This window comes from Oncorhynchus tshawytscha, linkage group LG23 (assembly GCF_018296145.1).
Source record: "Oncorhynchus tshawytscha isolate Ot180627B linkage group LG23, Otsh_v2.0, whole genome shotgun sequence".
NCBI lineage: Eukaryota > Metazoa > Chordata > Actinopteri > Salmoniformes > Salmonidae > Oncorhynchus > Oncorhynchus tshawytscha.
In genome coordinates, this window is record NC_056451.1 from 11,517,693 (window position 1) to 11,661,871 (window position 144,179).

General features: G+C 43.1%; 3 protein-coding genes across 3 annotated transcripts; all 3 read left to right on the forward strand.

Annotated features, from left to right (window-relative positions):
• Positions 1-6,405: 6,405 nt before the first annotated feature.
• LOC112222558 (synaptic vesicle glycoprotein 2A) lies at positions 6,406-72,759 on the forward strand. The gene is made up of 13 exons (XM_042304592.1): positions 6,406-6,686; positions 32,488-33,255; positions 44,022-44,202; positions 44,650-44,801; positions 45,118-45,251; positions 47,110-47,199; positions 47,546-47,653; positions 64,720-64,808; positions 65,198-65,362; positions 65,552-65,685; positions 67,014-67,220; positions 67,643-67,802; positions 68,497-72,759. Exons 2-13 carry the CDS (start codon positions 32,649-32,651, stop codon positions 68,678-68,680), a joined length of 2,211 nt encoding a protein of 736 aa, XP_042160526.1. The 5' UTR covers positions 6,406-6,686; positions 32,488-32,648; the 3' UTR covers positions 68,681-72,759.
• A 259-nt stretch (positions 72,760-73,018) lies between these two features.
• bola1 (bolA family member 1) lies at positions 73,019-74,734 on the forward strand. Its single transcript, XM_024385353.2, has 2 exons — positions 73,019-73,115; positions 73,689-74,734. The coding sequence occupies exon 2, from the start codon at positions 73,725-73,727 to the stop codon at positions 74,175-74,177; it is 453 nt and encodes a 150-aa protein (XP_024241121.1). The 5' UTR covers positions 73,019-73,115; positions 73,689-73,724; the 3' UTR covers positions 74,178-74,734.
• A 27,137-nt stretch (positions 74,735-101,871) lies between these two features.
• LOC112222982 (nuclear receptor subfamily 2 group F member 5) lies at positions 101,872-121,661 on the forward strand. The gene is made up of 4 exons (XM_024385864.2): positions 101,872-102,973; positions 116,511-116,791; positions 117,187-117,433; positions 119,571-121,661. Exons 1-4 carry the CDS (start codon positions 102,607-102,609, stop codon positions 119,885-119,887), a joined length of 1,212 nt encoding a protein of 403 aa, XP_024241632.1. The 5' UTR covers positions 101,872-102,606; the 3' UTR covers positions 119,888-121,661.
• Positions 121,662-144,179: the final 22,518 nt, after the last annotated feature.

The following is a 144,179-nucleotide window of genomic DNA, read 5'->3' on the forward strand; positions in this document are numbered from 1 at the left end:
CCCGGAACATATTCCGTTCTGCAGAAGAGTCAGGCCAGAGATCACAATGGAGGACAGGAAGCTCTGGAAGACACGTGCCGTGGACCCCAGATGACCAGATGATGATGTACTGCAATCATTTAAGTCTTCAAGCAGAGTAATACAATTCAAACTTTATTTTTTCGCAAAATAAATATTTACGATATGATATTGAACACTTTAAAACTAGTATGGCACTGTACAATTCAGTTAAATTAAAATGCATAAGCTGTAAGTACACTCAAAATATAAAATAAGGTGCAAATGTCTAGTAATAATAATCAGTACACATAAATATAAAGAACTTTCTGACACAAACATCTAATATTTATCTTTGATCTGGCTTAATCACCCTGCAATAACCACTCATGTTATGGCACACAAATGGACTTTATCTGTAATGTTATGCACTTCCATTAGTTTCACTTCCACCACCATATTACACAAATAAGAAAGACAGAGCCACTTCCCACCACATGTTACCCGATCACCACATGTTACCCGATCAGTGTAAGGCAGTGCATTAAAATATTCAAATCAAAACACATAACTGAAAAGACAAAATGGTTCCTACGGTATTTAATCTGGAGAGGGGACAACATTTTTTTTTTACCCACACCCCTTGATGTACAGTATAAACTGCCTCAGTTTTACCCCCACCTGCTCCCATGCTCTTTAGCCATCTGTTGCTTCAGGGTCCCACATGGCCCAAAGGAGGGGGTCCCCAGGTACCCATAAGAGGGGGGGCCCAGGTCCCCTAGCTTGCGGAGGGACTTGCACATGGGGCAGGGGTAATCAGAGAGGCCCTCGATGTCCTCGAAGGCCAGGTTGACGATCTGGTCTGTGCAAGGGTCACAGTAGAGATGGCCGCAGGAAAGGCGTTTCAGGCGGGCTTCGTAGGAGATGCAGCACTGGCAGTGAGGCAGGTCTGGCCCCAGGGAGAGCGAGCCAGTCAGGGAGCTGCTTTCCAGACTACCTGCCTGGCTGGAGCTCAGCTTGCCTGGAGACCTACAGAGGGGATGAGAAGTTAGGGGTTGGACTCTGGGTAAGAGGTGTGTAATGTATATACAGGGAGTCAGGGAGCAGGCGCAGAAGGTGAGTTTAATAATAATAAACATGAAGGATACGCGTACTGAACGTGACCAAAACCAATACTGCCGGATGACTGAGGCTTACGGAGGGCTATATGAAGGGAAAGTAATCAGGGTGGTGATGAAGTCCAGGTGTGCTTAACGATGGGGAGCAGGTTTGTGCAATGTGGATTGCTAGGACCAGTGGTTAGTAGACCGGTGATGTCAAGCGCCTGAGGGAGGGAGCAGGAATAGGCATGACAAGGTGTTTGCTGAATTGCAATGGTAGGGGTGTATAGACTATACAGTGTGGTACTCTGAGAATCTTAAATCAATTTAGTCCAAACAAATGCTGTGGGGCAAAATGGTATGTAATAGAATCATATAAGTACAGAAACTATCATTCAGCAACCCTGAATAGAACACATATATCATACATGCAGATATCATTGCATTTCCAGTAAGATATATAGTGTATGATATGCTTTGGTTTAACAAAGAGTTTCCAACAGATGCATTTCTGGCTTCATTTGTGGTCATGTGACATTATTTCATCCCTCTCATAATTTGTCTCATGAAGACAATGATGGAAATGGAGGCAAACCTTTTTGCTTCACAAACCTTTTGTCATAACAACTAAAGGATGGATTTTTTCTTCATAGCAAATATATTATTACATTTCACAAACTCTTATAGAGGGGGGGATCAAATAGATTATCCCCTATGCTATTAATCTAGTCCTAAAACTGAAATGAAATATTATTTACTGTGATTGACACTTCGGCTCTGACTCCATAATATACTGAACAAAATGTAAAACATAACATGTAAAGTGTTGGTCCCATGTTTCATGAGCTGAAATAAAAGATCCCAGAAATATTCCATATGCACAAAAACTTTATTTCTCTCCAATTTTGTGCACAACTTTGTTTAGATCCCTGTTAGTGAGCATTTATCCTTTGTCAAAATAATTCATCCACCTGACAGGTGTGGCATATCAAGGAGCCAATTAAACAGCATGATCATTACACAGGTGCACCTTGTGCTGGAGACAAAAGGCCACTAAAATATGCCGTTTTGTCACACAACTCAATGCTACAAATGTCTCAAGTTGAGGGAGCATGCAATTGGCATGCTGACTGCAGGAATGTCCACCAGAGCTGTTCCAGAGAACTGAAAGTTAATTTCTCTACCATAAGCCGCATCCAACGTTGTTTTAGAATTTGGCATTTGGCAATACGTCCAACTGGCCTCACAATCGCAGACCACTTGTAACCACGCCAGCCCAGGACCTTCACATCCAGCTTATTCACCTGCGGGATCGTCTGAGACTAGCCACCCAGAAAGCTGATGAAACTGTGGGTTTGCAGAACTGAAGAATTTATCCACAAACTGTCAGAAACGGTCTCAGGGAAGATCATCTACATGCTCGTCGTCCTCACCAGGGTCTTGATCTGACTGCTGTTTGATATCGTAAGCGACTTCAGTGGGCAAATACTCACCGTCAATGGCCACTGGCACGCTGGAGAAGTGTGCTCTTCACGGATTAATCCCGGGTTTCAAGTGTACCGGGAAGATGGCATTGTGTGGCATTGTGTGGGCAAGCAGTTTGCTGATATCAATGTTGGGAACAGAGTGCTCCATGGTGGCGGTAGGGCTATGGTATCGGCAGGCATAAGCTACGGACAACGAACGCAATTGAATTTGATCGATGGCAATTTGAATTACACAAAGATACCGTGACTAGATCCTGAGGCCCATTGTTGTACCATTCATCCGTCACCATCACCTCATGTTTCACCATGATAATGTGTAGCACTCTGATCTGTACACAATTCCTGGAAGCTGAAAATGTCCCAGTTTTTCCATGGCCCAGCATACTCACCAAACATGACACCCATTGAGCATGTTTGGGATGCTCTGGATCGAGATATGACAGCGTGTTCCAGTTCCTACCAGTATCCAGCAACTTCGCACAGCCATTGAAGAGGAGTGGGACAACATTTCACAATCAACAGCCTGATCAACTTTATGTGACAGAGATGTGTGGATGGTCACACCAGATACTGACTGGTTCTGATCCACACCCCTACCTTTTTTTTAAGGGATCTGTATTCCCAGTCGTGTAATCCATAGATTAGGACATAAATAATTTAGTTCAATTGACTGATATCCTTACATGAATTGTAAAACAGTAAAATCGTTAATTGTTGCATGTTGCCTTTACATTTTTGTTCAGTGTAATATAGAATGGCATAACAACTGTGGGATATTAAACAATTATGGTCAGTGCCCGTGGGAAAATTTGATGGAATTTTCTCACACTCACCTCTGTGAAGATGCCGAACCTTTAAAACAATCGAAGCTCAGAGCCGCTAAGATTCTCCACAAAAGGTCCATACCGCTTCCTCTCATGGTAGTGCCAATATTTCATCGACCTGGTTTCTGGGGCACATCCTCTATGCGTCGGTCTTATTTCATATGTTACACTCTCTGTTGTCTTTAAAACCACCCTATCTAAATATGGAAATTAGGCAAATCCAAAATGCATAACAAAGCAGTATCGTTGTACCAGTTCCAATGAGAGAAAATGAATAACGTTTACAATGGCAATTGCTTTCGAATGTTCCTCTAACTAGAGTAGGTTACATTGACACCAGGTATTCACGGCACGCGAACAGAAACTGAATACGAATTAGAGCAGCTGGAGTAATCAGGATAGATTAAAAGCGCACACGACGTAGACTGGATTTGATGAAAACCGTTGATACTGACGTTAACGTTATTTATTATCATACATGGAAAGTCTATAGGTTACACTTGGCGTTTCGACATATAGTAATACGTTCATTTAATGCTGACTTCAAACGCGCATAGGGTTTTTCTCTTTATGGGCCATGTGCATGTGTTCATGTGGAATATCGGGTCATTAGGATGCGGCAATCGCTACATGAAGGCATAACTTCACAAGGTAGCCACAGGGTGGCGATACATACCTGAGCATTCTTTGACAAGATTTACTGTCCCACTGAGTTTTAAGGTCAGCTATGGTCAATGGTTTTAACTTCATGTTTGAAAAAAAAAGAGTGGTTCCAATGCAAGTGTTCTATTATTTGTCTTATATGTTTATCATAAAGTATGTAATTATAGGGTAGGGAAGGAAATGCATAGTAATATTAGCCCATGATGCCACTATTGTGCTCAGGAAATTGGATCTCTTTGTAATTAAATTAGGTGTTCTTGGTAAAGCAGCACTGGCTAGGCTCACTTTTGTTATTGTACAAAGATATGATGCAGTCCTATATTTTTCAAAATTAAATGTAATAACAGGCAAATACTAGTCAAATAGATGCAAATAGCAATGAAGATCATTCTATTGTAGGCCACATGAAATGCTACCTAGCCTGGGCAGTGTTAACTTTCAAGCACATTTGTTTGTTAAGATTGTAATCTTTTCTGTCAGTTATGTGGATCTCACACCAGCCATCTGCTGACTGGTTTAGGGGCAATTTGTGCAGCTGTTCCTCTGGTTCCTCTGAGGGTGATGCATGGATAGGTGTTGCACCTCCTCCCTCCACTGGAGTCTGGACCATCTGTGGAAATGATGTCTAGGTGAGATACAGTATGGCATTATAAGCACCTACTGCAATATAGGATTATCATTTTACTCAGGGTTGTGTGTGGTTGCAGTGATACAGTGATTATAGTATTATATTAATATGAATTTAGTTAAAGTATTATAGATAGTAACGGAAATAAGATTTTGATCACTTTTCAATACAGTATTGTTAACATGCAATTTCACAACATGAAAATCATATAAAGACCTTATAGAAACATGTTTTGTTTACTGTAGCAATAGGCACCACAACTTTCCTGAACATCTTTGAATGTGTTTCATTAAAACCAGCATGGCCTCCCTAATGAATTCTGGGATGGTATCACAGCACCCTGAGAGTTCCATTTCCTGACTTCTGTTCTGATCCTAATTGTATGCTTTTCAAGTATGCTTTCCAAGTTGGACCGTGCTACGAGTGAGAAGTCACTTGGAGCTCTAATGCAGATCTCTCACATTAATGCTGATTAAATAACAAGGCAGCTTTAATCTGTCGACTTTTGACCCCGACCAATCAGATCTCTCACCAACAAACCGTGCTGGAAATGATTGGAAGATAGTGATGCATTGCACTGTACTCCTCACATATGTCAGCCAGGGTGGGTGGAAGAGTGTAAGAGAAGCCATATAGCTATTCTAACATAATGCCAGTCATGCACTGAGCATCCAACTGGGACTGAGTGCAGCGCATCAGAGGTTAGGAGTACTATGGGATGTCCTGATGTCCTGTTCCCATCAACATCATGGCCATGTGACCTGTCACACTTGACAGCTTCAATCAATCACTCTTCTCACTTTTTGTGAATTAAAAGGTATAGGCTAATTTAATGTGGAATCAGGGCAGAGATTGGGGGAAAGATAGGAGTAGGACTGTTGTGGTCAATAGATACCAGCCTGTAGGACCTGTCCAAATGGCAGCTGGCCATCTCTGAAATAGACTGTGGTTGGCGACTATAGTAAGGCCTGAAGCTAAAGGCCAGGGACTCATCTGGCCTGATGAGATCATGATGGAGAGGGTCTGCAGTTGGCATGGCAATAGGTAGGCCTATCAGGGTTAGACGTATGGTGCAGTGTACAGTTTGGTAGTGTATGTTAGTCTATTTTGGTGTTACAATTTATGGTTTGCACAGACAGTGGTAAAGTGTCTCCATCTCAGTTTAACAGATTAATTTACAGCAATAACCTTCCTGAAAATATGTGACACCTTTTACTTCTCCCAAATTATTTATCAGTCTTTTATTGCACATGTATTAATTTAAAGTCAATACTGAGCCTAATGAGTATTCAAGATGACACCCAAAATAAATACCTAAATGTACAGTTCTACACAAGATTTACACATTTAAATTCAAGCCAGTGCTGCTTTAATTAAAAACGACTCTTGAGTCATCCAAATCAATATCAAACAGTATCATTTTTCATGGTCAATTATAGCCACGAGCTGCAGCACGTGTAGACAGAGACATCTCGTGCACAGATCATTGCCTCAACAATTTGGTGAGTATGGCGAAAATCTAAGTCGAATCCATATCAGTTTGGTAAGAAATCTATAGCGTCTATAAAAACGAAAAAACCCTTATATCATAATATGTCTACAAATGCTTCTGTGGTTTGAAGAATTAATGAATGCCACGTCACAAACAGCATACGGCTCCATTGACATTCTAACGTCCACACTGGAGCAAAAGAGGAACCCCCTCTCTGAAGAGAATGGGGTACGCGAGAGGAGAGGGATGGATGCTCGAGAGGAGGGGGATGCTCCAAGAAGGATGCTGTGTGGTAGGGTAGCGCTGTCGTACCACGTCAGCCTTGTGCACATAACAGGGTTAGGTTGTATTCTAAACTGGGTAGGTGACCACAGAACAATTTTCACAGACCGGATTTAACACCTTTATATATTTTTTGAACACGGTGACAACCTTAAGAAACAAATACAGTTAATTAATAAGGTCAAGTGGAAAAACGAACATTTTCTACCAAAGGTAAGGTTAAGTCTTGGTTACATTTATTTCACGATTATTTCGTCATACTCGATGTTTATCAAGAGCATTTAGGCTAGTAATGCAATAATTGTGTTAAATAGCCTAGTCAATAGTTTCCCACGGCTGTCCACGCCGAGCTCCCGATGTTATTTTGAGCGATAGCAAGAACGCACAACCGATAGAAAATGACCCCCACTCCATACCTTAATAGCCTGTTAGTGAAAGAGCCAGAGGAGAAGTCGACGTTTGTGAGTAAAATACAAGTGCTATACATCTGTTTCTACAACAAAAACAACATATCTCCAAAGAACGAATAGCATTTCGAAAGCCACCAAATTTGGCCCTTGGTCTCGTGCGTAATAATGTAAACCTCCATCCCAGCTCCCATATCACATCTTAGCCATTATTACTATTGAAAACTGAGTTCTTCCCAAGCATGACATAACCTGGCTAAATATAGGCTACAGTCGGTGTACGTATAGTGGTGAAGACTCTTCCATAGTTTAGTTTATGGTTAAGTGGCGTTGATTTACATAATGACTCTCACCTTCGCCTCGCCCCTTCACCAGTCTGGACTGCTTGCATTTGATTTGATGGTTGGATATATTCACCTGAACTATAAGGAATAGGCTGCACACACTGTTGAGCATCAGTGAATGTTTTTAACATAGGCTATATGTAGACTGTTTATTTTGAATTTTAAAAGAAGCGGCATAAACGGCCGCGACCTATTCATTACGCGTAGAACGCGATAAATGACCTTGCGCTCTGTGAACCTGAAGATGAACGAGTATAGTTTAGGACTAAACGAATTGACGAAATCTTTTTTTTTTCTATGTCATTGCAGTGTGGTGTTAGTTCTGCTACAATGACCTTGCCATTAAAAAACATGACACCCCATATGGTCGATTTTTGAAGGCAACGTCTGGTTGTCCCAGCGTCTATGAATGATAGGCTACGGTTACTGATTGACTTATTGGCCTGATAGAAAAGGCATTCTGGGAAAAATATTCGATCTGATTGTAAAATTATTTACAATCCTTTATTCACAATCACTGTTACATCCGTGTGTTCTCACCTTGGATAGGATTAACTACAATATGGCCTTTACCAATAGAATGATAGCCTATATATGTTTATTTTATTTGGTTAACACACTATTTATTAAGATCAATATGTGACTGGAAGATGCTTTGTGATTTACATCAGTTTATAATCTAATTGACTAGGCCTATGGATTGGATTACAGTGCTTGTCAAATAGTGACACCGTATTTACTACCCTCCCTTTCATTTGTTATGCTTGATGTCAATCAAGTCCTGCTGTAGCTTGCAAAGGCTGTTGGTGACTCAGATATATGTCTGGTGAGGATCTGCCTAACAAAAGGCCTACAAGCCCTCAGTCCAGCCTCTCTCTGCCTATTACAGTCTCAGCACTGAATGAGGGATTGTGTGTTCCTGGTGTAACTCGGCAGCCATCCTGTACCTGTCCCACAGGTGTGATGTTTAGATGTACCGATCCTGTGCAGGTGTTGTTACACGATCAGCTGTCCGTCCTGTCTTCCTGTAGCGCTTTCTTAGGGGTCTCACAGTACGGACATTGCATTTTTTCCCCCAGGCCACATCTGCAGTCCTCATGCCTCCTTGCAGCATGCTTAACACGGAACCCATACCGGCTGCGTGCGTGCGCCTTTGTGCATACATTTATGTTGTCCCCCTACACCAAACGCGATCACGACATGCAGGTTAAAATATCAAAACAAACTCTAAACCAATGACATTCATTTGGGGACAGGTCGAAAAGCATTAAACATTTATGGCAATTTAGCTAGTTAGCTTGCACTTGCTAGCTAATTTGTCCTATTTAGCTAGCTTGCTGTTGCTAGCTAATTTGTCCTGGGATATAAACATTAGGTTGTTATTTTACCTGAAATGCACAAGGTCCTCTACACCGACAATTAGTCCACACACGGTCAACCGAATTGTTTCTAGTCATCTCTCCCTCCTTCTAAGCCTTTTCATCTTTGAACTTATATGGTGATTGGCATCTAAACTTTCATAGTATTACCACGACAACCGGCAACACAATTCGTCTTTCAATCACCCACGTGGGTATAACCAATGAGGAGACGGGAGAGGCAGGACTTGCAGCATGATCTGTGTCAGAAATAGGAATGACTTCTATTTTAGCCCTTGGCAACGCAGACACTCGTTGGCGCGCGCGAGCAGTGTGGGTGCAATAATTGAATAACATAGATTCCTACATTTATTTTGCGATGCGAGCGGTGTGGTCAGCCTATTAGGCACGTTCACGCAGATGAGCAGGGACCCTGGGCATCTTTCTTTTGGTGTTTTTCAGAGTCAGTAGAAAGGCCTCTTTAGTGTCCTAAGTTTTCATAACTGTGACCTTAATTGCCTACCGTCTATAAGCTGTTACTGTCTTAACAACTGTTCCAAAGGTGCATGTTCATTAATTGTTTATGGTTCATTGAACAAGCATGGGAAACAGTGTTTAAACCCTTTACAATGAAGATCTGTGAAGTTATTTGGATTTTTAAGAATTATCTTTGAAACACATGGTCCTGAAAAAGGGACGTTTCTTTTTTGGTTGAGTTTATAAATGTATGTTTTTCTCTAACCTTGCAGTAATTCTTCCGTGAGTCTCTTGGCTGATTCACTACTCTTCTGATGCTGCAATACTCATTGTAGTGTAACCTTGAGAGATTACTTCTGAAAGGTGTGTGTACTGTAGAGTACAGAGTAAAACAGAATACATTGAGAATGGCTTGGCAGTTCAGGTTGGCGACAGTTACACTCATGCCCATGATGATACATTCCTCTTCAATGCATAATCTTCATTGAAGTTTTGATATTACTCCCTCTGTGTTGTTTGTGCTTGTTCAACAACCCGTTGAGGCCAGATGAGCCATTTATAAAGTGGCGTTAAAGGCAGTATTCATTAAATACAGTGGCTGTTTGGGCTCCTTGAGCAGTGATGTGGCACAGAAGTACAATCAAGTACATCAAGTACCCGCAAGCTTGACAAACTGGGGAAGTATTGAGACACAAGGGGCTCTGGATCAAGCTCTGGGTGGCTATACTAAGGGAGAGTTGGGCTAATTGTACAATAACAATATAATGGAGATTATCCATTGAAGAGGGAGAGTATCATGGATATGCGACAGCAGCTCCAGCCTCCACAGTTAGCCAGACGACAGGGAAGGGAGCTGGACATTTTGGTGTTCTTATTTTCTGCCTGTTACCTCTGCTGATTAGGGTGTGCTCTGGGCTGTCCTCAAAGATGAGCCTTGTCACAAGTTACAACTTGACTCCGCGGTGGCTGTGAGCACTGTGAGCACATTACCATAACACACCCTAAAACAGTCTGAAATAGCCTGTGGACCAGCAACACAGACATTCAACTCATTCTCATCCACCAGTATCCAATACATATCGCTGAGATCACTTGATCAGTGCAGGTGTTGCTAAATTTAGACAGTCCACTTCCATCACCGCCTAGCAACCCAGAAACACAGGCCATCGGTCAAATACATACTTACGTGTTTTACATTTCTACTCTCTTATAGATTGACTGTACAACTGAGAGATAATCAATGCCTTTTTTTTTGTGTCTCGACAGAGTTCTCAAAGCACATTACCATCTGTCTTCCACTGACAGCACATTTGCTTTTAATCTGCCATAAGGGGTATCTACCTCAGAGGAATGTAATGTTGTAAACCAAACTGTAAAGCGGTAGCAAAACAAATAGCCTCAGTGCACGCAGTAGCAAAACAAGAGCAAACCTTGTCGCTGTATAGTAGCAATTTCAAACGCTTCACATGGGCTAAATTTGTAACAGCAACAAATGGTATTAAGCCAATGCATAACACTGAGAATGGAGAGCTTGCCATAGTTTCTACAGAATGCAGTGGTGAGGATATCTGCATCGAGAGTACCCCAGTCCCCAGCATCATAATCTTCTCCTCCCATAATCCCTGCAGTATATTTTTGGGTTCTGTTAGAGAAATCACCTTCTCCTCTCTGGTGTTTCACTGCAGTGTGCAATTTCCTGTTCGTAAGATTCCCTTTCACCAGCAAGGACATTTTATACTTTCCTCTCCAACCTTTCACAATGGTCAAAGCCGGGCATCATTGTGTTAGCATCTACACCTGCTGCTACGTTTGAAACAGTAGATTGACTACAACATTGTTGTTATGAGTCATGAAACGACCATGAAAATTGTAAAAACCCTCTACATATCTATTATTTCATAGGTAGGCATTACCACTCAGGCATTACAGTAGGTATAATGAAATGCCAATAGCTTCTGTTAGAGAATCAGAGCCCCCGTTTAAAGGTGGACAGGAGTGGTACAAAGTAGTTACCCTTGACATGGATACCACCAACATCAAATTCAAGTACTGTACTGTTAAAACCTATGGACTGTTACATCGTTGAAGGGTATAACAAGCTCATTGAGTTGTCTCCCTCTGCATATATCACCCATTTCATTCCCTTGTTGCCTCTCAAAACCGACATGAAGAAGCCCTCTCAAATAGTACAATATTGTGTATATTCAACTATTCTGTAGCAAGGGCAACTTCCACAGATGCTTATAATGACATTTGTCATTATATGCACTGGGAATGCATCCACAGCTGTTTTTTCTTTGAATATCCATATAGCAGTGTGGGGAACTAAAATGGATGCTGGGATGACATGCTGTTTGACATGGTGTTGCTGACTGCTGTAGTGAGCCCAGGTTGACTACGCACACTGAGAGGTTCCACCCAGGGAATGATGACAGTGATGACGTGACTCATGTTGGGCTGCGCCCTTTCCAGAGGGGACCTCTCTCTCTCTTTCTCTGCAGAACCATGCATACTGTCTGGGTGAGTGGAGCTACTGTATGAGCCATGAAAGGAGTGTGTTTACGCACATGCAAACATGGGCATTGGAGCTGGACAGAAAGGAACAGCTAAATAAATAGATATTGTCTACTCTCTGTTTGCTGCTCCTGCTGAACAGCCTCTCATCATCCTCTCTCGGGTATACCTCCACCCTGCAATGCCCAACCCAGGAGTGTCTAGCCTGTGCAGTGTTCAGGCAGCAGTGAAACAATGTAATCAAATAAAGAAATACATTTCCTTGGGGTCTCTTTCTAGGTATAGTACCCGCCAAAAGTTTGGACACACCTACTCATTCAAGGGTTTTTCTTGATTTCACTATTTACACTATTTTCACATATATACTTTGTAGAGTAATAGTGAAGACATCAAAACTATGAAAAAACACATATGGAATCATGTAGTAACCAAAAAAGTGTTAAAGAAATCAAAATATATTTTAGATTTTAAATTATTCAAAGTAGCCACCCTTTGCCTTGATGACAGCTTTGCACACTCCTGGCATTCTCTCAACCAGCTTCATGAGGAATGCTTTCCCAACAGTCTTGAAGGAGTTCCCACATATGCTGAGCACTTGTTGGGTGATTTTCCTTCACTCTGCGGTCCAACTCATCCCAAACCATCTCAATTGGGTTGAGGTCTGGTGATTGTGGAGGCCAGCTTATCTGATGCAGCACTCCATCACTCTCATTCTTGGTCAAATAACCCTTACACAGCCTGGAGGTCATTGTCCTGTTGAAAAACAAATGATAGTCACACTAAGCGCAAACCAGATCGTTTCGTTGCAGAATGCTGTGGTAGCCATGCTGACTAAGTGTGCCTTTGAGTTCTAAATAAGCACCCCCACACCTCCTCCTCCATGCTTTACGGTGGGAACCACACATGCAGCGATCCTCTATTCACCTACTCTGCGTCTCACAATGACAAGGCGGTTGGAACCAAACATTTAAAATTTGGACTCCTCAGACCAGAGGACAGATTTCCACCAGTCTAATGTCCAATGCTTGTGTTTCTTGGCCAAAGCAAGTCTCTTCTTCTCATTGGTGTCCTTTAGTAGTGGTTTCTTTGCACCAATTTGACCATGAAGGTCTGATTCACACAGTCTCCTCTGAACAGTTGATGTTGAGATGTGTCTGTTACTTGAAATCTGTGAAGCATTTATTTGGGCTGCAATCCTCTGCAGCAGAGGTAACTCTGGGTCTTCCTTTCCTGTGGCGGTCCTCATGAGGGCCAGTTTTGTCATAGCGCTTGATGGTTTTTGCAACTACACTTGAGGAAACTTTCAACATACATCATCACTGAGGGATGACTTGGCCGCTGCAACCCTGTCCTTGTGCCCAGAAAACCAGGCATGAATAATGGATGGGTGTTTCGATCGCTCCAGGCAACCCCTGGACGCTTAGACCAGAGCAGCCAATAACTGATGGATGTTTCGACCAGACCAGGCCACCCCTGGACTCTCAGACCAGAGCAGCCAATAACTGATGGATGTTTCAACCAGACCAGGCCACCCCTGGACTCTCAGACCAGAGGAGCCAATAACTGATGGATGTTTCGACCAGACCAGGCCACCCCTGGACTCTCAGACCAGAGCAGCCAATAACTGATGGATGTTTCGACCAGACCAGGCCACCCCTGGTCTCTCAGACCAGAGCAGCCAATAACTGATGGATGTTTCAACCAGACCAGGCCACCCCTGGACTCTCTGACCAGAGCAGCCAATAACTGATGGATGTTTCAACCAGACCAGGCCACCCCTGGACTCTCAGACCAGAGCAGCCAATAACTGATGGATGTTTCAACCAGACCAGGCCACCCCTGGACTCTCAGACCAGAGCAGCCAATAACTGATGGATGTTTCGACCAGACCAGGCCACCCCTGGACTCTCAGACCAGAGCAGCAGATATCTGAATTACGGCAAGAGAGGAAAAGGAACTGAGTCATAACTTAGCTGTCTAAGTAGATCATATTCTGAAAGTTACTGTAACAACCTCACCTCACCCTTCCCTATTTTCCACAACTTTCTTTTTTTAATATGATACTATTTTCTCTCCTTTCTTTGCAGTTTGTGGTAGATTAACATGAAATTAAAAGGTGTGTGTGTGTGTGTGAGTGCGTACGTGCGTGCGAGCATGTATGTATGTCCTCACGGGAGTTCCAAGGCTCTCTACCTGTCTGCCTTACCTCAACAGAGCACTCTATTGTCTACCTAGACTTATTCCTTGAGGGAAATTCAATGACTTTATTACCTAGACAGACTGTCTAGTCTATCATGTTGTATTCTCAAAACTGCAACTCATGCAACTTTCGCTTAGAATTAGAATAAGTGAAAAGGTATTGGTTTATCTGGTCTTTCAGAGCGGCACCTCACCCGCTCCAAGCGGAACCAATTTAAACACATTTACTTTAATTTCACACATTCAGGAGCATTCTACAGTATATTCATAGGATCTTTAGTTTTGGACCACTGGTTCCTCATTTAGTTCAATATTTAGTCTCTAGAAGGACATATATTTCCATTGCAGTTAGTCTGTTACAAACAGATGTTGAGATATTTGTATTCCATGTTGTTTGCTACCCCCTCACTAACACACTTTCTGGTATTGAGGAAATTATAGAAAGCAAAAAAGACACTCACAAGAATGTGAATTTGGTCTCTCGCTCGATGTGTACTGTACACTGGAGATGATTATGGTCCACACACCTGTATTGATAGTAATACCTATCCAAGTGTAATGGGGTTATGTGCTTCCTGTTGAACAGAATACTGCCCAATCAAATGGACTTGACTAGATACACATCCTCCTCAATGTGTATGTGTTTCACCATGGTGGACAGAATGGTGCCAGCATAGGGGTTTGTTGACTGGACCCTGTGGGGATCACTTCAAACAGACCAGGCGTGTGCCAGGAGTGAGTGGGCCGCACTGACACGGCCCAGCATGCAGTGCTCTGCACACATGACACTGAGGCAAGCCAAGGTTTTGCTGGGAGTATGGTGTGAAAATATGGCTCAACCAGAAACTTGATACATTGGATACTGCTTGAGGTATATTTAAGCAATAAGGCACAAGGGGGTGTGGTATATGGCCAAAATACAACAGCTAAAGGCTGTTCTTAGGTGCGGCGCAGCATGCCTGGATACAGTCCTTAGCTGTGGTATATTGTCCATATACCACAAACCCCAGAGGTGCCTTATTGCTATTATAAACTGGTTACCAACGTAATTAGAGCACTAAAAGTACATGTTTTGTCATACCCGTGGTATAAGGTCTGATATACCACGGCTGTCAGCCAATCAGCATTCAGGGCTCGAACCACCCAGCTTATAATTACATATACTGTTGGCCTACCCAGGTAGTGAAGAAACAGGGATGAAGATTACTGCAGTTACCTATAAAGGATATTGATGGTTTTCCCCATGACTAATCATGGCCATGCGTCTTCTCTCCTCAACATGTACAGTAAATCTGAAGCCAATTGCTATTCATTTGGACCATAACACTTCAAATCATATATGCGGAAATTCCCAGCAATTTAATTCACATTTGACTGTGTGTTTATTAATAGTAAGAAAACTCTTCTGGACATCAGCAGGCAATTACTGGCATGTTCCACTGTATTTCAGTTGGGTTTATCAGGCATGAGTCATAATGCACTGGAGCTGCAGTTTAGCTGAGCTGCTTTAGCTAAACTTCTGATGATTATAGCAAGGCTGCTGATGACTCCAAGCCACTCTCTCTCTGCAGTATTGTACTGTAACTTGGTGTTGATGAGCTTTTCCATTAAATGTTTTATTATGTTACCTCTTAGTCAGCCTCAATGGCCGCCGCATTTACACAGGCAGGCCAATTCTGATCCATTTTTTTTATTATGTTCTGCTAATTTCATTCATACCTTTCGGCTGTAACATTTAGCATGTCTTCTCACCAGAATAGCATAGCTCAAGGGAAGATATAAGTCCTTCTTAATCCACAGCTGGAAAGGACACTTCCTTTTGTCTTGTTGAAGGCGGTATTTTGAACCGATGTAAGAACAAGTGGGTTTTCAATTGCACATTATTGTTATATTTGGCTCTGAAAAAGATCTGATGTGAAAAGATCAGATGTGATTGGTCAAAAGACCAAATATTAGAAAAAAAAAGATCAGAATTGGGCTGCCTGTGTAAACACAGCCAATGAGAGTTGATAGTGGCTTTGTCATCGGTGGTGACCTGATCTGTTTTGGGTTGTAACTAAGGACACTTCTTATCTTATTAATAAAAGGCATTTATCATCTGAAGTGTCATCATCAGAAAAGACCTGTTCTATAATGTGCAGATGGTACTGTTTGCACCGTATTATGCTTGGGAATTAACAACCTATAGGTCCAGACTATAATCATTGAGACAAACATGTCCTTTTATGAAGGCGGTCTGCTTCCAAATGTGATTTAGAGTGATGACAGTGTAGCACACACCTACACGGGGGGGGTTATTATAGACATCTGTAGCTGGATGAGGTGGCAGAGCGCCAACATGGAGGTGAGAGAGAGAGGGTGAGAGAGAGAGAGGGTGAGAGGGAGATGGTGCGAGAGAGAGAGAGGGTGAGAGAGAGAGAGAGAGAGGGTGAGAGAGAGGGTGAGAGAGAGAGTGTGTGATTAGAAGTGGAGGTACAGTTGGAGTTAGAAGTTTACATACACCATAGCCAAACACATTTAAACTTAGTTTTTCACAATTCCTGACATTTAATCCAAGTAAAAATTCCCTGTCTTAGGTCAGTTAGGAACACCACTTCATTTTAAGAATGTGAAATGTCAGAATAATAGTAGAGAGACTGATTTATTTCAGCTTTTATTTCTTTCATCACACTCCCAGTGGGTCAGAAGTTTACATACATTCAATTAGTATTTGGCAGCATTGCCTTTAAATTGTTTAACCTGGGTCAAATGTTTCGGGTAGTCTTCCACAAGCTTCCCACAATAAGTTGGGTGCATTCTCCTGACAGAGCTGGTGTAACTGAATCAGTTTTGTAAGCCTCCTTGCTCGCACACACTTTTCAGTTCTGCCCACACATTTTCTATAGGATTGATGTCAGGGCTTTGTGATGGCCACTCCAATACCTTGACTTTGTTATCCTTAGGCCATTTTGCCACAACTTTGGAAGTATGCTTGGGGTCATTGTCCATTTGCGACCAAGCTTTAACTTCCTGACAGATTTCTTGAGATGTTGCTTCAATATATCCACATAATTTTCCTACCTCATGATGCCATCTATTTTGTGAAGTGCACCAGTCCCTCCTGCAGCAAAGCACTCCTACAACATGATGCTGCCAACCCCATGCTTCACGGTTGGAATGGTATTCTTCGGCTTGCAAGCCTCCCCCTCCAAACATAACAATGGTCATTATGGCCAAACAGTTCTATTTTGTTTCATCAGACCAGAGGACATTTCTCCAAAAGTACGATCTTTGTCCCCATGTGCAGTTGCAAACCGTAGTCTGGCTTTTTATGGCGGTTTCGAAGCAGTGGCTTCTTTCTTGCTGAGCAGCCTTTCAGGTTATGTCGATATAGGACTCGTTTTACTGTGGATATAGATACTTTTGTTCCTGTTTCCTCCAGCATCTTCACAAGGTCTTTTGCTGTTGTTCTGGGATTGATTTACATTTTTCGCACCAAAGTACGTTCTTCTCGGGTCCCATGGTGTTTATACTTTCGTACTATTGTTTGTACAGATGAATGTGGTACCTTCAGGAGTTTGGAATTATAATTTTTTTTCTGAGGTCTTGGCTGGTTTCTTTTGATTTTCCCATGATGTCAAGCAAAGAGGCACTGCGTTTGAAGGTAGGCCTTGAAATACATACACAGGTACACCTCCAATTGACTCAAATTATGTCAATTAGCCTATCAGAAGCTTCTAAAGCCATGACATAATTTTCTTGAATTTTCCAAGCTGTTTAAAGGCACAGTGAATTTAGTGCATGTAAACCTCTGACCCACTGGAATAGTGATACAGTTACAAGTGAAGTAATCTGTCTGTAAACAATTTTGGGGAAAATGACTTGTGTCGTGCACAAAGTAGATGTCCTAACCGACTTGTCAAAACTATAGTTTGTCAACAAGAAATGTATGGAGTGGTTGAAAAACTAGGTTTAATGACTCCAAGTGTATGTAAACTTCCGACTTCAACTGTATATGCATCCCTAGAGAGATGTAACCTTGACACAATGCTAAAGCCCTGCTGTTTGTACCCTGTCACAAAAACTCTGTAGATCAAAACATCCATGAAGAGCCAATCTCATTCACTCTTCTGTCCTCAAATAATACTTTACTGTAAACTCCATCCAGAGCATTATGGATAATCTTCCTGATTAGCTAGTTCATGTAAGCACCCGCCAGACTACTGTATTGGACAGCCAATCAATACTATATTGTTGAGGCAAACTATACTCCCGTGGAAGTAAATTGAGTTGTCTTACCACATACAGAATCTGTGGGATTTCATCAAACCACAGTTTAGTCAGGAGGATATGATTAGAGTGGGAGAGTAGAGACCTGTCTACACAGTGCACTATCTATCTGTTTGGTGTTTTTAGTCCTACTGTCATCCATCTTCTTACTCCATTACTGGCTGACTTCTCCCCGGCAACCCTGTCTCCCGTAAACGTTTAGAAAGCCTCCGCTGAATAAAATATCACTCCTTTATCACATGCATTTCTCTCTTTGGTGGATATATACCCCACATTGTCAAATGGAGATCTGTTTGAAGTGGATCTAAATGACCGATTTATATGCACATTCACCTAGCTTATCCAAGTGTAGCCAAAGGCTAAATTGACGTGTCCCTATTCAGCACAGTTGTGGGTTTTATGTGGAAGGGTTTTCTTGCTAGTAGGATATATGACAACAGTTAGCTTTTACTCACAGACTCCCCAAGCCACTCATGCCATGTTGTAATGGGATCTTGACTCTTGTCCTTGGCAGAGTGACTGACAATCTGTGCTCCAGTGAACTGTAAACAGAGGAGTCAGAGAGAGTCGACTGAAACGGAAACATCATATTCCCTCCTTACTCCATTGTTTGAACAGAGGGAGACACTGTGCACAAAGATCGATACAGCTTACTGTACAAATGTATACACCGAAAGGTATGTAGGGTCTCATGTACTGTGATTAAACAAACAAGGCTTTTGGACAGCCAGCCAGACAACTGTACTGTGCAAACAAGCCTTATATTGAGTTATAGGGCCTACTCCATTGTATCTGTTTTCATTGACTTGTAACTTTTATTGATTGTCTCACACCTTATACTGCATGACATAAAGTTGGGCCTATGTCTCTAGTATTCTCTTTTAACATACATAGTTTTTCCAACTCATAAACTTTCTTGGGTGGATTAATAGCCCTGGTAGCATTAGCACTAAACTAGAATTGTTTTAAGTCACGGTGACATACCCTTCTGGCACAGAACTGTCTGAACTTGTTGTTGTCTTTAACTTCAGCATATATTCCTCCATTACTATTAGCACAATGGTTTTAGGGTGGAAATTGACAGTGTTGTATCACATTTAGCAAATGCTCCTTAGCATTAGCAATGATTTGATTGGAAATTGACCCACACAATTTCAGCTGTTGACTGTTGCCTAGCCCAGTGCTCGAGTCTAAATTTACTAGCTGTATTTTAGCCATGGTAGGGCCTTTTAAGTTAAGCAAATACAGTAGCTTCAGCCAGAGCAAAAGGCTGTTCCGCTTTAGTGCACTGCCTCAGTTTTAACGTGCTAGCTAGCATTATCTTAGCTTCAGGGTAGGTTATTTCCTGTTTCTCTCTGCTCTCTTTTATTATGAGCAAGCTGCTGCTCTGTTCCGGTTTCGTGTGTGGTGTAGAGAGGAGCTCCACTGTCCCCCTGGCATCCTCTCAGCTCACTAGAAGGAAATAGGTTTAAATAATTAAGTCTTTCATCACTGGCAAACGACGGCTGGGGTTTTGGTCCGGCTCCCTTTGGACACCTAATTTATTATCAATTTACACTTCATTGAAGATGCCAGGCCCAATAGGAGATGTGCTTTACTTTGGAATAACTCATTACATTGTTATCTTATCGACTTTCTTGCTGTTTATCCCGTATATTAAGCCCTTTGTTGTTGCATATTTCCAAACAGATTTGCTGTCTTGTTGTGGCCAAATGTCCACATCATGACTCACAGATTAGTTCAAGTTTTTTTTAGTACTAACAGCCACATACTTGATGCAGCATAACTCTCAAGTAGAGAATGGTTTATTATTCCAGGCTGAAGAGTCTATCTGTACCTACTCATATCTATCAGTAGTGGGGATGGTTAAAGAGAAATCTGATGGTGATGGCTAGCTCATTGCATTTAGTAGTGAGTGGCTCCTGGTGTTGAAGTCGTGACCATGGAGACAAAGGACAGCCAGCCAACCGGCTGGTGTCTCCGAGAGGGATAGAAGATTGACTGAGGCGCTGTGTGAAGATCAAGATTTCTAGATCCTAGCTCAGTGGACCATTAAAGTAAGGTACACCAGGGTCTCTAGAATGGGTTAGGTGAGTAATAGCCCTCTTAAACTATTAAAGATCAGGAGCAGAGGTAGGTGGGGGAGGTTTAATACAGCTTTTATTCTTCTGTTTTAGTGTCACGTTTTCTTATCCAAACACAGAACTAAATATGTCCTCTGGGAGGGCCTCATTCATCTTCTCTGACGACACAGGGAATATGTCCTCTGGTTGCTAGATTGAGATGTCTTACCAAAGCAGACAGCTCCCAACAGAGTCATTCTGTGTAAGGATCCTTGTAAACTATGGCCCATTAACCACTAATGATGTTAAGGCAGGAAACTCCTCCACCAATACAGGCAGGCACAAGGGACAACAGTTTTTTTGCATGGTGACATATTCTGATACATTGTCTGTCTGTTTCAAATGATATAATTTTCTCTTCTTTGAAAATAATTCATATCAACATGGATTCATTGGATTCCCTCTCAGCCCACATTTCCAATATCATTGCCAATGAATATACTGTTGTCAAAGTATGCAATGATTCAATGTATTCAATGTTGTTTTCTTAGAGAGGCTGCTGGCATACAAATCAGCATATAGAACTATTCTACTCCTCTTTACGCACTAACTCCATGTGTAATGCAACCACAAGGTTGTTCCCTTCCTGGGAAACCTGCTTGTTACAGCAAGCCTCATGTTTTATGCATACTGTATGTCTGCTCTTGTTCACCTGCCAAAGGTCCTACAGGAGGATTTCCATTTCATATTTACCTCCTTATGTTTTTCAAGTACTTCTGCCTTTTGGCTTTACCACAATTCATATTCCCACCTGCACATCAAGCTCTGTTCAGTAGGAATGGAAGATTGTCTCTCTTGTGCTTTCTCTTCCATGAAAGATGCTTGTGGTACAATGGACCCTGGTTTAAATGCAATGGCTTCAGGATTCCCGAGCCATACAGATGTAGGATCTTAATTTGAGCCAGTTTGCTACAGCAGGAAAGTAATCCTACAGCAACAGGAAATGTGAATTATTATGCGGATTATAATTAATTAATGGGCATTTTTGTAGGGGTTGATACATTTTTTCGTAAGGTCAAATCAAGTCTGAAATTTCTAAGTGGAAATTACAAACTTTAGAAGCCGTTTTAAAACTCAAATACACTACAAGTTTGCATTTCATGCTGTGCAGGAAAATTCTCAGCAACAAAAGAGTGATCAGATTAAGATCCTACATCTGTAGCTAGCAGATAGGGTCTGACTTAGAGGCAGGGATTTCAAGGGCCAGTAGGGGCCATCTCACTCACTGCCATTTATATGGAAATCAGGTTTCTATGTACCACTCTGGTGGCACCTAATGCACACTTTACCATGTGAAGTGGATGAAGCAAATCCACATACAATATTCTGGCCTATATTAGCCCAGCAGCGAACAAGGAGAGGACATGATATGTAGAGAATATTAACATGCAATTCAATGCAATCTAAATAATTTATCTTGACATGCAGCCATGTTTCAGTGTCACAGTTTCTGTTAATGGAAGCCTTTGTGACTTATTGTGTACGTAATGTTGCTGCTACCATCTCTTATGACCGAAAAGAGCTTCTGGACATCAGAACAGCGATTATTCACCTCGAATTGGATGAAGAATTTTGTTTTAATGAGTCGGACGGGATATGCTCCAAACATCCGAACAGGCCCTCATCCCCATCATTCGCAGGAGAGAAAAAAAAGAGATTTTGCGGAAAGAGATCAGGGTGCCTTGTGAGGATCAAGCGACAGGTGGCTAATCTGCCTTTGACATCCGTACTGTTATCCAACGTTCAATCGCTGGAAAATAAATGGGATGAACTGAAAGCACGTATATCCTACCAACGGGACTTCAAAAACTGTAATATCTTATGTTTGACAGAGTCGTGGCTGAACGACGACATTAATAACATACCGCTGGCGGGTTATACACTCTATCGGCAGGATAGAACAGCAGCCTCTGGTAAGACATGGGGCGAATTCCTATGTATATTTGTAAACAACAGCTGGTGCACGATATCTAAGGAAGCCTCAAGGTTTTGCTTGCCTGAGGTAGAGTATCTCATGATAAGATGTAGACCACACTATCTACCTAGAGAGTTTTCATCTGTATTTGTCGTAGCTGTCTATATACCACCACAGACCGATGCTGGCTCTAAAACCCCACTCAATGAGCTGTATACTGCCATAAGAAAACAGGAAAACGCTCATCCAGAGGTGGCGATCCTAGTGGCTGGATACTTTTTATTTTTTTAAAATTATTTTTATTTTACCTTTATTTAACCAGGTAGGCAAGTTGAGAACAAGTTCTCATTTACAATTGCGACCTGGCCAAGATAAAGCAAAGCAGTTCGACAGATACAACGACACAGAGTTATACATGGAGTAAAACAAACATACAGTCAATAATACAGTATAAACAAGTCTATATACAATGTGAGCAAATGAGGTGAGAAGGGAGGTAAAGGCAAAAAAGGCCATGGTGGCAAAGTAAATACAATATAGCAAGTAAAACACTGGAATGGTAGTTTTGCAATGGAAGAATGTGCAAAGTAGAAATAAAAATAATGGGGTGCAAAGGAGCAAAATTAATTAATTAATTAAATACAGTTGGGAAAGAGGTAGTTGTTTGGGCTAAATTATAGGTGGGCTATGTACTGGTGCAGTAATCTGTGAGCTGCTCTGACAGTTGGTGCTTAAAGCGAGGGAGATAAGTGAGGGAGATAAGTGTTTCCAGTTTCAGAGATTTTTGTAGTTCGTTCCAGTCATTGGCAGCAGAGAACTGGAAGGAGAGGCGGCCAAAGAAAGAATTGGTTTTGGGGTTGACTAGAGAGATATACCTGCTGGAGCGTGTGCTACAGGTGGGAGATGCTATGGTGACCAGCAGGCTGAGATAAGGGGGGACTTTACCTAGCAGGGTCTTGTAGATGACATGGAGCCAGTGGGTTTGGCGACGAGTATGAAGCGAGGGCCAGCCAACGAGAGCGTACAGGTCGCAATGGTGGGTAGTATATGGGGCTTTGGTGACAAAACGGATGACACTGTGATAGACTGCATGCAATTTGTTAAGTAGAGTGCTGGAGGCTATTTTGTAAATGACATCGCCCAAAGTCGAGGATCGGTAGGTTTTACGGGGGTATGTTTGGCAGAATGAGTGAAGGATGCTTTGTTGCAAAATTGGAAAGCCAATTCTAGATTTAATTTTGGATTGGAGATGTTTGATATGGGTCTGGAAGGAGAGTTTACAGTCTAACCAGACACCTAAGTATTTGTAGTTGTCCACGTATTCTAAGTCAGAGCCGTCCAGAGTAGTGATGTAGGACAGGCGGGTAGGTGCAGGTAGCAATCGGTTGAAGAGCATGCATTTAGTTTTACTTGTATTTAAGAGCAATTGGAGGCCACGGAAGGAGAGTTGTATGGCATTGAAGCTTGCCTGGAGGGTTGTTAACACAGTGCCCAAAGAAGGGCCAGAAGTATACAGAATGGTGTCGTCTGCGTAGAGGTGGATCAGAGACTCACCAGCAGCAAGAGCGACCTCATTGATGTATACAGAGAAGAGAGTCGGTCCAAGAATTGAACCCTGTGGCACCCCCATAGAGACTGCCAGAGGTCCGGACAGCAGACCCTCCGATTTGACACACTGAACTCTATCAGAGAAGTAGTTGGTGAACCAGGCGAGGCAATCATTTGAGAAACCAAGGCTATCGAGTCTGCCGATGAGGATGTGGTGATTGACAGAGTCGAAAGCCTTTGCCAGATCAATGAATACGGCTGCACAGTAATGTTTCTTATCGATGGCGGTTAAGATATATTTAGGACCTTGAGCGTGGCTGAGGTGCACCCATGATCAGCTCTGAAACCAGATTGCATAGCAGAAAAGGTATGGTGAGATTCGAAATGGTCGGTAATCTGTTTGTTGACTTGGCTTTCGAAGACCTTAGAAAGGCATGGTAGGATAGATATAGGTCTGTAGCAGTTTGGGTCAAGAGTGTCCCCCCCTTTGAAGAGGGGGATGACCGCAGCTGCTTTCCAATCTTTGGGAATCTCAGACGACACGAAAGAGAGGTTGAACAGGCTAGTAATAGGGGTGGCAACAATTTCGGCAGATAATTTTAGAAAGAAAGGGTCCAGATTGTCTAGCCCGGCTGATTTGTAGGGGTCCAGATTTTGCAGCTCTTTCAGAACATCAGCTGAATGGATTTGGGAGAAGGAGAAATGGGGAAGGCTTGGGCGAGTTGCTGTTGGGGGTGCAGTGCTGTTGACCGGGGTAGGAGTAGCCAGGTGGAAAGCATGGCCAGCCGTAGAAAAATGCTTATTGAAATTCTCAATTATGGTGGATTTATCAGTGGAGGAGGTGTTCTTATTCTCCATGGACTTTACAGTGTCCCAGAACTTTTTTGAGTTAGTGTTGCAGGAAGCACATTTCTGCTTGAAAAAGCTAGCCTTGGCTTTTCTAACTGCCTGTGTATAATGGTTTCTAGCTTCCCTGAACAGCTGCATATCACAGGGCTGTTCGATGCTAATGCAGAACGCCATAGGATGTTTTTGTGTTGGTTAAGGGCAGTCAGGTCTGGAGAGAACCAAGGGCTATATCTGTTCCTGGTTCTAAATTTCTTGAATGGGGCATGTTTATTTAAGATGGTTAGGAAGGCATTTTTTTTTAAATATCCAGGCATCCTCTACTGACGGGATGAGATCAATATCCTTCCAGGATACCCCGGCCAGGTCGATTAGCAAGGCCTGCTCGCTGAAGTGTTTCAGGGAGCGTTTTACAGTGATGAGTGGAGGTCGTTTGACCACTGACCCATTACGGATGCAGGCAATGAGGCAGTGATCGCTGAGATCTTGGTTGAAGACAGCAGAGGTGTATTTAGAGGGGAAGTTGGTTAGGATGATATCTATGAGGGTGCCTGTGTTTAAGGCTTTGGGGAGGTACCTGGTAGGTTCATTGATAATTTGTGTGAGATTGAGGGCATCAAGTTTAGATTGTAGGATGGCTGGGGTGTTAAGCATGTTCCAGTTTAGGTCGCCTAGCAGCACGAGCTATGAAGATAGATGAGGGGCAATCAGTTCACATATGGTGTCCAGAGCACAGCTGGTGGCAGAGGGTGGTCTATAGCAGGCGGCAACGGTGAGAGACTTGTTTTTAGAGAGGTGGATTTTTAAAGTAGAAGTTCAAATTGTTTGGGTACAGACCTGGATAGTAGGACAGAACTCTGCAGGCTATCTTTGCAGTAGATTGCAACACCACCCCCTTTGGCAGTTCTATCTTGTCTGAAAATGTTGTAGTTTGGAATTAAAATTTCTGAATTTTTGGTGGTCTTCCTAAGCCAGGATTCAGACACAGCTAGAACATCCGGGTTGGCAGAGTGTGCTAAAGCAGTGAACAGAACAAACTTAGGGAGGAGGCTTCTAATGTTAACATGCATGAAACCAAGGCTATTACGGTTACAGAAGTCGTCAAAAGAGAGCGCCTGGGGAATAGGAGTGGAGCTAGGCACTGCAGGGCCTGGATTCACCTCTACATCGCCAGAGGAACATAGGAGGAGTAGAATAAGGGTGCGGCTAAAAGCAAAAAGAATTGGTTGTCTAGAACGTCTGGAACAGAGAGTAAAAGGAGGTTTCTGGGGGCGATAAAATAGCATCAAGGTATAATGTACAGACAAAGGTATGGTAGGATGTGAATACAGTGGAGGTAAACCTAGGTATTGAGTGATGAAGAGAGAGATATTGTCTCTAGAAACATCATTGAAACCAGGAGATGTCATTGTATGTGTGGGTGGTGGAACTAATAGGTTGGATAAGGTATAGTGAGCAGGACTAGAGGCTCTACAGTGAAATAAGCCAATAAACACTAACCAGAACAGCAATGGACAAGACATATTGACATTAAGGAGAGGCATGCTTAGTCGAGTGATCAAAAGGGTCCAGTGAGTGGAGAGGTTGGTTGGGGGTCACGGCGATTTAGACAGCTAGCCAGGCCATCGGTAGCAAGCTAGCATAGGATGGAGGTCTGTTGTTAGCCACCTCTTGCGTTCCGTCAGTAGATTAGTGGGGTTCCGTGTGGTAGAGGGGATTAATCCAAATCACACAACAACAACAAAAATAAAAATAATAGATATAGTTATAGAGGCCCAAGAAGAAAACATAATAATAATAAAAATAAATAAATTGTCCGATTGTCTATTCAGATAGCAGCCGGTAAGACAGTTAACGGTTAGCAGGCCGCAGATGGGCGTTCAGGTAACGTCGTGACGGAGGAGCCAGCCGGATCTCCTTCGGGTAGATAACGTCGGCAGTCCAGTTGTGAAGGCCCGGTGGGGCTCCGCGTAGGCAGTAAAACGGGTCCGGATAGGTGACTGCAGCCCAGGAGTGATTGATGGAACTCAGGAGTGATTGACGGAGCTGGCTAGCTCCGGAATAATTGATGTTTGCTCCGGAATCGACGAAAGCCGATAGTCACACGGATAGCAGCTAGCTAGCTGTGAGATCCGGGTATGAATGTCCAGAGAGCAGTTGAAATCCAGGGACATGGAGAGAAAAATTGGTCCGGTATGTTCCGAGCCGCGCTGCGCCGTACAAAACTGGCAATAGATTTTCGAGCTAAAGGATAGCTGATGACCACAAACCGTGGTTAGCTGAATACTAACGATTTGCCAGTAAAGAAGCTAACTAGCTTCTGAACTAGCTTCTGGTTAGCTTCTGGATTAGCTTCTGGGCTAGCTCCTGGCTAGCTTCTGGCTAGTTTCAGGCTAGCTTCTTGGAGTTTCTGGCTAGCTTCTTGGAGGATTACAGATTTGAGGTAAATAATACTTTTTTATAAATATAAATTGGTGAGGCGGGTTGCAGGAGAGTGTTTTGAAGATGAGTTGATGGAAAATAAAAATAAAATGTGTGTGAAAAAAGTTGTAAATATATATATATATATACAGGACAGGACAAGACGAGGACAAAAGACGTCTGAACTGCTATGCCATCTTGGTTTCCCTTTAATGCAGGGAAACTTAAATCAGTTTGACCTCATTTCTATCAGCATGTTAAATGTGCAACCAGAGGGACCTTTACTCCTTTACCACCTTTACTCCACACACAGAGACACATACAAAGCTCTCCCTTGCCCTCCATTTGGCAAATCTGACCTTCATTTTATCCTCCTGATTGCTGCTTACAAGCAAAAATTAAAGCAGGAAGCACCAGTGACTATGTCTATTGAAAAGTGGTCAGATGAAGCAGATGCTAAACTAAAGGACTGTTTTGCTAGCACAGACTGGAATATGTTTGGGGATTCATCCGATGGTATTGAGGAGTAAACCAATTCACTCACTCGCTTCATCAATAAGTTAATCGATGACGACGTCCCCACAGTGACTGTACGTACATACCCCAACCAGAAGCCATGGATTACAGGCAACATTCACACTGAGCTAAAGGGTAGAGCTGCAGTTTCAAGGAGAGGGACTCTAACCCGGAAGCTTATTAGAAATCCCACTATGCTCTCCGACGAACCATCTAACAGGAAAAGCATCAATACAGGACTAAGATTGAATCGTACTACGCAGCCGATGTGAGTAAGACCTTTAAACAGGTCAACATTCACAAGGCCGCAGGGCTAGATGGATTACTAGCATGCGCTGACCAACTGGCAAGTCTCTTCATGACATTTTCAACCTCTCCCTGTCTGAGTCTGTAGTGCCAACATGTTTCAAGCAGACCACCATAGTCCCTGTGCCCAAGAACACTACGTTAACCTGTCAAATGCCTACCCACCCGTAGTTCTCACGTCTGTAGCCATGAAATGCTTTGAAAGGCTGGTCATGGCTCACATCAACAACATTATCCCAGAAACCCTAGACGCACTCCAATTTGCATACCGCACCAACAGATCCACAGATTATGAAATCTCTATTGCTCGGCACACTGCCCTTTCACACCTGGACAAAAGGAACACCTGTATGTGAGAATGCTATTCATTGACCACAGCTCAGAGTTCAACACCATCGTGCTCTCAAAGATCATCACTAAGCTAAGGACCCTGGGACTAAACACCTCCCTCTGCAACTGGATCCTGGACTTCCTGACGGGCCGACCCCTAGGTGGCAAGGGTAGGTAACATCCGCCACGCTGATCCTCCACCCAGCACAGCCAGAAGAGGACTGGCCACCCCTCATAGCCTGGTTCCTCTCTAGGTTTCTTCCTAGGTTTTGGCCTTTCTAGGGAGTTTTTCCTAGCCACCGTGCTTCTACACCTGCATTGCTTGCTGTTTGGGGTTTTAGGCTGGGTTTTTGTACAGCACTTTGATAAATCAGCTGGGCTATATAAATAAATTTGATTTTGATTTGATCCTCAACACGGGGGCCCCTCAGGGGTGCGTGCTCAGTCCCCTCCTGTACTCCCTGTTCACTCATGACTGCACGGCCAGACACGACTCCAACACCATCATTAAGTTTGCAGGTGACGACACAACAGTGGTAGGCCTGATCACCGACAACGATGAGACAGCCTATAGGGAGGAGGTCAGAGACCTGACCGTGTAGTGCAAGGACAACAACCTCTCCCTCAATGTGATTAAGACGAAGGAGATGATTGTGGACTACAGGAAAAGGAGGACCAAGCACGCCCCCTTTCTCATCGACAGGGCTGTAGTGGAGCAGGTTGACAGCTTCAAGTTCCTTGGCGTCTACATCACCAACAAACTAACATGGTCCAAGCACACCAGACAGTCGTGAAGAGGGCACGACAAAACCTATTCCCCCTCAGGAGAAAAAAAAGATTTGGCATGGGTCCTCAGATCTTCAAAAGGTTTTACAGCTGCACCATCAAAAGCATCCTGACAGGTTGCATCACTGCCTGGTATGGCAACTGCTCGGCCTCCGACCGCAAGGCATTACAGAGGGTAGTGCATACTGCCCAGTACATCACCGCAGCCAAGCGTCCTGCCATCCAGGACCTCTATACCAGGCGGTGTCAGAGGAAGACTCCAGCCACCCTAGTCATAGACTGTCTCTCTGCTACTGCATGGCAAGTGGTACCAGAGCGCCAAGTCTAGGTCCAAGAGGCTTCTAAACAGCTTCTACCCCCAAGCCATAAGACTCCTGAACATCTAATCAAATGGCCGGTACCCCCTGTATATAGCCACGCTATATTGACTTGGTAGAAAAAACAGAGGTTCATTTTCAGCCTAAGTGAGTGTTTCTTGGAAACCCAGTCTTCCCAGAAGACCTTTGGGTTCAGTGATCTCTGCCAGTCTGTTGTGTGAGCTGCTCCCCTGCACCAGCCCCTTCCCTCATCTCCTCCAGTTTCTATCCCATCTGATCTCATGCTACTTAACCAGGACACTTATAATACAGTACAGGAAGTAGTCCGTTTGGTAAGGCTGTAATAGTAGCCTGTTACACAGTTGACTTGGTAGTTACGTATGTGCCTTTTAGGTACCAGGTACTAAATCACAGCACCAGAGAGTACCCCATGTCTAACACGTACTAGCTGAAATAGGACTGTAAAATAGTGTTAACAGATAAAAGGGGGGCCACTAACCAAAGAAGGGTGGGGGCTGTTACAGTATTTCAGAGTGTGTGCATGGTCATTGGGTTCAGCTATGGTCTATGGATCCTCCCTGAGGCCTGTTCTCTTCTCCTGCTGTGTCTCCTCCTCTTCAAAGGGCCAGAGAATCCAATAGCACTAGGCAGCCACAGTGGGCACCAACACCACTCTATCAAGGGATCAGCTTCACACTGTCTCCTACACACCACCATTTCAGATGGGTGTTATTATCAAATTAACAGCATGCAGTCACATTTCGGAGATAATCAAATTAGTATTCACTAAAGAAACATCACATTTTAAGGTTGTATAGTAGTCTGGGCTATATATTGTGCCGGGATTTCAATGAACAGTGTGCACACTTTCTCTCTAAAGATACTGTATAGTAATCTGACAATCTGACTGCATCTGTTTCCCTTGGCTGTATTGCTGTATTCCTCTGTGAGACAAATTAGACGGACCTGTGTGTGTTAATGGTGACAGAGGTGCAGGGAAAAGAGCAGACCACTCAGCTGCCAGATTTAGACTGGCCTTTTTTCTGTCGGCCTTGTTCTCCGGGTCAAGGTTTAACCTGCCTGCTATCTCTGGAGACTAGCAGGAGCAGAGAGACTTTGGGAGGTTAAACGGCACAGCCCAGTCAGGTTAGTGTTGCCGATAGGGCCACGAGGAGAGGAATACACAACAGAAAGAACAGAGGAAATACAACAACAGAAAGAACAGAGATGGGGAAGCTGAGAACCAAGAGGGTATCACTAACTACCCACAAATAGACACAGAGACACACACTAGACACTCAATAGACACACACTAGACACACACTAGACACTCACCAGACACTCACTAGACCTAGACACTCACTAGACACTCACTAGACACACACTAGACACTCACTAGACACTCACTAGACACACACTAGACACTCACTAGACAAACACTAGACACACACTAGACACACACTAGACACTCACTAGACACTCACTAGACACACACTAGACACTAACTAGACACACACTAGACACTCACTAGACACACACTAGACACTCACTAGACACACTCACTAGACACACACTAGACACTCAATAGACACACACTAGACACACACTAGACACTCACCAGACACTCACTAGACCACACTCACTAGACACTCACTAGACACACACTAGACACTCACTAGACACTCACCTGACGCATACTAGACCACACAAGACCATACTAGACACACACCAGACACTCACTAGACACACACTGGACACACACTAGACACTCACTAGACACTCACTAGACACACACTAGACACACACTAGACACTCACTAGACACTCACTAGACACTCACTAGACACTCACCTGACACATACTAGACCACACAAGACCATACTAGACACTCACTAGACACTCACTAGACACTCACTAGACACTCACTAGACACACTAGACACTCACTAGACACTCACTAGACACTCACTAGACACACACTAGACACACACTAGACACACACTAGAAACTCACTAGACACACACTAGACACATACTAGACACACTAGACACTCACTAGACACACACTAGACACTCACACTAGACACATACTAGACCACACGAGACACTCACTAGACACATACTAGGCACACACTAGACACTCACTAGACACTCACTAGACACTACTAGACCACACAAGACCATACTAGACCTAGACACTCATTAGACACTCACTAGACACACACACTAGACACTCACTAGACACACACACTAGACACTCACTAGACACACTCACTAGACACTCACTAGACACTCACTAGACACTCACTAGACACTCACTAGACACTCACTAGACACACACTAGACACTCGCTAGACACTCACTAGACACATACTAGACCACACTAGACCACACTAGACATACTAAGAAAACATTATTGCCATGCCACATCAGTTCACTGAATTCCACAAGATGATTTTAAAGTGATATCGCTGAAGGACTAAGCTATCTCCCAAAAGAAACTGGTAGTGTTACCTAATTGCCTACTGTAGCTCATCGTATTAATGCATTCATCTGCTAGACATATAGGCTTATATCACCCCATTCTCCAGATTGTCGGACAGGAAGTAATAATGTCTCTTTATAGACTTCCTGGGAACAAATGTAATTGCAGTGCTCCTAACTGGGCCGTCAGTGTAGCAGTATGTTCCCTTGAAGGTTTGATTCAAGCCGAGAGCCATTGGAAATGCCATGCTGTGACCTGTGGATGGGCTGGGAGAGACCTATGAGATAACTGGTGCTCAATCAATGTAGGCCACTGAGTTTGAACAAGAGCTCTTCTGTCGTTTTCTACTTAAAGCTGTCATGTCCACTTATTAAGGACATTACATTGGGTCTGATAAGGTGGGCTGACTGGGTTCAGCCATAGGAATAAGGCCATTTGTTGAGAATCATGAATAAAGGTATTGAGAACCTCCATGTGGTTACTGACTTCACTTGAGTTTGGCTTTCTGTGGCATGTGCAGTACAGGAGGCAGGACGGATCATAATAATTGCTGGAATGGAGTGAATGGAATGGTATCAAACAGGTGTTTGATGTGTTCGATACCATTCCATTTATCTGTTCAAGCCATTACTATGAGCCCATCCTCCCAATTAAGGTGCCACCGGCCAGCTGTCATGTACAGACGCAGGTGTATACTCTTGTGAAAATTGAAACAGTATGGAAACACCAACGTTTGTATTGCTTGATTGGAAGTTGGAGTGAGAATGAGTGAGAACTGTGATGGACAGTTGATGCTGCGCAGTTTCTTTACACTGTTGGAGGTGCCATTCTAACAGAATCCTCTCTTTCATTCCAGGTCTCAATTTGGAGGAAAATATTCTGGCTGTAGCTGATAGAAGTGCTGTCCGTGGCGCTGAATTCCAGATCCACAGAGATCCCCAGTTCACACCCATGCTCTTGTGCCACTCCTGATATCTCCCATTCCTAGCAGCAACCAACCTCACCGCCAGAGCCAAGATGGACGACGGCTATGGACGAGACGGACGGCAGGACTTCATCCGCGGCGCCAAAGACATCGCCAAGGTGGTGAAGAAGCAGGCGGGCAAGAAGGTGGGCCGCAGCGTGGACAAAATGGCAGACGAGTACACCAAGCGCTCGTACAAGCGCTTCGAGGAAGAGGACGACGATGACGACTACCCCGTGCAGCAGAGCCAAGATGGCGACGGCTACTACCGCAACGACAGCCGGGCCAACGACGACGAGGGCGGCCACAGCGACTCCACGGAAGGTCACGACGAAGACGATGAGATCTACGAGGGCGAGTATCAGGGAATCCCCCGGGCAGAGTCCGGAAAAACGGTACCGGTGGACGGGATTGCCCCCCAAGCTCAGATCAGGGACCTGGCCCAGTTCGAGGCAGAGAGGAGGAAGGATCAGGAGGAGTTGGCCCAGCAGTACGAGACCATCCTACAGGAGTGTGGCCATGGGAAGTTCCAGTGGACGCTGTACTTTGTGCTGGGGCTGGCGCTGATGGCGGACGGTGTGGAGATCTTCGTGGTGGGCTTTGTGCTGCCCAGCGCAGAGAAGGACATGTGTCTGTCAGAGGAAAGCAAGGGCATGTTGGGTAAGATGGTTCTAATGGCCAGCCTGCTGTCAATTATTCTAAATGTATTACACTCTCTCTATTCTGGTTCCCTTATCTGTCTTTCCCTCCTTGTTTATTCGATCTGTAGTCTTCTCACTCTATTTAGTCCTCTCACTCTCTTTTTCCCTCTCACTCTATTTAGTCCTCTCACTCTCTTTTTCCCTCTCACTCTATTTAGTCCTCTCACTCTCTTTTTCCCTCTCACTCTATTTAGTCCTCTCACTCTCTTTTTCCCTCTCACTCTATTTAGCCCTCTCACTCTCTTTTCCTCTCACTCTCTTTTTCCCTCTCACTCTATTTAGTCCTCCTCTCTCTTTTAGCCCTCTCACTCTATTTAGTCCTCTCTACTCTCTTTTTCCCTCTCACTCTATTTAGTCCTCTCACTCTCTTTTTCCCTCTCACTCTATTTAGTCCTTTCTCTCTCTTTTTCCCTCTCACTCTATTTAGCCCTCTCACTCTATTTAGCCCTCTCACTCTATTTAGCCCTCTCACTCTCTTTAGCCCTCTCACTCTCTTTAGCCCTCTCACTCTCTTTAGCCCTCTCACTCTCTTTAGCCATCTCACTTTCTTTTGCCCTCTCACTCCCTTTCCCTCTCACTCTCTTTTGCCCTCTCACTCTCTTTTGCCCTCTCACTCTCTTTAGCCCTCTCACTCTATTTTGGCCTCTCACTCTGTTTAGCCCTCTCACTCTATTTAGTCCTCTCACTATTTAAAACGCTCACTCTATTTATCCCTATCACTCTCTTTAGCCCTCTCACTCTATTTAGCACTCTCACTCTCTTCAGCCCTCTCACTCTATTTAGTCCTCTCACTCTATTTAGCCCTCTCACTCTATTTAGCCCTCTCACTCTATTTAGTCCTCTCACTATTTAAAAACGCTCACTCTATTTATCGCTATCACTCTCTTTTTTCGCTCTCACTCTATTTAGCCCTCTCACTCCATTTATCCCTCTCACTCTATTTAGCTATCTCACTCTATTTACCCCTCTCACTCTATTTAGCCCTCTCACTCCATTTAGCCCTCTCACTCTATTTAGCTATCTCTCTCTATTTAGTAATCTCACTCTATTTAGCCCTCTCACTCCATTTAGCCCTCTCACTCTATTTAGCTATCTCTCTCTATTTAGTCCTCTCGCTCTCCTTTTCCCTCTCGCTCTCTTTTCCCCTCTCGCTCTATTTAGCTATCTCTCTCTATTTAGTCATCTCACTCCATTTAGCCCTCTCACTCTATTTAGCTATCTCTCTCTATTTAGTCATCTCACTCTATTTAGCTATCTCACTCTTTTTAGCTATCTCACTCTATTTAGCTATCTCACTCTATTTAGTCCTCTCGCTCTCTTTAGCCCTCTCACTCCATTTAGCCCTCTCACTCTATTTAGCTATCTCTCTCTATTTAGTCCTCTCGCTCTATTTAGCCCTCTCACTCCATTTAGCTCTCTCACTCAATTAGGCCTCTCACTATTTAAAACGCTCACTCTATTTATCCCTATCACTATCTTTTCCCCTCTCACTCTATTTAGCACTCTCACTCTATTTAGCCCTCTCGCTCTCTTTAGCCATCTCACTCTCTTTAGCCCTCACACTTTCTTGCCCTCTCACTCTATTTAGCCCTCTCACTCTATTTCGTCCTCTCACTATTTAAAACACTCACTCTATTTATCGCTATCACTCTCTTTTTTCCCTCTCACTCTATTTAGCCCTCTCACTCTATTTAGCTATCTCACTCTATTTAGCCCTCTCTCTATTTAGCTATCCCACTCTATTTAGCCCTCTCACTCCATTTAGCCCTCTCACTCCATTTAGCCCTCTCACTCTATTTAGCTATCTCTCTCTATTTAGTCCTCTCGCTCTATTTAGCCCTCTCACTCCATTTAGCTCTCTCACTCTATTTAGCTATCTCTCTCTATTTAGTCCTCTCACTCTATTTAGTCCTCTCATTCTATTTAGCCCTCTCACTCTCTTTAGCACTCTCACTCTATTTTGTCCTCTCACTCTATTTAGCCCTCTCACTCTATTTAGCCCTCTCACTTAATTAGGCCTCTCACTATTTAAAACGCTCACTCTATTTATCCCTATCACTATCTTTTTCCCTCTCACTCTATTTAGCACTCTCACTCTATTTAGCCCTCTCACTCTATTTAGCCCTCTCACTCTATTTAGCCCTCTCACTCTATTTAGTCCTCTCACTATTTAAAACGCTCACTCTATTTATAGCTATCACTCTCTTTTTCCCTCTCACTCTATTTATCCCTCTCACTCTCTTTAGCCCTCTCACTCCATTTAACCCTCTTACTTTATTTAGCTATCTCACTCTATTTATCCCTCTCACTCTATTTAGCCCTCTCACTCTATTTAGCTATCTCACTCTTTTTAGCTATCTCACTCTATTTAGCTATCTCACTCTATTTAGTCCTCTCGCTCTCTTTAGCCCTCTAACTCTCTTTAGCCCTCTCGCTCTCTTTAGCACTCTCACTCTATTTAGCACTCTCACTCTATTTAGCTATCTCTCTCTATTTAGCCCTCTCACTCCATTTAGCTCTCTCACTCAATTAGGCCTCTCACTATTTAAAACGCTCACTCTATTTATCCCTATCACTATCTTTTCCCTCTCACTCTATTTAGCCCTCTCACTCTATTTAGCCCTCTCACTATATTTTTCCCGCTTACTCTCTATAGCCCTCTCACTCTATTTAGCCTTCTCGCTCTCTTTAGCCCTCTCACTCTCTTTAGCCCCGTCACTCTCTTCTTGCCCTCTCACTATCTTTAGCCCTCTCAATCTCTTTAGTTCTCTCACTCTCTTTAGCTCTCTCACTCTCTTTAGTTCTCTCACTCTCTTTATCCCTCTCACTCTATTTAGCCCTCTCCCTCTATTTAGCCCTCTCACTCTCTTTAGCTATCTCACTCTATTTAGTCCTCTCGCTCTCTTTTGCCCTCTCGCTCTCTTTTCCCCTCTCGCTCTCTTTTCCCCTCTCACTCTCTTTAGCCCTCTCACTCTCTTTAGCCCTCTCACTCTCTTTAGCCCTCTCACTCTCTTTAGCCCTCTCACTCTCTATAGTCCTCTCACTCTCTTTAGTCCTCTCACTCTATTTAGTCCTCTCACTCTGTCTAGCCCTCTCACTCTATTTAGCCTTCTCACTCTCTTTAGCCTTCTCACTCTCTCTTGCCCTCTCACTCTCTTTAGCCCCTTCACTCTCTTCTTGCCCTCTCACTCTCTTTAGCCCTCTCACTCTCTTTAGTTCTCTCACTCACTTTAGTTCTCTCACTCTCTTTTGTCCTCTCACTTTATTTAGTCATTTCACTCTATTTATTCCTCTCATTCTCTTTAGCCCCTCACAATCTTTAGCCCCTTAACTCTCTTTATCCCTCTCACTCTCTTTATCAGTTTTTGACTGCATCTCTCTATTCCCTACAATAGCAAGCTTGAGTTCACAGAGGAAGCCTATTCAAGGGATTCTTCGGGATTTTGGCAATGAGGCATGCATGCTAGCAGATACCCATAGACTTCCAGTCATTGCACTAATGCTAGTTAGCATTGGTTCAAGAAACTACCTCTATCGCCCTTCATACTGGGCTCCCTAGTGGCGCAGCGGTCTAAGGCACTGCATCTCAGTGCAAGAGTAACTACAGTCCCTGGTTCGATTCCAGGCTGTATCACATCCGGCCGGGATTGGGAATCCCATAGAGCGGCGCACAATTGGCCCAACGTTTGCCCGGGGTAGGCCGTCATTGTAAATAAGAATTTGTTCTTAACTGCCTTGCCTAGTTAAATAAAGGTTAAAAAAAAGTTTAATACTGGACACCGAGACATAAAAATGGTATCCACAAATTCATCTGGCACTGGGAAAGTACAGTCATGGCCAAAAGTTTTGAATGACACAAATATTGGTTTTCACAAAGTCTGCTGCCTCAGTTTGTATGAGGGCAATTTGCATATACTCCATAATGTTATGAAGAGTGATCAGATGAATTGCAATTAATTGCAAAGTCCCTCTTTGCCATGCAAATTAACTGAATCCCCCCAAAACATTTCCACTGCATTTCAGCCCTGCCACAAAAGGACCAGCTGACATCATGTCAGTGATTCTCTCGTTAACACAGGTGTGAGTGTTGATGAGGACAAGGCTGGAGATCACTCTGTCATGCTGATTGAGTTCATGGTTACCTGCAAGGAAACACGTGCCGTCATCATTGCTTTGCACAAAAAGGGCTTCTCAGGCAAGGATATTGCTGCCAGTAAGATTGCACCTATATCAACCATTTATCGGATCATCAAGAACTTCAAGGAGAGCGGTTCAATTGTTGTGAAGAAGGCTACAGGATGCCCAAGAAGGTCCAGCAAGTGCCAGGACCGTCTCCTGAAGTTGATTCAGCTGCGGGATTGGGGCACCACCAGTACAGAACTTGCTCAGGAATGGCTGCAGGCAGGTGTGAGTGCATCTGCACGCACAGTGAGGCGAAGACTTTTGTAGGATGGCCTGGTGTCAAGAACGGCAGCAAAGAAGCCACTTCTCTCAGGGACAGACTGATATTCTGCAAAAGGTACAGGGATTGGACTGCTGAGGACTGGCTTAAAGTCATTTTCTCTGATGAATCCCCTTTCCGATTGTTTGGGTCATCCGGAAAAAAGCTTGTCTGGAGAAGACAAGGTGAGCGCTACCATCAGTCCTGTGTCATGCCAACAGTAAAGCATCCTGAGACCATTCATGTGTGGGGTTGCTTCTCAGCCAAGAGAGTGGGCTCACTCACAATTTTGCATAAGAACACAGCCATGAATAAAGAATGGTACCAACAGATCCTCAGAGAGCAACTTCTCCCAACCATCCAGGAACAGTTTGGTGACGAACAATGCCTTTTCCAGCATGATGGAGCACCTTGCCATAAGGCAAAAGTTATAACTAAGTGGCTCGGGGAACAAAACATCGATATTTTGGGTCCATGGCCAGGAAAATCCCCAGACCTTAATCCCATTGAGAACTTGTGGTCAATCCTCAAGAGGCGGGTGGACAAACAAAACCCCACAAATTCTGACAAACACTAAGCATTGATTATGCAAGAATTTGCTGCCATCAGTCAGGATGTGGCCCAGAAGTTAATTGACAGCATGCCAGGGCGGATTGCAGAGGTCTTGAAAAGAAGGGTCAACACTGCAAATATTGACTATTTGCATCAACTTCATGTAACTGTCAATTAAAGCATTTGACACTTGTAATTATGCATTGTAATTATACTTCAGTGTTCCATCTGACAAAAATATCGAAAGACACTGAAGCAAACTTTGTGGAATGTAATATTTGTGTCATTCTCAAAACTTTTGGCCACGACTGTAGATAAAGAGCCTCATTGCCAAAATCCACAAGTATCCCTTTATAAATATAAAATGTTCCCCATGCCACATTTTCCCCATACTCTTATTATTTTAACACACTTTATATGGGTTTACAGTATCTCAAGGCCTTTAGGATTCACTGCCCATGTAACTACTGTAATTCTCAAACCGTCTCTGAAATCCAAGCCAAATCCTATACATGCTTTGGTTCAGGTGTTTTGTAGCAGAATATACTGCACACTGGAGACCATAGCATAGGCTCATTAAGATAATGGTGTGTGCTGTGCGAAGTTACTCATGTGACCATTTCCCTTCCTGGGGGACAATGTCCAGTCAGATTCCATCCCTAACATGCCATCTCTCTTTGGCCATTCAGCAAGGACACAACGAACGAGGGCTATGGTCATAACACATTCGACTCATTCTCCGTTTTACTGGCATGCTGTGTTGTGCATGTTTTTATCGATTCATTTTGTTTGTCTTGTTGCTTTTTGTTTGATGTGGGGAGTGAGGTCAGCGTATTGAATGGGGTGTTAAAAGGGGTATCATGTTTTTTATAGCGCATCAGGATTGAGAATGGATTCAAAACAATCTCTCTCCATCACCATTACGTTCTCCTCTCTTGTTGTTCGGCCAAAAGTCATACGGGTCCATATTGATTATTTTGTCAATGGCAGTTTTCATATTTAGATTTATTCAGTGTCTGATCATCCACATCCCACTGACATAGAGATGACTCATTTGACATCCAGTCAAGCATGTGTGGGTTGTTTTCTAGTCTACAAATGGTATGTGTGCATGCTTTCGTATGTAATGGATGTGTAAGTATGGACTCCCAGCAGTGACACTCTCCCACATGTGCTCTGGCAGGCGTATATGCTTGTGTTTGTGTCTGTGTGAACGGCATGTGTGTGGACTTTCTCTCGATCTCTCTCTCTCTCTCTCTCTCTCTCTCTCTGTCTCTTTGTCCCTCACTGGGTCTCTGTACGTGCTGTGTTGGGGGAGCCGGTATGGAAACAAGGCCCTTGGTCTCTCCCCTGTTACACAACATGCCTGACTTGGGCTGAAGTGTGTCTCTCATGTATGCCACTGGGCCTCCCATGGGTCCTAGTGTCCTCGCTGTTCCCTCCTCCCTGCCTGCCATTGTATTACCCTGCCTGCCATTGTATTAGTAGGCAGAATAGACCGCTGTTAGTGTTGTCAGAGAGCCAGTCTCTTCAACCTGATGCACTCTGGCGGAACCACACAGTGTGTAGGTGTGTGTGTGCGTACGTGCGTGTGTGCGTGTGTGTGCGTGCGTGCGTGTGTGTGTGTGTGTGTGTGTGTGTGTGTATGCGCGTGTGTGTGTGTGCGTGCGTGTGTATGTGTGTGTGTGTGATAATGACCATAATATATTCACACCTGCTGCACCCATCCAGCAGCAGTAAGATCCACATTAGTCAAAGTGGTGAATTTGGAAATTGTGACACTGTGCTTGGAACATCACTTTTTTTTCATGAAAGATAGAAAGGTACATAGCTACAGATGCATCGTTACATTTCTCTGTACAGAACGCAAATGGAGAATCTTTGGTTGCCATTTTACGGTAGTACTGTCTGTCGCTCAGCAAGAGATTTCTGGGGAACTGCTGGAGATGTAGCTGTAAGATTTCACTGTCAGACAGATTTAACACAGTTGAGCACATACACTTCATTTCTACTGCCACCAATATCAAGACTCATTGTGTCTTGTTGACAGTGTGGTTATATTCAAACCGTTAGTCGTGTTGTGCCTTTTCTCTTTACCGTGTTCATATTTTCAAGGTGGATGTTAACATAGCCATAACCTTGGGAAAATTCCCACTGTCCCCTTTGGTATTTTCATTGTGTGCTTGTTTCTTGTTTTCAGATCAGCTGGTAGCCCTGAGGGTAAAGAGAACCTTTCCCTCCCGGTGTCTCCTTGGCCTTTAGTTTAACTTGGCACAAACTGCTTAGTATATCAACAGAAGGGTGGGAGAGATGGAAGGAGGGAGAGAGGGAAGGGTGGGAGAGATGGAAGGAGGGAGAGAGGGATGATTAAAAAAGGGCTGGACCGTGACCGCAGAGCAGAGCTGTGTCTGTTTTACTCAGCAAAGCAAGGAGGAACATAGTTAGCATTTAAGGGACTGTGAAGGCAGTGTGTTAGTATAATAGCAATGGAAGATGTACGGCTTTTTAGCAAAGGTAGAGTCATGTTAGCATTTAGTGATGCATGATGGATGTAGTAGTGTATTAGAAACGATCTTAGCATTGGTAGTATTATATTAGCATTTAGGATATTTTGTGAGTGAACAGTATGTCCTATGTTTAGTGTTTTTAGCAAAGGCGCAACATCAGCATTTTAACAATGTACAGCAAAGTAGGACGTTTTTTAGCTTTTGCAAAGAAACATTAACACCATGATAGATTTACTGCTTTTTTACGAGGGGACAGAATTCATGAGAGCAGTAGCATGTTGACTATAATGGTGATGGTCAACTAAATCAACTGGCACAATGCTCTCTACTCTATGAAGGATCCTCTGCCCCTGGCTCACTCCAAAAAAGCCCTGTGCGCTCTCACAGAAAGGGGAAAATGGCTATTAATAGCGCCCCCTTAACCCCGCTTCGAACGCACGTGCACACGCACACACACACACACACACACACACACACACACACACACACACACACACACACACACACACACTCCTCCATAGCCCTGAAGCCTCAGTGAGCTCTGTCACCGCACTGCAGCTCACAGATTGTGTGGACTCCCTCCTCTCATCACTCTCTCTCTTCTCCTCCTCTCCCCTCCTCTCATCACTCTCTCTTCTCCTCCCCTCCCCACATCCTATTTTCATGTGGAGCTCAGCTGTCTGGAAGGCTCCTCCTACCTCTCTTTCTCTCTCTCTCTCTCTATCTATCTAACTGCCTCCCCTGTGAATCTCCGCCACTGTTTCCATGGGCCTCTTCGGTACAGTAAACAGATTCAACTTTGGTTAGCAACAGCACTCAGGGTTGGCAGAATTATAACAGACCACTATTGGATGCAAGCCGGCACGACATAATTAATATCGTAATAAACTCACTCAATTACGCTTGAATGAAAAATAAACATCAGCGATGTTTATGAGTACTACAGTAGGCTACTGTAAGGTTCATCATGGGATCCGTAGCCAATATGCCAGAATTTGTAAAATGCCTAATATGAAATATGGAAGGGGTGTATCATGGCAGAATTCACAAGCCATTTGTGAATACCTCCTCAACTATAGCATTTTGTTTGTGAGTGTGGATGTTTTATACAGTTGCCATCAGGAAACATTTATTTTAAAATTGCAAATAATTGATTTTGTCAGATCTTCTATTTCAGACCTTGGATTGGCGTTTTAATATTCTCCCACTGTATTACTAATAAAAGGCCTGTAGATGTATATTTCAGGCCATGTCAGACTGACTCAATTAACCAGGAACAATCTCTCACAACATTAAAAGATAAAGCATTTATCACACCCTATGTGATTTCCTCTGTGGCTGGGCTATTGCATTCCGGCCAGTCCCTGGGTTGTGCTGCTGACTGTGGCTGCAATAGCCTTGGTGGCGAACTTAACGACAGAAATACAGATATAGAGATTGAGGCTGCGTCCCTAATGGCACCCTATTCCGTATTTAGTGCACTACTTTTGACCAGAGCCCTATGGGTAGTTATAAGTGCATTATACAGGAAGTAGGGTACCATTTGGGAAGCACAGAGTGATACAGTGAGTGCTAGGGTAGATTGAGGATCAGCACCACGGACAGCTCCCCCAGCTCTGCTCCCCCTATAGGCCAGGGAAGAGAGGGAGAGAGGCACAGCCACACAGGCCACACTGGCTGCCACTGCTACTGCATTGCGGCGATGGCTTTCAAGCTATCACCATCACCAGCTCCCTCCTGCCGCTCAGGCCTATTGTTAAGGCAGGGGACACACGGCGGCGTTGACAGCTGCCTCTCTACACCGTCGCTGCACACACAGAGATAGAGGTCTCATACACACCTCCTAGCAAGAGGAAGAAAGTCCCCTTCAGACATTGTAGGCTTTGTACAAGACACACATGCGTACACACAGAAAATCACCTTAAGTGTAATTTCGGCACTGCAATAATTGCTCACACACACGCACACGCACACACACACAGCTGAAAGGAAAGGCAGTGGGACACACAACCTCACCCAGGTCTCTGACTCACCAATAACACAGTGCTTCTGTACTTTTAGACTTGGTACCATGAAAGTGCTATTTGAACGTTAGCTAACACTGACCCTGCATTCACCTGAGCTCCAACGCTAATTAGCTTTCTAGCCTTAGTGATGGATTAGCACAGCTGATATTACAGATCCCTTGAACCCATTGTGGGCTTGTTGACTTATCGGTGTGAATGGGCCCATAGTGTGTTATTATCTGCCAGGCCAACACTGGCTGCGCCACTTAGCAACATTAGGGCTGTGTTACTGTTCTATTGTGATTTGGTGCATTCACTGTGATAGCCATTGTGTGGTGAACAACTGAGAATTCTGGCACAAAATGGCTGCCATCCATCATCCTCATACAATGTTCAGCTTTGAGACATAGTGAGAATGCTATATATCTTAAAATCATTATGACTACAGAAATCGTTTCTCAATGACATGGTAAGTCCAATAGCCGTTAAAACATGATCAAGAGATTTTTATTCTCTTCATCCAAGTTAGTTACATTAGAATCAATCCACTTCAGTATCAAGCAGCCAAAAACCTCTCCTCACCACACAGAGGAAATATTCAAACACAGACATCCTAACGCCAGAGAGAACAGAGCGCAATCCTATTTCAGTCAGATCAATCACACCCACTATCTCGTGTCATTGGGTGCTTAGCGAGTGCCAACGCCACTGACAGGAAGTCAATGGGGTTGAAAGAGAGAGATAGATTGTGTGTGTGTGTGTGTGTGTGTGTGTGTGTGTGAGAGAGAGTGTGTGTATGCCAAGCTTTGTTCTTGCCAACAGGCTGGTGTGTCTGTGTGTGTGTGAGTCATCGTGTCGGTGTATTTACACCACTGAGGTATAATAAGAACTTGAGACTGACTGTATGTCTGTGGTATGTGGTACACACACATGCTACAGACATATAGTACACACACGCGGGTCTGCATTGATGTCTGTGGTATGTGTGTGCACACTTGTGCTTGTGAGAGAGCGGTTAAGAGTTTTGGGCCAGTAACCGAAAAGGTTGCTGGTTCGAATCCCCTAGATGACTAGGTGAAAAATCTGTCCAGGTGCCCTTGAGCAAGAAACTTAACCCTAATTGCTCCTGTAAGTCGCTCTGGATAAGAGCATCTTGCTCCTTTGTTCTCCTTCCCACTCCCCCACCACTTCTCTCTCTCTCCCTCTCTCCCTCTCTCAGGTCTTATTGTGTACCTGGGGATGATGGTGGGGGCCTTCCTGTGGGGCGGCCTGGCCGACCGGATCGGACGGCGACAGACCCTCCTCATTTCTCTCTCCATCAACAGTGTGTTTGCCTTCTTCTCCTCCTTCGTTCAAGGATACAGCTCCTTCCTCTTATGCCGTCTGCTCTCTGGCGTGGGGTAAGGAAGGACGCTGTGTCATACACCCCTTCTCCTCTGAGAACGACTCGGCTATAAATACTAGTGCCGACTGTAAATGATCCCAAAATGAATGGGCCCCGCAATGACTCCCAAAGCTGGAATCTGGAAGTGATCCCAGCTTGGTTAAATCAACTGGATGAAATGTGTATAAAGCTTGTCTATTATTGATGTTGAATGTTATTATGCTGGCACAGATTATTGAAATGGCTTAATATGCTGAAGAGACTCTTTATTTCCTCTCTCTCTCGCTCTCTCTCTCGCTCTCTCTTTTTCTCTTTCTTTCATCGCCTGTCTTCATAACTCTCCCTTCCCCCTCATCTCTTCTTCCACATTTTTGCTCTGTCATCCCTGTCCCTTGCTCATTCTTTCTCAATGTCTCATCCCCCCTCTCTCTCTCTCCCCCCCTCTCTCTCTCCCTCTCTGCAGCATCGGTGGCTCCATCCCCATCGTGTTCTCCTACTACTCAGAGTTCCTGGCCCAGGAGAAGAGAGGAGAGCACCTCAGCTGGCTCTGCATGTTCTGGATGATCGGTGGCATCTATGCCTCTGCCATGGCCTGGGCCATAATCCCCCACTATGGTGAGAAATGTCAATTAACCAATCAACCAACCAGTCAATCATTCAATGAATCAATCAACAAATCAGTGAGTCGGTTGGGGGGTTGTTCGTCGGTCAATAAGTCAGTTAATTTCTACCACCCCAGGGTGAAATTTGGTTTCCAAGCAAGGATTACACATACTGCACATTTAAAGACAATTGAATACACATGATTTATACACAGAAAACCATTTTTTTATGCTCCTAACATGGATGCATATGCTTATCGTCCTGTATACTGCTGTCTGGTATGACCCTTGCACCATAGTTCTTCAACCTCTTTATGTCCCTGTTCCAGGCTGGAGTTTCCAGATGGGCTCTGCGTACCAGTTCCACAGCTGGCGTGTGTTTGTGTTAGTGTGTGCCTTCCCCTCTGTGGCAGCCATCTCTGCCCTCACCACAATGCCCGAGAGCCCACGCTTCTTCCTGGAGGTCAATCCACCAACCACCAATGAAAATATAACAAAAATAGTAGCCACCCAAGGCATTGTTTCTCATCCTGGGTTTAACTTGGGACTTACTTCTGTGTTTGAATATCATGACACCTATAGTAGATACAGTGCCTTGCGAAAGTATTCGGCCCCCTTGAACTTTGCGAACTTTTGCCACATTTCAGGCTTCAAACATAAAGATATAAAACTGTATTTGTTTGTGAATAATCAACAACAAGTGGGACACAATCATGAAGTGGAACGACATTTATTGGATATTTCAAACCTTTTTAACAAATCAAAAACTGAAAAATTGGGCGTGCAAAATTATTCAGCCCCTTTACTTTCAGTGCAGCAAACTCTCTCCAGAAGTTCAGTGAGAATCTCTGAATGATCCAATGTTGACCTAAATGACTAATGATGATAAATACAATCCACCTGTGTGTAATCAAGTCTCCGTATAAATACACCTGCACTGTGATGGTCTCAGAGGTCCGTTAAAAGCACAGAGAGCATCATGAAGAACAAGGAACACACCAGGCAGGTCCGAGATACTGTTGTGAAGAAGTTTAAAGCCGAATTTGGATACAAAAAGATTTCCCAAGCTTTAAACATCCCAAGGAGCACTGTGCAAGCGATAATATTGAAATGGAAGGAGTATCAGACCACTGCAAATCTACCAAGACCTGGCCGTCCCTCTAAACTTTCAGCTCATACAAGAAGACTGATCAGAGATGCAGCCAAGAGGCCCATGATCACTCTGGATGAACTGCAGAGATCTACAGCTGAGGTGGGAGACTCTGTCCATAGGACAACAATCAGTCGTATATTGCACAAATCTGGCCTTTATGGAAGAGTGGCAAGAAGAAAGCCATTTCTTAAAGATATCCATAAAAAGTGTTGTTTAAAGTTTGCCACAAGCCACCTGGGAGACACACCAAACATGTGGAAGAAGGTGCTCTGGTCAGATGAAACCAAAATTGAACTTTTTGGCAACAATGCAAAACGTTATGTTTGGCGTAAAAGCAACACAGCCATCACCCTGAACACACCATCCCCACTGTCAAACATGATGGTGGCAGCATCATGGTTTGGGCCTGCTTTTCTTCAGCAGGGACAGGGAAGATGGTTAAAATTGATGGGAAGATGGATGGAGCCAAATACAGGACCATTCTGGAAGAGAACCTGATGGAGTCTGCAAAAGACCTGAGACTGGGACGGAGATTTGTCTTCCAACAAGACAATGATCCAAAACATAAAGCAAAATCTACAATGGAATGGTTCAAAAATAAACATATCCAGGTGTTAGAATGGCCAATTCAAAGTCCAGACCTGAATCCAATCGAGAATCTGTGGAAAGAACTGAAAACTGCTGTTCACAAATGCTCTCCATCCAACCTCACTGAGCTCGAGCTGTTTTGCAAGGAGGAATGGGAAACAATGTCAGTCTCTCGATGTGCAAAACTGATAGAGACATACCCCAAGCGACTTACAGTTGTAATCGCAGCAAAAGGTGGCGCTACAAAGTATTAACTTAAGGGGGCTGAATAATTTTGCAGGCCCAATTTTTCAGTTTTTGATTTGTTAAAAAAGTTTGAAATATTCAATAAATGTCGTTCCACTTCATGATTGTGTCCCACTTGTTGTTGATTCTTCACAAAAAATACAGTTTTATATCTTTATGTTTGAAGCCTGAAATGTGGCAAAAGGTCGCAAAGTTCAAGGGGGCCGAATACTTTCGCAAGGCACTGTACATCATACACCTACTGGGATCCTGATTATCCTGACAAATATACTATAATGAGATACTATGTATTTAGCTATTCATTAGACAAATGTGTCTGTCTTGTCTGTTGTAGAATGGGAAACACGATGAGGCTTGGATGATTCTGAAGCAGGTCCATGATACCAACATGAGGGCGAAGGGCTACCCAGAGAGGGTCTTCTCTGTGAGTGACACACACACACACATACGCACACGCACACACAGTACATCCATCCTGAACTACTATCAAACCCCTATCAGACACATCTAGTCTGTGAAGAGAAGCAGTCTTTTATTCAGGTAAAAGAAATGAGGGGACATTTTCATATTCATTTATCAACTTGCAATTACTGCCTCTGAGCAAACACAGCCTCTCTCATACGTTTACAGTGAGGAGGACCCTTGTTCAATTTGCATGAATTAGCTTAAACATATTAGTTATCTGAGGATTAATTAAGCTTTGATAAACTTGTTTAGGGAGTAATTATGTTAAGGAGTTTAGTGTGAATGAGTTGTGTTGTTGCCCCTAGGTGACCACCATCAAGACAGTTAAGCAGATGGATGAGCTGGTGGACATGGGAGAGGGCACCGCCTGGCACCAGAGATGGAGGATGAAGCTGTCTGACCTGTTCAACCAGGTAACATACTCTACCTTATCCTGTTCAACCAGGTAACATACTCTACCTTAACCTGTTCAACCAGGTAACATACTCTACCTTAACCTGTTCAACCAGGTAACATACTCTACCTTAATAACCTGTTCAACCAGGTAACATACTCTACCTTAACCTGTTCAACCAGGTAACATACTCTACCTTAATAACCTGTTCAACCAGATTACATACTCTACCTTAACCTGTTCAACCAGGTAACATACTCTACCTTAACCTGTTCAACCAGGTAACATACTCTACCTTAATAACCTGTTCAACCAGGTAACATACTCTACCTTAACCTGTTCAACCAGGTAACATACTCTACCTTAACCTGTTCAACCAGGTAACATACTTTACCTTAACCTGTTCAACCAGGTAACATACTCTACCTTAACCTGTTCAACCAGGTAACATACTCTACCTTAATAACCTGTTCAACCAGGTAACATACTCTACCTTAACCTGTTCAACCAGGTAACATACTCTACCTTAACCTGTTCAACCAGGTAACATACTCTACCTTAATAACCTGTTCAACCAGGTAACATACTCAACCTTACCCTGTTCAACCAGGTAACATACTCTACCTTAATAACCTGTTCAACCAGGTTGCATACTCTACCTTAATAACCTGTTAATAACCTGTTCAACCAGGTAACATACTCTACCTTAATAACCTGTTCAACCAGGTAACATACTCTACCTTACCCTGTTCAACCAGGTAACATACTCTACCTTAACATGTTCAACCAGGTAACATACTCTACTTTAACCTGTTCAACCAGGTAACATACTCTACCTTAACAACCTGTTCAACCAGGTAACATACTCGACCTTACCCTGTTCAACCAGGTAACATACTCTACCTTAATAACCTGTTCATCCAGGTAACATACTCAACCTTACCCTGTTCAACCAGGTAACATACTCTACTTTAATAACCTGTTCAACCAGGTAACATACTCTACCTTAACCTGTTCAACCAGGTAACATACTCTACCTTAACCTGTTCAACCAGGTAACATACTCTACCTTAATAACCTGTTCAACCAGGTAACATACTCTACTTTAACCTGTTCAACCAGGTAACATACTCTACCTTAACCTGTTCAACCAGGTAACATACTCTACCTTAACATGTTCAACCAAGTAACATACTCTACCTTAACCTGTTCAACCAGGTAACATACTCTACCTTAATAACCTGTTCAACCAGGTAACATACTCTACCTTAACCTGTTCAACCAGGTAACATACTCTACCTTAACCTGTTCAACCAGGTAACATACTCTACCTTAACATGTTCAACCAAGTAACATACTCTACCTTAATAACCTATTCAACCAGGTAACATACTCTACCTTAACCTGTTCAACCAGGTAACATACTCTACTTTAATCTGTTCAACCAGGTAACATACTCTACCTTAACCTGTTCAACCAGGTAACATACTCTACCTTAACCTGTTCAACCAGGTAACATACTCTACCTTAATAACCTGTTCAACCAGGTAACATACTCAACCTTACCCTGTTCAACCAGGTAACATACTCTACCTTAACCTGTTCAACCAGGTAACATACTCTACCTTAACCTGTTCAACCAGGTAACATACTCTACCTTAACCTGTTCAACCAGGTAACATACTCTACCTTAACCTGTTCAACCAGGTAACATACTCTACCTTAACCTGTTCAACCATGTAACATACTCTACCTTAATAACCTGTTCAACCAGGTAACATACTCTACTTTAACCCGTTCAACCAGGTAACATACTCTACCTTAACCTGTTCAACCAGGTAACATACTCTACCTTAATAACCTGTTCAACCAGGTAACATACTCTACTTTAACCTGTTTAACCAGGTAACATACTCTACCTTAATAACCTGTTCAACCAGGTAACATACTCAACCTTACCCTGTTCAACCAGGTAACATAGTCTACCTTAATAACCTGTTCAACCAGGTAACATACTCTACCTTACCCTGTTCAACCAGGTAACATACTCTACTTTAATAACCTGTTCAACCAGGTAACATACTCTACCTTAATAACCTGTTCAACCAGGTAACATACTCTACCTTAACCTGTTCAACCAGGTAACATACTCTACCTTAATAACCTGTTCAACCAGGTAGCATACTCAACCTTACCCTGTTCAACCAGGTAACATACTCTACCTTAATAACCTGTTCAACCAGGTTGCATACTCTACCTTAATAACCTGTTCAACCAGGTAACTTACTCTACCTTAACCTGTTCAACCAGGTAACATACTCTACCTTAACCTGTTCATCCAGGTAACATACTCTACCTTAATAACCTGTTCATCCAGGTAACATACTCTACCTTAATAACCTGTTCAACCAGGTAACATACTCTACCTTAACCTGTTCAACCAGGTAACATACTCTACCTTAATAACCTGTTCAACCAGGTAACATACTCTACTTTAACCTGTTCAACCAGGTAACATACTCTACCTTAATAACCTGTTCAACCAGGTAACATACTCAACCTTACCCTGTTCAACCAGGTAACATACTCTACCTTAATAACCTGTTCAACCAGGTAACATACTCTACCTTAATAACCTGTTCAACCAGGTAACATACTCTACCTTAATAACCTGTTCAACCAGGTAACATACTCTACCTTAATAACCTGTTCAACCAGGTAACATACTCTACCTTAACCTGTTCAACCAGGTAACATACTCTACCTTAACCTGTTCAACCAGGTAACATACTCTACCTTAACCTGTTCAACCAGGTAACATACTCTACCTTAACCTGTTCAACCAGGTAACATACTTTACCTTAACCTGTTCAACCAGGTAACATACTCTACCTTAACCTGTTCAACCATGTAACATACTCTACCTTAATAACCTGTTCAACCAGGTAACATACTCTACTTTAACCTGTTCAACCAGGTAATAACCTGTTCAAACAGGTAACATACTCTACCTTAACCTGTTCAACCAGGTAACATACTCTACCTTAACCTGTTCAACCATGGTAACTACCTTATACCTGTTAGCCATGTAACATACCTTAATAACCTATTCAACCAGGTAACATACTCTACCTTAACCTGTTCAACCAGGTAACATACTCTACCTTAACCTGTTCAACCAGGTAACATACTCAACCTTACCCTGTTTAACCAGGTAACATACTCTACCTTTAATAACCTGTTCAACCAGGTAACATACTCAACCTTACCCTGTTCAACCAGGTAACATACTCTACCTTAACCTGTTCAACCAGGTAACATACTCTACCTTAATAACCTGTTCAACCAGGTAACATACTCTACTTTAACCTGTTCAACCAGGTAACATACTCTACCTTAATAACCTGTTCAACCAGGTAACATACTCAACCTTACCCTGTTCAACCAGGTAACATAGTCTACCTTAATAACCTGTTCAACCAGGTAACATACTCTACCTTACCCTGTTCAACCAGGTAACATACTCTACTTTAATAACCTGTTCAACCAGGTAACATACTCTACCTTAATAACCTGTTCAACCAGGTAACATACTCTACCTTAACCTGTTCAACCAGGTAACATACTCTACCTTAATAACCTGTTCAACCAGGTAACATACTCAACCTTACCCTGTTCAACCAGGTAACATACTCTACCTTAATAACCTGTTCAACCAGGTAACATACTCTACCTTAATAACCTGTTCAACCAGGTAACATACTCTACCTTAACCTGTTCAACCAGGTAACATACTCTACCTTAACCTGTTCATCCAGGTAACATACTCTACCTTAATAACCTGTTCATCCAGGTAACATACTCTACCTTAATAACCTGTTCAACCAGGTTGCATACTCTACCTTAATAACCTGTTCAACCAGGTAACATACTCTACCTTAACCTGTTCAACCAGGTAACATACTCTACCTTAATCTGTTCAACCAGGTAACATACTCTACCTTAATAACCTGTTCAACCAGGTAACATACTCTACCTTAATAACCTGTTCAACCAGGTAACATACTCTACCTTAATAACCTGTTCAACCAGGTGACATACTCTACCTTAATAACCTGTTCAACCAGGTAACATACTCTACCTTAACCTGTTCAACCAGGTAACATACTCTACCTTATCCTGTTCAGCCATGTAACATACTCTACCTTAATAACCTATTCAACCAGGTAACATACTCTACCTTAACCTGTTCAACCAGGTAACATACTCTACCTTAACCTGTTCAACCAGGTAACATACTCTACCTTAACCTGTTCAACCATGTAACATACTCTACCTTAATAACCTGTTCAACCAGGTAACATACTCTACTTTAACCTGTTCAACCAGGTAACATACTCTACCTTAACCTGTTCAACCAGGTAACATACTCTACCTTAACCTGTTCAACCAGGTAACATACTCTACCTTAATAACCTGTTCAACCAGGTAACATACTCTACCTTAACCTGTTCAACCAGGTAACATACTCTACCTTAATAACCTGTTCAACCAGGTAACATACTCTACCTTAACCTGTTCAACCAGGTAACATACTCTACCTTAATAACCTGTTCAACCAGGTAACATACTCAACCTTACCCTGTTCAACCAGGTAACATACTCTACCTTAATAACCTGTTCAACCAGGTAACATACTCTACCTTAATAACCTGTTCAACCAGGTAACATACTCTACCTTAATAACCTGTTCAACCAGGTAACATACTCTACCTTAATAACCTGTTCAACCAGGTAACATACTCTACCTTAATAACCTGTTCAACCAGGTAACATACTCTACCTTAACATGTTCAACCAGGTAACATACTCTACCTTAACCTGTTCAACCAGGTAACATACTCTACCTTAACCTGTTCAACCAGGTAACATACTCTACCTTAACCTGTTCAACCAGGTAACATACTCTACCTTAATAACCTGTTCAACCAGGTAACATACTCTACCTTAACCTGTTCAACCAGGTAACATAGTCTTCTTTAATAACCTGTTCAACCAGGTAACACACTCTACTTTAACCTGCCCAACCAGGTAACATAATCTACCTTAACCTGTTCATCCAGGTAACATACTCTACCTTAATAACCTGTTCATCCAGGTAACATACTCTACCTTAATAACCTGTTCAAGAAGGTTGCATACTCTACCTTAATAACCTGTTCAACCAGGTAACATACTCTACCTTAACCTGTTCAACCAGGTAACATACTCTACCTTAATAACCTGTTCAACCAGGTAACATACTCTACCTTAACCTGTTCAACCAGGTAACATACTCTACCTTAACCTGTTCAACCAGGTAACATACTCTACCTTATCCTGTTCAGCCATGTAACATACTCTACCTTAATAACCTGTTCAACCAGGTAACATACTCTACTTTAACCTGTTCAACCAGGTAACATACTCTACCTTACCCTGTTCAACCAGGTAACATACTCTACCTTAATAACCTGTTCAACCAGGTAACATACTCTACCTTAATAACCTGTTCAACCAGGTAACATACTCTACCTTAATAACCTGTTCAACCAGGTAACATACTCTACCTTACCCTGTTCAACCAGGTAACATACTCTACCTTTAATAACCTGTTCAACCAGGTAACATACTCTACCTTAATAACCTGTTCAACCAGGTAACATACTCTACCTTAATAACCTGTTCAACCAGGTAACATACTCTACCTTAACATGTTCAACCAAGTAACATACTCTACCTTAATAACCTATTCAACCAGGTAACATACTCAACCTTACCCTGTTCAACCAGGTAACATACTCTACCTTAATAACCTGTTCAACCAGGTAACATACTCTACCTTAATAACCTGTTCAACCAGGTTGCATACTCTACCTTAATAACCTGTTCAACCAGGTAACTTACTCTACCTTAACCTGTTCAACCAGGTAACATACTCTACCTTAACCTGTTCATCCAGGTAACATACTCTACCTTAATAACCTGTTCATCCAGGTAACATACTCTACCTTAATAACCTGTTCAACCAGGTTGCATACTCTACCTTAATAACCTGTTCAACCAGGTAACATACTCTACCTTAACCTGTTCAACCAGGTAACATACTCTACCTTAACCTGTTCAACCAGGTAACATACTCTACCTTAATAACCTGTTCAACCAGGTAACATACTCTACCTTAACCTGTTCAACCAGGTAACATACTCTACCTTAATAACCTGTTCAACCAGGTAACATACTCTACCTTAATAACCTGTTCAACCAGGTAACATACTCTACCTTAATAACCTGTTCAACCAGGTAACATACTCAACCTTACCCTGTTCAACCAGGTAACATACTCTACCTTAATAACCTGTTCAACCAGGTAACATACTCTACCTTAATAACCTGTTCAACCAGGTAACATACTCTACCTTAATAACCTGTTCAACCAGGTAACATACTCTACCTTAATAACCTGTTCAACCAGGTAACATACTCTACCTTACCCTGTTCAACCAGGTAACATACTCTACTTTAATAACCTGTTCAACCAGGTAACATACTCTACCTTAATAACCTGTTCAACCATGTAACATACTCTACCTTAACCTGTTCAACCAGGTAACATACTCTACCTTAATAACCTGTTCAACCAGGTAACATACTCTACCTTACCCTGTTCAACCAGGTAACATACTCTTCTTTAATAACCTGTTCAACCAGGTAACACACTCTACCTTAATAACCTGTTCAACCAGGTAACATACTCTACTTTAACCTGTCCAACCAGGTAACGTAATCTACCTTAACCTGTTCATCCAGGTAACATACTCTACCTTAATAACCTGTTCATCCAGGTAACATACTCTACCTTAATAACCTGTTCAAGAAGGTTGCATACTCTACCTTAATAACCTGTTCAACCAGGTAACATACTCTACCTTAACCTGTTCAACCAGGTAACATACTCTACCTTAATAACCTGTTCAACCAGGTAACATACTCTACCTTAACCTGTTCAACCAGGTAACATACTCTACCTTAACCTGTTCAACCAGGTAACATACTCTACCTTAATAACCTGTTCAACCAGGTAACATACTCTACCTTAATAACCTGTTCAACCAGGTAACATACTCAACCTTACCCTGTTCAACCAGGTAACATACTCTACCTTAATAACCTGTTCAACCAGGTAACATACTCTACCTTAACATGTTCAACCAAGTAACATACTCTACCTTAATAACCTGTTCAACCAGGTAACATACTCAACCTTACCCTGTTCAACCAGGTAACATACTCTACCTTAATAACCTGTTCAAGCAGGTAACATACTCTACCTTAATAACCTGTTCAACCAGGTTGCATACTCTACCTTAATAACCTGTTCAACCAGGTAACTTACTCTACCTTAACCTGTTCAACCAGGTAACATACTCTACCTTAACCTGTTCATCCAGGTAACATACTCTACCTTAATAACCTGTTCATCCAGGTAACATACTCTACCTTAATAACCTGTTCAACCAGGTTGCATACTCTACCTTAATAACCTGTTCAACCAGGTAACATACTCTACCTTAACCTGTTCAACCAGGTAACATACTCTACCTTAACCTGTTCAACCAGGTAACATACTCTACCTTATCCTGTTCAGCCATGTAACATACTCTACCTTAATAACCTGTTCAACCAGGTAACATACTCTACTTTAACCTGTTCAACCAGGTAACATACTCTACCTTAACCTGTTCAACCAGGTAACATACTCTACCTTAATAACCTGTTCAACCAGGTAACATACTCAACCTTACCCTGTTCAACCAGGTAACATACTCTACCTTAATAACCTGTTCAACCAGGTAACATACTCTACCTTAATAACCTGTTCAACCAGGTAACATACTCTACCTTAATAACCTGTTCAACCAGGTAACATACTCTACCTTACCCTGTTCAACCAGGTAACATACTCTACTTTAATAACCTGTTCAACCAGGTAACATACTCTACCTTAATAACCTGTTCAACCAGGTAACATACTCAACCTTACCCTGTTCAACCAGGTAACATACTCTACCTTAATAACCTGTTCAACCAGGTAACATACTCTACCTTAATAACCTGTTCAACCAGGTAACATACTCTACCTTAATAACCTGTTCAACCAGGTAACATACTCTACCTTAATAGCCTGTTCAACCAGGTAACATACTCTACCTTACCCTGTTCAACCAGGTAACATACTCTACTTTAATAACCTGTTCAACCAGGTAACATACTCTACCTTAATAACCTGTTCAACCATGTAACATACTCTACCTTAACCTGTTCAACCAGGTAACATACTCTACCTTAATAACCTGTTCAACCAGGTAACATACTCTACCTTACCCTGTTCAACCAGGTAACATAGTCTTCTTTAATAACCTGTTCAACCAGGTAACACACTCTACCTTAATAACCTGTTCAACCAGGTAACATACTCTACTTTAACCTGTCCAACCAGGTAACGTAATCTACCTTAATAACCTGTTCAACCAGGTAACATACTCTACCTTAACCTGTTCAACCAGGTAACATACTCTACCTTAATAACCTGTTCAACCAGGTAACATACTCTACCTTAACCTGTTCAACCAGGTAACATACTCTACCTTAACCTGTTCAACCAGGTAACATACTCTACCTTATCCTGTTCAGCCATGTAACATACTCTACCTTACCCTGTTCAACCAGGTAACATACTCTACCTTAATAACCTGTTCAACCAGGTGACATACTCTACCTTAATAACCTGTTCAACCAGGTAACATACTCTACCTTAATAACCTGTTCAACCAGGTAACATACTCTACCTTACCCTGTTCAACCAGGTAACATACTCTACCTTAATAACCTGTTCAACCAGGTAACATACTCTACTTTAACCTGTTCAACCAGGTAACATACTCTACCTTAACCTGTTCAACCAGGTAACATACTCTACCTTAATAACCTGTTCAACCAGGTAACATACTCAACCTTACCCTGTTCAACCAGGTAACATACTCTACCTTAATAACCTGTTCAACCAGGTAACATACTCTACCTTAATAACCTGTTCAACCAGGTAACATACTCTACCTTAATAACCTGTTCAACCAGGTAACATACTCAACCTTACCCTGTTCAACCAGGTAACATACTCTACCTTAATAACCTGTTCAACCAGGTAACATACTCTACCTTAATAACCTGTTCAACCAGGTAACATACTCTACCTTAATAACCTGTTCAACCAGGTAACATACTCTACCTTAACCTGTTCAACCAGGTAACATACTCTACCTTACCCTGTTCAACCAGGTAACATACTCTACTTTAATAACCTGTTCAACCAGGTAACATACTCTACCTTAATAACCTGTTCAACCATGTAACATACTCTACCTTAACCTGTTCAACCAGGTAACATACTCTACCTTAATAACCTGTTCAACCAGGTAACATACTCTACCTTAACCTGTTCAACCAGGTAACATAGTCTTCTTTAATAACCTGTTCAACCAGGTAACACACTCTACCTTAATAACCTGTTCAACCAGGTAACATACTCTACTTTAACCTGTCCAACCAGGTAACGTAATCTACCTTAACCTGTTCATCCAGGTAACATACTCTACCTTAATAACCTGTTCATCCAGGTAACATACTCTACCTTAATAACCTGTTCAAGAAGGTTGCATACTCTACCTTAATAACCTGTTCAACCAGGTAACATACTCTACCTTAACCTGTTCAACCAGGTAACATACTCTACCTTAATAACCTGTTCAACCAGGTAACATACTCTACCTTAACCTGTTCAACCAGGTAACATACTCTACCTTAACCTGTTCAACCAGGTAACATACTCTACCTTAATAACCTGTTCAACCAGGTAACATACTCTACCTTAATAACCTGTTCAACCAGGTAACATACTCAACCTTACCCTGTTCAACCAGGTAACATACTCTACCTTAATAACCTGTTCAACCAGGTAACATACTCTACCTTAACATGTTCAACCAGTAACATACTCTACCTTAATAACCTGTTCAACCAGGTAACATACTCAACCTTACCCTGTTCAACCAGGTAACATACTCTACCTTAATAACCTGTTCAAGCAGGTAACATACTCTACCTTAATAACCTGTTCAACCAGGTTGCATACTCTACCTTAATAACCTGTTCAACCAGGTAACTTACTCTACCTTAACCTGTTCAACCAGGTAACATACTCTACCTTAACCTGTTCATCCAGGTAACATACTCTACCTTAATAACCTGTTCATCCAGGTAACATACTCTACCTTAATAACCTGTTCAACCAGGTTGCATATTCTACCTTAATAACCTGTTCAACCAGGTAACATACTCTACCTTAACCTGTTCAACCAGGTAACATACTCTACCTTAACCTGTTCAACCAGGTAACATACTCTACCTTATCCTGTTCAGCCATGTAACATACTCTACCTTAATAACCTGTTCAACCAGGTAACATACTACTTTAACCTGTTCAACCAGGTAACATACTCTACCTTAACCTGTTCAACCAGGTAACATACCTCTACCTTAATAACCTGTTCAACCAGGTTCAACCAGGTAACATACTCAACCTTACCCTGTTCAACCAGGTAACATACTCTACCTTAATAACCTGTTCAACCAGGTAACATACTCTACCTTAATAACCTGTTCAACCAGGTAACATACTCTACCTTAATAACCTGTTCAACCAGGTAACATACTCTACCTTACCCTGTTCAACCAGGTAACATACTCTACTTTAATAACCTGTTCAACCAGGTAACATACTCTACCTTAATAACCTGTTCAACCAGGTAACATACACTACCTTAACCTGTTCAACCAGGTAACATACTCTACCTTAATAACCTGTTCAACCAGGTAACATACTCTACCTTAATAACCTGTTCAACCAGGTAACATACTCTACCTTAATAACCTGTTCAACCAGGTAACATACTCTACCTTAATAACCTGTTCAACCAGGTAACATACTCTACCGTACCCTGTTCAACCAGGTAACATACTCTACTTTAATAACCTGTTCAACCAGGTAACATACTCTACCTTAATAACCTGTTCAACCATGTAACATACTCTACCTTAACCTGTTCAACCAGGTAACATACTCTACCTTAATAATAACCTGTTCAACCAGGTAACATACTCTACCTTAATAACCTGTTCAACCAGGTAACATACTCTACCTTAATAACCTGTTCAACCAGGTAACATACTCTACCTTAATAACCTGTTCAACCAGGTAACATACTCTACTTTAACCTGTCCAACCAGGTAACGTAATCTACCTTAACCTGTTCATCCAGGTAACATACTCTACCTTAATAACCTGTTCATCCAGGTAACATACTCTACCTTAATAACCTGTTCAACCAGGTAACATACTCTACCTTAATAACCTGTTCAACCAGGTAACATACTCTACCTTACCCTGTTCAACCAGGTAACATACTCTACTTTAATAACCTGTTCAACCAGGTAACATACTCTACCTTAATAACCTGTTCAACCATGTAACATACTCTACCTTAACCTGTTCAACCAGGTAACATACTCTACCTTAATAACCTGTTCAACCAGGTAACATACTCTACCTTACCCTGTTCAACCAGGTAACATAGTCTTCTTTAATAACCTGTTCAACCAGGTAACACACTCTACCTTAATAACCTGTTCAACCAGGTAACATACTCTACTTTAACCTGTCCAACCAGGTAACGTAATCTACCTTAACCTGTTCATCCAGGTAACATACTCTACCTTAATAACCTGTTCATCCAGGTAACATACTCTACCTTAATAACCTGTTCAAGAAGGTTGCATACTCTACCTTAATAACCTGTTCAACCAGGTAACATACTCTACCTTAACCTGTTCAACCAGGTAACATACTCTACCTTAACCTGTTCAACCATGTAACATACTCTACCTTAATAACCTATTCAACCAGGTAACATACTCTACTTTAACCTGTTCAACCAGGTAACATACTCTACCTTAACCTGTTCAACCAGGTAACATACTCTACCTTAACCTGTTCAACCAGGTAACATACTCTACCTTACCCTGGTCAACCAGGAAACATACTCTACTTTAATAACCTATTCAACCAGGTAACATACTCTACCTGTTCAACCAGGTTAACCTGTTCAACCAGGTAACTTACTCTACCTTAACCTGTTCAACCAGGTAACATACTCTACCTTAACCTGTTCATCCAGGTAACATACTCTACCTTAATAACCTGTTCATCCAGGTAACATACTCTACCTTAATGACCTGTTCAACCAGGTAACATACTCTACCTTACCCTGTTCAACCAGGTAACATACTCTACTTTAATAACCTGTTCAACCAGGTAACACACTCTACCTTAATAACCTGTTCAACCAGGTAACATACTCTACTTTAACCTGTCCAACCAGGTAACGTAATCTACCTTAACCTGTTCATCCAGGTAACATACTCTACCTTAATAACCTGTTCATCCAGGTAACATACTCTACCTTAATAACCTGTTCAACCAGGTTGCATACTCTACCTTAATAACCTGTTCAACCAGGTAACATACTCTACCTTAACCTGTTCAACCAGGTAACATACTCTACCTTAATAACCTGTTCAACCAGGTAACATACTCTACCTTAACCTGTTCAACCAGGTAACATACTCTACCTTAACCTGTTCAACCAGGTAACATACTCTACCTTACCCTGTTCAACCAGGTAACATACTCTACCTTAATAACCTGTTCAACCAGGTAACATACTCAACCTTACCCTGTTCAACCAGGTAACATACTCTACCTTAATAACCTGTTCAACCAGGTAACATACTCTACCTTAATAACCTGTTCAACCAGGTAACATACTCTACCTTAATAACCTGTTCAACCAGGTAACATACTCTACCTTACCCTGTTCAACCAGGTAACATACTCTACTTTAATAACCTGTTCAACCAGGTAACATACTCTACCTTAATAACCTGTTCAACCAGGTAACATACTCTACCTTAACCTGTTCAACCAGGTAACATACTCTACCTTAATAACCTGTTCAACCAGGTAACATACTCAACCTTACCCTGTTCAACCAGGTAACATACTCTACCTTAATAACCTGTTCAACCAGGTAACATACTCTACCTTAATAACCTGTTCAACCAGGTAACATACTCTACCTTAATAACCTGTTCAACCAGGTAACATACTCTACCTTAATAACCTGTTCAACCAGGTAACATACTCTACCTTACCCTGTTCAACCAGGTAACATACTCTACTTTAATAACCTGTTCAACCAGGTAACATACTCTACCTTAATAACCTGTTCAACCAGGTAACATACTCTACCTTAACCTGTTCAACCAGGTAACATACTCTACCTTAATAACCTGTTCAACCAGGTAACATACTCTACCTTAATAACCTGTTCAACCAGGTAACATACTCTACCTTAATAACCTGTTCAACCAGGTAACATACTCTACCTTAATAACCTGTTCAACCAGGTAACATACTCTACCTTACCCTGTTCAACCAGGTAACATACTCTACTTTAATAACCTGTTCAACCAGGTAACATACTCTACCTTAATAACCTGTTCAACCAGGTAACATACTCTACTTTAACCTGTCCAACCAGGTAACATACTCACCTTATCCTGTTCAGCCATGTAACATACTCTACCTTAATACCCTGTTCAACCAGGTAACATACTCTACCTTAATAACCTGTTCAACCAGGTAACATACTCTACCTTAATAACCTGTTCAACCAGGTAACATACTCTACCTTAATAACCTGTTCAACCAGGTAACATATACTCTAACCTGTTCAACCAGGTAACATACTACCTACCCTGTTCAACCAGGTAACATACTCTACTTTAATAACCTGTTCAACCAGGTAACATACTCTACCTTAATAACCTGTTCAACCAGGTAACATACTCTACCTTAACCTGTTCAACCAGGTAACATACTCTACCTTAATAACCTGTTCAACCAGGTAACATACTCTACCTTACCCTGTTCAACCATGTAACATACTCTACCTTAATAACCTGTTCAACCAGGTAACATACTCTACCTTAATAACCTGTTCAACCAGGTAACATACTCTACCTTAATAACCTGTTCAACCAGGTAACATACTCTACCTTAATAACCTGTTCAACCAGGTAACATACTCTACCTTACCCTGTTCAACCAGGTAACATACTCTACTTTAATAACCTGTTCAACCAGGTAACATACTCTACCTTAATAACCTGTTCAACCATGTAACATACTCTACCTTAACCTGTTCAACCATGTAACATACTCTACCTTAACCTGTTCAACCAGGTAACATACTCTACCTTAATAACCTGTTCAACCAGGTAACATACTCTACCTTAATAACCTGTTCAACCAGGTAACATACTCTACCTTAATAACCTGTTCAACCAGGTAACATACTCTACCTTAATAACCTGTTCAACCAGGTAACATACTCTACCTTAATGACCTGTTCAACCAGGTAACATACTCTACCTTACCCTGTTCAACCAGGTAACATACTCTACTTTAATAACCTGTTCAACCAGGTAACACACTCTACCTTAATAACCTGTTCAACCAGGTAACATACTCTACTTTAACCTGTCCAACCAGGTAACGTAATCTACCTTAACCTGTTCATCCAGGTAACATACTCTACCTTAATAACCTGTTCATCCAGGTAACATACTCTACCTTAATAACCTGTTCAACCAGGTTGCATACTCTACCTTAATAACCTGTTCAACCAGGTAACATACTCTACCTTAACCTGTTCAACCAGGTAACATACTCTACCTTAATAACCTGTTCAACCAGGTAACATACTCTACCTTAACCTGTTCAACCAGGTAACATACTCTACCTTAACCTGTTCAACCAGGTAACATACTCTACCTTAACCTGTTCAACCAGGTAACATACTGAACCTTACCCTGTTCTACCAGGTAACATACTCTACCTTAATAACCTGTTCAACCAGGTAACATACTCTACCTTAATAACCTGTTCAACCAGGTAACATACTCTACCTTAATAACCTGTACAACCAGGTAACATACTCTACCTTAATAACCTGTTCAACCAGGTAACATACTCTACCTTAACCTGTTCAACCAGGTAACATACTCTACCTTAACCTGTTCAACCAGGTAACATACTCTACCTTAATAACCTGTTCAACCAGGTAACATACTCTACCTTAACCTGTTCAACCAGGTAACATACTCTACCTTAACCTGTTCAACCAGGTAACATACTCTACCTTACCCTGTTCAACCAGGTAACATACTCTACCTTAATAACCTGTTCAACCAGGTAACATACTCTACCTTAATAACCTGTTCAACCAGGTAACATACTCTACCTTAATAACCTGTTTAACCAGATAACATACTCTACCTTAATAACCTGTTCAACCAGGTAACATACTCTACCTTAATAACCTGTTCAACCAGGTAACATACTCTACCTTAATCACCTGTTCAACCAGGTAACATACTCTACCTTAATAACCTGTTCAACCAGGTAACATACTCTACCTTAATAACCTGTTCAACCAGGTAACATACTCTACCTTAATAACCTGTTCAACCAGGTAACATACTCTACCTTAATAACCTGTTCAACCAGGTAACATACTCTACCTTAATAACCTGTTCAACCAGGTAACATACTCTACCTTAATAACCTGTTTAACCAGGTAACATACTCTACCTTAATAACCTGTTCAACCAGGTAACATACTCTACCTTAATCACCTGTTCAACCAGTTAACATACTCTACCTTAATCACCTGTTCAACCAGGTAACATACTCTACCTTAATAACCTGTTCAACCAGGTAACATACTCTACCTTAATAACCTGTTCAACCAGGTAACATACTCTACCTTAATAACCTGTTCAACCAGGTAACATACTCTACCTTAATAACCTGTTCAACCAGGTAACATACTCTACCTTAATAACCTGTTCAACCAGGTAACATACTCTACCTTAATAACCTGTTTAACCAGGTAACATACTCTACCTTAATAACCTGTTCAACCAGGTAACATACTCTACCTTAATCACCTGTTCAACCAGGTAACATACTCTACCTTAATCACCTGTTCAACCAGGTAACATAGGATCATACTGGTAATCAACAGCTAAACCAGAGACGAACGTAATGTTTCACTTGCTCTCCTAAGGATCTTTGGACAACTGGGGCTAAATTGAGTGAATAGTTTAACAAGAATGGGAGGATTATCCATCCTTCTACATTTTGAATGCTCATCATTGGTCTAATGAAAAGGTGTTATATTCTAGCTCAATCTAAATAGCATCTGTATACCAAAACAATATGTTTTATTGTCACATACACCAGATAGGTGCAGTGAAATGTGTTGTTTTTCAGGGTCAGCCATGGTAGTACAGCTCCCCTGGAGCAAATTAGGGTTAAGTACCTTGCTCAAGGGCAGATCAACAGATTTTTCACCTTGTTGGCTCAGGTATTCAAACCAGCGACCTTTCTGTGACTGGCCCAACGCTCTAACCGCTAGGATACCTTCCACCTATAGTCTCTCATACTTCCCTGAATGACAATCAACACTGCTATTACTGTCAAAGAGAATGGAGTAGGTTTATGTTTATATGCTCTTAACTACAGAGTGAGAGACTGGAACGATTGTTTGTATATCAGACCCCGTTGTTTATAAAGTGCCTGTGTACAGAGATTCCCTAGCTATGTTTACTAGCTGTGTTTACTGCTGGCTTGTGTGGAACGTGGAACTTTATGTTCTTTTAATGCTGTTGTAGGTTGTAGAAGACTTCCTTTGAGATATATTGTTTGTGTGTGTGTGTGTGTGTGTGTGTGTGTGTGTGTGTGTGTGTGTGTGTGTGTGTGTGTGTGTGTGTGTGTGTGTGTGTGTGTGAACCTCCCTGTAGGTGTGGAGCAACTTCCTGGCCATATTCTCTCCCGAGTACCGTCGCACCACTCTCATGATGATGGCTGTGTGGTTCTCTATGTCGTTCAGGTAAAGTCAAGCTCTCAAAACTGTTTTCAGATAATATACAGCCAAAGTTAGATCCGCATAGAAGGAATTAATGGTATAATAAACTAACTTGATTTCTTGTTTAGATTTTTAGATTATTTGTGTACTATTATTGTATTCGCGAGGCATTCTGCTGCACTGTTGGGGCTAGTAACATAAGCATTTCACTACACCTGCTATAACACCTGCAAATCTGCGTATGTGACCAACACACTTTGATTAGATGTTGTCTGTCTCAAGTGAAAATGTAGTTTTACATTACTGATATTGATGATGTAGTTAGTGTCCTATCCCTTCTAAGTGGATTATGTTAAGTATATCATCATGATCCCTACGTCTGTCTTAACATCCATCTCCCTTCTCTCCCTCAGTTACTATGGGCTGACAGTGTGGTTCCCTGACATGATCAAGTATCTCCAGAAGCAGGAGTACTCCTCGCGCACCAAGGTCTTCATCAAGGAGAAGGTGGAGCACGTCACCTTCAACTTCACCCTGGAGAACCAGGTGCACCGCAACGGAGAGTACTTCAACAACAAGTAGGTCCCCCTTTCCCTCTTCCCTCATCAGTGTTGTCATAGGAACACAGCAGGGTACCAAGCCATTCATACAGGAAATAGGTCAATGGTCTATCAGTCATTCTGATGTTAAAACAAACTCTTTCTCTGTCTCTCACACTCTCTCTCTCTGTCCTGATCTCTCTCTCTGTCTCTCTATCTCTCTGTCAGGTTTATGAATCTGAAGATGAAGTCCATGGTGTTCGAGGATTCTCTGTTTGAGGAGTGCTACTTTGAAGACATCACCTCCAGCAACACCTTCTTCAAGAACTGCACCTTTATTGCTACCCTCTTCTACAACACAGGTCTGCAGATGAGAGTGTTGTATCAGTGTTTGTTGGAATTATAAGTTGTGTATGTCTTGTTTTGGGGTTTTCCTTCATTAACTCATCTAAGTACTGTAATCTCAATCGTGTTAGTGGCTTCTGTGTTTGATTGACAGAGAAAATACAATTGTCTACCATATTTTGTCTACGGAGCTATAAATGTCTCACGTTGTTCATATAGATCTTATGCATTTCTTACTAAGGTGTTCAACCTCTCTTACAGAAACAGAGCCAGAAACAGAGCAGAGAATCAGCTCCAATTATATGCTTCACACAAGACAAAATGGCTCAATTACCGTCACTCTACTCCCTGGCCATGTAACATAATGTAGCAATGCCGACAGAGAGAGGTATCCTAGCAACACAGCCCCAAATCCTATTTGACTTCAGCCTGCATATTACATAACTGTCAGTCATCTCAAACTGAATGATAGATTTTTCCAGAACAAAAAGCAGCCTGCACAAGAAGATGATTCATCTGTATGGCTGATGACAAAAGATGGGTAATATTGATGAGCTTGAAGTCCTCTCGATCCAGTGGCAGAATCCAATTTCATCTCTGACATTACACACTCAATAATAGGAACCTACTATCAGCCAAACACAAGCCTATAATGGCTTAAGCCTCTCTCTCTCTTTCTCTCTCTCTTTCTCTCTCTCTCTCTCTCAAGACGTTATCAGAGCGTACGATAGGGACTATCTAAACGCCTCCCTCTCATTCTGTTAGGTGTTTGTCCATCATTAGACTAGTCAAGCAATCACTCTGCTGCTATCAGTGCCATGCAGGAGCTACTCATTTGAATTTGAGTTAGAAACTAATTTCACTGCTTTTGCTTTAGTTCTTAATCCCTCTGTGATTTCCCACTAAGAGCTAGAAGCTGCTAGATTGTTGCCATAGTGCAGAATGTTAACCCACTATGGGAACAACCACATGATGGATTTATGCTGAGAAGTACAGCAGAGCAAAACCTAGAGATTGGAGGTCAGAGGTTAGGCTTGGACACTATGGACAAACCGTTCTCTTATGTACAGTAGAATAAAGAATTCAGTATTATGAATGTATTTTATTGAGTAACTCATTGAATAGGCCCTAGATATGTGAACCTTAGGCCCCAGTTCATATTCTGTCGTTCATCCGTTAGAATGACTGTGGTTTATGGTACTGTGTTCATATGAAATAGCTGACATTAAAGATCCGAGCAGTACAGAATGCATTAAAGTCTATCCCTACATTGAATCTATTTAACCACAATTCTCGTCAATACACCCCCCCCCTCCCCTCTCTCCCCACCTTCTCTCCCCTGCAGATCTGTTCAAGTACAGGCTGATCAACAGCAAACTGGTCAACAGCACCTTCCTGCACAACAAGGAGGGCTGCATGCTTAGCGACTTCAGCGACGAGAACAGTGCCTACATGATTTACTTTGTCAGCTTCCTGGGCACATTGGCCGTGTTGCCTGGCAACATTGTGTCGGCGCTGCTCATGGACAAGATTGGACGGCTGAGGATGTTGGGTAATAGAGCGAGGAGTGGCACAGTGTCGTCACGGCTACAATGGTGTCATTTGATTTTGCACCGTAGTGTTGGTGCATGTCTTCGACACATAGAGATCACTTTCTAGCGGACCAAACTAATGCACAGTACACTGTGGCCTGAGCCAGTTATCACTTTGTTTTCTATTCTTTTTAAAAACGTTTTTTAATTTCCCACTAAGAGCTAGAAAACAAAATGTTGTCTGTTTAAAACCTATGGTAGATTGGGCAGAATTTCCTGTCTCACAATGGCCAAAATGGATTCAGCAAGAATAGCAGTCATATTAAATGACATATTCATAGATTCACTCATTTTCCCTCTCTTCTTCTCTCTACCCCTCCTTACCCCATATCTCCCTCCCTTTCCCTTCCTCCCCATCTCTTTCCCTCCTCTCGCTCTCCAGCGGGCTCCAGTGTGATCTCTTGTGTCAGCTGTTTCTTCCTGTCGTTCGGCAACAGCGAGTCGGCCATGATCGCTCTGCTCTGTCTGTTCGGGGGCATCAGCATCGCCTCCTGGAATGCCCTGGACGTGCTGACGGTGGAGCTCTACCCCTCTGACAAGAGGTAGGAAACCCCAACCAGAGAGCCACACCAAAACCTTGGCACTGTGGAAGGTTGTAGCTTCCAGGGTTTACTGGCAAAAGTGGTGCCTTGATGTGATTGGCTACACTAGATGGAGGCAAATGGAGGAAGTAGTACTGTGTAAGAGCATCGGTGGTAGTGGTGTGTGAGACTGGGTGGAATCCTTACTGCCACCCCATGGATGAGTGAACACTGCACTGCCTCAACCAACCTATACTAAAACATCCTGTATATCCCAGTAAACTGGGTTGACTGAAACATTTCTGGCCATTTCAAAACTCTGAGATCTCATCATAGCAGACTGGCTGTTCATTATTATTAACGGAATTCTAGCCCTGAATGCTGATTGGCTGGCAGCCGTGGTATATCAGACCGTATACCATGGGTATGACAAAACCTTTTTTTTTACTGCTCTAATTATGTCGGTAACCAGTTTATAAAAGCAATAAGGCACCTCAGGGGTTTGTGGTAAATGGTCAATATACCACACCCCCCATACCTCATTGCTTAATAATATCTGACCATGATTAAATATTATTTTCCAATTTCAGAAAGAGTAATAGCACTCCCTATCTGGCTGAACAATCCTCCTGCAGGTGTTACATTATGAGTTCAATCTGAGACTGTTTGAATAGAGGTCATTATGGAACTGACTGATCTTCCTCTCTCCTCCCAGATGCACAGCGTTTGGCTTTCTAAACGCCCTCTGTAAGCTGGCAGCCGTGTTGGGCATCAGCATCTTCACCTCTTTCGTGGGCATTACCAAGGCTGTGCCCATCCTGTTTGCCTCCGGGGCGCTTGCAGCGGGCAGCTTCCTGGCGTTCAAGCTGCCGGAGACACGGGGCCAGGTGCTGCAATAATGTGGCCACACCCCTAGGGGGCAACATGGGGGGCCGGAATGAGTAAGCCACACTGTGAACAACAAGCAGCCCAAGAAACCCCTAAACTCTGCCCTGTACGCCCCATTGAAGTCACAGTCTATTCACAGGAGTTAGTTCAATGCAGATGCTGCACAGATCTACTAAGTTGTAAATATTGTGGATTGCCTGATATTGGATGTACTGTTTAGATAGACACATCTCTATACTACTAAGATCTGTGGAACTGTGCTGCCGCTGCTTGACATTGATCCCCATGAATATGCTGTGAGTTGGTCGAGGAAGGGAAGTGCAACCAAACTCTGCCCCTAGACCAACAGAAGCTGTTCCAACTTTAATGCTTGTTCAGTGAAATCTTAATCACTGAGTGTATGTGTTTAGGAGGGTTGAGGATCTAGTTTAGATGCAGGTCCCCAAAATGAAGACAGATTTATGGGGTTATGGGGTAGGGACATGGGGTCTAGTTTATGAGCCATGCCAATAGCCCGTAATAGAAATGACCACTAGCCATCCGATCTGTATTCAGACCAATTTCTCCGATAAGCTCAGCTCACTTCCCATCTACATGTGTCTACATTGTTATGGGAGAACGTCAGTCAAAAATGATGCGTTATGCCTTGATTTGAACCATTTTTGACTTAATGGGTAAACCAAAACATCTTGTTAAACCAAGGCCTCTCCTCCTTATCATACCTTCCAAGGTCTTGTGTTTACTTTATGTACAAAATAACTGCCATTTTATAGATGCTAGAACATTCTAGGTTTACTTTCATTATGGTTTGAATGAGACTGTTGACAAACGTGATCTGTTGAGCTTTTTCCCTTTAAAACATTCTTTCTAGCCATTCTATCTCAGTCAATCATAAACAGTCACTCAAATCAATCCTTCAATCTCCATTTCTGACTGTGTTGAAATTTGTTCAGCCCATATTGTTCTCCATGTACATTTTAGAACAACACTTTTGTTCAAACATTCCACGTTTAAAGCACAAATGTTTGCGGATGCAAATATGACTCTTGTCAAAACTTGTTACAATAGTTATTACTATTGTCACGTTTTAAACAAACGTTTAAAATCCCACAGTTCAATCGGCATTCTTGCTTCATGTATCCTGTAGTAACAAATGCCTTCTTTGTTCCATCTGTCTTAGGCATTATGTTTTGCTCTTACAAAATGTGTTTTTGGAAAGTGGTATGCATGTAACTTAAGTATGTAAGTGAATTCATGGACAGTTTGCTAGAAAGATAGAACACAATACGAAAATGGCATTGAAGTGTATCATGTTACTGGACATCAATAAGTCAGATGTTAGATGTTGAATCCATGTCCCTTTTAAGAGAGAAATCACACTGCCTTTGATATCATTCGGCTGTTCTAACATTGACCTTGGATTTCTGGAACATTCTCGCATCCCTTAAACACATCAAACCATTTTAATGTGCACAACTGAAACATCTGTTTTCATTATTTTTTGTGTGATATTTCGATACAGGAACTAGATGTTCAAAGTGAAGTGAAAATCTTGAAAATAATGAAGTTGAAAATAAGACACAAAGGAATGGAAAGGATATACTAAACTTCAGTGAAACATTGTGATATATTTTCAGTAGATTTAAATTGATATTTGTTTTGAGTTTGAAAGACATTTAGATATATTTACTTTTGGTGCAATATATGTGTTTCAAAAGAGACTATAGTGGTAAGCACATATATGCACTGTCATTAAACACTAACATGTATGTCATAGCCCATATCTTATTCTGAGTATAATTCTGATATGGGTGTGAGAATGTGCTTGTTTGCCTGTGCAATATTGAACTTTGACCTGCAATATTGATTACTCTTTTGTGGATTCTTGATAGCTTGTTTATTAGTTGTTTTATTCGATACTTGGAGTATGATTAACTGATGTGGCGATACAAGTAAAAGCTGCTTTATTGATCGGATGATCAAAATGAGAATTCAAACTCAATGAGAAGGAGAACATTATCGGATGCTATTGGATGCTTATGGGAAACATTTCACCGAGCATTGAAATAGAAGTAGTATAACTTTCCTTTGATTTCCAGCCTTGAAGCTTAGAACATCATGATATATGGGTATATTTTAACAGGTTACACACCTCCGCTGAGGTTTTTAATCGTACATGATAGACTAGGACTGAACACACTGCTAAGGGCAGTGTCCTCATGGGATATCTGATCCATAGATTTCCTGTACATTGGTTTGGTACCAAAACACATTTCCCATTTCCCTTATAGCCAGCACATTGATCAAGTGTGGTCTGTTCACAATTGCATGTTACAAAGAATCAAACAGAAAAGCAAAAAGCACTGATTCAGCAACAAAGGAAATGATCATAAACTGCCATTTTTTAGGATAGCAGCCATATGTAGACTTAACAGAATTCTAGATAAAGACCAATCCATTGCACTAAATGTACCTAGCTGTACATGCACAGTTGTTAATGCCTTGCATTCTTCAAAAGACCAAAACCTTTGTGACATAAAATATATCAGTAGCTAGCACATGAAGGGTAACAGAAGGTGACGTATGCACAACAACTGCTTACAAGTGACCACTTTAAGACAGTAGCCAAATGATTAATTGGTACCAAATGAGTCATGCATGCAGTTGTGAACAGCACACAAAATAATCAGTATGCATTGATTTACAGTTGTCACAGTTGACTATTTATTGACATAGCAACCTCTCACTTTACTTTATGTTTACATGACCATAAACTAGCATATTCCACACAATTGACATGCATTAGTCTACACACCCAAACCTTTCACTGATGGTTTAGTGACTGCCGATCTATAAGTGTGCCATGAGTAACTTCTCATTTATTATTGCCAAATATTTTTGTATGTCCTAAGTTTATACTATGTCATAAAAAAAACTGGAATATAGATTTAAATATGTAAATTAAAATACATGAAATATAACATAGATCATTAATAAATATTATAGGTCTTTATAACCTTTGACCCCTTGAAAATATTCCTGTAGTAGGGGGAGCAGTTTTTATAAACTGATCTGGGACGTGGATGGCCAGTCTGTCGGAAAGTACATTGGTTAACAATTCCTCTAAGTAGCAGAGTAATCTTAAAAGATTCCATTTGTTATTGAAGAATCAGCCTCAGCATTGCAGCATGTGTCTGATCTGTGTTTCCATATCCTATCTGTATGTTGTCCTAATTATACCGCCCATGAAATGATAAACAAGGATGTCAATATTATTGTTGTATAGTACGAGATGGAACGCTGTGAAATGCTCAACTATCTATTTACTCTCTCAGTGAACCAGTTCAGGATATTTTAAGTCAAGATTGTTTCTAGTACCTGTAGTTGCATATTTTCAATTCTGTTACAGGGTTTTTTTGTATTCTTAACTTGTTGCTCGGTCAACGGTCAATCATGAGTGCAAAAATGTAATTATAGCAATAAGTGTTCTATTATTTGTCTTTTATCTCTCCCCAAAAGACTACTGGGAAATTAAGCACATTATATGCTGGGCCTTTTCCACTGAAATGCTGTGTGTTGGCTTCTACTAAATGGGACTGAATGGCTAATATTTACTTCTAAAACTACCCCTAGGTCTTTCAGGCTTTTGTCAATAAGAATATATTGTGATTAATTCATGTAACAGAGAATTTATCACTGTCATTGTACTGTGCTGTAGAATCTGTAGTTGTTTGTATGTAAGTATAGATCATAGTATTAGGAATTACAATACTCTATACATGTGGAACCATAAATAAAATACAAAGGACAAAAAAACTGAAGTGTAAATGACAGAATACTATTATATGTTGTCTTTGATTTTGTGTATTTTGTAAATGAGAATGGAATATAAGTAAATACATCAAAATAAATACTACTGGTTATGAAGAATACTTAAATGTTACAACGTCATGATTCTGTTATAAAGTTTGTGTGTGAGATTTTTTCTTATCTTTTGTCTATGTTTATTTATTTGCACTGTTGTGCAATTGACATTTTCAGAACTGCAATGGATAGCAAAGAAAAATAAACTACTGTCCTAATGATGAAACACTTGTAATTATTTAATTTAACGAATTGATCATCAATGATATAATGGATTTCTTGATTTCTGTGCCTAGGGGTCAGAACAGCATCCCACTGGGAACAGATGTCAATCTTATTCCACGTTGGTTCAATGTAATTTCACCAACAGGCATGATAGCTCATTTAGATTTTGTTTTACTTTGCAACAAACCTCCACCAGTACTAGATTTACTAGCCTACAAAGACTACAATTTACTGCTGAAATATGAGTCCCAGGCCGTCTACAAAGACTACAATTCAAACAAAGACTACAAGTCCCAGGCAGTCCAAAGCAGTCAGCACTTCCTGTGTACGTTGGAAAACCGAGGACACTGTGAAAAGGTTGGTAACTAATACATGTATTACAACTCACTTTGGGTTAATACAGCTTTGATCATTTATTAATAACAACCCAAACTAGCTAAGGTACTATTCGAGGCTACGAAATGCAGTCAATGTGGCTGTGATTACTGCAAGAAGCTTGCTAGCCAGTTAGATAATGTTAGCTAGCTAACGTAGCTAGTTATAGTATGTTGTGAAAGAAATTAGCAAACGTCGTTGCTCAGCATTGCATTTTCATGTATCTAAAGAACATAGATGTTGTAGCTATAGCTAACAGATACTGTAGCTATGTAAAGCAGAGTCTGCTGTAAAATAGCTAGCTTAATAGCAGATAGCGAACTACTGAATGCAAGCTACAGTGGTTCCAAAAGGGTTATTCGGCTGTCCCCATAGGATAATCCTTTTTGGTTCCAGGTAGTGCCCTATTTGGTTCCAGGTAGAATCCTTTTAGGTTCCATGTAGAACCCTTTCCACAGACGGGACAGCCAAAGAACCCTTTTAGGTTCTAGATAGCACCTTTTTCTCTAAGATTGTAACTTCTGAACCTGAAGAGAGACCACTTCTTCATTGCAGGTTTCTACAGTCGTCGCCTTCCCCAAAATCCTCTGGATGCTGCCCAGTGTTCTCCGCTGTGCCTGTCCAATCTCCGCCACCCTCGCCTTCACCAGGCCCTTAGCCCACTTCAGACCCCACATGGCTCCTGATCCCAACCGCCCCGTGGAGGGGGCCATACGGACCAAGCTCACCCAGCAGTTGGAGCCAGAACACCTGGAAGTCCACAATGAGAGCCACATGCACGCCGTGCCCCCTGGATCCGAGTCCCACTTCAGAGTCCTGGTGGTTAGCCCACGCTTCGACGGCCTCTCCCTGCTACAGCGCCACCGCCTTGTCAACGAGACCCTAGCCGAGGAGCTGAAGAGCTGTGTCCACGCGCTGGCCATCCAGGCCAAGACACCCCTGCAGTGGGGCAGCAACCCCAGCATAGCCAAGAGCCCACCCTGCATGGGAGGATCCAAGGGGGACCACACGGTGGAGGAGAAACTCAAGGCTGGACGGGACTGACCAGCAAAACTCAGTTGTCATCAACCCAGGTTCTAGAGAGTAACAGCCTGTGCAGGCTTTGGTTCCAGCACTAACTCATCTATTAAAATGTGTTGTCTGTTCAATACCTTGATAAGTTTATTCAGGTCTGGAACACATGCCTGAACGCCCCATATGCCTGCAGTTGAAGAGGGTGTCAATTAACATTGTTGTAAACTAGTGTGATATCATTTCAATACTGCTTGAGAGATTGTTTCTAAATAAGCAGCATCACTTCGATCTCTTGGCAGTTTAATTCAAGAAGTGTTTGGTTTTAGATTAGACTCTTGCATTTTAGTGGCCATCACTAGAATGCCTCAAGATCTTGTAGTTCAGTAGCATGTGGTACATTGAACTATATGATATGAAGTGATGGAGTGTGTCTGTTTTGTCTGAAAATACAATGTCTTGTATGTGAGGTCAGAAGTACACGAAGTCGAGACAGAATAAAGAATGTTTTCTCAAGGTGCATTGGGGCAGTTTTGTGGTTAGCATTATTCCCCCCAAAGGGCTTGGGTGTCTGCTAATAAAAATACATATTTGATGACATTTTGCTTGTAATGTTTTTGTTTTGCATGCTACCTTTGAATACACATCTGCAATATAGGTTTAAAAACGTGCTGTGTTTTGATTTTGAAACTGAACACTAAGTGTAGTACTAGTGGTACCACGTGAGGGCAGTATGTGCAAATGTTCTGTTGATGTGAAGTACAGAGTTGACGGAATGATGACACATGACTTCATTATTTTCCTATGACACTGCCTTTCATCAATTCTTCAATACGGTAATTATTAAATCCAATACTTTTTATTTCATTTCTCACCATACCAAAATGTCAGTGTCAGCAACAGGGGATAATCACTCAAATTGTGGAATATAAAGTGTTGGTTAATAGAGGTGGTCAAACTCGATTGTCTTAACTCACATACAGGGTGTATCACAGTTCACTTACTTCGTTATCAATTTGACTTATTAGCCTGTCTTTTCTAATTATTGTGGATGGCTTGGGGCCAGACGACAGGGTGAAAGATGTTGGTGGTTCTCAGAATGACATGTCCTAACCCCTTCATGGCCGTGTGTCTCTATTTCTGTCTCGGCTGTATGTGTCAACGTGAAGGTCCTCTTGTCCTACCCTCAACCCCAGGACCTGTCAAAATATCTGTTATTACAAAAACATGTAAGAGTAATGACACGAAAAACATTGTTGGTGATAGCCTAAACAAACAGTGAACGAACATCTTTTCCCAATGTGTTGTTTTTCCGATAAATTAGTAAACATTTTAATGTTTTAGGTTTTATTGAAATATTTCAGTACATCAACAAACAGTTTAACTTTAAAATATGCAACTAAATCAAAACAACCATCCAAGCGGCCATTTTTCCCATGAATGTTTTAAGTGCTGAAAAGCTCATAAAGATGGTCCTTATTGAATGTGGAGACAACTCAAGGTTGACTTCTACAAACATCCCTGTCTGGAATAGACGACCTGTCAGGCATTACAAAAGGCCCCATGAGGAAGGTGAACAACTGGTGTCACTGGTTTGAAAAAGGAAAACAGTAACACAACCATTTTATGACCCTGTCCATTAGAGTCAGGCCTCAGGGGGAGACGTAAACTACTACACAGGGGCAAAAAGCGAAGGGTGAAGGCAATTGCAATAAAGTCTACTGCCTCGGGAAGCAAAGACTTGTCTCTGCAAATTAGATTTACCTGTCACAATTCCAGGTGCTGTTATGAGGGAGTGGTGAGGAGGACACGTCAACCATTTTAAGCTAGCATAGCATAGTGCTGTTGCAACAAAAATGACAAAGTTGATTGGCTGATATCCATCATAAATTATGAGATTAGAGTTTGTCAGAGTTTATTGAACTGCTAGTTCACAACTCAATCAGAAAATTCTGATGGTGTATAGGTAGCATGGGTTAGGGTAAATTGCTTTCCAATTGGTAATACTTTGAAATGTATTCATTAAAAGTATAAATAATGTTGACATATAATGTGGTATCTTCAATTCATGAACTGAATGGAAATGAAATATTAAAGTTTAAAACAAATTAAAGCCAAACCTGGAAGATAGGCTGCTTTCCTTCTGGCTGGTCACTGGTGATGATGGATCATTCAGGGGGTCCCGGGTTGCCCACGTGTCCCGGTCTGGGTGATCCATCAGTGGGAACCCACCTCAGTGGTAGCCTGCTCTACGTCAGAGCCAGGAGTGATGGTGCCAGGCCGGGCTGGGACCCTGGGCAAGGCAGGGTTCCCGCGATGGCCCCTGATTTACGCTCCCTGCTCTGGACCAGTGCTTCTTTTGCACAGCTGACCCCTCCAGGTTGGCGGTCAGGGGGGCTCGAGGAGAAGAGGGAGGGAGGCACCAAATGGGTTTCTACTCTGAGAAAAGGCCCTGCTGGGGCCTGCTTGACCGTCCCAGGGGACTATCTGCCTCCACAGCCCCCTTGTCATCTGCAGTGTCTGTGCAGCATGTGTGTGGAGGGAAAATAGCCTGTTTAACACATTTAGTTCAACCCCACTAGTAACAACAATTGTTAAATTTACGTGTTCTGAATGATAAAGCTGGGGGTGGTACACATTTAAAAACAATTTATCATTGTAGGAAATGTTACACAGACCCATGACTATTACATGGGATGATTTGTACTAGCTTTATTATTCTATTTTGCATTAAAAACATACTTTGGCATGTCTTCACAGTACACTCGTAGGTCAAAATAGGGAATACATCACATTCAAAACACTAATTATAAGTTAGAAACTTCAGAAACGGTTTTAAAAAGTTCACACTGATCTGATAAATAATCATTATCTGGTTTCACAATGTGAGAAAAAACAAATGTTGGATTTAAGATGATGGTAATAGCCTATTAAGTCCTTTAATTGGAAAGTTTTTCTCTCTCTCACACCACACTGCCTACTAATGAATTCAGTGAATGGGCGGCTTGAAAGAGAAGGACAAAGAAAGAGATAGGGGAAGACAATATCCTTGTGTGGGAGAATTAGTTACACTCAGTAGTCTAAGTATTCAAAGCAGAGTAAAAGGGCTGCATGGATTAAGAGAAAAGTCCACACAGGTGGGCTCTGGGAGAAACCAGGGTCACTTGACAGGACGTTACCTCGTTTGATAAACACCAGCCGTGCTCACAGGAAGAAGGAAGGGAGTTATTTTATAGGGGAATTAACTGGCGCTTCACATCAGGTATTTATTAAGGCGGATCTCCCAGGTGTGCAGTACAACCAAGTCAAGCAAAACATCTTGGAGGGTTGCTTAATGAGAAACATCTTGGATCTAAACTTCATAATGGTCAGTAAATAGTCATACTGATAAGGGTTGTATTTGAGTCTTCATGGGAGATGAGTTAAACAATCTCAAACAGTCAATCACACGTAATCACTTTTGCACATTTTCCTCTGCACATTTGTCAATCATGTCATTAGATGAGAAGCATTTTTGTACCTTTGTCCGTTTACACTTTCACTTATTTTATTCTGGTTGCAAGAACGTTTGACCTCTTCACAAACTGCAGGCATAAAATAAGCAGGTCATATCGATTGTTTTTCCCCCTTTTCAACCAAAGAAGACAAAATGTTCAGTTGTGTAAAAATATCTACTCAATTGCCAAACTCGAAAAAATAATAAAATCGAGTAACATTTTGCATGTGCCATGCAGAGTATCTGCCTTTGTGTGATGACGACCTTTGTTGTGCATGGTTCGCTGACTCACATGACAGTGGAAAACCATGACATCAGAGTTGAGGCTGGGGCTGGTTAAGGCTGGTTTTGGGCCAGAGTGCACAGGCCTTACCCCTAAGCCTTCTGGAGGATCCACACTCAGTAATTGACATGTATGCCTCTTATACTCTCCCCTGCAGGGCTTCAACTAGAGGAGTGTACATGTCAAGACAGATGGGACACAGATAAGACTCCCTCTTTCAACCTCGTCTCTCTCTGTCCTCCCTCCTGCCTCTCTCAAGCTCTCTCTTTCTCAGCCCCCTGTCAGCGTTTGAGCAACCTCTGATCTTTTGTTGATCTACGATGCGTCTTTTAACCTGTTCCCGTTCCTTTCTCAACCTTCCCTCTTCTTCTAATCGCCCTTCAACTGTTTTTAGTTTAGGACACCCCTCTCAATCCGCTCTCGATCTGCTCTCGGCCCCCACCCGTAGTTTCTCTCGATGTCCTACTATTTTCAAACTTTCCCTCAACTTTCCCTCAACCTTGTCTCTCAACTGTTTCAAAGCACCCCCTCTGAATCCACTTCCAGCCGCCTTGCTCATCCTCTCAGAGCTTTTTTATTTTCTTTCTCGCAGCCTTCTTCTAACTTTTCTCAACCCTTCCCTCAACCTCCGTTCCACTCTTAACTTTTCCTCAACTCTCTCTCAACTTTTTAGCCGGCCCTCATGTCAATCCTCTGTAGACCACCTAACGTAGCCTGGCTGCCCTTTGTCCTTCAACCTTCTCTCAACTTTTTCTCAACCAGCCCTGCCATTCAAATGAGCTCCATGCTCTGCTTCTTATAGAGGAATACCAATGCTGAGCCCCCCAGAGAGCTGACAGAGCCTATTTATGTGTAATGCACAGCCTGAAGCTATTATCATATTACCAAGTCATGTTATTGATTTGCCCCCTGAGTATTACTTAATGTTCATGTTTTTAGTCAGGGGTTGTAAGTTATTCAAACATAAATGTTAGGAATTTTTTGTATTTTGAGTGACAGCCGACAGAGGTACATGAGCCTATGGCTGTAGGGTGCGGCGCCTGCTTTGGCATCAACTCTCTCTTCCTTATGGTCTCTTTCTGGTTTAGTTTGTTGGAGCAAAATGCACTGACATGGATGGTTACTCATAAATGTAACTTCAACTCATAATTCATTCCCTGTCTATAGGAAATGATCAGACCATGCGCAGATACTGAATAGATGAATGCTTCATTCTCAGGATGTTGAGGAAGTATTTAAGAGCAAACAGTAGCTATTCCACACAGTGCTATGGGGCCTCTTTTTCCTGTTGGAAAAACAAGTGGTCACGGTCGGGTCACCCAAACCTAACGTTGCGGTAAACTCTCATGAATGCCCCCCATTCTATGCCAACCTGCTGAATTGCTGAGGAAAGGCACCTGGTGTGCGTTGCTAGTGGTAGTAGTGTCCTATAAAAACCCATGGGCGAGATCGTTTGTCCGGGCGTAGGGCATCCCAACGCGAGGCCAGCGAATAGAGGGTTAATCTTCATCGCTTCAGATGTACGGTCAAGCTGAAAAGAGCCAGAACGCTTGACTCGGGGCTCCGACAAAATGTGATCTATTGTTCATCTGTCGGGCGCCCGTGATATATTCTATCCTACACTCTCGGACAAAACGTACCCGGCGATTATACAAGCGGGGCCACTGGCCTGCAACAACGCCAGCTCAGGGAGTTTGGACACCAGGGTGTTTGACCTCTCGGGTCCTCTTGCTCTTTTGTTCCCAGTGACCTCTGTTGCTTTTACCCCCCCTCTGAACCTAAAACCTCAGTCCCCGCCCTCACTCTCCCACACACCCTTCACACAAACAAATAAAGAAATGGGGCCCTCCAGTTTATTTTATTAGCACTTTGAAACCCAGGCCTTTTAAAGGGGAGGAGAGAAAAATAATAATAGGATAGCCTTTTAATTTGAAGAGTTATTAGGGTTCAAATAAAACAACGGGGCTCGGGTGAAGCTCTGAGTCAGATGGGGTTGTCACCGTGTTTGATTTTAGGAACCCCTCTGTTTTTGTTTTTGACCTTGGAGCTCTGAAATGGTGGAAAACGCAGACTTGGAGACCCCAGATCACATTTTGACGACAGTGAATGAGGGGGGTTGGTGACCATATGGGCTCACACTGAGGACTGATGCAGGGGTTCTCTCTCTCTCTCTCGCTCTCTCTCGCTCTCTCGCTCTCTCTCTCAAAAAGTATGCCCGACACACACACTTTTTCTTCAACAGCTAATGTGGATCAAGTATTAAATTAAATAAATCACACATACACCACCAGTCCTGGTGTGGTGTATGTTCATTGCCACAGGGCTGTTGTCCCCTTGTCTAACTCTGAATTGACCTAGTGAATAGTGGTGGTAGGTAGGCAGTCCCTGCCCCTTCCTGAATCCAATTTACAGTAAACACTCTCCACATAGGTCTCCGCTCCACTGAACCTGTGTAGGGCTTGTATGCCCACTTCTCTTGTTCCCTCTCCTCTACTTCCCTCCTCTTCCCCTGTTCCTCCACTTTACAGTTGGTTCTTGCATCATCTTTTCGACTGTTTACTAAACAGACCTACAGACTCTCTTGCAGCCCTCCCCCTCTTTCCTCACATGCATGTCTTTGTTTGGGATCATCTAAGCAGAAAATGGTTTTGCCCTCAGAACAGCCTCAATTTGTCAGGGTATGGGCTCTACAAGGTGTTGAAAGCGTTCCACAGGGATGCTGGCCCATGTTGACTCCAATGCTTCCCACAGTTGTGTCAAGTTGGCTGGATGTCCTTTGCGTGGTGGACCATTCTTGATTGCTACGGGAAACGGTTGAGGCTGAAAAACCTAGCAGTGTTGCAGTTCTGGGCACATCCAAACCAGTGCACCTGGCACCTACGTCCATGCCCTGTTCAAAGGTACTTAAATATTTTGTCTCACCCATTCACCCTCTGAACGGCACACATACACAATCCATGTCTCAAGGCTTAAAAATCCTTCTTTAACCTGTCACCTTCCCTTCTACACTGATTGAAGTGGATTTAACAAGTGACATCATAGCTTCCACCTGGATTCCCCTGGTCAGTCTATGTCATGGAAAGAGCAGGTGTTCCTAATGTTTTATGCACTCTGTGTATACCAGCAGCGTGCCTGGCGTTAAATTGCGGTGCGAGACAGGAGTATTTAGGCGCTCATTCTGGGAGAGGGAAATCTGACAGTGCCAGTCTCCTTCCCTGAGGGGGAAAACCCCAGAGCACAGGGGAAGATCAGCAGCTATACACAACACTGCAGAACACAGCCTAGCACAGAACATAACAGTCTATCACAGAACACAACAGCCCAGCACAGAGCTCAACGACCTAGCACAGAACACAACAGTCTTATCACAGAACACAACAGTCTATCACAGAACACAACAGTCTATCACAGAACACAACAGTCTATCACAGAACACAACAGTCTATCACAGAGCTCAACGACCTAGCACAGAACACAACAGCCCAGCACAGAGCTCAACGACCTAGCACAGAACACAACAGCCCAGCACAGAACACAACAGTCTATCACAGAACACAACAGCCCAGCACAGAACACAACAGTCTATCACAGAACACAACAGCCCAGCACAGAGCTCAACGACCTAGCACAGAACACAACAGCCCAGCACAGAACACAACAGTCTATCACAGAACACAACAGTCTATCACAGAATACAACAGTCTATCACAGAACACAACAGTCTATCACAGAACACAACAGTCTATCACAGAACACAACAGTCTATCACAGAACACAACAGTCTTATCACAGAACACAACAGTCTATCACAGAACACAACAGTCTATCACAGAACACAACAGTCTATCACAGAACACAACGGCCTAGCACAGAACACAACGGCCTAGCACAGAACACAATGGCCTAGCACAGAACACCACGGCCCAGCACAGAACACCACGGCCCAGCACAGAACACAACGGCCTAGCACAGAACACAATGGCCTAGCACAGAACACAATGGCCTAACACAGAACACAACGGCCTAGCACAGAACACTACGGCCTAGCACAGAACACCACGGCCCAGCTCAGAACACAACGGCCTAGCACAGAACACAACGGCCTAGCACAGAACACAATGGCCTAGCACAGAACACAACGGCCTAGCACAGAACACAACGGCCTAGCACAGAACACAATGGCCTAGCACAGAACACAACGGCCTAGCACAGAACACAACAACCCAGCACAGAACACAACAACACAGGTCGTTCAAAGAAAGATTTGACCCATTAATTACTGAATAAGGTGAGATATTTGATAGAGGTTTTGTAAATGCACCAAACCAAGACAAGATCACCAACATGGCAAGGGTTGATAAAAATGGATGAACTCTTCATCTGAAAATAATTGACACCCAGAATCATAATTCTGTGATGCAGCCGACAGCAGAAGACAGATGTGAGATGGTGCTGAGAGGAGAGATGTGGGTAATATAAGTGGCTTGCTCCTGGATGGCCAACTAGGTCAAGAGAATCAACGCGGGGTGAAGGGGCTCACAAAGGCGTGAGGAGAAGGTCAACCGTGAAATTCCCCCCTCTTTGCCACTGTGACCCCCCAGGGAGGAGTCTTAAGGACTGGAGAGGAATGTGTATGTGTGTGTGTATGTGCGCGTGCAGGTGTGTACGGGTGTGTGAGAGTGCGTGTTAGAATAGTATGTCTATTCATGTTGAGTGTGTGTGTGTTTGTATAGTATTTCTATGATTGTTTTGTGGTGTGTGTGCATGTATGTTCGTGTGTGCGTACGTGTGCTTTCATGTATGTGTGTGCGCGCGTATCTAGGTCGAGATTCCTCTTTATCCGCCCTGCAGTCAAACAACTCATCCTTGTCATACCCTGTCGCCTCATGCCGCCCCACTTGGCAGGTTTTTTGTTGTTGCGCTCTCTCCACGTCAGCACTCACCTATAGTACTACCGCTATGGTTACTCACATATTGTCTACTATGGGATTGTCTTCTCCTGTAAATCCTTATTTAGTCTCAATGCTTATTACTAAATGCTATGATTTTTTTACATTTATGCTTGTAGTAACGTAGACAGGTGAAGTGTAATTACAGTGTAGGTGCACGTTGTTAGGACTTAAAACTGTTATTTTAATTCTTATAAAGGAGACTTCTTAAGAAGGGCATTTATTTTCCAGTAAGACACTGTAGCCAAAACAAGTTCCAATCAACACAGATAGCACGTCCCCCAAACGCAAACAGACCAGTGACCCCTGTTCCTTTTGAGGTGTGTTTTAAATGAACATCACATTGACTCGTTAAAGTAGTAGCCATTCTGATCCTAGAGAGTCTCATGGAGTCCTAGACTCAGTGTTCCCTTTCTCGCCCAAGTCTTGTCCAAAAACTTGAGTTGAACACTGTGAACTCTGACCATTGCGTAAGACTGTCATGCACTGATGTCAAACTACGATTTACGTGACAACTTGAGTAATGCACACACATCTTAAGTTAGGATGTGGGATGTTAATGAACTCAAAACCAGAGACTGTTGTGTTATGTTCATAATGACTTATGGTTATTTCCCTCCAAAACTAATCTAAAAATACTAAACTGGTCAGAGCTGGCTTCTTTCAGAAGAATCCAAACTATAATCGATCATCGGTGAGAGAGGCCTTATGTAAGCTTATGTAAGAGCAGGGAGAGTGATTTCCCCTGTGAGCATAGTTTAGCCCCACCATGCTGAAAGTCCACATAATGAATGAGTATTAAGCTACGGTAGCCACGGTCAGAGCTTGTAAGTGATGACTGAGGAATTTACTGTAAAGGTCAGTCAGAGGACCTGGCGGTGTGTGTGTTGGATGCTAAAAATGTATTTGAACAGCTTTGCAAGAGGAAATGAAAGACCATGAGCAATTACACATTATTACATAAACATGAACATATTTGATAAAGTTTCAAGTACAGTAACCATAAAACAAGCCAAAACAAGTCCACTCACAGATAGTATGTATCTCTTATGGTCTCCATTTTGTTTGTGATTGTGTGTGTGTGTGTGTGTGTGTGTGTGTATGTGTTCATGCTTCTGTATGTGTGTGTTAGGAGTGGTAGGACATAGGGCTGGAGGGTCAGTCAGCAGGAGGAAGGTGGTGGTGGTGGGCTAGGCCCCTCCCTGAGGTCAGGGGAGAGAGGATGAAACCTGTCATTAGAAAGGTGAAGGGAAGAAAGGCCTCAACGGGGGAGCTATTGTCCCGGGGGCGGCGAGGAGGTCCACCTCTTTAGTGCCTCAAATAACACGGCAAGGCCGCCATTGTGCTGGGGTGAAAGGGCCGGGGGCGTGGGGGGTGCTCCCAAACAGTGGTCAGAGGAGAAAGCCCCCCATGGGTTAGGGGGTTGTGGGGGCTATTTCGGCAGCTTTTCCCACTCTTGTTTTCTTTTTCTTTCTCGTCAGCTCATCCAGAACCCTTGGTTTGAGAAGATCGGCATTGGTTTTATCGAGGGGTGTGCATGCGTGTATGAAGTGGGGGGGTGCAGCTTCCTTGTCTTAGAGAATGGGGTGTTGCAGATTGAATGCCATAGTTTGACATCTAAGCTGGGGCTCAATGCAGAGTCAGGACCTTTCACTCATCCCTGTGTTTTAAGAGGACGGGTCACACAGATAAAGGGAAAGGCTAAAGACCAAAGCTTTCCTTTTTTCAGAGGCAGAGTGGCGAGATTCTTAACAACTCTGTCAGTTCTCTGAGCACCGAACGCAAATAGAGCACAGGAAATACACTTTCACAACAAGTTAGCGGCAAAGTGGATGAAGCAGTTATGATGTTGTACAGAATGTGCACCATTCTGGACCACATCTCCCTTTTCCTCTCATTCTAGACCACCTCTCCCTTTTCCTCTCATTCTAGACCACCTCTCCCTTTTCCTCTCATTCTAGACCACCTCTCCCTTTTCCTCTCATTCTAGACCACCTCTCCCTTTTCCTCTCATTCTAGACCACCTCTCCCTTTTCCTCTCATTCTAGACCACCTCTCCCTTTTCCTCTCATTCTAGACCACCTCTCCCTTTTCCTCTCATTCCAGACCACCTCTCCCCTTTCCTCTCATTCTAGACCACCTCTCCCTTTTCCTCTCATTCTAGACCACCTCTCCCTTTTCCTCTCATTCTAGACCACCTCTCCCTTTTCCTCTCATTCTAGACCACCTCTCCCTTTTCCTCTCATTCTAGACCACCTCTCCCTTTTCCCTTTTCCTCTCATTCTAGACCACCTCTCCCTTTTCCTCTCATTCTAGACCACCTCCCTTTTCCCTTTTCCTCTCATTCTAGACCACCTCTCCCTTTTCCTCTCATTCTAGACCACCTCTCCCTTTTCCCCATTTTCCTCTCATTCAGACCACCTCTCCCTTTCCTCTCATTCTAGACCACCTCTCCCTTTCCTCTCATTCAGACCACCTCTCCCTTTTCCTCTCATTCTAGACCACCTCTCCCTTTTCCTCTCATTCTAGACCACCTCTCCCCTTTCCTCTCATTCAGACCACCTCTCCCTTTTCCTCTCATTCTAGACCACCTCTCCCTTTTCCTCTCATTCCAGACCACCTCTCCCCTTTCCTCTCATTCCAGACCACCTCTCCCTTTTCCTCTCATTCTAGACCACCTCTCCCTTTTCCTCTCATTCTAGACCACCTCTCCCTTTTCCTCTCATTCCAGACCACCTCTCCCTTTTCCCCATTTTCCTCTCATTCTAGACCACCTCTCCCTTTTCCTCTCATTCCAGACCACCTCTCCCTTTTCCTCTCATTCTAGACCACCTCTCCCTTTTCCTCTCATTCTAGACCACCTCTCCCTTTTCCTCTCATTCTAGACCACCTCTCCCCTTTCCTCTCATTTCAGTGCTGTATGTTTTTCTCTTACAATACAGATACTTTATCAAAGAAAATTCAGCTTCTGAATTTCATTTACCTTGCCTGAATAAACTAGCATTCTGCTAATTATGTGTACTTTTCTCCAAAGCTGTTCCCACCACCAGAGCACCTAATATACTGATTGGACCAATTATCAACTCCATCAGAAGGCTTTCACCCAATCCTGAAGCGCTGATGACTTTAGAGGGACAATAAAACCTGCTGAGTTGTGACCTGAATGTTTAGGAAACCGGAGAGAGAAGGGGACAAGCTACGGTCAACAACATCACATACTTCTGACAACGTGTACAGAGTAAGCAGGTCAAACACTATGGTGAGAATGAAGAGTGCAGACTGAGTGTTGCTCTGCGCTGCCTTGGTTTGTACTTCTCTTCAATGGGAACCTGTGGTAGAAAGCTAGCTCAATGACCAATGTCAATGACAAGTGGTAACCTGCTGCTAGAGAAACAGAGGAGAAGGAGAGAGAGAGAGAGAGAGAGGGAGAGAGAGAGAGACACACACACACACACACACACACACACACACACACACACACACACACACACACACACACACACACACACACACACACACACACACGCTTGAATGTGTATTGAGGGAAAGCAAGGATGTGTATTGGGAGGTGGAGATAGGGCGATTTTGCATTTCCAATCCATTGAGAGGTGAGGAAAATAGCAACAAGGCTCTCTAACAGTGCAAACTATCACAACTTGTATTAGAAGGCAGAAGAGGAGGAGGAGGAGCGGCTGCTTTGCTTAATCACTTTCCCCGCTGACTTCTCAGAGGGGAAGGAGTGACAGATCACAGCCCCGCTAGCACAATGCAGCAGTCCCATACTCCTCCCTCTCCTCCCTCCTGTATTCCTTTCTCCTCCCTCTATCCTCCCCATCCCATTGAGAGGACGCCCGGGGTGCCTGGTTCTCTAGTTCTGCCCACTGGGCTATTGAGGAAGTGATGGATGGCTTCATAAAGAGACTCTTGTTGAATCCCAAATCGGCCCCTTGTCCCTACCAACTTGCTCGGAAGGCCCTCCGTTGTCACGTGTTGCTGACAAAACTCAAAGGGTGACTTCCAGAGTGGCGAGGGGATCAAATAAACTCATCAACTTTGGGACACAGCCGTGACTGAAATAATTTCATTTGTTACATGTGTTACACCTGGAAATCAATGTCATATATTTAGTCACGCCTCTCCATTCTTCTGTATGAAATTATGCAAACTCCAAACATATCGCAGTGCGTGCTGGGTTACAACTTCGCTGTGAAGCTGGCAGCATAGCTGGCTCGGTTGACGTGGCTATTGGAGGGTCGAATCCTCTCTCTCTCTCTCTCTCTCTCTCTCTCTCTCTCTCTCTCTCGTGGTGGTGAAGGAATTCTGGCCTCTCTCCCTCGCTCTCTCTCTCTTCCTCACTTTTTCTCTTCCTCTCTCTCTGTTTCCGTCTCTCTCCCTCTTTCTCCCCCTGGGGCTGAGGACAGATGCGGAGGCCTTCCTTTCCCAGCATTCCCAAGGGAGAGAGTATACAGGCCTTAACGCCCTTTTGGGGATGGAGGGATGGGGGACATATGAATGGAGGGAGGGGGTGGGTTGTTGTTGTCCAGGGGTCACGTATTAGGCGTTAAGTGATGCATAATGAATGCATTGTTTGGGGTAATTTTGGGCGATTTTACTGATTTGGCCTTTAATTGGGTCATTCTCTATGAAAGTATCCCTTAAAGACAAGTATTTTACAGGCCTAGTATTTTACATGGTTAGTTTGGGCAACACAAATTGACAGTTGAATGCAGTTGCAATTGGATATAGTTGTTTAATTATGCACCTTCATGTGGTTAATTTAACTACGATTTTTGGACCGACACATTATAAAAGGTAGGTCCAGTTACCATTCCCCTAATCACATTTGTTCTTGTTAATATCCATACTACTGTAGTTTTTTGCCCCAGTATGTCTTTATGTTGCAGCTCTTTGAGAGAAACTACAAACAGACCTTTCATAATACTCTTGATGAAATGTATCTTCATATCATAAGCTGGCAGTTCTAACCAGTCTGGTGGTTATTTGGCTCATTCTCCTCAGGCTGTTGAAGTGACAGCACATGGTGGTTTGACTGTGAGGACCCATTCAGCCTCATGGCTTCCATAGCCCAGGCGTAAAAATCAGCTACATTTAATCAGACACGGTGCAGAGTTTAAAGAAAGGGATCAAGAGACCTTTGTCTTAATGGATTGGCTACAGTTTAGGGATCCACCACACCAAGTTACCTTAGATGAAGGCATGCCACTTGGTAACAAACTAACTCAAACCACATGGTGTTTCCTGGAATTTTTCTTGTCTTTTTGGGCTTCAAACTTTTTAAATTGTGTTGTTTAATAATTGGAGACGTTAGACTGGGTTAGTTCATAAGAATATTGGTCAGCCATGTTTTCAATTGATGAGTCCATCAATCATTTCAAAATGAGGCAATCTTCAAAGAATTAGCCTTGTTTTTTAGCAGGATCACGTGACTTTCTCTTCTCAGTCTGTGGTCCTATTCTTCAGTCTATCCGTCTGTACATTAGAATTTCAAGCTTATGGCCATGGCAATTCTTAGAAATACAGAAACGAGACAGCATTAAAAGGCCACCACAGTCCAACAAAGAAGTAAATCAAGTGGTTTGACAAATGCTCACCAGACAGTTTGCCGTTTGTCATGGACGTGAATGGAACTAAACGAGAAGTGCGGACACATCGTTCAGATCGACATTGCTCAGATACTGCACAAGAGGCCTTTTCAGACAGCTGCAACACTGATTACATTGTGAGAGGGCCAATCAAAGAGAAAAATGACGAGAGCAGTCACGCCGGACACACACAATGCACAAACGGCAGTGGTCAGATGATGGAAAGAGAGGTGGTGCACCACAGGGTTTTAGAGTCGTACTGGGGCTGTTAGGGCATCTCGTACTGGGGCTGTTGGGGCATCTCGTACTGGGGCTGTTGGGGCATCTCGTACTGGGGCTGTTGGGGCATCTCGTACTGGGGCTGTTGGGGCATCTCGTACTGGGGCTGTTGGGGCATCTCGTACTGGGGCTGTTGGGGCAGCGGCATGGGAACAGAGGACTCGCACCATCTCGCAAACATACACACTAGCTCGCACACACTTACGTGTGTGTGTGTGTGTGTGTGTGTGTGTGTGTGTGTGTGTGTGTGGGAGAGAGGGAGAGAGGGAGGATTGCTAGAACAGGGGATTTTTTTGTGTTGGGGGGAAAGAGAGGCTTGGACACTTCATCTTCTCTTCTCACTGCTGCCAAAAAGGGCAGAGGTCAAAAGTCAGGGCGATTGGAGAATTCCTGCTGCATGCCTACAGATCGGGTTTCAGGGGTGGGGGAGGGCCGTGGACTGCCCTAGAGGGATAGGTGCCTCTCTCTCTCTGTGTGTGCGTGTGTGTGTGTGTGCGTGTGTGTGTGTGTGTGTGCGTGCGTGCGTGCGTGCGTGTGTGCGAGAGCGAGAGAGCTTGTGCGGACAGCTCTTTATTTAAATCTTCTCCTTACAGCTTTAGTGCTCACAGCATTTGAAACATTCTCTTGAAGTGTACTGCTCTGCAAAAGCCTTTTGGTAAAAACTTGCCCAACATGTTGCAAAACTAACACTCCTAACTTGGTGTCTAGATTAGAACACCACTATCATACTGTAATGCGTTTTGTAGTTTAAAGTTTTAGTGATAAAGCGATTATGGTGTGAAGAAATTTAAAGACAGGACTTGGGAACCAAAGCTATGCCTCTTCATCCAAACAAATGATTTAAGAACTCTTCAAAATTGCTCCACAAGAGCTGTTGCAACTTGGAACACAGGCTCGATATATGGCGGATTCACCTTGTGCTGGGGACAACAAAAGGCCACTTTAAAATGTGCTGTCTTGTCACATGACACAATGCCACAGATGTCTCAAGTGTGTGCAATTGGCATGCTGAAAGGAGGAATGTCCACAAGAGCTGTTGCAAGAGAATGAAATGTTCCTTTCTCTACCATAAGCCACCTCCAATGTCTTGAGATGCACAGAGATACCGTGACGAGATCCTGAGGTCCATTGGTGTGCCATTTATCCGCCACCATCACCTCATGTTTCAGCATGACAATGCATGGCCATATGTCGCAAGGAATTCCTGGAAGCTGAAAAATGTCCCAGTTCTTCCATGGTCTGCATACTCACCAGACATGTCACCCATAGAGCAAGTTTGGGATGCTCTGGATCGACTGCATGTTCCCTTCTAATTTGGGGTGGCAGGTAGCCTAGTGGTTAGAGCATTGGGCCAGTAAACGAAAGGTTGCTGGATTGAATCCTTGAGCTGACAAGGTAAAAATCCATCGTTCTGCCCCTGATCAAAGCAATTAACCCACTGTTCCCCAGTAGGCCATCATTGTAAATAAGAATTTGTTCTTAACTGACTTGCGTAGTTAAATAAAGGTTAAAAAAAAAAAAAATCCAGGAACTTCACACAGCCAATGAAGAGGAGTGGGACAACATTACACAGGCCACAATCAACAGCCTGAACAACTCTATGTGAAGGAGATGTGTTGTGCTGCATGAGGCAAATGGTGGTCACACCAGATACTGACTGGTTTTCTGATCCACTCCCCTACCTTTTTATTAAGGTATCTGTGACCAACAGATGCATATCTGTATTCCCAGTCATGTAAAATCCATAGATTAGGGCCTAATGAATGTATTTCAATTGACTGATTTCCTTATATGAAATGTATCTCAGTAAAGTCTTCGAAATTGTTGCATGTTTCATTTATATTTTTGTTCAGTATGTATTGTTTAACCAAAAAAGTTCTGTTTGAAAATGTAACTGAACTATTTTGATAAGGAAAACTTGAAATGCATTTAAACAATCTGAGGTGTTTTCAGATGTAGAAGTTTCTCCAAACATTATTAATGACAGCCTTTCTTTATAATTAGAGGAAAGTTGAGGGGAAGCAAGTAACTCGCTGACCTGTTTCTTCAGTAAATCAATGTTTAATAGCTAATGACTGTTTTTACACCCAGTCCTAATGGGCTTAAACCATCCGACTCATCCATGATCAATTTAAGATGACATCGTCGGTTATACATTTAGCAGAAGGTTTGGTCATTCAAATGGTTTGAGATGCAAAGCACTTACAGCCCTCAGCGACTAGTTCCCCCATTGTAGCCTTTGTAATTGATCATTAACGAACATGTGCTCCCAAGTCTCCAGTGGCTCCAAGACCCCAAATAGAGAGCACAGCTGTCTTTCCATTATACTTATCCACGGAGCCACAAAATAACACAACACTCTGAAGCCTACTGCCTGGCTATGTGCTGGAATAAAATAACACAACACTCTGAAGCCTACTGCCTGGCTATGTGCTGGAATAAAATAACACAACACTCTGAAGCCTACTGCCTGGCTATGTGCTGGAATAAAATAACACAACACTCTGAAGCCTACTGCCTGGCTATGTGCTGGAATAAAATAACACAACACTCTGAAGCCTACTGCCTGGCTATGTGCTGGAATAAAATAACACAACACTCTGAAGCCTACTGCCTGGCTATGTGCTGGAATAAAATAACACAACACTCTGAAGCCTACTGCCTGGCTATATGCTGGAATAAAATAACACAACACTCTGAAGCCTACTGCCTGGCTATGTGCTGGAATAAAATAACACAACACTCTGAAGCCTACTGCCTGGCTATGTGCTGGAATAAAATAACACAACACTCTGAAGCCTACTGCCTGGCTATGTGCTGGAATAAAATAACACAACACTCTGAAGCCTACTGCCTGGCTATGTGCTGGAATTTATAACGTTTACTTTCCAAGACTTGGAGGAGATGAGTGAAAAGGGTGTTGGACGGTTGATGTGCAGGAAGCGCTAGAGTAAACGTGGGGGCTCACTTTTATGATTTCAAAAAGAATGACTGATTTATGGACATGCAGGTAGTGCACAGTTTCTTTGTGGCCGATACAGTTACACAGTGAACTACAGAGAGTTTAAAGGGACATGTCAGGTCAAACCCATGGAGAATTACCTGAATAGTGTGTTATTATTGCACAGTGCAAACATGGGGAGAGTCATTTAACTACGGCGGCTCTTCCTTAAGCCATGTTTGTTATATTACCAATCCATGGATGTAATAGCTATTTAATCGTGTGGGTAATATTAACATACCATATAAAGGAAGTGTTGATTTTATGTTCATTGAGCCACCAGGCAATATTTTCTTTAATGAGGAATAATACAATTTGTGAATGCTATATACTGTACAGCAGCCCATAGCAACTTATTCAGAAATGTCTCCAGAAGCTTGAGTGACACCCCAACAACATATCGTTGAAGTAAATCTAACTTTTAAAAGTTCATATTCTGTTAACTCATAACCAAATAATGTTGTTGACTCATTCTATACTCGTATTTGTGGCCAAAGTATACATTTGAGAAAAAAAAACACTTCAAGAACAACACCTCAAACTTATCTCAGACTGTTAAAAAAAGAGCTATTTCCTCATAGAGGATGATGTCATATATTGAATTTTTTATTTTATTTTACTAGGCAAGTCAGTTAAGAACAAATTCTTATTTTCAATGACAGCCTAGGAACAGTGGGTTAACTGCCTGTTCAAGGGCAGAATGACAGATTTTGTACCTTGTCAGCTCGGGGATTTGAACTTGCAACCTTTCGGTTACTAGTCCAATGCTCTAACCACTAGGCTACACTGCCGCCGGTATATGCCCACACCATTCTGTTGTTGATGTACGCCGACACCATTCCAACACTGAAAATCAGCTTTTTAACATACTTAATGGGATACATCGAGATTTTGGGAATGAGTCAGATAAAAAAAGTGGATACCATTTTTATGTCTCTGCTTGCAGTTTGAAGAAAGTTGCTAACTAGCATTAGCGCAATGACTGGATGTCTATGTTACCATATGGCATTATAGCATGCTAGCTGTTACCATAGACATCCAGTCATTGTGCTAACGAAACTACCTCTAACTTCCTTCATACTGGATGCAGAGCCATAAACATGGTATCCAAAATCAAATCCAATTTTATTGGCCACATACACATGGTTAGCAGATGTTAATGCGAGTGTAGAGAAATGCTTGTGCTTCTAGTTCCAACAGTGCAGTAATATCTAACAAGTAATCTAACAATTCCCCAACAACTACTTAAAACACAAAAATCTAACAAGTAATCCTAACAATTCCCCAACAACTACCTAATACACAAAAATCTAAAGGGGAGAATGAGAATATGTACATTTAAAGACAAGGTGCAGTAGATGGTATAAAATACAATATATACAGTAGTACATGTGATATGAGTAATGTAAAATATGTAAACAGTATTAAAGTGGCATTATTTAAAGTGGTATTGTTTAAAGTGATTAGTGATCCATGTGATTGGATCCGCAATTTCCTCTGACTCTGGGGAAGTAGATAAAGTGCTTCTTTGCCAAAATCACAAAATATCCATTCAGTTATTTTACTTATATTGTAATTAATTATAGGTCATATTTCAAAGAAATCTGGAAACACTTGACAGTTACTTTAATTATCCCTTTTGATTAATGCACAAAATGTGTGTTGCAGATCATGCGGTTTCGGGGTTTTGTGTGGTTGCCAATAGAAGTGTCGGCTTTATTACAAATTAACAGTGAACAAGTGCTCCACTCACTGTCCCATTCACAGCATCCACTGCACAACCCTGGCCCAGAGAACAGTGCTATCACACAGAGAAAAACACAAAGGTCAAAACCTACTCCCACCACCCCCTGTTCCCCCTTCCAAAACCAGAGACTCTCCCACCCATCGCCCCTCAGCCACACACACTTCCCTCCACTCTCAGGCCCCCATCCTGTCCCAACAGAGCCCATACACTGAGGCCTGTTTACAGTTTCAGATCCCTTACTACCCACGTTCACGCTCAACATTTTTTACACAACCAAGGATCATGAAAGAGAGCAAACGAGTCATTGATGGATCGGGCGAGGGTCTAAACTCAGGGGGCCGGGGGGCACAACCCCCACCTCACACCCAACCACCCCTTCCAGTCCTAGGGCTGTGTGAGTGGTGTGTTCTGATCAGGCCCAGCTCTCTCTCTCAGGTCCTAATGGGGCAACTTGTTGAGGGGGCCGTAGCTTTGATGCCAGCTGAGCTTCTTAACAATGTGTCCTTTCTGTGATTGGGGTGAGAATTCGCCAGCAGGGTTCCAAGAGAGGGGAAAATGTAAACTACGGATTAGCTTGACTAATGGCCCCTTGCCTGTCATTGACGTTAATTAGTGTTAATTAGGTGCCCCTCATTAAACGGGATGGGGATACGGCCATGGAACCTGTGTGTGTACGCTAGAGGCTTTCTTTGAGACCTGGGCGACTCGGAAGAGTTAAGTACTGTCGCTTTTATGTGAATGAAATTCTGAGCATGTTGGGAAAATGTCTGGAGTGCGTTGGGGGGGGGGGTCCCAAAGCATGGTGTTGGTCCCACGTGGGGAAAAACAGCACATCTCAATGTGGATGGAGCACAGTGCAGACAATGCATGTATCATCTCTTCAGCTGGTAACGTTTTTCCTGCTGTGACAGGTCCATTTGCTGCAGCCTATAAGCACAACGAGACTGATGGAGCAGACCCCGGGCCCTGACCCTTTTTTTCACGCGCCATCAGGAGCACATTGAACTGATATGAATTGCTGGTTATAGTGTGGAGGCATAATCACAATGAGTTGGTTCTGAGGGTGTTGGAACCAAATCTGGTGGTATTCTGCTGTATATACTGTAATTTCAGCTTTACACACATATACACACAAGCCGAAGCCTCCCTTAGTTAACATCGCGGCTGCATCCGCTTCCCTCTGTTGCCCTTCACTCATTGTCAGAGGCGGTTTACTCTGGCCACAATGATTCCCTTTCACCGGGTTTGAACTTCACAGCTATTCAGGTTGTCCTCTTTTCTACTGTTCCTGGGCGCAAGCCACCCTACACAACTCATTTTTTAAATTGAACCTCTATTTAACTAGGCTAGTCAGTTAAGAACAAATTCTTATATAACAATGACAGCCTAGGAACAGTTGGTTAACTGCCTTGTTCAGGGGCAGAACAGCAGATTTTTACCTTGTCAGCTCAGGGCTTCGAACTAGCAATATTTTGGTTACTGACCCAACGATCTAACCACTAGGCTATCTGCCGCCCCAGTATGCCACCCTATAAACCTCTGATCTGTGCTTGTGTATCCACTGATCCAGGAAAGTGACTGGTGGGATTGGGATCTTTTTGGCTAAAATCCTCCTCCGTGGTACATAATCAGACACTTTGTTGGCTCAGTTAACCCATATTGTTATAGAGGCCCATTGGAACTCTGATGCTATTCAGCTTGCCATCACATGACATGTGTCCTCCCCTCTGCTTAGGATGTCCACACACACACACACACACACACACACACACACACACACACACACACACACACACACACACACACACACACACACACACACACACACACACACACACACACACACACACACACACACACACACACACACACACACACTATGTCTCTGTGACTCACTGCTACCTGAGGGGTGTTTTCATGTTGACATACGTGGCCACCCTCCTGGGGGGGAGGGGGGGCAGTTTGGTGGCGGAGTTAAACAAAAAAGAGAAGAAGAAAAAAGCCTCTCTGGCCAACACCTGGTATCACTTTATTAACCCTCGGCTGTCTCGACTCTGAGAGCTCAGGAACAGCGGGGGCAAAGGGGGCGGGGGCCAAGGACGTCACCATGCTGCCTTTGAAGGGGGAAGTGATGCCCCGCATCGGAGCCCCAGCGATGACTTTACCAGTGCCATGACCCTCGTGAACTCAACCCCCCCACACTTGCCCCCCCCACCACCATTCCTCCCTCCCCACCTCTCCACAGCTGCTGGTCCCTATTGGCCGGCAGTGGAGCCTCAGTGGTGGAGGTTAGAGGGAAAGAAGAAGGGAATGGAAGGAGAGGAGGAGGAGGAAACGGAGGGGGCCAAGGCGAAAGGTCAACTGTTGGTCAGAAATTTTTATTGGGAGAGAGGGAGAGAGGGAGAGGGAGAGGGAGAGAGGGAGAATGTGTTAAAGACCACCATCTGAGATTTTAACAGTGGGGAGGGAATTTGGCCTTTTTCCACCCCTGCACACGTTAACTACGCAGAGATGGCTGGAGTGACCTGGCCTGCTGGCCTAATGTTTCGTTACTAAGAACAGAGGAGTACTCTCCATATGTTTGTTACCGAGAACAGAGGATTTCTCCAAACATTTGCTGGTGGTTCTTGTATTTTGTGCCTAGAGATTGGACCATGGGTTGTAGCCTGGCTAGTAGAGATTCCATCATAAGGACGTCACATGGTGGACATCTAATGCAATCAGACACTAGAGCAGGTCTGGGATCAGTCAGAAGTCTGGGTGGCCCTTGACATGGCCATTGGTGAATCATGATCACAAAATAATCTATACGGCCTGATGAGGTAAATCTAACAGCATGTGGTCGAAAAGCATGACGTCTAGACAGACTAGATTGAAAAGACTAAATCATCGCCCACACAGACAAACCTCCTTACACAAGAAGATAATTCATCTCATGCAGGAGTTATTGGAGATGAATAATAAAAAAACGGCATCAGGATCCCCAATCTTTCCCGCATTGTGCTCGTATGCTGCCTCATTTCCTGTTTTTGGCATTCTTATCTCCACAAGAGCACAAAGACGACATTTGGCTAAAACGCTAGCCGCTTCCAGGAGACGTACGGTTGGCAGGCCTGTGTTAGCCAGGTTCCACTGGGAATGCATTAGGAAGCTTGCGAGGCGGTGCTGGGTGTTCTTCTCCAGATGTCTGTCTTCTTCATGGTTGTTTCAATGGAAAACAGTGTCACACAAGGTTATCTCCTGACTTGGCCCCAGCCATGCGAGGTCAGAACTGTTCCGGCTAGCCTAGTGCGCACAGGCTAGCAAGTCCCTTCCCTCTGCAGGGGCCAGGGGTTAATTTATTGACCGATCACATGACCGCAGTTCAGAGTAGAAATGGCTGCAAACATTACAGGACACAAGGCTGCCTCCTTATACAGTCTTATGTATGGATTTAGGTAGTCACACACTTGCATGGTCCTCAGGTGGCACAGCCAATAGACGGTATAGAGGAGACAGTAACACACTACTGAAGATCTGAAATGCACTTGATATTTCACAAGAGTTCTGCTTATTATTTGTTTGTTACATAAACTAACAACTTCTTAAACTGTGGACAATTTGATGGCATCATAAATAGTGTGGATGTGTGATAGGGTATCCTTTTTTTGGTGAATAAGTATATAGGACTATGGGCAAAGTGCGGGGTCTGGCAGCATAGCTGGCTCGGTTGATGTGGTTATTGGAGGGTCGAATTAGCCCCTACACCCTCAATAGTTTTAACTCCCTCAGCTTTGGGACACTGATTTGTGATTCAGCCTCTCTCTCTCTCTCTCTCTCTCTCTCTCTCTCTCTCTCTCTCTCTCTCTGCATCTTTTTATGGAACTGACATTCCTGGAGTGGTCGAAACAGAAGCCCTTGTTTAGGAGCAACCCTCCCACCCAGTCCCTTTTTTTCATCTTCCTAGTTCTGGAGCCTGAGTTCAGAGGTCGAGACCCCCTCCAGCTTCAGAGACATGTCAGGTCATGCTAGCACATAGCATTCCCTGTATAGCCCCCCTGGAAAAGGCCCACTGACTCTAGGTTGTGGCCGGACCCTACACAATAGGTGTGAGTAAGTGTGTGTGTTCGAAAGATAGTCAGTTGAAAATGTTTAAGACTTTTGGGAGAAAGTGTCCATGTGTTTAGAATTTTTTATGTGTAGTTTTTCCAATCCAAGTCCTAATATCAGTAGTTAGAATAACTTAATTATAATAGATTGTTTTAGAACTATTCACTCCTTATCTATATAACTATAACAAGCTTGATAATATGTCATAGCTTCTTCTTTGGACAAATGTACAGGAAGTTAGTGAGCGTGTTTGTTAAAAATGTAAAAAGGTAATTAATGTTGGAATAAATTAAATAGGAAACTGAAAACCATAAGGTGGTACTGAATTGAAATAAGCAGTGAATGCTGTAAAACAAACACAGTCATTTATCCAAGTGTCAAAGTTGAACTGATAACAAAAATACACATTTTAGGGAGTGTCTTACTGGTTTTATAAAGGTCATGAGACTTAGCAGGGACTTCATTCATGTCATAACATAGCTTGCTCAGCAAAATGGCAACAACTTCATAACCACTGCAACAACAAAAAAAGTATGAGGAATGAGCTTGGGATGGACAAACGGGGAAAATGGAGTGGGGAAATGAGTGACCCCTTCCAACATATAAACAAATAACTAAATAAATCGTAAGGACACTGGGGTGAGGGAAGCAACCCCTAAGGGGTCGATCGCAGGAACAAATAAATCTCCCTTAAAGACGCCTTGCTTCTCCATGGTTAACCTCTTAATCAACCCCAATCGGCCTAAGGAAACAGCAAGGCCTAAAAACTGTCGGCTCAGACCACTATAAAAAGTAAACATGCTCACACATTCTCTTTGACGCACACACAAACAAACGCACATTTCCTTGGATTTTCATTTATGTCTGTCTCTGTGCTAGCCTAGTTCTTGGAGGGCTTCTTAAAGAAAAACTAACAGGTCTGTGAGAGCCGGAATTCTTACTGGTTGGTAGGTGATCAAATACTTATGTCATGCAATAAAATGCCAATGAATTACTTAAAAATCATACAATGTGATTTTCTGGATTTTTTTTATTTTTAGATTCAGTCTCTCACAGTTGAAGTGTTCCTATGATAAAAATGACAGACCTCTACATGCTTTGTAAGTAGGAAAACCTGCAAAATCGGCAGTGTATCAAATACTTGTTCTCCCCACAGTACATAGAGAGTCCAAACACCACTTCTTGTCTCTCTAAGGGCCTTAGCGAGGCCCTGTCCAACAGGTCATTCAGGTCCCGCTTCTATTTTCGCCCCACACTCAGCTCACATACCTGATCAGTTTATGGACACCTTTCTGAAATGGGTCATATTTAGCATAGCCAGAAGAAGCATTGCACTGTGGGCATCTGACGTTGTCAGAGCCTTCATAAATTACCCAGTAAACCTGTTGCCTTTGCATTTGCTAGGCAGTCCTATGCGGCCATGTTTACCCCCCCAACCCTCTTACCCCTTAAACCCAGACCGCCAGTTGTTGTGGTAGTCTATCACTTAAAAATGCAAAGGTATTGGTTCATTCATTTATAACTAACTAGTTTGACATGGGTTAGGTTGGTATGAGCTGTAATATCAATTTCAATCATCAAGTTACAGCTAAATAACTACAAATATAACCCTAATATATGTTTAGAAATACAATCCAAAATGTTATTGTCATATTAATGTTATTGTCTTAATAAGTAATTATCAAGGTCCATAAAATCAGGTCTCTTTATAGGTGGCACAGCTTTACCTGCATTGACCCTTTTTGCAATGACTCTCTTGAACTGGCTATGCACACCCACTTGACTCTACCCACACACTCACACATACTTACGCTGACACACCAACACACACACATGCACACTACATACACCCACACACACACACACACACACACACACACAGCCTATACACTTTTTTACTTAAGCTGCTGCCACTGTCTATTATATATCCTGTATCCTAGTCACTTTATCCCTGCCTATATGTCCATAGTTACCTCAATTACCTCGTACCACTACACATCGACTCGGTACTGGTACTCATTGTATATAGCCATGTCATTTTTACTCATTGGTATTCGTTATTTACTGTGCAATTTTTTCCTCCTGTCAGTATTTCTGTTTTATTTGATATCCTTATCTTTAACTCTGCATTTATAGAAATGGACTCACAAGTAAGCATTTCACTGTTACTATACACCTATTGTACACGAACCATGTGACAAATAAATACAATTAGAATTTCATGGATCGTTCTTATGCCTTCTAATTAATCTGCCATGGAAACTGATCCAATTTCACTAGTTCCAAATTTCAACAGTTCACTTAAGTCAATGAAAAAATAATATACAACTAGTAAGGGTCCATCTACTTATGTTGAAGAATGGAAGAGGAGTACATATAATGTGCATTATTTTTTTAAATAACAATTTTGGGTTGAACATCATTAAATGTTGCTTTGCTCAATTACATTTACTTGATAACTCATCCAGCCTTCCTCATAAGCCTTCAATGTATAGAATTACACCCTAATTATTAGGCCCCCAAACCAAAAATTGCCCTTGGTCACTGGCCTATAGCCAGTGGAATGCTCTAATAGCGAGTCAAGGGGCTAATTGGAAGACAGGTAAGGTTACATGTGACAACAATTATGCCGAGCGCGAGGCCAACTTTTTCGCCCGGGGCACTTGAAGCACTGCACTCAACCTGGCTAAAAGCTAAGTGGGGTCCTGTCCTCTTCGCGCTTTTTTTCCTTTGGGGAAATCACTTCAACGTTAATAAAGTTTTTCCGTTCGCATTGCTTATTTCTGTGAATGTGAATAACCCAGTCTGTATTCCGTTTATAGGCCTACTGAATATTTGGTTTTACGCATGGTTTTCAAACCAACCTGCACCGGCAATAGGTTGGCTAATGACATTGTAATTAAGATATTTTAAAGATTAGTTATCCTCATTATTGAAAAAGTACGCTGTTCGGTCTGTTCTGGTAAAACTGTTCAAACAGCATGAAGGCTAAATAGAATATGCTTTCTAAATGGCACAGGTTAAATGAGTTCACGTCAGAATAGTTATAGCGGGTTAATGGCATTTCTATTTGCCACAATTTATTGACCTTATGAAAGTTAACTTTTGGCGCACACGGGTTGGGGACATGTAGGGAGTCTTTCCCTCTGCATGCTTTGACACGTCTGGGGGGGAAATCTCTCACAGATCTCTTGCGATAAAACATACATTGTTGATGTTGTCAAAGTTGTTAGGCTTAAATGCTGTTATCAACTTCTGACATTTCAGACCGGAGTTAGAAAATATGAATTTGTATTTGAGTTAGTCAATATCGAATGTAAGCTATATGCCTATGTTCAAGTCACTAACAAATGGCTGTTACATATACTACTATTAATGTCCCGAGGCCCAGGCCTAGGTATCAAATTCGTCTTCACATGGGATTCTGCTGCTGTCATCTACAATGGTCTTATTACTATGACAGATCAGGACCTGTCTGGAAAAATAATTAGGTCCCTACTGTTTTCAACTTGAAAACCCCATTAGAGAAAAACACTGTAGCCATCGTTCATTACTGCTATGGCCTTTTGTGCATTGATATCCAGATGGCAAGTTTGACTGCACAACAAACTGACAAAATTAACACTCCATATGTGTCTCTTGGTGAGAAGTTTGTCACCTTGGTTTGGCACAATCGATAATCTTACTGTGAAAACTGTATAGCATTCAGAACGTGGGCGTAACATTAAACATTCAGAAAGAGTGCATTGCGTTATCAGTAGGATATAAAAGTAATTAAAACATTTTTAGAAAAGTAAATTATGGTGGGGATGATTGAGTTCAATAGACATCAAATAAACAATGAAAATAAAAGCTAAAGTAGAGTGGAAAAGTTTATAAAGACTGATGTTTGGGGACGTATTTGACATAAGCCTATTACTTTGATAAAGACATTTTTCCCTTTGAGTGAGGCCTAACAGTTTTGTGTTATTATATAAAAAAATATAAAAAAAGATCTATGTCTACATTGATTTGTGTATACAGCTACACTCTGCTATACAGGAATACCACAGCCACTCTATCAACCAGAACATACTGTATAGCTAATCCGCGGCTGCCCAATTGGAGAGTGCCTTACTTCTTTTATTCTCCTCTTGCCAATTGAATCTGCCCGTTCATGCGTAAAACCGTTCTCAACGAGAGGAGGGGTCATGCCTTATATGGTAGTTTTGGCCTTATATGGTGGTGGTGGTGTGTGTGGGGGGGCTACAAGCACGTCTGTTTAGTGTCACTTTCACCAAATTTTAACTATGATTCTCAGAGATGGGACAGGCTGCCGACGGGTGAAGTACATGATTGGCAAAGATATCTGCTTGTAAATATACTGCATCTACCACAGAGCACTCCATCCATGGTTTGTCGTCATTTCTATTCAGTCCTCATCGTGGCGCACAACATTAGAGGAACGAAAGCAACTTTTCTTTTGGTATTGCACGTCCGTATGAGTTCACAAGACAACTTCGATCACATAATTGCGTAGAACTATGGTCAGTATTGTTCTTTTGTGATTGAGAGAAGATTTTGATTTAGTTCAGTTCGATTATTAAGCAGAATAAGATTCGAGGCAGTCGATATTCATGAACATGACACTTTAACGACCACTTCTCCATTCTGTACATGCTGTTGGTCGACTTTTCAAAAACACGAAGTTTTTGAGAGAGCGTGTTTATGGATTTCTCCCGAGAGGAGAACACTGGCAGTAGGCAAAAGGCGAAAGGCGAAATAGTCATGTTGATACCGTGCTGTCTTCGTAAACTTTTATAGAAGTTTACAGACGATACGTTTACGACAGGGACATTTGATTAACGAATTAAGAACATCTATTTGAGAATATATTAAATACTTTTTGGAGGAAGTGGGAAGCGCCTTTTCGCCCTGCCTTGTTTTCCCAAGACGTCAGAACGGATTCTTATCTCCTCCCCGCGCTACGGAGTTGGACTTGTATCTGTTGTTTAACCAAAGTGTTTTAGGATAGCATGGCAATGGTAGTAAACCAGTGGCAAGAGAACATTTCTGCGGATCCCGGGTCCCAGCTACAGATTTGCAGTCAGGAGCCTGGCGGGACACCGGGAACCCCCTCTGGTTCCACCCCGGGGAACGATGCACTTTCCGGGGACAAGATCCCCAACGTGGACTGCATGGTGTGCGGGGATAAGTCCAGTGGCAAGCATTACGGTCAATTCACATGCGAGGGCTGTAAAAGCTTCTTCAAACGTTCGGTGCGACGGAACCTCAGTTACACATGTCGGGGGAACCGGGACTGTCCCATCGACCAACATCATCGGAACCAGTGCCAGTACTGCCGACTGAAGAAGTGCCTCAAAGTCGGTATGAGAAGAGAAGGTAAGACAGGATTTTAGATTCGTTGAAGACTGTAGCCTTTATGTAAATGTAGTGTAAACTAATAAAATGTTCAAATTGGTTTTGGCGGACGTTTGGTGTCACGAATATCGGTGCGTAAAGTTGAAACCATATAACGTTAGCGCTTTAACGATAGATATCCGTGTCTTATATATTTCCTGCTTCTATCAGTCATAGTTCTCCTAAAAGGCATCCGTAGTCTGCTGTAACGCAATGCTTGTTGTTTCAGATCGTCTACCCTTGTATTTCCTATTCAATCCATGGTATGCAATTATTTTTCTCCCCTCGGAAAAGGGCTCCCTTTGTCTCCCCATTAATTCTGGTGTTTGCTCCCCGACACCCTATTCGTTTACAAGAGGGCCCGCTACATGTATTGTATTGTGCATGTTTAAGAACTTGTCAATTAGTGCGAAAGATGAACAGTGGCGACGTGTTCGCAAAGTACTGCGTTTCACTTTTAATCAGTCAGCTAGGACCTTGCTGCGTCATGTTCAATCAGACGAGCTGTGTAAATTATAACACGCGAACCAGACACTCGAAATCCTCACAAAAGCTTTGCACATGCGTGTCTCCATGCTGGACGTCGTTGTACTCTGTGTTTTATGCGTTATCCACCAACAATACATTTCTATAAACATAAATACATGCATCGCTGTGCAGTGTAGCCTACTCTGGAGTCAACCTTGTTAGCTTATTGGAATAGATTTTATCGCAAATTATATACTGTAATTATTGATAAACCTGGCCAAGCAAGCTGTTGTGGACACTCCAAAAGGTTCCTATGATATGACCATAAACAGTGCAAATAGTGACACAAACTGTAGTCAACAGAAGACGCGCGCTCTGTGCATGAAGCACGCTGTGTTTAACTTCCAGTGTGTGAGTGTATCTAGCAGGCAGGCCTATTACAAACGAGGTCTTGAATACAGTAGCCTCTGTCATAATGAACTATACAATGCATTTTAGGTGGAAATACCCGTTCTGTCGCCTAGAATTATCCTCCAATGGATCTCGTTAGTGTGCTAGTGTGTACGCTGTACATAGTTCATGTAAAGCACTGCAGGGTAAATTGTCGGCCATGGCCCTTTCTGATTGAATGAACCCGAGGAAGTATCCTGACGCACCGCAGTCTGTTGACCTTTCATCTACATAAACACACTCAATATGTTATCAGACCATTATTTGGCTACATTATATATTAACTACTGTTTTGCTATGTTACTATTATATGGTCTAGATTATTATTCAGCATAAACACGATTTAAAAAAATCTAAATTCTTTCAAGTGTTGATTAAATTGGTACAGGTCAATCACACGCAAAACAGACTCATCCTCATCGTGGATTATAGGCCTAGAGACGTGTCTTCGTAAGTGTCAGTGCATTTGAGGACAATTTTAAAATATTGCACTTCTTTAAAATATTAAAAGTGTTGATTTTAAATTGAAGATGACGACGTGGTGAATGCAGGCCTTTTCTAATTGACATTCAATCAATCATTATAATTGAAATGTTATGCAGACTTGTGTTGTACTACAACAATGCTTTTAAACGGCAACCTGTGTCAGGTAGTAAATACAACATATTTAATTGTTTTCTTTAGACCTACCAACAATTTTCAAACACCAAAAGAAAAACAAATTAACTTTTTAGTCAGATTATAATAACCAAAATATTAGAGGCATTATTTGGTGTGAAATAGTCTACATATATGTTTCTAACTCGGCAATAGGGCCTAAGATAATGTCCTGCTAACCATTTGCCCTGAAATGTTCAGAGGTAGACTAATGGTGGGGAAAATTAATACTAGAAGCACCAATTGCGCACATTTAAATTCAGCATTGCAATCACATAAAAAAAACTTACTGGTAGCAGCGAGAAAGCATTAAGACTACACCCCCAAAGCTTCTTTTCGTCTTCCTCAGAGGTCATACATAAGTCATGTTTCTTCTACATAATGCACCTGGGTCGGCTGATGAGAGAAGGCTATTGGGCTTTCTGAGTTATAATCCCTGTGAATTTTGGAACATTTTGGAAATACACAAATGTACATTCCTGCCCAAAATATGGATTTGAAATAATCTCAAATTGATTGTTGAAACTATCAATAATTAACTTTGTAATAGTTATTCAAAAATGAGTGTTTGCTCTTGGGTTAAAGCAGAGGACTGTCACGTCTTTAAAAGTCATCAGAAATATCTTCTTTCATTTTCCCAAATATAAAGAAAGCACTACAGGTTATTGCCTACTTGTGTTATGCAAGCCATGCACAAAATAATCATCTAAATATCACGCTATTCTCGACACATGGATTGGTAACCAGTGGGAAGCCAGACGTCCCAAAAACATTGACCAAGAAAAAAGATATACTGAACAAAAATATAAAGTGTTGGTCCCATGTTTCATGAGCTGAAATAAAAGATCCCAGAAATGTTCCACACGCACAAAAAACTTATTTCTCAAACAAAATGGCACAAATTTGTTTACATCCCTGTTAATGAGCAAATCCTCCTTTGCCAAGATAATCCATCCACCTGACAGGTTTGACATCAATCAAGAAGCTGATTAAACAGCATGACACAGGTGCACCTTGTGCAGGGGACAATAAAAGGCCACTCTAAAATGTGCAGTTTTGTCACACAAACATTTTAGCCAGGTAGCCCAGGACAACAATACAAAAAAGCATGTACTGTATGACAGAGTGATAGACTGTTTTGTCAACTTGAAAGAGAGGAGGATGGCATTGGCCTTTCTCGACAAGTAGGCTGAATCAACATGTTTTTTCTACTTGCACACGTGCACACACACACACAGAATTGGAACCATGGACAGCCACATCATATTTAGCTTATGATGATTGGACTGAATTGTTTTTGGTATCTTTTAGTTGTCACTGTATTAGACTAAGCATAGGTGATTGATGATGTAGAAATGTTGAAGTTGAAATGGTGCTGGAATAGTGGAAGTAGCTCCTGTTTTCTTTGCGACTTGAGATAACTCTCCGGGGTTCTAAATCAATAGTTGTTTAGTAGTCCAAAAATGTCAGTAACATTAACTTGCTTGACCATGCTGTAGGTCATGTAACTGTTTGTTACATGCAAAATGATTGGGGACTTCACTGGACAGATTATAGGTTATAGAGCAAACAACGCAATTGTCACAACACATAGGTTGTAATATGGATTTTTTTTGGGCTTCCCCAGTGATTTTACCCACGCCCTTCTACTTGGTAACATTGTTAAAAGTAATGTATTGATGGTGTAGGAGGCCTCTACCAGTGAAAATAAACAAATAGAGCAGAATATCAGCAACAAAGCTTATAAAAACAAACCTGACAGGTTATGTTTGTGGTTACGTGGGCCTTTCTTGTTGACCAAGTCGGTGCCCCACATCTCCCCTCCCTCTCCAAAAATGCACCACTCCCTAGTGGTGAAATTCTGTTAAACATGGCAACTTTTTAGTAAGGTACAAAAAGTGAGTGAGTAATTGATCCAATCCATGCAGTAACTGGCTCCAAAATATACCACACACACATCTGCATTATTTAAGACAAGTTTCACATTCGCTGGTGTTGTACGTGGCTAATTCTGGAGCGTTATTTGGACAGTCCAGCTGATCTTTAGGGTGACCCTTAGTATGTAACTTGACTGAGAGGTCACTCTATTTCAGCCCACATACATATCTAATATCTTGTGTTAAAGGTTGATTTATACTAAATAGTCATGTAAAAGGTCATATTTACCTCTTTGCTGCTCTACCTGTTTGGCACCTCTGGCATCTCTACTCCATGTTTTTCAATGACATTCCTGCTTAGAGTAGAACACTGGTTTAAGGGATGAGGAGGGAGTGAGGAAGAGAGAGACAGTGAACCTGTGCAACTGGCTGACAGTTCCTTGGGCTAGTTGGGAGTGAAGTGCATATCATGTTCTGCTGTCTGAATGTTCCATATGTGCTCCTCTGACCTAAGTGAGACCAAAAAAGACCAATATAGACTGTGATGTTTGTCAAATTCACACGTTTGAAGAACACACTGTATACTTGACACATAGGCAATTTGACATTCACAACTAACAGCCTTCTCATGCATACAATACATTCCCTACCAGCTACCACACATAGTGACATGATCACAGATACGAACTCACATGGTAACATGCACCCAGATATTGGCATGGGCAGGCACACTATCCATTAGAGTACACACTCTAGATCAGAAGTCTCCAACCTTTTCTAGCATGGGAGCTACTTTTAAAAAATGAAACGTGTCGCGAGCTACTTATTTTTTTCTAGCTATGTTTTCTGTCAATATACCTGGTAAAATAATGGTTAATAAACAAGGGGGGTCCTATAGAATTTTTCTTCCAAATTCTATTTTATATTTTCCCGCCTGATTTTATTTTTTCAGTTTTCTCACTCTCAAAATTGCAATTATTCATAGAGAAACAACAAAATTGGATGTTCTGATTTCATGTGAAAGCTTAAATCAAATCAGAATACCCATTTTTAAAAGTTTGGAATAAAACTAACTAATTCCTTTTTTTGTGTAATTCCCCTTTAATTGCACATCTAGCAAGTGAGGATTGTGCCGTCGAATGTGCTGGTCCAGTGATGGTTCTGTACTGCAAATGCTCATTTATTGGCAAAGTTATCAAATAATAGATACAAATGATATACTTACTCATGATATACTTCTGCCAGGTATGCCTACTTTGCAGTTAACATTTAATTGAGAAGGATTGTATGAAGGTGGCGCTGAAGAACATGGCTGACGTTTTACATTCTCAAAACCAATTGTGCAATTTTGTAATTTTTGTTGTTGTTTTGTGTACTTATGTTTTTACTTATTGTGAACATAATGTTGCTGCTACTGTCTCTTATGACCGAAAATATCTTCTGGACATCAGAAAAGCGATTACTCACCGCGGACTGAAATAAACATTTTACTTTAACGAGTCCGACGAGAAGGATAGCCTGATTTCACTGGAACAGGCCCAGACCCACGCCTTTTGCGTGAAGAAAAGACGCCGGAAAAAGGGACGCAGGCTGAGCGAAGTAAAACGGACAATATAGAGCTGGCAGGATTTTCCATGTACCGGCACAACAGAGACGCTACCTCTGGTAAGACGAGGGGTGGGGGTGTGTGTCTTTTTGTCAATAACAGCTGGTGTGCAATGTCTAATATTAAAAAAGTCCCAAGGTATTGCTCGCCTGAGGTAGAGTACCTTATGATAAGCTGTTGACCACACTATCTACCAATAAAGTTCTCATCTGTATTTTTTTGTAGCCATCTATTTACCACCTCAAAGCGAAGCTGGCACAAAGACCGCTCTCAACGTACTCTATAAGGCCATAAGAAAATAAGAAAATGCTCACCCAGAAGCGGCGCTCCTAGTGGCCGGGGACTTTAATGCAGGCAAACTTAAATAATTTTAACCAAATTTTTACCAGCATGTCAGGTGCAACCAGGGGGGAAAAAAATCCTAGACCACCCATTTTTCCTAAAAAATAACGGTCGTTATGGCCAAACAGTTCTATTTTTGTTTCATCAGAACAGAGGACATTTCTCCAAAAAGTACCATCTTTGTCCCCATGTGCAGTTGTAAAACATAGTCTGGCTTTTTTATGGCGGTTTTGGAGCAGTGGCTTCTTTCTTGCTGGGTGGCCTTTCAGGTTATGTCGATATAGGACTCGTTTTACTGTGTATATAGATACTCATATACCAGTTTCCTCCAGCATCTTTACAAGGTCCTTTGCTGTTGTTCTGGGATTGATTTGCACTTTTCGCACCAAAGTACGTCCATCTCTAGGAGACAGAATGCGTCTCCTTCCTGAGTGGTATGACGGCTGTGTGGTCCCAGGGTGTTTATACTTGCGTACTATTGTTTATACAGATGAACGTGATACCTTCAGGCATTTGGAAATTGAGGTTTTGGCTGATTTCTTTTGATTTTCCCATGATGTCAAGCAAAGAGGCACTTTGAAGGTGGGAAGGTAGGCCTTGAAATACATCCACAGGTACACTTCCAATTGACTCAAAAAATCAGAAGCTTCTAAAGCCATGACATAATCTTCTTGAATTTTCCAAGCTGTTTAAAGGCACAGTCAATTTAGTGTATGTAAACTTCTGACCCAATGGAATTGTGATACTGTGAATTGTAAGTGAATTAATCTGTCTGTAAACAATTGTTGGGACACAAAGTAGATGTCCTAACCGACTTGCCAAAACTATAGTTTGTTAACAAGAAATTTGTGGAGTGGTTGAAAAAGTTTTAATGGAGTTTTAATGACTCCAACCTAAGTGTATGTAAACTTCCGACTTCAACTGTTTCCCAACCAGAAGCCATGGATTACAAGCAACATCTGTATCGAGCTAAAGGCTAGAGATGACGCTTTTGTGGAGTGGGAGACTAATCCGGACGCTTATAAGAAATCCCGCTATGCCCTCAGACGAACCATCAAACAAGTAAAGCGTCAATACAGGATTAAGATTGAATCCTACTACACCGGCTCTGATGCTCGTCGGATGTAGCAGGGCTGGAAAACTATTACGGACTACAAAGGGAAACTCAGACGCAAGTTGCCCAATGACGCGAGCCTACCAGATGAGCTAAATGCCTTTTATGCTCGCATCGAGTCAAGCAACACTGAAGCATGCACGAGAGCACCAGCTGTTCTGGATAAATGTGAATAACTCTGCCGGTAGCCAATGTGAACAAAACCTTTAAACAGGTCAATGTTCACAAAGCCACTGGGCCAGACGGATTACCAGGACCTGTACTCAAAGCATGCGCGGACTAACTAACAAGTGTCTTCAATTACATTTTCAACCTCTCCCTGACAAAGTCTGTAATACCTACATGTTTCAAGCAGACCACCATAGTCCCTGTGCCCAAGGAAGCGAAGATAACCTGCCTAAATGATTACCGCCCCGAGGCACTCACGTTGGTAGCCATGAAGTGCTTTGAAAGGCTGGTCATGGCTCACATCAACAGCATCCTCCCGGACACCCTAGACCCACTCTAATTCGCATACCACCCCAACAGATCCACAGATGACGCAATCTTAAGCGCACTCCACACTGCCCTTTCTCACCTGGACAAAAGGAACACCTGTGTGAGAATGCTGTTCATCAACTACAGCTCAGCATTCAACACCATAGTGCCCACGAAGCTCACCACTAAGCTAAGGACTCTGGGACTAAACACCTCCCTCGGCAACTGGATCCTGGACTTCCTGACGGGCCTCCCCAAGTGGTAAGAGTAGGTAACAACACGTCTGGCACGCTGATCCTTAACACTGGGGCCCCTCAGGGGTGTGTACTTAGTTCCCTCCTGTATTCCCTTTTCACCCACGACTGCTTGGCCAAACACAACTCCAACACTATCATTAAGTTTGCTGACGACACAACAGTGGTAGGCCTGATCACAGACAATGATGAGACGGCCTATAGGGAGGAGGTCAGAGAACTGGCAGTGTGGTGCCAGGACAACAACCTCTCCCTCAATGTGAGCAAGACAAAGTAGCTGATTGTGGACTACAGGAAAAGGCGGGCCGAACAGGCCCCCATTAACTTTGACGGGGCTGTAGTGGAGTGGGCCAAGAGTTTCAAGTTCCTTGGTGTCCACATCACCAACGAACTATCATGGTCCAAACATACCAAGACAGTCGTGAAGAGGGCACAACAAAAAATGTATCCCCCCTCAGGAGACTGAAAAGATTTGGCATGGGCCCCCAGATCCTCAAAAGGTTCTACAGCTGCACCATCGAGAGCATTCTGACCGGTTGCATCACCTCCTGTTATGGCAACTGCTCGGCATCTGACCGTATGGCACTACAGAGGGTAGTGCAAACAGCCCAGTACATCAGTCGGGCCAAGCTTCCTGCCATCCAGGACCTATATAATAGGCGGTGTCAGAGAAAAGCCCATAAAATTGTCAGAGACTCCAGTCACCCAAGTTATAGACTGTTTTCTCTGCTACCGCACGGCAAGCGATACCGGAGTGCCAAGTCTAGGACCAAAAGGCTCCTTAACAGCTTCTACCCCCAAGCCATTAGACTGCTGAACAAGTCATTCAAATCACCACCGGACAATTTACATTGACATCTCCCTCCCCCTTGTACACTGCTGCTACTCGCTGTTTGTCTGTTACCTATGTACAGTCACTTCTCCCCCACCTACATGTACAGATTACCTCAACTAGCCTGTACCCCCGCACCCTGACTCGGTACCGGTGCCCCTGTATATAGCCTCGTTATTGTTATTCTTATTGTGTTACTTTTTATTATTACTTTTTATTTTAGCCTTCTTGGTAAATATATTCTTCTTCTTGAATTGCACTGTTGGTTAAGGGCTTGTAAGTAAGCATTACACGGTAAAGTCTACACTTGTTGTATTCTTGCGCATGTGGCAAATAATGTTTGATTTGATTTGATTGGGGGAAAGTATTTCTGTCAACCCACAAGACAGTTATCACATCAGCTGGCTACACACGGAGTGACAAACGCACGCACCACACAGACAGACAGGAGCAATATTGCTGGACATTAATTGGCCGATAGTGTTAGGTTTGGCTTTTTAAGCCAGTAGTGACCAACTAGGGGTGTAATAATATCAATAAATAGTAGCTGGGAGCTTGTGGTGTCTGATACTTTTGAGATTTGTTTATGACAGTTTGCCGTGGAACACGTGAAAATTGCATGTACTTTCAGAATTGTTTGGCGATTTACTCAAAGGTGGGCTGCGAGCTACTGGTAGCTCGCTATCGACCTGCTGGAGACCCCTGCTTTAGATTGTTCATAGTAAGTACATAGTTACGACTGTTCATAGACAGAACATTCAAAGACAGATTATCTCAATTGTGACTCCTAGTGTGTGTCCCACAATGGTAAATAACACAGGGAGAGTCCTGTATATTGATATTCAGTTACTCATACATAGGATTGCTACAGTTGGTGAACCTTGGTTCACACCAACCAAACACAGAGACAGATATACTGTAGGTCAACGGGAACCAGAAACTAAACATTAATAATGGACATGTTCAAGGTCCAAATGTGAGGTTGACTCTATTGAGTAAGTACCACGGCTCGCTAACTGACTGCCTTTATTGACAAACCCATACACATTGTCCAGTTTGTATGAGCAGGCAATCAAAAACCAAAACTAGTTTGCCCCCTAAACTCTGGCCCGCCAAAACATTTCCCTATTACAATACTGTCATAGTTTATTGACATGTTAGAATAGGTCTCTTTACGTAAAGCTAATAGGCTAATTCACTCTCCCCAGTCCAAGCTGTCGGTGAGGTTCCAGCACCATGGCTTCCATATTGACAGAGGCCTTGCCATTATTCACTGCCAGAAAGCAGCCTCCATTGAAGTGATAGGCCACGAAGAGACCATTGAGCTGAGGCACTAGTCGTTTCCCATTCTGATATCCCCACGGCTAGCATTGAATATTTTAGAGGAGGGGGGGGATGTGTGTGGAGGAATAGAGCTCACTCTGCAGAGATGGGCTTCCTTTGACACCTCAAGGTGAATAAACTCCAGTTCACAATACATTGCTTGTCATATTGTCATATTTCTTTGTTGAGTCTCTAATTTTCTCTCTTGTCTGTACAATAGCCAGGTTAGCCTATTGCTATAATATGAAAGGCTAGCTTTTACATAGTAAGTACATTGTCTAGCATTATCCATGTCCATTGTTACATTTTGAAGTATTGTTTCTGAGTCCAGGTGACTCTACACCAATTTCCTTGATAAACAGCCATTGAGTTTTAACTCAGTGCAATGAAAATGATTGAGTCGCTTGTGTAGCATAGCTTTTTTGTGTGATCGAATAGATAGAAAACCAGACCAGTCCTTCGTGCAAGGGTGCATTTCTGTTATGAATTCACATCTGCTTCGTCAAAGCAGCGCCAACGTGACTGGGTGGATATTAAAGGGGCTACGTTTGCAGCTAATTGAGCTTTTGAGCGTCCTCATCGGGAGCTCTCTCCATCCCCGTCTGTCTGAATCACTCTTTTTCCCTGTCTCTTTACCCGTTGCCTCTCCCTTTCCATACAATGTCATACTTCACTCTGTTTCCCTCCCTCTTCCTCGATCCCATTGTCTCTTTCAAGGGTTCCCAAACTTTTTTACTATGGCCCCCCTTTCCAGCATTGAGGAATATCCCGTGCCCCCCCCCCCCCCACCCCCACGCGCACACGCCACGTCTCTTTCTATGGGCACAAGCACTGTTCATGACACAAACCCTCTTGTTGGTGGAGATAATTTTGTATGTTGAAAGCTTATTTCGGGGGCGGCAGGGTAGCATAGTGGTTATATTGTTGGACTAGTAACCGGAAGTTTGCAAGTTCAACCCCCTGAGCTGACATGGTACAAATATGTCGTTCTGCCCCTGAACAGGCAGTTAACCCGCTGTCATTGAAAATAAGAATTTGTTCTTAACTGACTTGCCTAGTTAAATAAAGGTAAAATAAAAAAAATCCTGCAATTCTACACATTTTGTCATGTCTAATGTGTATTCATGTGATATGTATAGGTCTCTAAGGTCTGCAATGACTAACATGTCAAGAGGAACTGATGATGCACTACCCAATTTCCAAATTGCACCTTGTGCATTCTACTATTACAACTTTCAAGAGTATGTTTAAAGCCGGACTGAGTTCCGTAATTTATTTATTTTTGTTGGGGGGACCCCACGTCCTCCCTTTCCGATCCCTCGGGGCTGCGCCCCACAGTTTGGGAACCATTTCTCAATTCTCTCCTCTTACACTCACCGTCATCTTCTTTCTCAACCTCTTTTTTTTCTCTCCTTTCTTCTCACCCTTTCTTCCTCTCTTTCTCTCCACATCTTTCTCACAGCCTTGCCCCGCTTTCCTCTGTGTATTTGTATTTGACTATGGGTAAATGGTTTGACGTTTTGCCCGGGGGTTGGTTCTTCACTGTTACCCTTGCGTGCAGAGTGAGAGCAGTGAACCCAGAGTTCAGAGTTTAACCCAAACTAAAGGAATTTGTGAGAAGCACAGGAATAACACATGAATGTCATGTCACACTCATCAGACACTCCTCTCTGAGCGGGCTTACACAATACACACTGCTTTACTGTATATCAAACAAAAAAACTATTGTTGTGTGTATCTGTGTTTTGAATGTTACAGTATGTTGTGTTTTTTTGTTAGCAGACTTTTAAGGGACTACATGAAAACCATTATACCACTAATCTCAGTTGACAATGAGGCTGTGCCAAATCTGTCATGCTTCTAGTACATAGCCCCTGACTATGACCTTTTACAGTAGCAGATAGTCCTTAATTGTATTTATCTACAATAGTTTGCTCAACTGTCTTGTACTTCTAGCAGTGACTAAAGGCCAAATAAGGACAGCCGTGGTAAGATGAGGCGTGCTTAACTCCACCGCCACACACTCTCTGTGACTCGCTGTGGTGGTGTTTTTTTAAAGTCACAGCTGAAATCGCCCATGATACCTGTTACGTGCCCTTTTCTCCCCTCTGCCTTATTTATGTACCATGAGGTTCGATGTATTGCCATGGTCTTTCTGTTTGGGGTTTTAGGCTCTTTAGTTGTTTGGTCCCACTGTTTGCCAGTCTTTCCAACCACACTAGGCCACCGCTGACCAATTAGAAATCGATTATGGCAGGCATTCAAATCTGTCCCTACATCTCTCTCTCTCTCTCTCTCTCTCTCTCTCTCTCTCTCTCTCTCTCTCTCTCTCTCTCTCTCTCTCTCTCTCTCTCTCTCTCTCTCTCTCTCTCTCTCTCAGCCACTCACTGTCTTTCTCCCTTTCCCTTTTACCCTGTCTATGCCCTTCTCTCCCTGTCTCATTCATTTCCCTTGCTCATTCACATAGAGATGCTTTTGATGCGTCATTTCGACTCATGCATTCACACACAACCTCCTCAAAGAGGCCTTTCAGAAGACAAGTGGAAGTGGTGGATTTGGTGTCTGGTGGATTATGGCATTAATCATTATGATGTATTGATACATCTTTTTTAAATTCAGATAGTTATAACATACTAACCTCTAATGAAGGACAACAGTGCTCTAGAAAAAAGTTCAGGTTTGAGTACGACCAGGAGTTTTTTTTTTTGTGAGTGACATGGTATGGCCCATTGTTCAATGCTGTCTCTGTACGCTATGTTGTTGTTTGCAAAATGAGACAACATTCTTTCCCTGGGACAGAAGTTGCTTGAGCTCAAGGGAGACCAATATTTTTTGGTCACAAACTCAAACGTTTTTCTAATCAGTCAACAGTCTTGAAATTCTTTGGACGAATCTATTGACTTACTGTGTTCTTGAGTGATTTGACCTGTCCTCTTTGATACACTGTAGTGTATTCAATTTTCACAGCTATTGTGTTGAAGGACAGGTGATGCTGAGTTTCAAAGTATTTTCCAAACCCTAGCCCTCCTTCTCTCTCTCTCTCTCTCTCTCTCTCTCTCTCGCCCCTCTCTCCTACACTCTTTTCTTTTGCTCCTCTCTCTGTTAACCTTTTCTATCACTCATTCTGTCACTACCTCTGCCTTCCCTCATCACCTCTCTTTCCCTTCCCTTCCCTTCCCTTCCCTTCCCTTCCCTTCCCTTCCCTTCCCTTCCCCTTCCCTTCCCTTCCCTTCCCTTCCCTTCCCTTCCCTTCCCTTCCCTTCCCTTCCCTTCCCTTCCCTTCCCTTCCCTTCCCTTCCCTCTCCCTCGTTCTGTAACTGTAGATGGAGTTATTAGTCAGACAGCGGGGATGACTGAACAGGTGTTTTCCAAATGGGCTTTGAGCCGCCACATCATAGTTCGGCGGGGGTGGGGATGTGTGCTTAGCCTCTGCGTGCCCTCTTCCTCTTCGGCTGAACCATTTGGCAGTGGGGGAGGGGGGGCAGAGGTGTGAAGAACCGTAGAGTCTTTACTGGCTGCTGGTTGCCATTACTCACTGATGCACGGCACCGGTGTCTGCCGGTCAGGAGACAGAGTGCCGACACATTTAGAGCCGCAGAAATTACCCCCCGTTTCTCCACACTTTGCGCCCCCCACCTCCAACCTCCACCCTCCTTCCTCCTCTCCCCAGGCACCCGCCATGACATGTCTTTTAGCTGCTAGCCCCAGTGTGATTTGGCCCTATATATTCCCATTGAGAAAGAGCAGACTCGTCTGAGTGCCTCTAGATGGTGCTTTATGACACGGTGGTAATTGCAGCCTACTAAATCAAGCCGGTTAGTGCTGGATGCAGTAATGACGACATGATGACAGAGAAGCTTCAGGTCCTAAATGTTACTGTAACTGTGCCAGCCTGGATTGAAATAAAATCTCATAGGGTGCAACCACATGAATGAACGAAAGGTGCAGTAGTCTAACCAAGTTAGCTCCTACTGTACCTGCACCACGCCGAACAATTCGCTTCTAGCACTTGTGTATTCGCTTATGAAATGTCAAAAGAGGGCAAATGTATTTTGCTCATAAAATTCAAATGCCATATCTCCTTATTCTCTTAACCCTTTCTTTCTCTCTCTCCCTCAGCTGTCCAGAGAGGCCGCATGTCCAACTCCCAGTCTAGCCCGGGTCAGTACCTGACCAATGGCAGCGACCCTTACAATGGGCAGCCCTACCTATCAGGATTCATCTCTCTGCTGCTGCGCGCCGAGCCCTACCCCACATCCCGCTACGGGTCCCAGTGCATGCAGGGAAACAACCTGATGGGCATCGAGAACATCTGCGAGCTGGCCGCACGGCTGCTCTTCAGCGCTGTGGAGTGGGCCAAGAACATCCCCTTCTTCCCTGATCTTCAGCTCATGGACCAGGTGAGGACGACCACGCTGATTCCTGACTAGAAACTATGCCTGACTAAATCTTTTTTTATGCCTGACTATAATCTTTTGTCATGCCTGACTAGAAAATAGAAATTATGAATGCTTATAGAGATGTGGTGTGGTCACTTTATTTGGGGAGTCCCTTATGGATGAGCTGTAGATGCACACAGATATTGCCCTGAACAAATATGTCTGTCTGCATTTGGTACATCATGTAAAGGTTCAATTGTGGGTTCAGCAGCCTTTAAGTTGGAGCATATCACTAACACTTGCCATACTCAATCATCTGCATAAGGAAGATAAACACTGTTTATCCCTTTTTCCCAGAACCACCCTCTGTCTACTCTGAACTAACCAATTCTACCATCATTCCTCCCGTGCCCTAGGTGGCGCTCCTACGCATGTCATGGAGTGAGCTGTTTGTGCTGAACGCGGCCCAGTGCTCCATGCCGCTGCACGTGGCGCCCCTGCTGGCGGCGGCTGGCCTGCACGCATCGCCCATGTCTGCGGAGCGCGTGGTGGCGTTCATGGACCACATCCGGGTGTTCCAGGAGCAGGTGGAGAAACTGAAGGTTCTGCAGGTGGACACGGCTGAGTACTCCTGCCTCAAATCCATCGTGCTCTTCACTTCTGGTGAGTGGCGTTGACTTTAGTGGTTTCTGTTTCTATATGTCTTTGTTTATGTCTATCTGTAGGATAGTTTGTGTCGTATTTTGTGCGGAACTACACATATAGCTAATAGTGGTCACTCCAGATAAGTTAGTAGACGTATAGAGTCTGCAATACAGCATGTGGTTAACAATCAAGTGGTTAACAATGCCTTTGTAAACAATGTATCAATAATGTATGGATACCATACAAATATTATCATGGATAGACAACTTATGAGATAAAGAAGCGTAGATATTGGTGAAATAGCAATATAAAAACAATAGTTTGCTTATTGCTTTGATACACCACTTTTGCCACTGTATGAGGCACAGTAGAAAGTTATGTTTTTTCTACGCCACTCAGAATGCTGTCAGATCTGGGATTGAGATGTGTTTAGGATTCATTGTTTATGACCCAGGGGGTATGAGTGTGAGAGAACCCAACTCTGAGGTCTTGCTTTTTGTTTCCTGTTGATCGCCCTTTTCCTTGTCTCCATCACACAGCTTGTCAGAATAACTATGCCCGCAGTCTTCCATTTGGATGGCTGAAGAACCCCTTCGCTCTCCTCATTTATTTCATCACCCTCCTCTCCTTCACGCTTCCATCTATTATTGAAACCAGTCAGGCAGCCCCTCCCCTTTCCTCCTCTCCAAACCCCAGCCCTCTCACCCCTGCCCCCACCACTGTGCTTGAATTATTCATGGTGGGTTGCAGCGACAAGAGGGATTCGCCACAGCCCAGGCCCTGACCTACATAACCCCTGTAGCCCTGAGCATCCATGTGATCCGTCCCACAACTCCAGCCAACACACATGCACGTACACACAATGAGATAGACAGACCAGTCGTTGACCAGGCCCCCCCATTGAGACCTGCCTGCATGAGCTAACAAGGACAGACAAACTCTCAATACCCCTTCTCACCTCCGCCCACAGACATTCCACCCTATATCCCAGTTCCATCACCCCGAATCAAAGAGCGGCCATCTTACCACTGCCGCCATCTTCATCCCCAGAGTGTGGCTGTGTGTGCTCAGGGAGCCAGACAAAGGGAAGTGGTGCCTGTAAAGGATGCTGCGGAGGTGTCGGAGTTGCATGCGAGGGTTCAGTCACACAGACAGCCCTTGCTTTCTCAGCCACTGATGCCTCACACAGACCCTAAAATGGCAGATAGCTAAAAAACTACACACCTGCCCTCAAAGTGGGAAATGTGTCAGAATTTGCAGTTATACTCCCCCTGGGGGGGCCCTATGTGACAAAAATATGAGGCATATTAATCTTTTGTTATGCGAAACTGAAGCTCAGCAGGACCAAGATTGCGCAGGGGGCCGATTAAAGGGTACTGTGACAAAGGGACTAGCGTGCTGGGTGGTGGGTAAAAGATCCTGTCCCAGTGCTTCTGCTGCAAAGCACTTGGGAGAAAATTACCCTCACTGTTCGATGCAGCCTTTAAACAAGGTTCATACTGGGGACAGAAACACGGGCACAGAAGTACTGAATGTGCAGTACGGTACCGTGCAGTACAGCACAGCACCGTGCAGTACACTAAATGGGACTTTGTTTTGAGTTCACCCACCTCTGACCCCATAACCACCGAGCTCGAAGGGTGTGAAAAGTATCACACACAGTCAACACACTCTCTGTGTGGTGTGAGACTCACACCAGGGACTGGTGCTAGGGGAGGTGTGAGACTCACACCAGGGACTGGTGCTAGGGAAGGTGTGAGACTCACACCAGGGACTGGTGCTAGGGAAGGTGTGAGACTCACACCGGGGACTGCTGCTAGGGGAGGTGTGAGACTCACACCAGGGACTGGTGCTAGGGGAGGTGTGAGACTCACACCAGGGACTGGTGCTAGGGGAGGTGTGAGGCTCACACCAGGGACTGGTGCTAGGGAAGGTGTGAGAGCATGGACAAAACCTCGACCCACAAATGAAGGCAAATGGAATTGTATTCCACTACATTGAATGACATATTTACATAAGGATACTGACATTTCAGCTCTAATGTATGTACGTAGCTGGACACAATTTCACATTGCAATTCAGTGTTAGGTCAACTTATCAAAACCATAATGAACCAGAAACTCATCAACGCCTAATCTTCTCCTCCCCTTCTCAGATGCCATGGGCCTGTCGGATGTGGCCCACGTGGAGAGCATCCAGGAGAAGTCCCAGTGTGCCCTGGAGGAGTATGTGAGGAACCAGTACCCCAGCCAGCCCAACCGCTTTGGCCGCCTGCTCCTGCGGCTGCCCTCCCTCCGCATCGTCTCCTCGCCTGTCATCGAGCAACTCTTCTTTGTGCGCCTGGTGGGCAAGACGCCCATCGAGACGCTGCTGCGCGACATGCTCCTCTCCGGCTCCAGCTACAACTGGCCCTACATGCCCGTGCAGCGCGACCGCCCCATCTCCCTCCACTACAACGAGAACGGGCCCTGAGGAAGACGAGTCGCTGCGTATTCAGCTCTTCATCCAGCCTTCATCGACCATCCCTCAATCCCTCTGTTTATCTCCTCCATCCATCCCCTGGAAGACCACCACCGTTCCAGCAAAAAGCAGACCGACCACCTGACTATCTCACCACACCCCTCCCCCATTCACCAATCCAGCCATTCACACGCCTCTTCTCCAGGGGACCACAGCCAATAGAGAGACTTGGTGGCTGCCATGGCCCCTCCTACTTCGCCAACGCCACGTTTGTGAGGTGGCACTAGACGGGCCGGCTGGCAGAAGGGTTTTTGCGCCGTTCTCCTGCAGCTCTGTAGGACTCACGACGTTAAAGGCAATTTTGTCAGTCTTGGACTCGAAGCGGTTGCGGCTACTGGCGACTCAGTCATTCTATTGTTGGTACTGTGCTTGCATCTAAAGGAGGCGTGTCCAAGAATCTCCACTGTCTGGCGATTTAGAGCAAGGCCTTTGCCGATAGAAATGCTTGACCGAGAGAGCCAGGCCAAAGGTTCTTCATCAACCAATTATTTTTTAATAAACCAGAAGCCATTAAAAAATGAATGCCAAATTTCCTTGGAATTTTCAGAAGACATTTATTGTGCGTGTGTGTGTGTATTAGCACTGTTTATAATGAGAGAAATTCATGATTGTGTCCATATGTATGTCATTGACTCATAGACATCCACGTTAAGGGGTATGTTGAGACTAGCTCAGGTTCAGGATGGGGAGACAGGACAGACAGGACAGGACCAACATGCCACTAGGAAACAGAGAATCACGCCTCACCCAGGGCAAAACACCTATCAACAGCCTGTATCAAAGTGGAACATGGATATTAATTGTTTGGATTGTCTTTGTGGTAGTGGTGACAAAAATACCTTTTGTTTTGTCTATAATTTGATGTCAGTGGGTGTGGGAAGTTGCAAATAAAAAAAATAAAATAGGCACTTGCAATGTGAAACTATCCAGAACCCACACTCGACCTACTCCCATCATAAACACAGCACTGGTAGATTCTTCCTCAGCTGCCATTTTGAGGTCAAAACTACAGGTCCACTAACTGGTAATGGTCAGTGTACTTCTGCCACTGTTTCAAAGCGGAATATCATACAAGTATCCCTTCATAACATCTACATAATGCTGTCATAGAAATGACATAACACATGCCAGTTAATGCCAGTTAGTTTCATGTCACAATCACATTTGATGTTTTTGTGAAAAATGTAAATTGTTACGGAGCCTGGATCAATACGCATTTGAAAACTCTAGTTGTACTTGCCTTAGAACAAGATTTTGTCACTGAGCATTTATTTTATGACTGTGCCATAATCTGAAGTTACCTGTTATGACAGGCAATATGTCCTCCACATGTCATTGTCATGTAGGGTAGAGACCACCTCAATTCAATTGTCATTCAAGCAGCATACTAGGACATTGCATCACTAACCTCCAAACCTCCATTAAAGTTACAATGGTCATCTACTGTGATGTAGCATAGATATTATTATGTGTTTGAGTTACCATCAATTGATGACGGCTGTAAGGCAACACTGATTGTTGGACGACCAGTCTGTTTTTTAACGTGGCACTGTGGTATCAGCAACAATTATTGGGATTTGAAAGCCATTGGGACCTTGGAGAGCAGGACTGTCTGTTGATGAATTAGCTCACAGAATATTTCTATAAGAGTATGTTTTTTTCTCTCTATTTTTGTTTGGAAATTATGGATCCATTAATTGAAATAAACATACGTTGTTCACAGTTATTTCTCTGTCTTGTGTTGCTATGATCTCAACCACTTGTAAGACCTATGCGAACCAGCTAACATCCTACTCTAACATCCTACTCTATATTCTGTCATTATGACTACAACATAATACAACTAAATTATCTTTTTACCAAAGAACAGGCTGAAATCAGGTGATACACAAAGTCAATATGAATTCAAGTGGCCATTTTAGACCAAGCTTATGACAGATAGCTCAAGTCATATGGGTAATTCCATGTAGTGCAGTCCATTGGCCGTGAGTAGTAGTCACTCAGTGTGGACAGTGTGTTTATCTCAAGTTGTTTGGATATGATGGGGTACAGAGGCATGAAACAAATCAATAGTCTTAACCAATCAGTGAGAAACAAAGTGGGGGACTCCCCAACGCTCACGGCAGGGTGCAGCCCAAATGTTGATACTCCCCTGCTGTTCGTGTGAGAGATAGAGTGTAAACAAACACTCTGACCTCTCACTTAATGATGTATGTGTGTGTTTGAGTCAGGGAGAAAAATAGAGAGAAAAAGAGAGAGAATCAAGAGAAAGTGCACACATGGTCTTTGACCCTTCAGTTCAAGGTGTGTGTGTGTGTGTGTGTGTGTGTGTGTGTGTGTGTGTGTGTGTGTGTGTGTGTGTGTGTGTGTGTGTGTATGTGTGTGTGTGTGTGTATGTGTGTGTGTGTGTGTGTGTGAGTGGCTTGGTGGGTGGGTACTGTATGTGTAAACAACATCTGTGGTCCTTCACTCGTAGTGGCAGCTCTGTGTCAGCCTGATAAAGGTAAGAGAGAAGAGCTCACAGGTCCTCTGCCTCCCTAAAGACATGCTTTATATTCAGTCATTCTCCCCCCGCCCACTCCTCCCATCACACACTACTACCCCACACTGTAACCTTGTGCCCTTTACACCCCACCTCCCTCCCACCAACTGCCTTACAGCCTTCTCCCTCCACAGTCCCCTACCCTTCATAGCCTTGTTCTGTTCCCCTCCCCTCTCACACTATCCCAGAATGGTGCGTGTGGTGAGTAGGAGAGTGACTTATGCCTTCATTTCAGAGCTGTCACTCCTGGCCAAACACCATGACCCCTCAACCCCCATTTTGGAAGCACACTTTTTTTTCCCTCCCTTGGTATGAATATAAAAAACACATGTGGCCCAAAGGTGTGTGTGTGTGTGTGTGTGTGTGTGTGTGTGTGTGTGTGTGTGTGTGTGTGTGTGTGTACACTACTGGGGGGTAAGGGTAAATCAAACCCTGGCATGGCTGCTTTGAATGGCTTGAAAATCATTACTCTTGCCTTCCGTTTTGCACACCTGCCTTTTCACAGAGAACATTTCCACCTACACATACCATCAAAACATGACTACATAGACATTTGAATCAGTAGGTGGAGTCAGACATCAAATTCGAGGTTGTATAGTACTTCCCCATGTGTGAACATAGAAGTATTTCATTGAATAAACCAATATTGGAGCAGCATTGCAAAAGACCTGCATGCATCTAAGCAATCTAGAGGTTAGGCCTCACCAATCAAGGCTCAAGTCAGAGGTTGGGATGATAAATACAATAACCCTGCCGATACGTCACTCGTAGCCTGACAGTAATTGTTCCAGGTCCCATCGCCTCCTAAAACACACAGGTACCTCTGGAGATGACACACACAGGCACCAGTCACATGCATTTAACCCAGACAACTCCTCAATCTGTATTGACAAACACTTCACATTTTGCAAAAGGTTCCGCAGATGAGTAATGCATGTGAGGAAAATCTGTAAAACAGGGCTGGGGGGTTGGGGGGTTTGTATTCCAATTCATCCTGTGTAATTTATATTTCGGGGGAGGGGGATGGGGGAGGGATATGGGGGCTTGTGCTTGATAAACAGGCCAGAGGTTTTTAAATGTGAACGTCAGCCATTACAAGGACGGCCAAGCTGTCTGTCTCCGGGGATAGGGCAGCCCAGGCCGCCATCGGAAAAGATCGATAGGCGAGACATCAGATTGAATTGAGGTCACTCTTTGTCCCCTAAGAGGTCCCACTTACTAGCTCGCACGCAAAAGTTAGATGGGTTGAAGGGGAGAGAGGGATGGAAGGAGGGGGATGGAGGGAGGGAGGGGGATGGAGAGAGGGGGATTTTAGCTGGACAGCTGTATTGGCGACCCATGTCAGAGATACAGTGGGCCAAAAAAGTATTTAATCAACCACCAATTGTGCAAGTTCTCCCACTTAAAAAGATGAGAGAGGCCTGTAATTTTCATCATAGGTAAACTTCAACTATGACAGACAAAATGAGAAGAAAAAAAATCCAGAAAATCATATTGTAGGATTTTTAATACATTTATTTGCAAATTATGGTGGAAAATAAGTATTTGGTCACCTACAAACAAACAAAATTTCTGGCTCTCACAGACCTGTAACTTCTTCTTTAAGAGGCTCCTCTGTCCTCCACTCGTTACCTGTATTAATGGCACCTGTCCACAACCTCAAACAGTCACACTCCAAACTCCACTATGGCCAAGACCAAAGAGCTGTCAAAGGACACCAGAAACAAAATTGTAGACCTGCACCAGGCTGGGAAGACTGAATCTGCAATAGGTAAGCAGCTTGTTTTGAAGAAATCAACTGTGGGAGCAATTATTAGGAAATGGAAGACATACAAGACCACTGAAAATCTCCCTCGATCTGGGGCTCCATGCAAGATCTCACCCCGTGGGGTCAAAACGATCACAAGAACAGTGAGCAAAAATCCCAGAACCACACAGGGGGACCTAGTGAATGACCTGCAGAGAGCTGGGACCAAAGTAACAAAGCCTACCATCAGTAACACACTACGCAGCCAGGGACTCAAATCCTGTAGTGCCAGACGTGTCCCCCTGCTTAAGCCAGTACATGTCCAGGCCCATCTGAAGTTTGCTAGAGAGCATTTGGATGATCCAGAAGAAGATTGGGAGAATGTCATATGGTCAGACGAAACCAAAATAGAACTTTCTGGTAAAAACTCAACTCATCGTGTTTGGAGGACAAAGAATACTGAGTTGCATCCAAAGAACACCATACCTACTGTGAAGCATGGGGGTCCAGGACGACTGATCCGTGTAAAAGAAAGAATGAATGGGGCCATGTATCGTGAGATTTTGAGTGAAAACCTCCTTCCATCAGCAAGGGCATTGAAGATGAAACGTGGCTGGGTCTTTCAGCATGATAATGATCCCAAACACACCGCCCGGGCAATGAAGGAGTGGCTTCGCAAGAAGCATTTCAAGGGCCTGGAGTGGCCTAGCCAGTCTCCAGATCTCAATCCCATAGAAAATCTTTGGAGGGAGTTGAAAGTCCGTGTTGCCCAGCAACAGCCCCAAAACATCACTGCTCTAGAGGAGATCTGCATGGAGGAATGGGCCAAAATACCAGCAACAATGTGTGAATACCTTGTGAAGACTTCCAGAAAACGTTTGACCTCTGTCATTGCCAACAAAGGGTATATAACAAAGTATTGAGATAAACTTTTGTAATTGACCAAATACTTATTTTCCACCATATTTTGCAAATAAATGTATTAAAAATCCTACAATGTGATTTTCTGGATTTTTCTTTCTCATTTTGCCTGTCATAGTTGAAGTGTACCTATGATGAAAATTACATCCTCTCTCATCTTTTTAAGTGGGAGAACTTGCACAATTGGTGGCTGACTAAATACTTTTTGCCCCACTGTATATGGGTTTCAGTAAAATGTTCTTTGGGAGTCTGAGCCAAGACATGGTTTTCATTATTGACACATTTTGTTCTATATATGGTCGATGCAAATTCAAATGTTTAATGTACACTATTAGTGGATTCGGCTATTTCAGCCACACCCATTGCTGACAGGTGTATAAAATCGAGCACACAGTCATGCGATCTCCATAGACAAACATTGGCAGAAGAATGGCCTTACAGTAGAGTTCAGTGACTTTCAAAGTGGCACCGTCATAGGATGCCACCTTTCCAACAAGTCAGTTTGTCAATTTTCAACTTTAAGTGTTGTTATTGTGAAGTGGAAATGTCTAGTAGCAGCAACATCTCAGCCGTGAAGTGGTAGGCCACACAAGTTCAGAGAACGGGACCGCCGAGTGCTAAAGCGCGTATCATGTAAAAATCGTCTGACCTCGGTTACAACACTCACTACCGAGTTCCAAACTGCCAATGGAAGCAATGTCAACACAAAAACTGTTTGTCGGGAGCTTCATGAAATAGATTTCCATGGCTCAAAAAGTCGCACACAAGCCTAAGATCACCATGCGCAATGCCAAGCGTCGGCTGGAGTGGTGTAAAGCTTGCCACCATTTGGCTCTGGAGCAGTGGAAACGCGTTCTCTAAAGTGATGAATTACACTTCACCATTTGGCAGTCCGACGGACTAATCTGTGTTTGGCGGATGCCAGGAGGACACTACCTGCCCGAATGCATAGTGTCAACTGTAAAGTTTGGTGGAGGAATAATGGTCTGGGGCTGTTTTTCATGGTTCGGGCTATGCCCCTTAGTTCCAGTGAAGGGAAATCTTAACGCTACTGCATACAATGACATTCTAGACAATTATATGCTTCCAACTTTGTGGCAACAGTTTGGGAAAGGCCCTTTCCTGTTTCAGCATGACAATGCCCTCGTGCACAAAGTGAAGTCCATATAGAAACAGATTGTCGAGATCGGTTTGTCGTGAACCCCATCGAACACTTTTGGGATGAATTGGAACACCAACTGCGAGGATGGCCTAATTGCCCAACATCAGTGCCCGACCTCACTAATGCTCTTGTGGCTGAATGGAAGTCCCCGCAGCAATGTTCCAACAACTAGTGGAAAGCCTTCCCAGAAGAGGGGGGGACCAACTCCATATTAATGCCCATGATTTTGGAATGAGATGTTCGACAAGCAGGTGTACAGTTCTTTTGGACATGTTGTGTATGATAAGCAATTTGTGTTGCCTAGTTAGAAATGTTTGTGCATGATGGAACTAGATGGATTCATAAAGTGCAAGTAGGGACGTAAGATTCAGAAGGAGACCCCCAAAATCATGACCAATAATGGCTCTGTCACTAAATTTAACAGTCAAAATGACCAATGCTTCTGGATTCCTTAATAAGTCTGATAGAATGATTGTGTCAGGCAACAATGTCAAGGTCATTCACATCCGTTTTATTTATACTGGGTTTTCGACAAAGTCAATTTATCACAGATTGCATGACAAAATATCCAGGCCTGGAACGCTTTATAAGTAAGCCCACTTGACACTTGATATGTAAAGCAATGCATCTTCGAAACTTATAATGAATGTGATATGGGAGTCAGTGTGTGTGGCTAAACAGTGGACTGTTTGTGAAGATGTCCCAAAAGCAATACCCCGTATTCCAGAATCAACAAACCCATTTGACATTCCCAGATCCCTGGAAATGGAAAGCTCATTTTTCCATAACAATCATCCCGGCCATGCAGCATCGGAAGGGAATTGGATCTGCGTCAAGGCAACCCTCTCTCCTCAGATCTCATCAAGGGTGTACAGAAGTCACCCCTCTCCCACGGAAATTGCTACGAAATTGCTACGAACAGAGAGAAATTGTCTGCATCATCGAGGTACGGATCCAAAATGGCATTGCCCCTCAGGATGAGTGTGCATCCACTGTTCCTGCTATAAATCCTTAAAGAGAGCCCAACTCCAATATCTGGCAACAGCATCAATATTAATGTGGGAGAAAGTTCTTCCAAAGCCGGTTTAGCCACAGAACATTAATATTGATGGTGTTGTGCAGCATCCCCGTTGCTCAGTTGGAACTCTAAAATGTTAATGGCAAAAGGGCTGGGGTTATAGGCCAATCTCACTGCTGAATATGGACATGGAGATTGAGGTAGAAAGGGACAACGGTCCATTCCAATCACCAGGTCTTCTCCAACATTTTCACCATCACAATTCCAGATGGCGCCTATAGAGAGGGCAGCTTTGCTTCTAGTCCTTAGGAAACTGTGCAGTATACATTTTTTAAATGTATTATTTATTACATTGTTAGCCCAGAAAACCCTTAAGTGATATTACATACAACTGGGGAGAACTATTGGATATCAGAGAGACGTCAACTTACCAGCCCTACGACCAGGAATATGACTTTCCCAAAGCGGTTCCTTTGTCTGCACCTCATAGGTCATTTGAACTGATTCCAGAGGCCGACCCAAAACAATGCAGCTGGAGGAGAGGGTGCTGGAACGGTCTTCTAGTGAGGCTTCGGATGTGCACACACCACCCACCGCTCCAGAGTATATTACTCGCTATTGTCCAGTCCCTAGTTAACAAAGTCGACGACTCTGGGCAAGAGTTGCTTTCCAAGGAGACATCCAGGATTGTAACATACTCTGTTTCACGGAAACATGGTTAGCTGGGGACATGCTGTCGGAGCCAATAGGATTTTCAGTGCATCGCGCCGACAGGAATTGTCACGCCCTGGCCTTAGTATTCTGTGTTTTCGGTATTATTTTGGTTAGGCCAGGGTGTGACATGGGGATTTATGTGGTTTGTTTTGTCTGGGGTTGTTTGTAGTTATGGGATTGTGGTTAGAGTAGTACTCTAGGTAAGTCTATGGTTGCCTAGAGTGGTTCTCAATCAGAGGCAGGTGTTTATCATTGTCTCTGATTGGGAACCATATTTAGGCATCCATATTCTTTAGGTCTCTTGTGGGTGATTGTTCCTGTCTTTGTGTTTGTGGCACCAGATAGGATTTTTTTTTTTTTTTTCATGTTTCTTGTTTTGTAGATTATTGTATTTTCATCTTTATTAAAGATGTACAAAACTAACCACGCTGCATTTTGGTCCGCCTCTCTTTCACCAGAAGAAAACCGTTACAGGAATAAACATCTCTCCGGAAAGAAGAAGTGCGGGGGTGTATGTTTCATGATTAACGACTCATGGTGTAATTGGAACAACATACAGGAACTCAAGTCCTTTTGTTCACCTGACCTAGAATTCCTCACAATCAAATTCTGACCGTATTATCTCCCAAAAGAACTCTCCTCAGTTATCGTCACAGCCGTGTATATCCCTCCGCAAGCAGATACCAAGACGGCCATCAAGGAACTTCACTGGACTTTATGCAAACTGGAAACCATATATCCTGAGGCTGCATTTATTGTAGCTGGGGATTTTAACGAAGTTAATTTGAGAACAAGGCTACCTAAATTCTCTCAGCATATCGATTGTTGTACACAAGCGAGTAACACACTCGACCATTGCTACTCTAACTTCCGTGATGCATACAAGGCCCTCCCCCACCCTCCTTTTGGCAAATCTGACCATGATTTCATCTTGTTGCTCCCCTGATTTAGGCAGAAACTAAAACAGGAAGCGCCCGTGCTTAGGTCTATCCAACGCTGGTCTGACCAATTGGATTCCACACTTCAAGATTGCTTCGATCACGTGGACTGGGATATGTTCCGGGTAGCCTCAGATAATAACATTGACGTATACGCTGACTCGGTGAGCGGGTTTATAAGGAAGTGTATCAGATGTTGTACCCACTGTGACTAAACCTTCCCTAACCAGAAACTGTGGATTGATGGGAGCATTCACGCAAAGCTGAAAGCACGTACCACCGCATTTAATCATGGCAAGGCGACTGGAAATATGACCGAACACAAACAGTGTAGGTGTTCCCTCCGTGAGGCAATCAAACAAGCCTAGTGTTTAGTATAGAGACAAAGTTGAGTCGCAATTCAACAGCTCAAACACGAGATGTACAGTTGAAGTCGGAAATGTACATACATCTTAGTCAAATACATTTAAACTCAGTTTTTCACAATTCCTGACTTTTAATCCGAGTAAAAATTCCCTGTCTTAGGTCAGTTAGGATCACCACTTTATTTTAAGAATGTGACATTTCAGAATATTATAGTAGAGAGAATGATTTATTTCAGCTTTTATTTCTTTATCACATTCCCAATAGTTCAGAAGTTTGCATCCACTCAATTAGTATTTGGTAGCATTGCCTTTAAATTGTTTAACTTGGGTCAAACTTTTCGGGTAGCCTTCCACAAGCTTCCCACAATAAGTTGGGTCAATTCCTCCTGACAGAGCTGGCCCATTCCTCCTGACAGAGCTGGTGTAACTGAGTCAGGTTTGTAGGCCTCCTTGCTCGAACAAGCTTTTTCAGTTCTGCCCACAAATTTTCTATAGGATTGAGGTCAGGGCTTTGTGATGGCCACTCCAATACCTTGACTTTGTTGTCCTTAGGCCATTTTGCCACAACTTTGGAAGTATGCTTGGGGTCATTGTCCATTTGGAAGACCCATTTGCGACCAAGCTTTAACTTCCTGACTGATGTCTTGAGATGTTGCTTCAATATATCCACATCATTTTCCTACCTCATGACGCCATCTATTTTGTGAAGTGCACCAGTCCCTCCTGCAGCAAAGCAACCCCATAACATGTTGCTGCCAATCCCGTGCTTCACAGTTGGGATGGTGTTCTTCGGCTTGCAAGCCTCCCCCTTTTTCCTCCAAACATAACGAGTGTCATTATGGCTAAACAGTACTATTTTTGTTTAATCAGACCAAAGGACATTTCTCCAAGTACGATCTTTGTCCCCATGTGCAGTTGCAAAACGTAGTCTGGCTTTTTTATGGCGATTTTGGAGCTGTGGCTTCTTCCTTGCTGAGTGGCCTTTCAGGTTATGTCGAAATAGAACTTGTTTTACTGGGCATATAGATACTTTTGTACCTGGTTCCTCCAGCATCTTTACAAGGTCCTTTGCTGTTGTTCTGGGATTGATTAGCACTTTTCGTACCAAAGTATGTTCATCTCTAGGAGACAGAACATCTCATTTCTGAGCGGTATGATGGCTACATGGTCCATTGGTGTTTACACGAACCTCATCACTAAGTTAAGGACCCTGGGACTAAACACCTCCCTCTGCAACTGGATCCTGGACTTACTGGTGGGCCGCCCCCAGGTGGTAAGGGTAGGCAACAACATGCCTGCCACACTGATCCTCAACACTGGGTCCCCTCAGGGGTGTGTACTTAGTCCCCTCCTGTACTCCCTGTTCACCCACGCCTCCAAATACGACACCAATGCCATCATTAAGTTTGCTGACGACACAACAGTGGTGGGCCTGATCATAGACAATGATGAGATTGCCTGTAGGGAGGAGGACAGAAAACTGTCTTTGTCGTGCCAGGACAACAACCTCTCCCTCAATGTGAGAAAGACAAGGAGCTGATTGTGGACTACAGAAAAAGGCGGGCCGAACAGGCCCCCATTAACATCAACGGGGCTGTAGTGGAGCAGGTCGAGAGTTTCAAGTTCCTTGGTGTCCACATCACCAACAATCTATCATGGTCCAAACACACCAAGACAGTCACGAAGAGGGCACAACAAAACCTTTTCCCCCTCAGGAGACTGAAAAGATTTGGCATGGGTCCCCCGATCCTCAAAAAGTTCTACAGCTGTGCCATCGAGAGCATCACCGCCTGGTATGGCAACTGCTCGGCATCTGACCGAGTGTAGTGCGAACAGCCAAGTACATCACTGGGGACAAGCTTCCTGCAATCCAGGACCTATATAATAGGCGGTGTCAGAGGAAAGCCTATAAAATGGTCAGGGACTCCAGTCACCCAAGTCAGAGACTTGTTTTCTCTGCTATCGCACAGCAAGCAGTACCGGAGTGCCAAGTCTAGGTGTCACGATCGTCGTAAGAACATTCGGACCAAAGCGCAGCGTGATATGGGTTCCACATATTTATTGAAGTGAAACGCACAAAACAATAAAGAACAAATGAAACGTGATGTCAATGAAGTGCTCACAGGCAACTACACAAAAACAAGATCCCACAAAACACAGTGGGGAAATGGCTGCCTAAATATGATCCCCAATCAAAGATAACGAAAAACAGCTGCCTCTGATTGGGAACCATACCAGGCCAACATATAAATAAACAACCTAGATTACCCACCCTAGTCACACCCCAACCTAACCAAAATAAAGAATAAAAAGGCTCTCTATGGTCAGGGCGTGACACTAGGACCAAAAGGCTCCTTATTAACAGCTTCTACCCCCAAGCCATAGGACTGCTGAACAATTAATCAAATGGCCACCGGACAAATGGCCCCACCCTCCATTTGTTTTGTACACTGCTGCTACTCGCTGTTTATTATCTATGCATAGTCACTTCACCCCTACCTACATGTACAAATTACCTCTAACCTGTACCCCCTGTGTATAGCCTTGTTATTGTGTTACTTTTAATTTTTTATATTCATTTATTTGGTCAATATTTTTGTCTTAACTCTTCCTGAACTGCACTGTTGGTTAAGGGCTTGTAGTAAGCATTTCACGATAAGGTCTACGCTTGTTGTATTCGGCGCATGTGACAAATAACGTTTGATTTGATTTGATATCATGGCTGTGCCATTGCAGTCTCTTCTGTTGGAGCACAGATATGATTACACTGGGGCTGTTTCTGGGTCAGTAAGTTAAATATTTCAGATGGTTTATTTTCAGCCCATCTGTTTCCACTTTCTGTAAGTTCCCCTCAAGTGTGTGTTCACCAGTGCATCTTCCGCTCTCTCTTGTTCCCTATCTATCTCTTTCTATCATTCTCTCTCTCTTGTTCCCTCTCTCATTCCATTGCTGTCTCGCTCACTCTCTCCCTCTCTCGGTCTCTCTCCCCCTCTGTCTTTCTTTCTCTTTCTCTTATCTTTTTATTTTTTTAAAATGTTTTGCTCCCTCCGTCTTTCCCTCTCTATCTCCTCTCTCTTTCCCTCTGTTTCTCTCTCATTGACTGCCATGTCTGCAGGCTCCATTTGACCCACTAAGTCATCTTCACATGGCCCCGAGGCATATCAATCGCTCATTGTGTGCAGAAGGGTCCCTCTGTAATTGGTTGTGAACTGAGTGTAAACATCCAACCACAGAAGAGCCACAGAGGTTGTGGCATTGAATCCTTGGCTGCTGGGGTCAAATCGAACCATCACCCGCGATGCCCCTATCAGATCCATTTCAGGATTGGTCTTTGGAGTGAATAGTCAGTCAGTCATATAGTCTGTTTCGGTTCGCAGATCAACATTGTTTTACATTTTTCAGGAGAACACTTTATACCATATAGATGTTTTAACCACTCTTTGTGGAAATGAAACATTCCATTCTATTGTACAGTAGACTAATTATGGTCCTCTGGTTCCAGTGCCCTCAAACCAGTGGCGATAGATCTGGAATATTAGATCACATGCATGTTGCATTGAGCGCACAGGATGCAGGGAGGGCAGGGTCATTGTTGCAGAGATGAGCGGACATTGGACTGAAAACATGGTGCAAGTTTTCCCAGAAACATAAATAATTACAATGGGCCCAGAAGCAAATGTCCAATGCTGTATTTTGACCCATGCCACATATGTGGGATCAATGGAGAGCTCTGATGTTTTTTGCCCTCAGATGGTCTGTGGCATTGCAACTCATACATTCATCTTCTTTGTTTCCATGTAACTCTATAGAATGTATTACTGAAGGGGAGAACAGATTTGAAATAGTTTGTTATTTAACATTTGTTACAGTTGATGTCCTTATGGATCATTATGTTATCTGAAATTGAATAAAGACAATGCACTGTCATTTAAATAAAAGTTATAGAGAGAGATGCCAGATCAGGACAGGTAGTAAAACTAGCATAGTCATTTCCAGCATTGTGACTTGTCATACTTTATATGAAACATCAGGTGATACAAGAGCAGGGTGAGGGCCAAATCGCCAGCCACAGTGTTCCATTGTGTCTCTGCCAGGCTTTAACAGAGGCCCCATCCAACTTCTCACCTGCAGCATTGTCCACCGGGCAGCTCACTGTAGAGTAATTGGGAACAGGGATTCCAGGACGAGCTTTCTTTTTGTTCTTGTTGTGGGAATCACTGACCCGGATGTGTGATGTCACCCCCGTGGTAATTGGTGCTGGGTGATGCAGCTTTATGCTCCTGAGTGCTTCATCGAGTGTGATTAAAGAGTGAGACTTTTGTACGCTTGTGTGTGTGTGTGTATGTGTGTGTGTGCATGTGTATGTTGGTGAAATTAGTTTTTTTATGAGTGTATGAATTCTTCACAGGGATCAGAATGAAAGCAATTCCATCAATGCTGTAAATGATGTGTTATTTGGCTTGGACACTGAACACACACACACACACACAAACTAAAAAGTGAGAAAGTTAGAAAGTGACTGTGAGAGTCACCCTCGAATCACCAGTATGGACACTGTTCCGGTATTTATGAGGAACGATAACAAAGCAACCACCACCGTTTTATTGCAAATAGGTAGACAGAGTCCACAGCCTATCAAAGGGAATTGTGTATCAGTGACCGACCAGTTGCCTGGAGGTGAAACCCCATCCTAGGTCATGACTCATGATAGGGATGTTGACAGCGGTTCCCTCTCCACCACCTGTCAGCCTCCCCTGCACTGTCTGTGTGGCCAACGCCCAGCCAGGTCTCCATGGCAGCTGTCGCTATGGATGTTACCAGGAGATACCAACACCTGTCATTACCTCGGGAACAGCCTGACTCCCAGTTGTTGTTTTTATGAAGTCCAGAAAATTGCCGCATTTCCATGAAAGCCCAAATGTCTGCTGGTTGAAATGTATTCCTTTGTATTTCATTAATGGTGAGAGTCATTGGTTTGAGAGGTCTCATTCAGTATTGAAATGAGTATTGAAATGTATTGAAATGAGGACAAAACTTAGACACTGCAGGTCAATATACTGTAACTCTTGTCTTAGTTTTAGAACTTAATTTAGGATTAAATGTGGATATTCTGATATGCAACCATACTGTAGATTTTTCATATCACATCCATAGAATTTTAATTATATACTCACAAACAAGCATCCCAACATGATAGACCTCATGGGCCAATGTTCAAACCTCCTCAATACTCAATAAAGACCTCAGTGTCCCTGTACGGAGACAGAACAACACAGCGGGGGCCCCGACCCACCCCTCCAGGGGCCACACAGTCACTTTTTCACTCGCAGTGTGTGATATCACAAGTAAACCTAAAGTGTTCTGTGAGGACTCTCAATGTGATGCCTGCTGGCCTGGATAACAGCAAGGGAAAGAAAGGTTTCCGTGACCTATGTCTGACATAACTTACTGACCTGAGACGACATATCCATATACAGTTAGGAAACAACAGAGGATCAATTGGAAATCCTCTTACCTCGGGTATTTTGTCTTTTCATTTTGACAGATACATGTTCTGCAAAGAGGTTCAAGATAATTTAATTATATAAAATAAAGAGGTCACACTTTAAATTGAATAAGCCCTACACCAGATACAGCCAGTGGAATGACCTATGTAGTTACCCTGTAAAAGGTTAGCATTAAGTACATTCAATTATGCAGTGCCTCATCCATTACGCATGTAGTGCAAGGATGCTGACACAACACTACAGTTTAATTGGGATCCACTTAAGTGACTAAAAACAGGTGTGAAGAAGAAAAACAGAACATAACACCAGTAAAAGAAGAAATGATTGCGTCCCATTTGTACAAGTACACCAAGCTTCTGTTATTTTCCTTCCCACATCCATCCTCTGGGATATGAATAAATTATCAGAGGAAACGTAGGAAATGTCTTTATTTAATCCACCCGTTAAATTAAATACTCAGCTATTCTCAAACAATGGGATATTGTAAATTCTACAAGAAGTTCGACTTTATCCAAGCCAGAGTCAATTCCATTTGCGGACAATAGTGCTTACCTTTACAGAGCAAATTCTAATTCACAGAAATCAATTTCCGCTAGTATTTAGGAATTTTTTGGGCAATGAATAATATATGTTGATAAATATGTATTAATTCCAAACACAGATCACTGCATTTATATTACGACATAAATGGTTGCATAATATATTGTTGTGTATTTCAGGATTTGGAATATTGTATATCTGCTTCATGCATCTGTGACAATAACTCAACGCACAGTCTATACCACTCAAACTGTAATCCTATGAGTCTGTGGCCTTGTCAAAACATTTAACAACAGACTGAATTTCCACCACAGTGCATCCTGGTGGCGTTTAGATTTCAAAGTCGCCATAAAGGGATTGAATGAAAATAAACAAAAGGAAAAGTCATATTTGTGGTGAAGGGGTGGGCTACGCGACGGGGGTCCTGTACGTGGAACCCTGGTGCTTTTGTGTCTGACATGTTGACAGCGCAACCCCAGACCAGACCCGACGAGGGGGGTTGGGGGGGGTTGTGATCCGAAATCCTCCTGTTTATACCGTCCTTCCTCACCCCGAAGCTCCCTCTTGCCCCACTTCGTACAGTGCGAATTTCCATTGGGACCTCATTGGAACACCAAATACCCCTCAGAAAAGTCAGATAACATGAAAAACAGCGCCCCTTCTGCAACATTTAACCGTTTTCCCATACAGCTCTCTCTTTCCCCTCCCTTATGACATTTGTAGATGAATGCCAAACTGGGACAGGGTTGGTATGCTCTGTGCTGACCTGTCCATGACCCCGCGGTGCATTCTGCCATGTCCCCATGGGCGTGTCACAGTGGGATGGTTAAAGGGCTAGCTGCCGAGGATGTGTCTGGTCGAGTGTTAGCTGTTGTTAGCGTGCCCTAGCGTGTTTGTGTGTGCTTGCGTGTGTGTGACACACAAACGCTGTGCATGATGCTTTTGCATGTCTGCTTGTACACGCACACCTCTGCGTACCAGAGAGCATGTGCCTGTGAAAATGGCACACAGGGTCAACCTGTGTGTCAGGGATCGAAAGTGTGCGTGTGAGTGTCACATTATTACGTTGCTGTGTGTGTATGTGTGTGCGGGCGTGCATGAATGAGGATGTGTCTGTGCGTATGTTTCCATACCCAGTACCGGATGAATGAGGATTATGTGTGTATTACGTACCAATGTGTGTGTGCACATGCCAGCGACTGTGTATGTGTGTGTGTGTCCCAGCGGTGGCTGCCCTCGCTTGTAGCTCCCAGGGAGATCTGTGACGGATGCTCCTCAAGTTGAGGGTTCATCCCCAGTTCAGTGATAGGTTCAACTGGCGGTCAGCAAGCTGCTACCAGGGCACTCTCTCGCTTGCTCGCCCCCCTCAGTTTGTCTCATTCTCCCTTTCCTTTCTCCATCTCTTTTTTGACTGCGTTAAGCAATCAGCCAGCACTCTCTTCAAAGAAGTGTATTAAAAACGAGAGCTTGAAAACAAGTGTTATTTTTACTGCCGTAGCCAACACAACGGCCATATTGGTCCCTCTATACATGCTCGATCGAGGGAGATATGCGCTGTATGTGTTTGGCTAAGTGTTTGAGTGCATGTGTGTCTGTGTGTGTAAATGTTTTTGCCTGTTTACCGTTTTACTATACACAAAGTAAAGTGGTTGTAGTTGAGATTTCATCTGTTTTATCAAAATATGTGTTCCTTTTTTATTTTTCACGAGGGAGATTGTGATGAAGGTTGTACTGTACATGTGTATGACCTGAGACAAGACAGTAACTACTAACAATTGGATACCATGAAATTGGGGTAAAAAAAAAATTAAAAACATGGTCGCAAAATGTAATCAGAAACCCTTTTTCTTTCGCTGTGGGTAAAATGTGTGATCTATTTTCGGAGCTGATTTAAAAAAAGCAATGTGTTGATAAGATTAACCATGTGTTGATCTGTGGGCAGTTCCAGGGAGTTCAGCACCACTGTGACACAACAACCCAGTGAAAAACAAGCCCAAAGCCCACGTAGGCTAAACCAGACCACTATTACAGTGTGCCCTCTAAAGTCAGTGGCTGAACATATGCCAGTCGTTGCCATTACGCATGCCGGTGTGCTCACATTATTGTCATTCAGTTGTTGCATTGCTCATTGTGGTCAAAGATCATTGTTTCATATACATGGCTATTTGTATTTGCACTAGATTAGAACTGAAGTTTGAAGATATTTTGCTTTGACTGCAAGTGCATAAAATACATGGTGCTGGTAGCATACACAGTTATTTAGTCTTAGCTTAAGTGTAGCTTAAGTCTAGCTTAAATTTATCAGGAGAATAATACAAAGTGTAACACCAATAACAGTGGGGTGGCAGGTAGAGTAGTGGTTAGAGTGTTGGGCCAGTAAACGAAAGGTTGCTGGATGGAATCCCTGAGCTGACAAGGTAAAAATCTGAACAAGGCAGTTAACCCACTGTTCCCCGGTAGGCTGTCATTGTAAACATTTAATTGTTCTTAACTGAATTGCCTAGTTAAATTAAACAGTAACACAGCCCATAATGATACATTATTAATGATACATTAACAAGCAGTAGTAGAACTAGCACACTATAATGATTTATTGGTAGTTTGACAGTTGCAGTCAAATATTAATATCTTTGTATCATTCTAGTCTTTGAATACATTTGTACATTGTAGCAGCAGCATTAAAACTAGCAAGCTAGCAGGATTAGCTGCTAATGCTAGCTCATCAGTTGTAGACTTGGATCTCCCTCCCTCTGGTCTACTATAATGTAGCACAGTTTTTTAAGCCAGCCCATTGGCCAAGTTCCAAAAGGAGTAGTGCCAGATTGGAGGGGTGAATGGCAGAACAAGAGAATTACTAGTTAATTCAGCCATAACGGGTCCCAAGCATCATAGCAAAGCAAACTGGCTTTGTTAGAACAATGTTGGACTGACAATAGATAATATATTTGTTTAGTAGAGCATAGCTCTATGACTACAAGACAGTTCCTAGTTGATATGCAACACAGAAGACAAGCAGAAGGCTCAGCAAAGGTGTCTGATGTGATGAAACCGCCCTATCTGAATACCAGGTTTGCTAGCGCTGCTGTTTAGTCCACCTCAATATTGTATTGCTGAGTCTCATTTTGCATGAGAAATCGAAGCTGCCCGTTCTTTATGGAAGCCACCCGACCTTTGTCAACCCAGCGAATTAGCTAGAAGCATATCAGCTACGCTCGCCCATTTTCCTGACTGTCCTATTAACTGAGTGAAGCAAGGCATGGGTCACACTTAAGTAACCTTTTCTTGTAATTGGGTTCAAGGTTAAATGACCTCAGAGCAGGGAGGTCCGGGGTTAAGGTCGCCGTGTCAGGCTGAAGGGTCTGAATTTAATCACAGATGGGAGAAGAAATCAAGGTCCAGGCTTAAGCTGTCTGGGTAGGCCGGGACCCCGGTCAAACAGTGGGGTGGGGGGGTTGAAGGGCCGGTTGCTAGGCGACTCATATTCAAGCCAAGGTCTTCAAAGCTTTTAACCTTAGCGCAAATCGATATGGACAGCAATTCAGCTAATATTCATCTTGCAGATGGGAAAATTAGGCAAGAGTTGGGTCAGCGGAGCGCTGTTGGCATTGCAACAGCACTGTAAGGGCTCCACTAATTGAAATGTATGCAGAGGGAGAAAAAGAATGAAAGAACGACAGAAAGATGAATGAATAATGGCTGTGACAGCTTTTCAGTGGAGTGGCTCTATGTCTCTCTCTATCAATCTCCCCTCCCTCCCTCCCTCCCTCCCTCCCTCCCTCCCTCCCTCCCTCCCTCCCTCCCCTCCCTCCCTCCCTCCCTCCCTCCCTCCCTCCCTCCCTCCCTCCCTCCCTCCCTCCCTCCCTCCCTCCCTCCCTCCCTTTGTCTCTCATAGCCAGTGGGAGATGGACAACCAGGAGTGGAAGGGTTCAGCTAGCATGACCCATAGACCTGTCCATTGCCAAGGGTGAGGAAATAGCCCAGATTAAAGAGCTTGTAAATAATGGCCCATAAACATCTGCCTCTTAGGACCCTCCATCCATCTCTGTCTCCATCTGCTACTACCGCTTTTGATTCCCTCATTGTGCTGCCTTCACGGGCAAATGCAATTCCCAGTACAAAGTTATTCATATTCCAAGACAAACAAGCATGTGCTTGACCCCTGGTCGACGGTCGTGTACAGTTCAGAACTCAAACGTTCACAGTCTGGTCCAAGGACAACAATGGAGCACATTTAGCTTTGTTTTATTTCGTTGGGCATGCCCCTTTCTGAACTATATATGTAGCTTTGTTAACTTAGCACAGTGACATGCTTGGATATGTCTACGGTTTACCTTCCATTACAGCCCTGTTTCGATAAGACGCTAGTGACTGTCCTATCCTCCCTTTTCCAGGCCGCTCCCTGGCTCCCTCTCGGTATTAACCTTCATTAGCCCCCCCTAATTAGTGATTAGGCCTCATTAATGGTGAGCTGCTGACATCTGCTCGGGGTTCTGTCCACTTGCGCTCCTCTCTCCTCCCATAGTGACGCAATACAGAGCAGCGTAAACCAACCAAACGACCCCTGGCACCAGCGCTGGCCACCTCATTTGTGGCGAAACTGCAGGGGGTGAATTAAGGTAAACAAAAGGGCAATCATGGATAGACTGACACTGAGCAACACTCGCCAACAAGTTGCATGTACAATTCTGTGATTTGGTTTAGTTTAAGATTGCCGAATGTTTCTTTATCAATTCTTAGATATATTTTGGAATATGTAGCACCATCTTGTTTTATTTAAACTTTCTTTAACCAGGAAGAAACCCATTGAGACACAGTTTTGCTCAGGAGACCTGGCCAAGAAAGCAGAAGCAGTCAATACAACATGACAACATTTAAAACATACAATACAAACAGCACAACTGCACATCATTAAGAGCTGATCCGGCCTAAAGGAAACAATTACACTCCTCCTAAACAGAGTTTTGGGACAGAGTTTTAAACTCACTAAGGGGCACTAGTACATCTAGGTGAAGCGTATTTTGCAGACTGTTCCATTCCTCCGGTGCACAATAGGAAAAGGCAGACTTGCCTAACTCGGTAACGGCCCTGGGGACTATCAATCACCTAGTAGAAAGCGTCTGGTAACTGCTAGTGGTGAAGAAGAGCAGGGTACCAAGATAGAGGGGGTGTTTACCCAGAAGGGTTTTTGTAGATGAACACATACATATGTAGCTGTCCGCGCATGTAAAGTGAGGTCCAGCCCACCATTTGATACAAGGTGCAATGGTGGGTGAGCGACTTGGCATTTGTAAAAAAAAAAAAAAACAACTGAGTCCAGTCTCTTTTACACAGAAGAGACTGCATGCCCCATAGCACTCACTTCTGTCATCATTAAGTACTTTGAGAGGCTAGTTAAGGATCATATCACCTCCACCTCCACCTTACCCGACACCTTAGACCCACTACAATTTGCATACCGCCGCAACAAATCCATGGAGGACGTCAACAAAATGAAGGAGCTGATCGTGGACTTCAGAAGACAGCAGAGAGAGTATGTAACCCATCCACATCGACAGGGCCACAGTGGAGAGGGTGAAAAACTTCAAGTTCCTCAACTGACAACCTGAAATGGTCCGTCCAAACAGACAGTGTGGTGAAGAAGGTGCAACAGTGCTTCTTCAACCTCAGGAAGCTAAAGAAATTAGTCTTGGCCCCTGAGATCCTCACAAACTTCTAAAGACGCATCATTGACAGCATCCTGTTGGGCTGTATCCCAGCCTGGTACTGTATGTCAATTGCACCTTCCACAACAACAGGGCTCTCCAGAGGGTGGTGCAGTCTTCCCAATGCATCACAAGGGGCACACTGCATGGCCCCCAGGACATCTACAGGACCTGGTGTCACATGAAGGCGAAGTAGATCATCAAGGACCTCAGTCACCCGAGCCATGACTTGTTCAGCCCTCTACCATCTAGAAGGCAGAGACAGTACAGGTGCATCAAAGCTGGGACCGAGAAACTGAAATACAGCTTTTTTCTCTAGGTCATCAGACTGTTAAATAGTCACCACTAGCCGGCCTCCGCCCATTACCCTTCCCTGAATTGTGTCACTTTTATTAGCTGGCTACCCTGCACCTTAGAGACTGCTGCCCTATGTACATAGTCATTGAACACTGGTCACTAAAAACCTTTACATACTGTTTAACCCACTTCATATGACCATCCTACCGATCCTCGACTTCGGGGATGTCATTTACAAAACAGCCTCCAACACTCAACAAATTGGATGCAGTTTATCACAGTGCCCTCCGGTTTGTCACCAAAGCCCCATATACTACCCACCACTGCGACCTGTATGCTCTTGTTGGCTGGCTCTCACTTCATACTCGTTGCCAAACCCACTGGCTCCAGGTCATCTACAAATCTCCGCCTTATCTCAGCGCACTGGTCACCATAGCAGCACCCACCCGTAGCACGCGCTCCAGCAGGTATATCTCACTGGTCACCCCAAAAGCCAATTCTTCCTTTGGCCGCCTCTCCTTCCAGTTCTCTGCTGCCAATGACTGGAATGAACTGCAAAAATCTCTAAAGCTGGAGACTCTTACCTCCCTCTCTAGCTTTAAGCACCAACTCTCAGAGCAGCTCACAGATCACTGCACCTGTACCTCATCTGTAAATAGACCATCCAATCTACCTCATCGTTATACTGCATTTATTTATTTATCTTGCACCTTTGCACCCCAGTATCTCAACTTGCACATTCATCCTCTGCACATCCTACCATTCCAGTGTTTAATTGCTATATTGTAATTACTTTGCCACCATGGCCTATTTATTGCCTTACCTCTCTTATCCTACCTCATTTGCACTGCTGTATATAGATGTTCATACTGTATTATTGATTGTATGTTATTGATTGTATGTATGTTCATCTTTATTTAACCAGGTAGGCTAGTTGAGAACACGTTCTCATTTGCAACTGCGACCTGGCCAAGATAAAGCAAAGCAGTTCGACACATACAACAACACAGAGTTACACAGAGTTACAAAGAGTTACACAGAGATACTGCTTTATCTTGGCCAGGCCGCAGTTGCAAATGAGAACTTGTGAAATATATATATATATTTTTTAAATATGCATATGCTGTATTTCAGTCATCCTATAGTCAAGGCTCATCCTATGTAACTACTGCTGTAAACATATTTTCTATTCATATACTGTCCATACACAGGGCTCCTGAGTGGTGCAGCAGTCTAAGGCACTGCATCTCAGTGCAAGGGCATCACTACAGTCCCTGGTTCAAATCCAGGCACATCCAGCCGTGATTGGGAGTCCCATAGGGCGGCGCACAATCGGCCCAGTGTAGTCCGAGTTTGGCTGGGGTAGGCCGTCATTGTAAATAAGAATTTGTTCTTAACTGACTTGCATAGTTAAATAAAATAAAAACATAAAAAAATACACACACACATCACGCCCCCATTCTCATCGACGGGGCTGTAGTGGAGCAGGTTGAGAGCTTCAAGTTCCTTTCGTCCACATCAACAACAAACTAACATGGTCCAAGCACACAAAGACAGTTGTGAAGAGGGCACATCAAAATCTATTCACCCTCGGGAGACTGAAAAAATTTGGCATGGGTCCTCAGATCCTCAAAAGATATTACAGCTGCACCATCGAGAGCATCACTGCCTGGTATGGCAACTGCTCGGCCTCTGACTGCATATGGCCCAGTACATCACATGGGCCAAGCTTCCTGCCATCCAGGACCTCTATACCAGGCGGTGTCAGAGGAAGGCCCTAAAAATCATCAACAACTCCAGCCACCCTAGTTATCGACTGTTCTCTCTGCTACCGCATGGCAAGCGGTACCGGAGAGCCAAGTCTAGGTCCAAGAGGCTTCTAAACAGCTTCTACCCCCAAGCCATAAGATTCCTGAACAACTAATCAAATGGCTACCAGACTATTTGCACTCCCCACGCTGCTACTACTCTCTGTTATTATCTATGCATAGCCACTTTAACAACCGTACCTGCATGTACATAATTATCTCAATTACCTCGACACTGGTGCCCACGCACATTGACATACTGACTCTGTTCCGGTACCCCCGGTATTGTTATTTACTGCTGCTCTATAATTATTTGATTTTCTTATTTGAGGTATTTTCTTAAAACTCCATCGTTGGTTAAGGGCTTGTAAGTAAGCATATCACTGTAAGGTCTACACCTGTTGCATTCAGCGCATGTGATAAATAAAACTCATTCAAGGGTTTTTCTTTATTTTTACTATTTTCTACATTGTAGAATTACAGTGAAGACATCAAAACAATTAAATAACACATATGGATCATGTATTAACCCCCAAAAAGTGTTAAACAAATCCAAATATTTTTTCTGTTTGAGATTCTTCAAACTAGCCACCCTTTGCCTTAATGACAGTTTTGCACACTCCTAGCATTCTCTCAACCAGCTTCATAGGTAGGTTGGAAAAAGTATGTGAACCCCTAGGCCCCTAACCTGGAGTCCAATCCATGAGGTGAGATTGGAGATGTTGGTTAGAGCTGCCTTGTCCTATAAAAACACTCACATAATTTGAGTTTGCTATTCATAAGAAGCATTGCCTGATGTGAACCATGCCTCGAACAAAAGAGATCTCAGTAGACCTAAGATTAAGATTGACTTACATAAAGCTGGAAAGGGTTACAAAGGTATCTCTAAAGGCCTTGATGTTCATCAGTTCACGGAAAGACAAATTGTCTAAAAATTGAGAAAGTTCAGCACTGTTGCCATTCTGCAAAGATGATTGAAAGAG

What these genes read in the sequence shown, in the direction of transcription:
- LOC112222982 (XM_024385864.2), top strand. Translation starts at nt 102,607, where the DNA reads ATGGCAATGGTAGTAAACCAGTGGCAAGAGAACATTTCTGCGGATCCC. An exon ending in AGTCGGTATGAGAAGAGAAG is followed by an intron (nt 102,974 to 116,510) that starts GTAAGACAGGAT and finishes TCTCTCCCTCAG; the next exon opens with CTGTCCAGAGAGGCCGCATG. An exon ending in ATCTTCAGCTCATGGACCAG is followed by an intron (nt 116,792 to 117,186) that starts GTGAGGACGACC and finishes CCCGTGCCCTAG; the next exon opens with GTGGCGCTCCTACGCATGTC.
- bola1 (XM_024385353.2), top strand. Translation starts at nt 73,725, where the DNA reads ATGCTGCCCAGTGTTCTCCGCTGTGCCTGTCCAATCTCCGCCACCCTC.
- LOC112222558 (XM_042304592.1), top strand. Translation starts at nt 32,649, where the DNA reads ATGGACGACGGCTATGGACGAGACGGACGGCAGGACTTCATCCGCGGC. An exon ending in GGCCATAATCCCCCACTATG is followed by an intron (nt 44,802 to 45,117) that starts GTGAGAAATGTC and finishes TCCCTGTTCCAG; the next exon opens with GCTGGAGTTTCCAGATGGGC. An exon ending in TGTCTGACCTGTTCAACCAG is followed by an intron (nt 47,654 to 64,719) that starts GTAACATACTCT and finishes ACCTCCCTGTAG; the next exon opens with GTGTGGAGCAACTTCCTGGC.